Genomic DNA, 121,896 nt, shown 5'->3' with positions numbered 1-121,896 from the left:
AAGTTTGACAGAGTCATAAGATTGACACATGCATCAGGTTGACATTGGCAAGGTTGACATGGGTTTTTCACATTATTCGTGTCCCGGATGTCGACATAGTCAACATGGACATCATATCGGTGCAACCCGTCCACTCACGTGGCTCGCTGCTCTCGCCATGCTTCAGGCACGGTGCTTCGCTACGCTCGGCACACTATTCTATTCTCCCACCACGCATGAAATACCGCCTGTCGGCACATGTTGGCTCAAAAAATAGTAAAAAACACATGTCGACCTTCATAAAATAGTGCAAGCATGGTGAGCGCAGTGGTCCACTTAGACGGTGACTATGTCGACACTCGGGACAAAATAATGGGAAAAACTCATGTCACCTTTTGAATACACCACCATATTTGTGAGGAGGGACGCATGTAAAATTATTTTCTGTGATAAATTCATATTTATTGAAGTGGAGTAATCACATTTGAATTCAGTGACGGTTTTCAAATAATTGAAAAGACGATTTACGAAAATTTTAGCATTCTAGCTACCAATTTTTCAAAGTTATATCACCGACTGCCCTCCACTTCTATTTCAGTACCTCCAACTGATGATTTTCCCTCAAAGTTCCCTCTTCTCGAGCGCATATGTCACAGGGATCCCACAAAAGTTCAGTTGGGTTACAATCTGGACTCTGGGGTGGCAAAACCATGTTTTTCATCACATCTTGGCTTTCTTTGCACTCTACATAATTTTTGCAACTTATGGTGGTGTATTGAAATTAATGGCCGGTAGTGTAGGGATTCTCAGATGTTCAATAGTGTGACTGTATGCGAGCATCGGCTGTAAGACGATCCTGGCGTCGGCGACATTTGCATATTTCCACATATATTCATCATAGCAGCCATGGCGGTATTTGCGTTTATCTCTGAATAAGGCCCTGAGATACTTGTGTAAGTGACAGTGAAATCAGATGTCAACAATAAAAAGTAGTCGTACAACCTGATGTGCCACCATCTTAAAAGTGAAGTATGTCTCTCTTGGGAATCATCAGCTGTCCATGTGTGGATAGTAAACACACCTGCTTAGTTTCCTGAAATGTTTGGGAGACTCATGAATTTCATGGAGCTCCCCCAGACTCCTGGGGAGAAGTCCAGCTTCCTGGATCTGCCAAAACCCTAGAGAAGTGGGCAGGGCCGGTGCAAGGCACCTGAGCGCCCCAGGCAAGTCAGGGTGGGGTGGGGGCGCCCCGGTGTCTGCCGCCTGGGTACCTGTCCTGCGCTGTCCTGGCCGCACGGCGCACGCTGATTGGCTGAATCTCAGCCAATCAGCGTGCGGCCAGTGTTTCCAAAACAAAAGCGCTTCGGCATAGCCCGGCGGATAGCGCTCGTTATTTCTTATTGACTGCAGGGACCCCCGCTGCCACCGCCGCCAGCTTTTACGCACATATACGCCGCAGGACATGTACCCGGGCGGCAAGGGGGGGCGAAATACAGCCCTCCAGTGGCCGGCGCCCTAGGCAAATGCCTAGATTTGCCTAGTGGTGGCGCCGGCCCTGGAAGTGGGCAGTCTGAGGGAACAATTCTGAGATTGGCCACAAACTCTGGTATTGGTGGGCCGAGGATGGTGGAATTCATTGTACCAAACCCCCTCAACTCCCATCTGAGTTTCCCTTCAGGTGTTTAGAGTCCTCACTGTTGGAATAGAGGTAGGTTGGACAGGTGGGATGTTCTGCTAATATAATCCTCAGACTAATATATTGCTTTGCCATTGTACAGAATTTTACACAGTTTTTGTAAAATCTAATTTTCTCATTTTGCACTTACTTGTCCAATACAAAAGATCCGCTAGGAACAGGCGCTCAGTTTGTCTTATGTAACCTCATATTAGCACAAAACCCTGGCTTATGACACTGACAAGAACATCTTGCAAGGTAGCAACCCAGATGACACCCAGAAAACCCATTTCACAGACAGAGAGAAATGGCTGCCTACAGATCCTTCATCAATGTACTCATGCATTGTGCGGCGTGTGCAGAGTTTGCTAAAAAAATCTGTAGATTTTTTTTTTCATGAGAATCAGGTCCATAGGGAGAGATTTATCAAAGCTTGGAGAGAAATAAAGTGTAGTGATATAAAGTACCAACAGCTGTCATTTTTCAGACACTGGGCAGGATGTACCAAGCAGCGGCGGTACATCCCGCCACCCATCGCACCGATGTGTACTAACATATGCGATGAGCAACACAAAGGGCAGCTCTCCCCTCCTTTGCCCCCCCCACTGCTTGGATTTCCTCAATTCTGACAGGGAAGTCAACAGGGCATGCTGGGAGGGATCCGTGTTGGATCCTTCACACAGCAGTGCTTCAAAGGGAAACCCAAAGGCTTCTGTGGGATTACGCCATCTAATAATAATAATAATAATGTTATTTATATAGCACTTTTCTCCTAATAGGACTCAAATTACCTGCATTAGCCTTTTAAAGCCCAAAATACAAAACAAAATTAACAACGGATATTAGTGAAATGCTTGGGTGAACAGGAAAGTCTTGAGTTTATTTTTGAATGTTTCCGGAGTGGAAGCTTCTCGAACTGAGCAGGGAAGTGAGTTCCATAGAATCTAAACCACAGCACTGAAAGCTCAACCCCCAGATGAATTTAGGGAAATTCTGGGTACTGTTAGTAGTCCTTCATCAACCGATTGCAGTAATCGAGTGGGACAATAAGGGATCAGAAGCTGCTTCAGGTTCCTTGGGCCCTGGTCATGTAGAGCTTTGAACTGGTGTAACCTCCACAGCTGAGCCCCACCAGGAGGGGCTTTATTGCATCTCAAAATGTGGTAAAAACCCAGAAAACAGGGGTTGTTACGGCATTTTTTGTTTAGTACATCGCGCCCACCGCCTGTAACATTACATCTAGAAGCTGATTGGTCAGTACTTTATCTCTCTGAAAGCTTTGATTTATCTCTAGTTTTCTGCTGTCAGAATATATAACGCTTCATTAAAAAACAGCACTATTTATTCAAAATAATAAATAATTCAAAATTAACAAGTGTGTTTAGTGTCAGTACACCATCTCCTTTAATCTATTGCAGTAATGTGCAGACAGCTAGACAGCGCCTCACTCCTGAAACATTAAAAACAGGCAACACCAATCAACAGACAGAAATGGATACATTCAATCTAATCTGTGTATATAGGTTTATAGATTCTGTTTTTGTTGGTGGTGGAAATTACATTTAATACAGATCCAATTAAGCACAAGGGAAAGTACAATTTTAAATTACGGTGTTGAAAAAAATAAATAAAATAAAAGTATTTTCAAATGTATCTCCTATCCAGTCTTGTATAATCCCATACCTGATATTTCATAATAGACTCATTGACTATATGTCAGATATTTGTTACTCGTACGTTTGTCTGACACAATTACAGTATGTTTTGTCTGCTGGTGATTGCACTAGGTATAATAATGAAACATCGCGGGTCCGTAGGTCATGATATAAAAATACTGACGGCTAAGCCTTTCCTAACCGGAGGGTCTCCCTTGTAGCAGACAGCATGTATCTTACAATATGAAAGACTCTAATGCACTTTGTCTGGGTCCTTTTGGCAGTAAAAGAATCTTCACACTTATAAAGCTGCTCCTGTTTGTTGGCACTATGGCAATGAAATTAAATAGGTCTTTGCACGGTGACACCGTGTGCATGTAGCTGGTGAATATTTAGCAAAGTGAGGAAAAAGAAAAATAGCCACTGGTGAAATCTAAGGTGGTTGCAGTGATGTTCGGCAGATCAGTCCAGGGCGAGCAGCGGCTGGGTGTTCTCACTGTCTCTGTGGTCCTGGTGCATCAACGTTCCCGGTTCTACCACCGACTGGGACCTGTACGGGAAACATAAACCTTGGAATCACGGGCTAAATAACAAGCTATTAACACCACCAGGGGGCGTGCAAGCATGCCTCAGTTAATTTACTAGCGCATAGGGCCTTATTCTGGTTCACTCTTAGAGGCTAATTCCTTCTCAAAGGGACAAAACCATGTGCACTGCAGGTGGGGCAGATGTAACATGTGCAGATAGAATTAGATTTGGGTGAGTTGGTTTTTTTTTTTGTGTGCAGGGAAAATACTGACTGCTTTATTTCTACATTGCAATATAGATCTCACTTTGAAGAAAAGCCCCACCCAAATGTTATTCTATCTGCACATGTTACATCTGCCCCCCCCCCCCCCCTGCAGTGCACATGGTTTTGTCCGTTTGAGAAGAAATTTGCCTCTAAGAGTAAACCAGAATAAGGCCCATAGTCAACATGGATATCCAACCTGGACTGTTAATGTGCCTAGAGGACTGAGTTTGAGAACCAAAGTTACACGAATAATAATATGCGGATCAATATTTGAGACAGGTTAAATAAAAAGTATTTTAAAGAAAAACAGTTCTACCCTGTTTTAAGTACTGATTTTATTACCCCAAAATGTTGCTCTGCCTGGGGTTTATTTACTAAGATGGGAGTTCTCTTGAAGATGGGATGTTGCCATTAGCAACTAATCAGAATCTGCTTCTTATTTGTTTTACACCTTCTAGAAGATATGGACCATTATTCTGGTTCACTCGCAAAGGCAAATCCCTTCTCAAATGGACAAAACCATGTGCACTGCAGGGGGGGGGGGGCAGATGTAACCGTAATGCCTATAACATTTATACAACACACAATAATGCCATTTATACATCACACTGTTACGCCTATTACACGTTATAACACACTCCATAATGCCTTTAACACATTATGCCACACACCGTAATGCTTATTACACATTATGCCACATAATTGCTGCTTATCTACATACTTGTTGCCATGAGTTACATGCATGTTGCCATGGGTTTCTTGCTTGATGCAAGGGGTTACATGAATGTTGCCATGGATTTCTTGCTCGATGCAAGGGGTTACATGAATGTTGCCATGGGTTTCTTGCTCGATACAAGAGGTTACATGCTCATTGCCAGGGAATACATCTCGTTGCCTGGAGGTAACATGCTCCTTGCCAGGGGTTTCATGCTCGTTGCAATGGGACTTGAGAACTTAATGCTCGTTGCCAGCAGGGGAATACCTGCTCATTTCCATGGGGGAGTTACTTGCTTGCTAATTGCCATGGGGAATACATGCTCGTTGCCATGGGGGAATACATGCCAGGGGGGGTTACTTGCTTGTTTAATAGCGCCAGGCCATGGGTCCCCTGCTACTCTTCACCCATGCCACTCACACACAGCTTCCGACAGGGAAGCTGTGCACTCCTCTGTCAGATGCAGTATGTGTGCGAGTGGCGAGCAGCAAGGGACTTGCGGCCCGGCGCTATTAAGTGCGCTCCCTGCCCCTCCCCTGTCAGACGATGTGTGCGACAGGCTGGGGATGGCATCGCCGGCCAGTGATTCAGCAGGCCAGAGCCAGGCCCTCTCCTCTCTTAAGCCCGGCAGGGCCTTGGACACTTGTTCACCTGAGTATTCTTACTGCTTAGAGTGGGCACCTGCAGTTTTTTTTGTGTGGCACTACAAGTCTAAAGGCTCATACACAGAGAGTGATTTTAGCCCATTTAGTAAGCGATCTATCTAGATCGCTTTGAACTTAAGCATGGTTCGCTCCGTGTATATGCCCCCAAACGACGGTACACGCATCGCCATCGCCTGACTAGATCTTGAACGCTGGTTAGCACAGATCACCCATACAACGCTCAGCATGCAGGCTAGCAGAGATCACCCTGTATGTATAGAGTTTAAGTAAGGTAGAACAACCTTCTCCCTCCCACTTTACAGTCTTCTGATACCAGTGTCAGAGTGGGGCACCACCGGGGAAATGCAGTGATGGGGGCCCGTATTGAGGTGCAAGTAATCATTATATATATTATATACATATAGAGATATAACAATTATATCCATGGCAGTCAGATTTACTTGCTCATTTTCATATGCAGTTAATTAGAGCTAACCTGAGAGCACTACGTGTTAGGCATAGAGAGCAAGACATTCATCTAAGGAAGGAGATAAATATGCGCACAGATAACATGTGCCGGAACTAGACTCCAGAAGATCTGGCGTTACTGTATGTATAGTACATCACAGTAGCATCATTTATCATTTGCTTAATGTGTGGGTTACTTATAAAAATGACATGCAAAAATGAAGGTGTTATAATAACCCACAGCAACCAATTACAATGTTTTAGTTGTTAAGAATATGCAAATAAAAGTCCTATAAACATGGCAATTGATTTCCTTGACAAGATCAGCAAGGAAAAAATTGAGATTTAGAACATGTCCCAAACCGCTTAAACCAGGGGCGGCCAAACTGGTCCTTGAGATCTACCAACGGTCCACGTTTTCCAAATCCCCTAGCTCTGGAGTAGCCAACTCCAGTCCTCGAGAGCTACCAACAGTTAATGTTTTCCAGATCTCACAGCATCACAAGTGAAGTAATTTGCTCCACCTGTGGATCTTTGAAAATGTTTCAGCTAGTAATGAATGCAGAAGCTAGGTTGTCTGGAAAATGTGAACTGTTGGTAGATCTTGAGGACTGGAGTTAGCTACCACTGCCCTAGCTGGTGCACAGCTGTAGTCATTACTGTCATATTTTCAAACCTGCTGCATTCATTCCTACTATAGATCCACGGGCTGTCGGCCAAACATGAACTGATGGTAGATCTTGAAGACAGGTTTGGGCACTCTTGGGCTTATACAGATGGAGTGCCTCTCCTGCAGCTCCAGCACTCGCCAGAATGCCCCTGCTGGCGAGCTCTGGCGGAGAGGTGCTCCATCTGACTGGGACGCATGCACGTCCCAGACACTCGGCGGCTGGACGCAGAAACCCTGCCCCTAGGGTGACCAACTCATCCCTTTAATCCGGGACACATATTAATTACACAGGTTCTGTGGCAGTTTAAAACCAGGTGAAATGGAGTCTTGAGGTGCGGCAGTATAAAAACCAGGTGAAAGCCAGCCACAGAACCTGTGTAATTAATATGTGTCCCGGATTAAAGGGATGAGTTGGTCACTCTACCTGCTCCTCTCTGCTTCAGGGAGACGGGCAGGGTTTCCTGCCTGTCTGCGCTGCACTCAGTGCTCTGAACAAAGCAGATCACGGAGTGCAGGCTAATTAAAATGCTGCACTGACTTTTGAGCCAATCAGAGCTTGTGTACCGGCAGCCAATCATAGCACATGCCTGTACGCAAGCTCTGATTGGCTCACCATACGGTGCTGCATTTTAATTGGCCACCAGCATCCTGAGTTGAAGAAGCCTGTGTTCTGGGAACTGCTTCAATCAGCACACTGAGCACATCGCAGGCAGCTCAGCAGAAGAGGAGATGGGGGAGCAGGAGCCGGGTTACGTTAATTAAAGTGAGGGGGAAGGGGCGGACTGGAAATCAGTCCCAGGCCCCTAAATTCCTGATGGCAGCCCTGGGCGCAAGAGCTGTTGAGAGATGTAATTCTCCCAGCAGTTGTCTGAGGGGGGGGTTACACTTCTACCGGGGGTCACACGCTCAAAAACACTCAATATTCACCATTGCTGCAGAAGACCCTGATCCATGAAGCTGGATGAAGAAGTCACGAGTCACCGCTTTGGAAGTTGATGATATGTCACCAAATTTCACCCTGGCAATTGAATTCCCCTTATGCTTTTCCAATGCAGTTTACAGTGGCAAGATCTGTACCACCCTTCATATCTGCGCCAGCTTTAATACATTCCCCTTATACAGTATCTGCCACTGTTACACAACATGCATAAATATTTTACTTTTGAAAACCTTTGAAGTACTGCATAGAATACAGATTACCGGGAACAGTGTGTGGAGGAATAATAAATGCAATTGCTATTTTAATTGCATGTATGTCCTTGGTCGAGGTCATATCATTAATCTGATTGCAATTCACAGCTGCTCCTGTCAGTTCACGCTTGTTCTTGTGCTACAGGCTGGAACAGAGCTGAGAAATATTAGGCAGCTTGTTTCCCCTTTAGCATAGATGTTATTTCTATTTTCTGTCATGTTATTTACTTGTAGTATGCACATAAAAGTGATGCATGGTATATGAAGCCTTTGTATTGTATTGTTAGATCTCTCCACTTGTCTATTGGTCTGCAGGTTTGCAACAAGGGCTATCATGTAGGCTGGCCTGGTACCTGAGACAAGATATAACTATTATTATATCAAGTATTTCTACAGGCCAATGTAATCAGAGAATATGCTCACATAGCATTACATACATGCCATACAAAAATCCTTCTGAAGCCACTTATTCTGGGGCCTGCATGCCTCTTGATGTACAGAGGAGGGGCAGCTTTAGGTCTCATCTGTTAACATCATCCTGAGATACTGTAAATATTTGGTAGATGTATGAAGCAGTGATAAGGGAGGAGAAATGAGCCAGAGGAGGAGTGGCCCATGGCAACCAATCAGCACTGAAGTAATATTTATAATTTGCTGATTGGTTGCCATGGACCACTTCTCCTCTGGCTCACTTCTCCCTTATCACCGCTTCATACATCTGCCCCTATGTCTTTTGGGGGGTATTAATCAAGGAGAGAGATATAAAGTACCAGCCCTGTATTCGATGGTCGCTGACAATTGAATGATGGCAAACGTGCACACAGATCTAAGGTTGCTCAGAGCAACGGGGTCCTTTCGAACGGACTTGAATAAGGTCCTAGGAGCGTCGCAGGAATACAGATTTATGTGGAATCACATGAATTTGCAGAGCAATATGGTAGGTCAGCAAAAACATGCGGCATCGCACCCCTGGGCGATAGCCCATTGTAGCCTATGGCTACACATGGCACTGCCCGAGTGGCAGTGCGGTCAGCGGGGTCACGGGGGGGGGGGTCAGTGCATTACCGCGCATGAGCAGACCCCCCAGCTTCCGGGTCATGGCTTCGGAAGGGAAGGGCTCCTTTCAAAACCCTGTCCCTGCGCCCTTATAAGGATACATCCCGGCGGTATAGCTTGACACCGCAATGCAATGTCCGGCGATGTCATCGCGCCGGCATCGCTCTATATTGATAAATGCGCCCCTAAGTCATTTTAAAAGATTCCTCTCCGATGTAGCAGTGCATATCCACGCTTCTAGGTGTCATATTCACAATCTCTTTTCACAATCTCTCCATATATAGAACTAGACACGCCCTTTGGGTGGAGCATGACACGCCCCCACAGTGGGGCACTGTGCAAAATTCTACTACCAACAATAATCTCCCTGAAACTAGTTTTAAAAAGTAGGCAAGTATGCATTTTATCCTGTCCTTTATTAGACTGTATTTTGCATACTCCAGCTGTGCGGCTGGGAAAGTATATTTTTAGTTAATTTTCACTGAATGTAATAAAATATTAATTCTGGTTAAATTTTAATAAAGACAGTTCTAATGTCCCCTCAGTCTCATGATTAAATCAAGACATAAATGTAGCTAATTTGAAGAGTGTATTAGGAGAACTCTCAGACAAGTGATGTTGCCCTCCTTTCATCATGTACTGTGAGATTTCATGTTTATAACGTTAGCCATAGAGGTTTATGGTGGCAGTTCTGCAAACTGGGAGATTGTAGGCAGAAGCGTACACATCCTGTATCCCGTCGTGTGCAAATGCAGGGAATTGCGGGGGGGTTGGTTGTTCGGTCAGCCAGCTGGCGCAGGGAAGGTGGTTTGTACCTGTTCAGTAGGCTAGAGAACAGGCCTGAGGTCATGATGGACATTAAAAGGATCCTACTGCGTTTAATCAGAATGCGCGGGGGGACCAATTTTTAGCATTGCTTGGTGCGAGCAGGCATGGCGAACTGCATGTCCGCCATCCCGCTCGCACCTAGTAGTGTGGGCGGGGGTGTAGGGTGGCAGGGGGCACAGCCCATGGGAACACCCAGCATTTCATGGGCATTCGCATGAAAACGCTGGGCTTTCCCACGGTAACGACCCAGTGACGCAGGTGCGGGGGGCAGGCAGCTGATGTCAGCGGATGTCAGCTGCCCGGCCGCTTCCTGCACAGGGCGCTCGCAGCTGTGAGACACCACAGAGGTGTCTCACATCTGCAAGCGCTGGAGACCATCGAATGATTTCTCCCCCCGCACCCAAGGATGCGAATGGATGATTATGGAAATCATCCATTCACAGCTGTGCGGGAAATCCCACAGTGCGAGGGGGGGAGCTCGCAAGGCTGCAAAAATTGCAGCCTTGCGAGTCAACCAGAATAAGGTCCCAAGTCTTATAAAAGGCAAAAGAGAAATGACTGTCTTCCACTAAGGAAAACAAATAAAAATCAAACAAGTCAATATTGAAGACATGGTATATTAATGGTATACTGTACTTTACTTCTAACTGTGCATTTATTGAGACCTTGTATGATAATGATAAATAGTAATGAGCATTTCTGCCTGCAGATAACGGTTGTAAAATAAAGTAAAACATTTGGCAGCAATAACAGGGTTTATTATCCTTAGAACAGCTTTACCGTGTTGATTCCCTTGCCATGGTAGATGAAGATACTAGAAATAATTGTTGTATCACTGTGTTATCAGTTCCAAACAAATGAGCTGTCCCGGGTTTTTTTATACTGTATAAGCGGATGATGCAGATCACACAAAGCTTCTTATGCATCACAAATACTGCACCGTACCTCTCATTATTTTCATAACACTAATATACTGTATTTCTTGCTTTATTCACTTTCCCCACACAGTAATCACCTTAGTAAGCCATGAAAAAAAAAAAATATTTCTGTCCTCCAATGGGAATTACGTACTAAAGGAGAGTCAGCGTGTACATACATGTAAGAGGACTTTCTGCTGTGCAGATTCCCCCTATATCCCGTTTCACTCTAGATCAGAAACTGCCAAAGTGCAGGGTGCCCTCTTTGGGGGATGCTGGGTTACCCTAGGCTTATGCTAAGAAGCAAAGGGGTGACAGGCACTGGCAAACGCAGGATTTTTAAGGGGGGTTTCCAAATGTAATCCAAAATCTCCCACTCTGCAGCACATTGGAATACGAACGGGAGTCTGGGGGGAAAGGTAACAACCTTGAAAATTAGTATTTTTATACATTGCTACTGTATGGAATACAGTAGTAATATTTAACAGTACAGATGGTCTATAGTATAGGCTGTATCAAACATATTTAGATAAGTGGTCAGGAAAAGGTTGAACATATAATAAATACACAAACATAATAGAACCAGTACTGCACTTTCTAAGCTGACAATCTCCCACTTCATGGTAAGGCTCCTGTCTCTTCCTCCTGGCAGCTACTCTCTGGTCCATTGCAATGTTTGAGGGCTCAGATCCACACATACAGTAGATGTGGTAGAAGAAGCTGGTACACTAGGCATGTGCAGCAGCTCTGCTCTGTCCCTTACACTGCATGATGTGGTGGCTGCTCTAGTGATCATATTATATTATATACCAGTGCTGTTGTTGTCATAATTTAAGGCATTTGCCAAGAGCAGGGGGTTTCTGGGAAACCAGAACACCCCCCACCCCTGCGTTTGCCTATGACACGGGAGGTCACATGTGTGTTTCTATGCATGGGACTTTCCATAACAAGGAGAAACCCAGAAATGGTCCTAGCGTGATGCACAGTAAACAGCGCAATTGTCCCTGTTGTCCCTGAGCACATCAGATAGAGAGGTGGCATGAGGTGCCAAGGGAATAGCTGACTGTACTGGGGGGTGGCTGTTGTGAGGGGCTCAGAGTTTAGGAAAGGTCTTTGTGTCTGCTGGTGAGCAGGGCCGCCAAGAGGTATGCTGGGCCCCGGTAAAAGTTTAAGGGCGTGGTCTAATCGTGGGAGGCGTGGCCACCTCTCACAATTAGGCCACGTCTCCCAACGTGTTTGGGGAGGGGGGGTGAAAAAACACTTTAAAGTCAAGGGGGAGTGATATTGTCCCCCCCCCCCCCCCCCCAGCAGCACATACCTACAGCTTGTGCTGTGCTGACAGCAGGCACAGCATGAGCTCTCATGCTGTCAGTGAGACGCTCATGCTGATCCTGCTGTCATCACAGCACATGGTGTAGGTGTGTGCTGTTGCTGATGCCCGTGAGGGATGGAGGGGGAAGGGGGGTCAGACAGGGGCCCCCGCTGGACCCCTCAAGAAAGCCCGGGCCTAGGTAATAAGTACCAGCTCCCCCCCTCTCGGCGGCCCTGCTGGTGAGAGAAGGCCCAAACCAATTGGATGCCTTAAGCAAGATTTTGACTGCTGCCCCATAGCTCTGCTGCTAGTTCTGCCTCTGATCCAGCTCCCCTCTCCCAGCACCCAGCAGCACAGATCACAATGGCAGCCAACAATACCCATCTTTATTTTTGTGCCCCACCCCCCATATGCTAAATAGGGTAAATACACTCCAAAGGGGACAAAATGGTTGTTTTCTTGGTAAGGTGTGTGAGACCGCACAACAGTAACCCCCAATTTAAATGACTTTATACACCACCGTATTGCTCTTTATTCACATTTCTCCACACCGTACTACTCCTTATTCCCATTAGTAGTGGCCTTTCTACAAAGAGCTCCCACACCTCCAGTACACAGCATTCAACACCCCTACCCCCCTCCACACACAACAGCCGGAACCGTCACTTCCCTCTCCCATTCCACACACACCAGCCGGGATCCTCCCCATTTCACACAGAAATACATAACCCCCCCCCCCCTGCAGGCACATAGTGGGGGCCAACACCTCTACCCGTCCCACCTCTTGCAGCCATGTGCCTACTCTGCAGCACTCACACAGAGTAGTAGCTGTGATCCCCCTCACCACAGCACACAAAGTGGTGGCCGGCAATTAATGCAGTACAGTATATCTCCATATTAACATATTAATGTTATCATTTATACTTTGGAACAACAGCAATAAAAGGAGACTGTTAATTAACACACAAAATGGGATTTAATGGTCCTGCAGGATGTACAAGCCCTAATTACACCTCAGTGATTAAAGTACTATAATTGCTACAGGTGGACACGCAGAAGTGCATCGTGTAAATCTCCTACTAGACCTTAATTGAGACTCCTGCAAAGAGCTGGCAAGCAATAATCTATACAGGAAACCGGAATGTGATACAGTGTAAGTGACATATACTGCCTGTAGCGTATCAATAATGGGTGCAGTGTATTGGCTCCTGAGTCCGAGAGGACTGCACCACACATGCTGCACCTACTTTTTTAATACTTACCCTCCAAAGTCCTGCAATGACGGCAGCAGTACTGTGGATATAAGCAGAGAAATGGCTGCTGCACCATTTTGCTCAGACTCTATGGCACTGAGCCGCTGTCGGCAGAGAGGAGGATCCCATACACAGAAGGCTGCACATGGGCCTTCTCCTTTCTTAAAACTAAAAAAACTTATACCACCGGTATATCGGGCGCAATCAATTAAAAACTGCTAAATGAGTTTATGTACATTAAACTACTGCATAAACATACTAGTGTGCTGCTCCCAAAATAACAAAACAGGCTGAAAAATACACAATATAACTGAGAGCACACTGTGAATGTCTATAACAATTTATTATAGCAAAAGCACAATTAAAAAATAAACAATAAAAATAAATTATAATACAATACTCTTTTTGCCAAATATCATGCCTATCACAATATAACACAATTGCATTGAATGTATACCCCCAATGTTCTTACCCACTCAAGTTGTGTATAATTTGATTGTAACGTGGGGACTCTTGGCAGGTAACAATTTTGTGTCCAGAAATCAGGTTGGCCAATTAACTTGTATTTGTTTCCAAATATTATGTTTGGATTGTAGCAGCGATTGTCGTCTGTGCAAACATCCCAGTTAGGTACACAGATGAGCCTCAGAATGGAGATCGATGGTATGGGCAGGTGGGGAAGAGACAATCACTTGGTCAGGCAGGAGGAAGGGTTGGATTGAAAGCAGGCACAGCGTCTAGGTCGCTACCACCAGCGTAGCTCTGTTGGGATGAGAGCCGGCGCCGGGAGCAATCTCCGTCGCTTGTGTGTGGGTGGTCAGTCACTACCACCGGCGAGACTCCGTTGTTATGAGAGTCAACACCGGGAGCAACCTCCGCAGGATGTAAGTGCCTCCTGACCTCTAACTGCGTTGACCGGTGACGTGGTCCGGTTCTCTGCGGGTCTCTGTTAGAGGTCAATGCAGTTAGAGGTCAGGAGGCACTTACATCCTGCGGAGGTTGCTCCCGGCGTTGACTCTCATAACAACGGAGTCTCGCCGGTGGTAGCGACTGACCACCCACACACAAGCGACGGAGATTGCTCCCGGCGCCGGCTCTCATCCCAACAGAGCTACACCGGTGGTAGCAACCAAGACGCTGTGCCTGCTTTCAATCCACCCTGTCCTCCTGCCTGACCAAGTGATTGTCTCTTCCCCACCTGCCCATACCATCGATCTCCATTCTGAGGCTCATCTGTGTACCTAACTGGGATGTTTGCACAGACGACAATCGCTGCTACAATCCAAACCATAATATTTGGAAACAAATACAAGTTAATTGGCCAACCTGATTTCTGGACACAAAATTGTTACCTGCCAAGAGTCCCCACGTTACAATCAAATTATACACAACTTGAGTGGGTAAGAACATTGGGGGTATACATTCAATGCAATTGTGTTATATTGTGATAGGAATGATATTTGGCAACAAGAGTATTGTATTATAATTTATTTTGACTGTTTATATTTTAATTGTCCTTTCTTAAAACGCCCCTGTTCACTGCATATTGGTACAGCCAGATTACAGTGGGCACGTGTGCTTAGTTGTACAGTATATTATTCACAGAATTAAAATGATATACACAGATCCTAGGTAGGGTCCTTGCTGAGATTTGTACATGAAGTTATTAGAACCCAGAACCGACCCTAGCTAATTTGGTACCCTAGGCAATATTTTGGTTGGTGCCCCCTAGCACTGTTGCTAGGTCTGCCACTGACCCATTTCTCCTTATTCACATTGTACCATACCGTATTGTTCCTTATTCACACTGCACCACACAGTAATGCCATTTATACACATTAAGCCACACAGTAGTGCACCTCATACACATAATGCCAAACTGTAATAACAACACTTATACACATACTGCCACACAGTAATTCCCCTTACATACTATGTATTAGTAATGTCCTTATACACATAATGCCAAACTATATTTTCCTTTACACATTATGTTGCACATTAGTAATGTCCTTATGCACATAATGCCACACAGTAATGCCGCTTAAACATACACCCAATCCTCACCTCTGCACAGCACTCAAACAGCCTGGACTGTGCAAATACTGAAGCCTGGACTGGCTGCAGGGAATCAGTCAATGCAAGCTCATTCCACTGGAATTTGCAAAGGGTGAAATGGGTGGAAGAGCTGCTGTGGCTGCGCATGCACAGCAGCCCTTCTAAAGGGAAGGTGGCCTTTAGAAGGGCTGCTGTGCATATTTGTTACTGCTTGCTACTGAACGTACTGTCTCTGCTCCCCACAATGGTGCTCCCGCTGCTGACTCGTATGAGCTGCATGCCACCCCTCATAGGCGTGCGCAGCACATTTTATTAGGGGGTGCACCATCAAAGGGGTGTGCCTAGCACCACGTATTGGGCATGTATAACACCGCCCATTGGGTGTTTCTAACACCCGTCCTCCCTATGGATCCAAGTTCCCGGTGGGTTTCTCCCCATCCTGCTTTACAAGGAGGTGGCCGGGATGCAGGAGATCCACCCCCTCTTACTGGGGACTAGCTTAGATATCGGGAGCCTTCCAGACGTTCCTGAAATAGGTCAACATGGCTAAGGTCAACACAAACATTAAGTCGACAATGGGAAAGTCACGTTTTCTTTCAGAGCTGACATGTGCCGACAGTGACAGCCTTTGTTCCTTAAAATGGAGGTGCGTGTCGCCAGCATTATGGGAGCGTTAAGAGGCCAGGATATCCGTCAGATGTGGAGATTTCCTGGCCTCTAGGTACCGTAGTTTGCCGATGGTGTTCGAGATGATCTGATAGTAATGCAAGCACGAAGCGTAATGCCTCCTGCTGTGTTACCATATCAGAATGATTGCTGCTGCCTCTACTTTAGCAGCAGTGATAATGCTCCAACCACATATGAATAAGGGTTACTGCGTCCAATTAGATCCCTGGTCTGAATTAGCCCTTTAAAGTCGGAACTCTGATTTCTTATCTAAATTTCGGTTCCTTTTTTTTTTACTGCAGAAATCATATAAAATATATAATTTAATCATATTATTATTGCATTTTACTACAGTGTGCAATAGTAACACAAGAGATTACCTCTTCATGTATTTTGGAGAACATTCTCTTTCTATGCTGCTGGGTGCATACTTCACATGTATAGCATTGTAGGACGTGTGCGTATACTCATTCTCATCATTGTAATCAGGACCAAGCAATGTCCTAGCCCAGGTCCCCATGTCATAAGGAGGCAGCGTGCCCCCAAATTCAGAGGGCAAACATTCCGGGTGGATTAACTGGTGCAGACTATTCAGATTGTTACCATGAAGAAATATCTGTAAAACAAAAACGTACATATTTACATCATTAATAATGATAATTATAATATATGGCACCACAAAAATATGCAGCATGTATTGCAAAAAATACTGTACTAATAGTATAAACAGGTCAACTGTGAGCTTATAAACATAATACAATTCAAAAGAAATACAAAGGGCCATATGCACTTAGCTTCAAAACGTGATAAAATCTAGAGTTAGAAACAACCAGCCAATCAGCTCCTACCTGCCATGTCACAGGCTGTGTTTGAAAAATGTCAGGCAGGAGCTGATTGGTTGGATGTTTTTCACTTCCCAATGTATCACTTTTGAAGCTTAGTGCATCTGGCCCGAAGTACTGTAAGGTGTATGAGGGGAATGTACAGAATATGCAGACTACTGTTAGGCAGCCCCAGCAGCCACTTGGGGGAGCAAGCGGCAGTGGGGTCTGTGTGGGCGCCGGCAAGTCTGATAAGTACGTCCTATATGCACCACAGATTATTCCTGTCCGGGTTGCCATTTGCCACTATTCTCTTCTGCACTGGGGTGGTTATACTGTTGCAATATCCCTAGGAGTTATATATTGCAACAGTATATCCACCCCAGTGCAGAAGAGAATAGTGGCAACCCGGACAGGAATAATCCGTGTCGCATATAGGACGTACTTATCAGTCTCTGAATATTTTGTGTAAATCACACCCTTTAATGCCAATATATGCCACAATAGCAGGGCCGGCTCTACCATTAGGCAGCTTTAGGCAGCTGCCTAGGGCGCCAGGATCTGGGGGGGCGCCACCAAGGCTGCCTATCAAAAAATCATGGCTGTCTATGAGGAATGTGCAACTTCCTTGAGGCATACTTCCCTACTTTACTGCCCCCTCCTCCTTGTACTCTGTTGTGGATGTTAAAGGAAAGCCTCCAGGGAAAGAAGGGGACTTGTCCAACTTCCCGGGAAGGGTTGGGAGGACCAAAGGATTTTCGGGAGCCTCCTGGGGGGGGGGGGGGGGGGGGGGGGGCAGTAGGCTAAGGTTTTGCCTAATGTGCTGAGAAGCCTTACACCGGCCCTGCACAATAGCAATATATAGCTAATCAAACGTTCACAGTCTTACATATCACAGCTCTACGGTCATTGAACCATTTTTAAACACATTTTTCTATTCTTTATTCACTTACTTTTCATAATTCTGTATTTTAATTGTGTGATTGTGACACCACTCATGTGATTGGTGGGTGGGTATCACATTTCTAATATTTTCCTATGGGATATAATAAACGTACATTTTATTGTTAACACTATATTTAGTGGAACCCTGAAATATCCGTTATAGGGTGCACCCATATACTGTAGTCTCTCTTTTTTCTTTCTTTTGATTGTTCCACATTGTATCCTGGCCTGGTACGCCCCTACCCTGGTCCATATGATATAACATAGCAAGCACTGTGGGAGGAGCATAGAGGTGGCAGGCTGCCAATTGGGTGTGTCCAACACTCCTGTAGCCTTCTTTGCACTCAATGCCTCTCCTGTCACGCCACAAGTAACAGAGTAGGGCAGAGTGGCATCAGGTAGTAACCATGCCGTCCCCTCAGCCTTGGATGACATGCATCCCACTGCTAAGGATTTCACTGCACAGCTACAAACAAACTGCATAGATATTTTACATTCATTAGTTGTACAGCATTTGACTACGTATTTCTACTACTGCCGCAAGTTTTACATATTTCCCTTTATTATTATACCAGAGATGAGATTCCAATCTGTTGTCTCTAAACATCAAAGAGACCCACAGCCTGGAGCTGGGCACTGCAAATAATCCTTTCCCACAGCTTTATTGATCAGAGACAGACAATCTGCAAGCTACAGCTGTGACCGCGACGCGCCAATAGATTTCATCTCAGAGGTCACCAGGAAAACAGGTCTTTAGGGATCTGCAGACAGAGCAGGAAACCGGCCTCACATATGTTGTTGACATGTCTTACCCTTTTCCGTGTCTTGTCTTTAAGGAATGGTTTAATAATAGTGTACAGAGCATGGATGTACCAGGGCTGATTGACAAAATGGATGCCTCCAAATCGAGCTGGAAAACTGTCCTAAAAACAAGAGAAAAACAGAAGCTCATTACGAGATGCAACAGGACGGCCAGCTGGTTAGAAAGGCGATTCAGTCTACAAACGCCAGGATGTAGTTTTATTAGTGAACCACACAGCAAACATTGTACTGGAAAGAGCGATGAGATCATCAGTACATGTCTGGTGGACAGGGCAATGCACATTTTTAAGGCAAATATACATTATTTCCTCTACGTAATTCTAAAATGGCTGGTGCATTAATATCAACATGTCTTGTACTATATTGATTTAGCAGAATAAAACAATTGTGAACACATTAAAAACTGTTAGAATTTGAAGGAAAAACTGTAAATACAAGCGCTGACTGTAAAAGCAATAAACAATCATTGATTTCTCCATAAGAATTAATTGAAATCAAATTATTTTTTTTGCAAGGTCCGAGAAATACTATGCAATTACAGTGAGTGTGGTATTTCTCCAATACAGGGTGCGTCAACACACCAGTCAAAACTCATGCATGTACAGCATCTGCATAGTTCCCAGGAGGATCCAAGGGAATGGGACAATTTGGATAGACAGTAACTAGGGCGACAAGCATTAGTTTGACACCACAAGGTCGACATGCACGAAGGTCGACATGACTGAAGGTCGACATGGGTTAGGTCGACAGGTCATTAGGTCAACACAAGCACTAGGTCGACATGGGGAAGGTTGACAGTCAAAAGGTTGACATGAGGTTTTTCACTTTTTTTGTCCCAAATTTCGACACAGTCGACATGGACATTAAAACATAGCACCGCGTCCCTTCGCAGCGCTCGCCATGCTTCGGGCTCGGTGCCTCGATATGCTTGGCACACTATTTTATTCTCCTACCGTGCCTTACTGGATGGTAGGGCATTTAATAATGCCTGTCGGCACATGTCGGCTGCATCCTTAAGTGCTGTCATACCACACACCCAGGAGCACACTTTGGGGGTTATTTTGGTTCACTCTTTCTGACAAATTCCTTCTTAGATGGACAAAACCATGTGCACTGCAGGTGGGGCAGATGTAACATGTACAGAGATAATTAGATTTGGGTGAGTTATTTTGTTTCTGTGCAGGGTAAATACTGGCTGCTTTATTTTTACACTGCAAAATAGATCTCACTTTGAAGCAAAACCCCACACAAATCTAATTTTATCTTCACATGTTACATCTGCCCCACCTGCAGTGCACATGGTTTTGTCCATCTAAGAAGGAATTTGTCAGAAAGAGTGAACCAAAATAACCCCCTAAGTCCCCTTGCCGACTAAAAGTTGTGAGGTACAGTATTCACAAACATATTTTAATCACTGCAGCTGAGGATGAATGTACCTGTATCATACAAAAGATAACCTTGGTTTTATAACAGCGCCTACACTACTTTCTATTTGTTCTATAGCTTTTAGTACTAGAACTTTGATGGTTGTAGCATTTATGTGCTAGTGTTCCTGAATTTCAGTTTTCCTGCTCAGCCTGTGTTCTATGTCAGTCTGAGACCCCTAGCCGGCCTTCACCAATTTGATGCTCTAGGCAACTAAGGCAAGATTTTGGCTGGTGCCCCCTAGCGCATTACGACTTCAGTCTAAGGTGCAGCAGAGAAGGGAGGGTGAAATGGGGAGGTTATGGACCGCTGCAGGGGCGTTGGGGTTGCGGGGCACAGTTTAAACAATGCAGTTGTGTCCAGACCATTTGGGGGGGCATCTGTGTGGCTTCGCAGCTAAGGGGCTACGGTGATGTGCGAGCACTTCGCTGTGTAGCAAAGTGCTAGCACAATAGTAATGCACCTGAAAAATCTTGGAGGCACATTGTGGGGAGCGATATGGCATGCGGGGGCAGCCTTGCTCTAAACTGGGCAGCACCACCGTGGCTTGTAGTTTAGCAAGACTGCAAACCACTGAACTTGTGCGCTATTAAATCCTGCCCCATAAGTAACATATATACACTCACACATAAAATACATACAGTACATATACAAACACACAACAGAAACACAGTGATTTTTGCAGATATGCTGGTGTGAGTGCATGAGCCTTAAACTGCGGTTGCATAATGACAGCAGTCTAAGGTGCGGCGGGGAAGGGAGGGTGATGGTGTAACGGGGCGGCAATGGGGAGGTGACAGACTGTTGCAAGGGTGTGGTACGGACAATGCAGACCATTTGGGAGGGGGCGGCATCTGTGTGGGCTTACTGGTGATGTGAGAGCACTGTCCTGTTTAGGGAAGCGCTCACACAATGGTAATGCACCTGCAGAATCTTGCGGGCACATTGCGAGGAGCGATGTGGCATGCTGGGGTAACCTTACCCATAAGTAACATATACACACTCACACATAAAACACATACAGGGGGTGATTTAGCTAAATTCAGTCTTATCTGAATTCTGCCCCTTTCTGATGTTTTGGGGACTGCACATGCGTGACCCCCCTTGTGCCACCCAGGAAGGTCCTGGGTGGCAGGATCTGATGGATCCTTAGTGCAGCAGCGGCGATCTCCGGCTCCAATCCGGTGCGCACGGGACCACACATCAGATTGGAATCAGAGGTGAAACACATGTAATTTGGGCCCTTTTCATCCGATTTCTCAACCCGATGCCTCTGAATCAGATGAAAACGGCCCAAATCGCACTAGTGGATGGGGCCTTTAGTATTAGAAACCCCCCACATGAAGTCACCTGGTCGCGGTTGGCTGATCCATACTTGTAGTCACAGTTATGCTAAGCACCTCAAGGTCACTCTTTTATATTGCAGAGTTTATTATAATTATTCTCATTAGCAGTGTTTAGTATTTAGAGTGTGCACCTTCTTTTCTCTTTTATTTCTGTGTGGAACTGTAAGTCTCAGCATGGTAGCACCTTTCATTATGTTTAGAATTAGGGTTTGTCTAAATTGAGTTTTTTAAATTGTCCCCACCCCACCCCCCAATATGCTAGGTCTGACCTTCTGCAAGTGTCCCCTAATCTGCTTAGTCTGCGGCTTGCCTGAGCTCCTGCTTGTATACAAAATTGGCACTTGGCCAATACTGATTTTTCCTATTGCATCATTGACTTTGTTGTATAATCCCTGTATAATAATGCTGGTTTATATCACCCTACGGTGGATAGGCTTTGCCACAAGCCCACAACCTACCACCCCCTCTGCACTCCAGATTTGCACAGTGTGTTCTGAATCCATTGGTGCATCTTCTGTAGTTCTTCAGTATTCCCATTTAGTGGGTAGACTGTATCAGGTTGTCTGTACACATTTAATGGGTAAAACTGAATTATTACATTATGTTTTGTTTGTCTGTACTCTGACAAGGAATCACATAGACTAGATTGAAATGAAGTCTGGTTCTTTATTTATAGCAGGTGGACAGCATACCAAGATAACAGTTTAGCAATTGTTAGTTTACAGCAATGCCGTTCTCAGGTTACAGTAGGGTTACCACCTAGTCCCTTTAATTCCGGACACATGTTAATTACACAGGTTCTGTGGCAGTTTAAAATCAGGTGAAGTGGAGTCTTGAAGTCAGCCAGCCACAGAACCTGTGTAATTAATATGTGTCCGGAATTAAAGGGACTAGGTGGTAACCCTAGGTTACAGCAATGACAGGTTTCAGCAGAAAACATACAGGCTTCACAATAAGATTACTCCAGAGAATCCTAATGTAATCCCCACATTTCCCCCAGCCTATGGCCTAGCCGCTAAAAGGTATTGGGAACACTGGCCCTCTGCTCTGGACAAACATAAAAGGACAGGTGTTGTTAATTAGACAGTGATTCACAATACATCTTTGAAAAACCCAGCCTGGATCTCACTAGCCCTGCTGCTGCTGCTCCAAATCCTGGACTGGAACTTGCACATTCGCCTCACGTGGCAGTATGCTGTCCCCGCCACAGTGCACACTGACAAACTGTTTATTTAAGTTTCAGAGCTAAGAATGAAATACTGGCAAACAAATAGCAATCTATGGGAAAATTACATCAGAGGGGTCCCCGTCATTTATCATGTGCATGACTTTAACAGCACCCTCTGCATATGTCACACAGGGTGTGGATCGTTTGGTCTACAACAACTAGGTCGACAAGCATTGGGTTGACACCATTAGGTCGACATGGGTCCAGTCAACATGGGTCCAGGTCAACATGGGTCTAGGTCATGGGTCTTCAAACTGATGTGAAAACTACATGTTCCAACATGCATTGCCACATTTTTTCCTATAAGAGCATGCCAAAACTGTCAGGGAATGCTGGGACATGTAGTTTCACAACATCTGGAGTGCCACAGTTTGTAGACCCATGGTCTAGGTCAACAGGACATAAGGTCAACAAAAGCATTACGTCGACATGGGCAAGGTTGACAGTCAAAATGTCGACATGAGGTTTTTTGACCCGAATGTCGACACAGTCGACATGGACACAGTTGGAAGTGCACCGCATCCCCTTGCACCACTCGCTGCGCTCGCAATGCTTCTGGCACGGTGCCTCTCTATGCTCGGCACACTATTTTATTCTCCCACCACACCCTAGTGCAGGGCTGGGCAACACCGGCCCTCCAGATGTTAATGAACTACACATCCCAGGATGCTTTGCATTAGTTTTGCTATGTGGCCATGCAGAAATTGAAGCAAGGCATGCTGAGATGTGTAGTTCATCAACATCTGGAGGGCCGGTGTTGCCCAGCCCTGCCCTAGTGGATAGTAGGGCATGAAATACCGCCTGTCGGCACATGGCTCTAAAAACAGTAAAAAAAACAATGTCGACCTTTTGACTGTCGACCTTGCCCATGTCGACCTAATGCTTGTAATGACCTATCGACAGGGCTATTTTTCTGCAGGCTCCAGCAGGAACTGTGGCCCTTATTCTAGTTCACTCTTTCTGACAAAATATTTCTAAGATGGACAAAACCATGTGCACTGCAGGTGAGGCAGGTGTTACTTGTGCAGAGATAATTCGATTTGGGTGGGGTATTACACCTGCCTCACCTGCAGTGCACATGGTTTTGTCCATCTTAGAAATATTTTGTCAGAAAGAGTGAACTAGAATAAGGGCCTCAGTTCCTGCTGGAGCCTGCAGAAAAATAGCCCTGCCTATCGACCTAGACCCATGTCAACCATGACCCATTTCGACCTAAACCCATGTTGACCTTGTTGCATGTCGACCTAGTGGTGTTGACCCAATGCTTGTCGACCTAGTTGCCGTAGACCTAATGACCGTATAACATTGGGTAGTTCCTCTAAACCGCTGTCTCCATACATCACCTTCTTGCCACAGAATTGTAAGTACTGTCAGTTAAAGACCAAAAATAAAATTAAAATTTTAAATGGTGGAAACAATATAAACAATTGGAACGGCGCTGCCATAGTTATGACCCCGCTTCCTCTATATGGTACATAATACAGTGCTGAAGTCAGCCTACTAGAGTTTTATTGAGCACAACCCAAATAAAGATTATTTTCAACACCAAACATTGAATATAAACAGATTAGAACATTATATTTTTGTAATTAAATAAATAGAACTAGCAAATGTTTCATTTTGCACAACGTGCTAAAAATTAATTCTCCAGTTAATGCTGAACATGACTGTTCTAGGGCTGATAATAAGCCTGTTTCCTGCTGCTATTATTGCTGGAAATATAATGTTCAGAAAGAGAATTCCCAATTTGTACGACTCATTTCTTTAATGATGCATTTGATATGTGGGATGAGTGTACAATGCAGCAGACGTGTCTATGGCTTTTTTATTTCCAGTGTTTTGTTTCCTCACCCACATAATCCCTCGGGACCTCCCGAACCACCTGAACGTATCTGTCTAGAACACAAATAATTCCTGAACGTAATGAATTGAGGAGCCCAACTCCCAATGAAGCTCTTCATATGCTAATGAGCAATTAAGGATATTTTCAGCATAAATGTGGTTTAATAAAGTAGTTTGTTTGTATGGCATGACTAAATAATGGTCAGTTAATGAATAATATACTAACTACATAAGTCAATTTGTATTGTTTATTTATAAAGAACAAGTAATTACCCTGCTAATATAAAATAACAGGCTGATTAAGGCCACATTTCCCTCAGCCTATGGCCTAGCCGCTAAAAGGCATTGGGAACACTGGCCCTCTGCTCTGGACAAACATAAAAGGAAGTAACAGGTGTTGTTAATTAGACAGCGATTCACAATACATCTTTGGAAAACCCAGACTGGATCTTACTAGCCCTGCTGCTGCTCCAAATCCTGGACTGGATCTTGCACATTCGCCTCACGTGGCAGTATGCTGTCCCCGCCACAGTACAAACTGAAAACTGTTTATTTAAGTATAAGTGTTAAGAATGAAATACTGGCAAACAAATAGCATTCTATGGGAAAATTACATCAGAGGGGTTCCCGTCATTTATCATGTGCATGACTTTAGGAGCACCCGCTGCATATGTCACACACACAGGATAGGTCCTCTTAATAGCTGTCTCAATAGATCACCTTCTCGACACAAAATTGTAAGTACTGTCAGTTAAAGTAAAAGACCAAAAATAAAATAAAAATTTAAAATAAACAATTGGAAAGGTGCTGCTCTGGTTATGTCCCCGCTTCCTCTATATGGTAAATACAGCACTGAAGTCAGCCTACTAGAGTTTTATTGAGCACAACCCAAATGAATTGGAGAGCCCTGGTCTATATTGGCCGCTTGCACTGCTTGCTAGCCTTTGATTCTCTCTCTATCATATTCTCCATGAGACATTCCAGGGTTGTCCTAACAACCAGGGCAAAGGAAATCACCTGCAGTGGTGATCTGTGCTATTTCTATGTTATGTCATTATGAGATTGAATATTTAATGAAGAGTAAATGATAGGTTTGTAGTGTACAAAACCTCTACAGTAATGGATAAAGCACAATGCTATACATGCCTACACAGTTATCTTTTGTTGCAAGATATAATGCTTTCATAGCTGTGATATAAATAACGGAACAGACCATGAAGGTTTAACAATAAAGTTGATTTACACAATCCCTTACCCATACTTGTACTTTATTGGTAGACCTTCCCCTGACCTGAGGACTGAATTCAGCAAGTACAGTACAGTAGCGTTTAATGTACAATTGGCCTGACATTAGCCAGTACAGCAAGTACATTAGCGCATACTTTATGTACAATTGGTCTGATATTAGACAGTACAGCAAGTACAGTAGCGCATACCGTATATACATTTGGGCTGACATTAGCCAGTACAGCAAATACATTAGCGCATACTTTATGTACAACTGATCTGCCATTAGCGCATCCTTTATGTACACTTGGTCTAACATTAGCCAGCACAGCAAGTACAGTAGCACATACTGTATGTACTGTACAATTGGTCTGACATTAGCCAGTACAGCAAGTACAGTAGCGCATACTGTATGTACTACACAATTGGTCTAACATTAGCCAGTACAGCAAGTACAGTAGCTCATACTGTACTGTATGTACAATTGGTATGACATTAGCCAGTACAGCAAGTACAGTAGCGCATAATGTATGTACTGTACAATTGGTCTGACATTAGCCTGTACAGCAAGTACAGTAGCGCATACTGTATGTACAATTGGTCTGACATTAGCCAGTACAGCAAGTACAGTAGGGCATACTGTATGTACAATTGGCCTGACATTATCCAGTACAGCAAGTACAGTAGCGCATACTGTATGTACTGTACAATTGGTCTGACATTAGCCAGTACAGTAAGTACAGTAGCGCATACTGTATGTACAATTGGTCTGACATTAGCCAGTACAGTAAGTACAGTAGTGCATACTGTATGTACAATTGGCCTGACATTATCCAGTACATCAAGTACAGTAGCACATACTGTATGTACTGTACAATTGGTCTGACATTAGCCAGTACAGCAAGTACAGTAGTGCATACTGTATGTACTATACAATTGGTCTGACATTAGCCAGTACAGCAAGTACAGTAGCGCATACTGTACTGTATGTACAATTGGTATGACATTAGCCAGTACAGCAAGTACAGTAGGGCATAATGTATGTACTGTACAATTGGTCGGACATTAGCCAGTACAGCAAGTACAGTAGCGCATACTGTATGTACAATTGGTCTGACATTAGCCAGTACAGCAAGTACAGTAGTGCATACTGTATGTACAATTGGCCTGACATTATCCAGTACAGCAAGTACAGTAGCGCATACTGTATGTACTGTACAATTGGTCTGACATTAGCCAGTACAGAAAGAACAGTAGCGCATACTGTACAGATGTTTCCACGTACATCTTGGTTTTACTGCACCATGTATGGCACAATATGGCACACCTTGGACTCTGCAAAAGTCACACTTTGTGATTTTTCAAATAATTTGCTTCTCTAATCTATTACTTTATACAAGTTCTACTGCTTCAGAAATTTTTTACACTCTATCTACTTGCTACATTTGGAAAAACAGCTTAACCGTGTTTTGCATGTTGTGCCAAATTGAAAAAAAAAAGCCAAGATGTATGTGGACACATCTGTATGTACAACTGGTCTGACATTAGCCAGTACAGCAAGTACAATAGTGCATACTGTATGTACTGTACAATTGGTATGACATTAGCCAGTACAGCAAGTACAGTAGCGCATACTGTATGTACTGTACAATTGGTCTGACATTAGCCAGTACAGCAAGTACAGTAGCGCATACTGTATGTACAATTGGTCTGACATTAGCCAGTACAGCAAGTACAGTAGCGCATACTGTATGTACTGTACAATTGGTCTGACATTAGCCAGTACAGCAAGTACAGTAGCACATACTGTATGTACAATTGGTCTGACATTAGCCAGTAGAGCAAGTACAGTAGCGCATACTGAAATGTACAATTGGTGTGACATTAGACAGTACAGCAAGTATAGTGTAACATACTGTATGTAAGTACAATTGACCTGACATTAGCCATCCTTCGAACGCATGTGCCTAAACGCAACTTATTGCACATATGAAAGGCATTTCTACAAATCATTTCTACAGAGTTTATTATTAAGATTTCAACTCATGTTTGGAAATATTAAAATGGGCCTTAAATTCTCTACACGGCCGCTTTCCAAGCAATGCAAGCCTTCGTCCCACCCTTACTTTCGTCCCACCCTTATTGTGGTTAAAATACCATACAGACTAAAAATAATTTAATCTACAATATACTGTAGTCATTTCTTAACACAGCAATGGAACCATGGGCCTTATTCTAGTTCACTCTTAGAGGCAAATGCCTTCTCAGATGGACAAAACCATGTGCACTGCAGGGGGGGGGGGGGCAGATGTAATAGGTACAGATAGAATTAGATTTGGGTTATTTTGTTTCTGTGCAGGGAAAATACTGACTGCTTTATTTTACACTGCAATATAGATCTCACTTTGAAGAAAAACCCCACCCAAATCTAACTCTCTCTGCACATGTTATATCTGCCCCCCCTGCAGTGAACATGGTTTTGTCCATTTGAGAAGTAATTTGCCTCTAAGAGTGAACTAGAATAAGGCCCAATGTCCCAGTGGTTAGCATTGCTGCATCACATCACCAAGGCCAGTAATTCATATCCCAGCCATGGTCCATCAGTGTGGAGTTTATATGTCCCACCTATGTGAGTTTGGCTTCTTCTTGGTGTTATGGTTTCTTCCCACACTACAAAAAAAACATGCTGGTCGTTTAATTGGCTCATGACAAAAAAAATAACCCTAGTACCTAAGTGTGTGTGTACGTGTGGTAGGGAATATAGGGTGAATGTATTAAGCCTGGAGAATATATAAAATCAAAGGTGATAATGCTCCAGCCAATCGGCCCCCAAATGTCAACATACAAGTTGGGTTTGAAAAGTGACAGTTAGGAGCAGATTTGCTGCTGCTTTATCATCTTTGATTTTATCTCTTCTCCTGGCTTTGTACATCTGCCCCATAGAGTGTAAATTCCTTTGGGGGCAGGGACTGAAATATTCACTGTAAAAAGTGTGGGCTATATAATAACTGTTAATATTATCATTAAAAATAATAATAATAGTCTATTCTCTGAGATACAGAATAGAGGGTCACGTTCGTGTATGCCCACCTGTAAAATGCTACAGTTTTTTTATCTGGACTCAATACAGCTTTGGGCACAGTGGCAATGAATTGAGCCACAGTAATATAATAAACTGGCACAATGCCGGTGCCCAATCATAATGCGTGTAGCTAAGTAGAGAATCAATTGTGTGAAACTACTGCAATAAAGAGAATTTAGAATGCAGTACAGAAAATCGCTACGTGTGAAATGTTGTCAGTGTTCTAGCAATGAAATATCTGATTAACAGACTTAAACTCTTTAACTGTGTAATGGGGATTTTATAGATGCCAAATAGATGGGAAAACAATCATGTAAGAAGGGATAGGCCTTTCCTGTTCTCCAGTTGCTGTGGAAGCACTCACACCTAGGGGTGATTCTGGTTGACTCTGTATTCTGCGAATCTCATGTCGACCTAATGCTTGTGTCGAACGTCCAACCCTGTAGACCTTTGCCATGTCAATGGAGTTTGTGAGACAGCTCCACTGTAATTCATTCAACCCCATATAAACCCTGGGCGTTCTCATGGTAATGAGGCCGTGACGCGGGTGCGGGGGGCGGCAGCTGACATTAGAATAAGGTCCTACAGATTTAGCGCCACTCATTCAGTGCTGGGGCTCGCCAGACCGCCCCCACTGGCGAGCCGGCGGTACATCTGACTGGGACGCGCATCCCAGTTTCCTGTCGGCGGGAACCCTGCCCATCTCCACTTCAGGGAGCGGGGAGGTGGAGGACCGCGTTGGGGACTGGCAGCGAGGCGGCGGGGACCCAGGGGGAGCTCCTTTGTAAGGGGATGCACGTGCATCTCCTTCCGGCGGCTGGCAGGGAGCTGGCAAATCTACCACCAGCCCCTGCAAGGAATAGGGATGCTCCTTCTGTATGTACCTGCTGACCTGTGCATGCACAAAGCTAGACTCTACACTGATGCAGCCGCTGACAGGGAGGAGGGGATCTTCACGGAGCCTGCTCATGGGCACTCTCCTCTCTGCCCCTGGCAGGATGGGAAGGTTAAGATAGGTAGTAGGGGGAGATAAGGACTAGTTTTATTTCAAGTGAGGTTATAGGTTGGCATTAGGAGAATGGCTAGGGTTGTGGGTAGGGATAGGGGAAGGGCTAGGGTTGTGGGTAGGGTTAAGTGAAGGGCTAGGGTTGTTGGTAGGGGAAGGGCTAGGGTTGTGGGTAGGGAAAGGGGAAGGGCTAGGGTTGTGGGTAGGGATAGAGGAAGGGCTAGGGTTGTGAGTATGGCTAGGAGAAGGGCTAGGGTTGTGGGTAGGGCTAGGGGAAGGGCTAGGGTTGTGGGTAGGGATAGGAGAAGGGCTAGAGTTGTGGGTAGGGATAGGGGAAGGGCTAGGATTGTGGGTAGGGCTAGGGGAGGGGCTAGGGTTGTGGGTAGGGCTAGGGTTGTGGGTAGGAATATAGGAATAGGGGAAGGGCTAGGGTTGTGGGTAGGGATAGGGGAAGAGCTAGGGTTGTGGGTAGGGATAGGGGAAGAGCTAGGGTTGTGGGTAGGGATAGGAGAAGGGCTAGAGTTGTGGGTAGGGATAGGGGAAGGGCTAAGGTTGTGGGTAGGAATAGGGAAAGGGCTAGGGTTGTGGGTAGGAAAAGGGAAAGGGCTAGGGTTGTGGGTAGGGATAGGAGAAGGGCTAGAGTTGTGGGTAGGGATAGGGGAAGGGATAGGGTTGTGGGTAGGAATAGGGAAAGGGCTAGGATTGTGGGTAGGGATAGGTGGTTAATACTCTGGTCAGATTTCTCCACTGGCACCCGGGACCCAGAACACATCGGAACCAAGTAAACATTCTATGTAAGAATTTTAGCAGTGTCAATGTTGACAAGCTGTCTGTCAATACTTCATCATTCTCAAGTAGACATGATGAATGGTGACATACTGTAGTACAGTTATTCCCAACCTACCCCTAACAATTGACATTTTCCAAGTCCACGGCAGAAGCACTCATTACTTGTTTTTGATGTGGCGGGGGGCGCCCAAAACTTAGCTACGCCACTGCACCTAGTAGTGTGTATGGGCCTTAATAAAGATGTCTCTGAATATTTCCTATTGTCTTGTGTTTGTGATCCTGAACCATAAAATGGGATTACCTAGTGAGCCACAAGTCTAATATCCTTTCACGTGGCTGTTGTAATAAACACCACTTTTCCATATCAAATACTGAAACATGTTTTTCCTTTGTTTCATGCTAACAGATGCCGTGCATTTTAATTACCAGAACTCCACTGAAGGATTATACTGCAAATGTCCATACACTGTGTAGGAAAGAGAGTACCAGCTGTAACAATGGCTTCAGCAGTAATGAAAAACAAATGCAAATAGTTATACCAGGCGCATGTATGGCGAGTTATGTCTATATATAATTCATATAGGGAAACTTTCTCTCTCCACATACCTGCAAGCCCTCGATCGCCAGCCTGAGGATGGAAGGGGTGAGCTTGGAGGCTTGCTTAAAGGAAAAATTGCTCCAGTCTATAATTAAAATAAATCCATGGATTTGAAGCTCCTGATCTTCAATTAAAATCTCTAACGAAAGGAGAATAGCACGTAAGATGTCCACAAAGGAGTTTCTGAAAGAAACAAAGAAACATAATGAAATAAAGAAGCAGAAGTGGACGAACAGTCTTTTAATTACATTTCGTATTACATCCTGTCATATTTAAAAATGTATATATTGTCGTAATGAAATGTAACCTTTATTTATGTTTGTTACATTTTTTTATTTCTGTACATCTGTAGATTGTATTGCAGTGGTGTCAACTCATGGCCCTCCAGCTGTTGTGGAACTACACGTTCCAGAATGCCCTGCCACAGATTTTGTATAATGGATTGCTAAACTGTGGCAGGGCATGCTGGGATGTGTAGTTCCACAAAAGCTGAAGAACCATGAGTTTGACACCACTGTTGTATTGTAAAAATATCCTGTGGAATCATTTATATGAAGACTATGAGGCCGATTCTGAGACGGGCGCATCTGTAGCACTGGTGTCAGTCTGCCTAATACCCTACCCAGGCATGTCCAAACTGTGGCCCTCCAGCTGTTGTGAAACTACAAGTCCCATCATGCCTTGCCACAGTTTTGCTATTAGGGAATGCTAAAACTATGGCAAGGCATGCTGGGATGCGTAGTTTCACAACAGCTGGAGGGCCATAGTTTGGACATGCTTACCTTATGCTAATCAGAAAATACAACGACAATTCCCCCAGTAAGCTGCAATAGGCCAGCAACAAGACATTTACATCCTACATGATAATAGAAATGCTGATATCTCTGTTGCACACATATGGTAAGCCACCAGTATCGGCACGCCTACTCTGCTCTGGTGGTCTTATGCTACATGATAATAGAAATGCTGAGATCTCAGTTGCACACCTACGGTAAGCCACCAGTATCGGCACGCCTACTCTGCTCTGTGGTCTTATGATACATGATAATAGAAATGCTGAGATCTCAGTTGCACACATACGGTAAGCCACCAGTATCGGCACGCCTACTCTGCTCTGGTGGTCTTATGCTACATGATAATAGAAATACCGAGACCTCAGTTGCACACATACGGTAAGCCACCAGTAATGGCACGCCTACTCTGCTCTGGTGGTCTTATGCTACATGATAATAGAAATACCGAGACCTCAGTTGCACACATACGGTAAGCCACCAGTAATGGCACGCCTACTCTGCTCTGGTGGTCTTATGCTACATGATAATAGAAATACCGAGACCTCAGTTGCACACCTACGGTAAGCCACCAGTAACGGCATGCCTACTCTGCTCTGGTGGTCTTATGCTACATGATAATAGAAATACCGAGACCTCAGTTGCACACCTACGGTAAGCCACCAGTAACGGCACGCCTACTCTGCTCTGGTGGTCTTATGCTACATGATAATAGAAATGCCGAGATCTCTGTTGCACACCTACGGTAAGCCACCAGTAACGGCACGCCTACTCTGCTCTGTTGGTGTTATGCTACATGATTAACAGGACCTACTCTGGGTCGGTTTACAGTCATTAGGTCGACACTGGAAAAAGGTCAACATGCCTAAGATGGAAAGGGTCAAAAGGTCGACACAAGCATTAGGAAGGTCAACATGGGTTTTTCACTGTTTTTTTTTGAGCCGACATATGCCATCTGGCGGTATTTCATGCCCTACCATCCACTAGTGGAGGACGAATAAAATAGTGTACCCGAAGCATGGCAAGCGCAGTGCGACATGTGAGGGGACGCGATGCACCAATACGGTGTCCATGTTGACCATGTCAACATTCAGGACAAAAGAAAAACCCATATTGACCTTTTGACTGTCGACCTTCCCAATGTTGACCCAATGTGTGTGTCGACCTTTTGACTTTTTTTCAGTGTCGACCTAAGACCTGTTGACTTTCAGTGGTCTAACCAATGTATGTTGACCTTAATTTGGTCAACCAAATGACCCATACCCCTCTTGGCCATACATTTATGTATTTCTAAATTGAGAGCTAACTAACTCACCAATAACTCCCAATATGACACTACATGGATCAGCATAACCTCCACTACTGATCCCATCCACACCTTACAAAATGGCAGTTGGTCAAATCAATTTATAGGCCGCCGCCTATCGCAGGTGCATGTAAGGGATGAGTTGATCTACACGAGTGGTTCCCAACTCTGGTCCTCAAGTAACCCCAACAGTTCATATTTTCCAGGTCACCTGTGGATTTTTGAAATGTAACAGCTTGTGATACACAGTGCACCGCCTGGGAGACTTGCAAAACCTGAACTGTTAGGGGGTACAGTACTTGCGGACCAAATTTGGGAATCACTGATCTACACCACAGATATTCAAACTCAGGTCCTTATTCTGGTTCACTCTCAACCACTCATTCCTTCTCAAATGGACACAACCGTGTGCACTGCAGGTGGGGCAGATGTAACTTGTGCAGAGAGAGTTACATTTGGGTGAGTTATTCTGTTTCTGTGTAGGGAAAATACTGACTGCTTTATTTTTACACTGCAATATTGATCTCACTTTGAAGTAAAACTCCACCCAAATCTAACTCACTCTGCACAAGTAAAATCTACCCCACCTGCAGTGCACATGGTTTTGTGGAATTTGCCTTTGCAAGTGAACCAGAATAAGTAGTCCTTAGGACCTCAAATTGTTCATGTTTTCCAGGTCACCTGAGGATTATAAAATGTGACAGTTGGTGATACAAAGTGCTACTGCTGGGTAACCCAGTAAACATGTCCTGTGTGGGGTCAGTGAGAATCACTGATCTAGACAATTTTTTTTCTCTATGGTCTCTGCCAGAAAAAGAATTGCACCCATTTCATTTTTCAATTTACAGAACAAGAATCAATTGTGGGTACCGTATATCATGGTAACTGAAAAATGGGCACTATAGCTATATTCATTTTTGCAGCAAAAACCTTTTGGATATGCCAGGGAAGCACGGACTGTGTAATGGTTATCATTAATGCTTCACAGCACTATGGGCATAGGTACAATTCCCACCATGGCTCTAACTGTGCGGAGTTTGTATATTCTCCCCGTGCTTGCGTGGGTTTCCTCCGGGTGCTCCGGTTTCCTCCCACAATCCAAAACTATACTGGTTGGTTAATTGGTGCCCAACAAATTTAACCCTAGAATGTCTGTGTGTGTGTGTATACATGGTAGGGAATATAGATTGTAAGCTCCACTGGGGCAGGGACGGATGTAAATGGTCAAATATTCTCTGTACAGCGCTGCGTAATATGTATGCGCTATATAAGAAACTGTTAATAAATAAATAATAAATAGGACCCTTACAGAGGAACAAAGTTTAAGAGGAAAAATTGTGAAATGAGTGCTGTTTTAAATGGGATGTAGGCTGGACTTTAAATATTAATGTTTTCGGTCTGCCTAGCATGCTTTTCCATCTGAGCCCAAAAATCTGTATTAACCCTCTAAGTGCCAAAGTTGCTGTCAGAGATCCTCAAAATATCTGCTGAAAAATGTCACGGTGCCCATACACTTATGCGATGAGATTCGATGCGACATCGAAGTACGATGTCCATCAAATCCGATCATATTTTTGGGTGCAAAAGTCAGCACCCGATGTCGCATGTCATCTTCCGATGGCACATCGGGTGCTGGAAGAGGGTGGGCAGGGGGCGGCGGAGTAGTGTATGCTAGCAGTAGCGGTGGCGGCAGATTTGTTTAAAACACTGGGCTGCCCTGTGATTGGCTGAGCTCTCTCAACCAATCACAGGGCAGCCCAGTGTTTTAAACAATTCTCCCACCACCACTGACCGCAAGTGCTACTGCTAGCGCTACACTACTCCGCCGCCCCGATACGAGACGTAGGTACGCCGCCAGCGGTCCCTAGGGCCCCCTCTCCCCAAACCCCACACCGCTGAATGCGTCCCCCCCGCCCCCCACCCATGGATTGTATTTGAGCAATCGCATGTGGTTAAAAACCACATGCGACTGCTTCTACAATTCGATAATATCTATCGCCGCGACATTCGACGGCCCTTTAAAAGTCCCTTAAAAATGCATACAATCATTTGATTTATCGGCCAGAATTTGTCGAAATCTAATGATTGTATACAATATCTCACAAGTGTATGGGCAGCATTAGTGTCACTCACAGCTACTGTTCTTTTTTTGGGCGCAATATTGAACTAAACTTCAATGGATTGACGACTTGGCTTTATTCGCATTTATTTATACTACAAGAACAGTTGCTGTGAGCAAATATTTTGAGCATCGCTCACAGCAACATTGGCACTCAAAGGTTTAAGTTCTGCAAATGACCTTCACTGGGGATAGTTCCCAAAATCTGAATGTAGTTATACTCTTTACAATGTGCAATTGTTCCATTTAATATGCATTTCACCCGCATGTTTTGAGATTCATAAATGATCTTTAGCGTGTGCTATCATGCATGTAATATCATGGCTGCCGTGTAGGATGAGTTACCAGCTTCTGCAATTGATTTGTATTTTATGGTGATCTGTTCCAGTGAATCTGACAGGCATATGCCTTAACAATTCACTTTCTGCAAACGGACTAAAAGGCATCTAGTCACACCAGAGGTTAAGATGCACTGTAGCTGATGAAAGCTGTAGTGAGGTTGCCATGGAGACCGGAGAGCTTATCGGCTGCAAGGTACTCGTGTGGTTCGGCATTACCACTGCTCAAGGGTGAATTCTTGATATAGAAAGGTACAGGGTAATTTCTCAATTATAATGAGATATTCCGCAGCACTGTACATTAGGGAGACAATCACCAATAAATATAACAAACAGCAACATGATGGGAAATAAAGAGCAAGGGGTCCCCGCTGGTATGCAGAATGACCTGGTGGGCATTCTGTAATCTCATACCAGTACAAGTCAAAAAGAATGATCTTCTTGTAGTCATTCTGCAGTATCCTGAGAATATAGAATGCTACTGCAATCTTTGCTTAGTACACGTATAGGGGCCGATTCAGGATCGTTTGTAACGATCCAAATTAGTTCCCAGCCCCAATAGTCGAGGTTTGCGCATGCGTATTTTTGTGCATGTGCAAAGCCAGCATCGAACGGCTTCGGCAACTAAAGGTGCCCACACACGCACCGATCCCGGCGTACGTTGTGGGCTTAACTAGCACACATAGCATCGCATCGTATGCCTTGTGCATGCGATGTGCATGCGATGCTATGCTAGAAAAAGCTAGTACAAAAAGTATGTGCAGCACATACTTTTTGTACTGTGCGATGGGGTGCCGCCGGAGCGCGCACCCCATCGTATAGCATTGCACCGCCGGGATCGGTGCGTGTGTGGGCACCTTTACACATTCGCCAGGCCGTTTGTTGTGGGGAAGGAGGGCTGGGGGCGGAAATGGGGCGTCCCCATGAACACGCCGGTCGTTCCCCTGGGAATGTAGGCGGGCTAATGCCTGCCGGGGGCGAGCCGCTTACGTCACAGGACAGAGCAAATAAAAGTCAGTTCAGGGGGGTTTGGCTGGCGGGGGAGGGGGCAGTATTTTAGGGCTCGCTATGCAGCGAATGCCCGCTTCTTAGGGAGCTTTGCTGAATCAGGCCCATACAGTGAAATATTTTGATGAAAGAAAACCTGGTACAGATTCATTGATGAGCGAATTATCCAATAAAGTGAATGAGCCATTTTCACATAGTTTGAGAGGTTTAGGGCCAGATGTACTAAGCTTCAAAAAGTGATAAAATGGTGAGTGATAAACAGCCAGCCAATCAGCACCTACTTGCCATGTCACAGACTGTGTTTAAAAAAATGTCAGGCAGGAGCTGATTGGCTGGCTGTTTATCAGTCTCCATTTTATCACATTTTGAAGCTTAATGTATCTGGCACTTACTGAAATCACAGATTCACTTTTCTTGTTTACAGAACACAACAAAGCAGTAACCAGGCAATCCATAAAGCAAAATATATGTTACCGAAACATTAACAGTGATAGAAAGGCTCTGAACTAATTTATTGGGAACAGATTAGGGGAAATGCACACATTCCATTAGTGAGATGCTCAGTGATGAAGAAATAAATTGTATTTTCTCGCTGCCACCCCACTTTCATTGTGACAACAGAATATACCACATTGCCTGAGCATAAATGATTAGCTTACCTAGTTAATTTATAGCCAAGCACAACTATCTCCCAATGTCAATGGGGTCCATTCAGTACGGTTCTCAATGAATAGCGCCAGGAGGGAAATCCTGCAGCTATGCTAATCAGCAAGCCGCTACCTTCAACTAGAGGATTTCTGCTGGGGATGCGAGCATAGGTGCCGATTCTGTGGGTGCTTGAGGGCCCGAGCACCCACGGAAATTGATGAGCACCCACCCGCTCAGCAGCGGTCCACCCGCCCGTGTCCCACTGCACCTCCCCTCCCTTGTCGCTGGCAAAGGTACCTGCACTGTGGGGGGCATTTATGTATTTGGCACTGTGGGGGCATTTATGTATTTGGCACTGTTGCCATAATTTGAATATTGGAGATAACTGTGCTGCGTAATATAAATCAGTATTATTTTGTGTCCACGCCTCTTTCCCATGAAGCCACTCCCCTATATTTTTGGCTCGAGCACCCACCAACAAAAACATAAATCGGCACCTGTGGGTGCGAGCAGAAATCTAAAAAAAAAAAACCTAGGGTGGCAAAGCAGTTTTAAGCCCTAGTGTTGCACAATCAGCATTGCCACGGGGCACTTAAGTCGGAAAATGGGAGTACTTGCGACTACACAACCATGAGTACTGGCATTCTCCAACTTAGCAGATCACCGATTAGAATTGCTGTGGGAACTCCCTTGGATTTTTATGCAAAATTCAGAGGTTTGTGGGTCTAGCAATATTGCTTGCAGCCCTCTCCTCGCTGAAGCTTGATTGACATGCTGCGGTATCTGGGAGGCATATCGGGGCCCAGGTTCTGTGTTGTCACATGCAGACTTCCTGGACTTGGCTGTCCAGATACTATGGAAAGTCTGAGTAAGCTTCGGCTTGTGTAGGCTGACCACGGACTGCTAACGTCATGTATCCTAAACGATGGTCAAAATGATGATCCAATGCTGCATTTGTCTTTTATTTGTAATCAATTCCATACAAGTTGAAATCACGCCTCAAGTTTCAAATCTGTTCTACAGCATTCCTGAATTGGATTCACATTTGGTAGAACATTGCCAACCCCTCACCTGGAAAACTTAATAGTTACTGTTGCTAGGTGCAAGAATGAGACAGAGCATGATGATATTATCACACTGGGGAGGTTATGGCCTATATACAATTACAGTAGCTGCGATAATGGATTCAGCTGGAGCTATCCAACTGGCCCTGATAAGCTGCAGTTATCAGCTTAATAACTGCAGCTGTAATCTTCTAGGGGGACCGATGGTAAAGTACTGCCAGAGACCAGTTTTTGAGCAATAATGCAATTGGTCTGGGAATTTATTCCGGATTCCATGTGTTATCGCCCAAAAATGGGTCATTTACTACCCAATATAAATGTGAACTACAGATGGAGCCGGCCTAGTTCTTGCCAGCGGCCGGCTCTCACCAGGGGCGCGCGTGCACGAGACACTCGCGCGCGCCCCGTGGCTACGGTGATTTCTCCGCCGCCTCCCCCGGTGCCCCTCGCCACCCCGCCATCCCCCCTATCAAAGTCACACCAGTATACCTCCCAAGTATATACTTATATAATATAAGGACTGGTTTAAGAGGTTTCTATAAACTGTTTAATGTCTACTGTCCTTTACTGATTTTATATGTTATAATTAATACTTTTTATTTTTATGACTGTTGCTTATTAACTAATTAATTGTATTAATAAAAATTAATTGTGTTTGATTGTGAACAATTCTCAAGTGTCATATGTGCGCTCTCTTAACAACAGTGTTAATTATATATATTTGTGTATATAAAAGGTCAGTGAGTTTCTGGTCTCCTGAAAGACCCATGCATTTTATCCAGTGCTGCACTGATGTGTCTGGATTCTGTCATGGGGAAAGCAAAAGAATTGACAAAGGATCTGCTGAAAAAGGTAACTGAACTGTATAAAACAGGAAAGGGATATAAAAAGATATCCAAGCAATTGAGAATGCCAATCAGCAGTGTTCAAACTCTAATTAGGAAGTGGAAAATGAGGGATTCTGTGGAATCACAAAAAATTCAGCCACAACTGCCAGGAAAATTGTTCGGGTTGCAAAGGAAAATCCACAAATAACTTCAGCTGAAATACAGGACTCTCTGAATAAAAGTGTTGTAGTTGTTTCAAGATGCACAATAAGGAGGCATTTGAAGAAAAATGGGCTGAATGGTCGAGTCACTAGAAGAAAGCCATTACTACGCAAATGCCAAAAAGCATCCCGCTTACAATACTCCAAACAGCACAAGCCTCAAACCTTCTGGAATAAAGTCCTTTGGAGTGATAAGACCAAAATGTAACTTTTTGGCCACAACCATAAACGTTACATTTGGAGAGGAGTCAACAAGGCCAATGATGAAAGGTACACCATTGCTACTGTGAAACACCGAGGTGGATCGCTGATGTTTTGGGGATGTGTGAGCTACAAAAGCACTGGAAACTAGGTCAAAATTGATGGCAAGATGAAGGCAGCATGTTATCAGAAAATACTGGAGGAAAATTTGCACTCATCAGCCCGGAAGCTGCGCATGGGACGTTCCAACATGACAATGATCCAAAACACAAAGCCAAGTCCACCTGTCATTGGCTATAGCAGAATAAAGTGAAGGTTCTGGAGTGGCCATCTCAGTCTCCTGACCTCAATATCAAGGAGCCTCTCTGGGGAGATCTCAAACATGCAGTTCATGCAAGACAGCCCAAGAATTTACAGGAACTGGAGGCTTTTTGCGAAGAAGAATGGGCAGCTTTAGCATCTGAGAAAATAAAGAGCCTCATCCACAACTACCACAAAAGACTTCAAGCTGTCATTGATGTTAAAGTGGCGCTAGGACATGGGAATGCGAGCCCATGCAAACGCTGGGCATTCCCATGCAAATGTCTTTGTCCTGGAGCCCGCATATATAAGAGTCAGTCTCCATTGACTTATATTTGCATGTCCTGGAGAAAACATTTGATGGTTGATGACCACAGACTGATTTCTCCTGCTGCGGGCTCATGCGAGGGGATGCGTTTTCATGACACATCCCCACACTTGGTAGCGAGGGGATATGATGGCATGGGGGGGGGGGTGTTTGGGCGGGGCAGGCACTCTGGGACTCGGTAAGCTGCGCAGCGATCTTCGCAGCTTACCGAGTCAACCACAATCAGGCCCAATATCCTGAAGTAGCTGCTATTAGAATTCCACCAGACAAGCTCCCAATACACCTTTTGAGAAAGCAAACACTGTGGAACTGCTTCACAGACTTTGCTCTCTAGTGCACATGTGCCCTCTTCCCAAACATCACTGGGAAAATGGTGCCAGGAAGGAGCGCTTGTTGTTTGACAATGACAACCACGGTACTTGTGTAATATCTGGGCGCCCGATTTTTTCATTGTATTGCATCGCATCGCATCACACTGTATAAAATCAACCTCCATGCGTAGATGGATAGTGGGGGTATGAAATCACCCATGGGTGACTATACAATTAAAAATCGGGTCTTTACAATGAAAAATCACATCGCATCGCATCGCATGCCTTAAGTAGTGGCATGCGATGAAAAAATCGGGCGCCCAGATAATACACAAGTACCAAAACCACACATTTCTCTACATACAGTATATAATATCTTTCTATGCTAGTTTTACTGGCTGTTAATTTGGTACTTGTTTCCTAGCACGGCGCCCACGATATTCAGTCGTATGGCATCATATGCATTGTATCGCATCGCATGCCATATGCCCGCATGCAATGCGTTTTTTAATTGTATAAGCACTCTAATGGGTTTTTTCAATGGAAAATGGCCCCCCTATACGATTTTTAATTGTATAAGCACCCTAATGGGTGCTTACAATGTTAAATGCACCCCCACGCCACCCCCACTATCAACGCCAACCCAAAGTGTGGTGAGCGCAGCGAGCCCGTGAGGGTCGGCGGTTCGTGTCCTCCGACCTTTTCATACCCCCACTATCCACGTCGGCGTGGAGTTGATTTTATATAGTGTGGCGTGCGCAGCGAGCCACCGAGCCCGAAGCGTGGCGAGCCACCGAGCCCGAAGCGTGGCGAGCGCAGTGAGCCCCGTGAGTATTCCACGTCCCCTCGCGGGGTGCGCTATGCACGCCACACTTCGGGCTCGGTGGCTCGCTGCGCTCGCCACACTATATAAGATCAACTCCACTCCGATGTGGATAGTGGGGGTATGAAGAGGTCGGAGGACGCGTACCCCCGCCCCTCGCGGGCTCGCTGCGCTCACCACGCTTCGGGTTGGCGTTGATAGTGGGGGTGCTTTTAACATTGTAAGCACCCATTACGGTGCTTATACAATTATATATCTTATAGGGGCACATTTAACATTGAAAACACCCATTAGGGTGCTTATACAATTTTAAATCGTATACCATTGTATATGGCATACAATGCGATGGTATACAATTTAAAATTGTATAACATCGACTGCCATCGTGTAACATCGCATCGCATACCATCATATGCCTTATGGTATGCGATGCGATGGGCGCCGTGCTAGGAAACAAGTACCGTTAATTTATACTGTATTGACCACTAACAGATAGATGTTTAAAAAGGGAATGAGGGTTTGGGACTATGGCTACACACGGGCCCCCTCAGGCATTCATACATTGTTGATCATAACCACTTATAAGGTCCTGGTCCCATCCTAATACATGCTTTAAAAGTGGGGAAAACCTCATAGGGAACTCTTGTGGTTATAGCAGCTACTATTTATTATTTACATTGTCAGGTACAGGGTGGGGACATGTTTGTAATTATGCCTAGGCTAGTCCATATGAAATATGACTTCATACAGTGTAACCAAGTTGCCAGCAGTTTTTGAAAGATCAACTGGCACCTTAATAATGGATTGGAGGTAAATGTTTCACTTGACACCAGGATCCTATACAATGTGCATTGCTTGGGAATAAAGAAATATATGAACACGAGACACTAATGCATTTACTCATTTTAAATAGCTTCCTAATCTCCCCAGCATCACATTTAGAAAAATAAAAATCTAATCAAATCCGACAACAACAATATTAGACGTGCTGCTTGGCAATTACAATCCTGCATTGTAAGCACATTTACATAGAAATCACCGCCCAAAGACCTCATAATAATTATGGAAAAATAATACCAGAATCAGGCAATCATACAGTATCCCTTGAGCAAGCAACACCATGCCTGCATTCTCAGTGGGACGCCCCTAAGATAAGGGTAACTAACCTGGTAACTAACCCCAGGAGGACTGTAAATGGCACCACCTTGAAAAAGACTGTCTAGAAGTCAAAACGCGTTGGTCAGGTGCCACTACACTCTTTGTTTTTATTTGCTGTGTTGCCCCATATACCAATCTACCCAAGGTGAGCTACCCGGGTATCCATCTTTGCCACCAGGGTTTTTTTGGTGATTAAAATCTAGCACCCGCATTTTTTGTTCACTATATTGTATTAATAAAAAGATGATTTTTTGGTTTTCGGTGGAAAGACTTCATTAAAGAAACTTTGATATGAGTACCATCACATGTAAGCTACAAGTAAGCATTTCATAGAAATATACAATATTGGTTGTGAGGACATCGCTATTCCTTAAAGAAACCTTTATATATGGGGACTTAACCCTTTCCATGTAAGTAACATGTAAGCATTATATTTACCATGCTGATACACGAGGTGACCTTATAATGAGATCATCAATCACCATACTATACGGATTATAAAGTCCACACCAAACCTAAGAACTCTTACCCCTGGTTACGTTTGTATGAAACTCTTGTTTGGACTTACTACACTAAATATATTTTTATTTGGTTTTCCTTTGCATGTACAGTATCTTGGAGAGAAATAATGCCTGGAAGAAAACTTCTGAGATCTCCTCCTCCTTATGTAAGTGAGTGTTGTGAACATTAGAAAAATAATCCACAGTAGAGCGCCTCAAATTTATGGCTAGGTTTAGAGAACGTACCTAAACAACCACTGCATTTCACCAGTAGGATTCTCATGTCAACATGGTGTTGATAAAATAGTGATCCCATGAAATGGTACTGATGAGTTCCTTTATAACTCTTACACAGACAAAGCTGGTGGTCCAACTGTCACCGCAATGGAGAAGAGCAACTAACAGCAGCTCTGAGGCAGCATTCAGTGGTGTTATGCCACCTCATGCAGAACTTGCAGTACTGACTTTCTACAACAAAAGGTGTCCTTCAACATTCCTTCCAAGGTAGAAACAGCACTACATAGAAGGGATTGCAAAGAACATTGCCTGGGGTCAGAGATAGGGAATACAGTATGTGACAAGACTGTGATAATGTGTTACTTGCCATGCTCCTTAATTATGTCATGTCAGGGTATGGTCTCCATATCAAAACACTTTTGTCTCTTACAATATATGCCACACCACACCACAATATTATACAATGCCAAAAAACACAATTGGGCAGTGTATAATGTCACCTAACTGAATATTTTCATAATGTGATATTTCAAACCAGTCAGTATACCACACTTCAAGGCAGTACAGACAATGACATGGACTGTATATGATCTTACAGGCTTTCAGCACCACCTTGTCTTGCTCCTCCCACAGAGGAGAGAAGAAGGTAATGTGTCGCAGACTGTACGTCCCTCCTCTGACCTCAGATGTGCTGCTGGAGCTGTGTGACCTTCCTGCATTTTATGGAAGAGATCAAGTTCAAATTGTTCTCAGTGGACCATAAAATGAATAGGGCATAATCAGCAATGAAAAGAAAGAAGTAGCAGTGCTAAAAATAATTTGAAAAGAATTGGATGATCTTTACAGAAATTTTTACTAAAATAGACATAAAATACACATACGTACAATATGTGATGAAAATGTCATAAATTAGGAACATGAAAATTAAAATACGGTTAAAAGCCCATTTCCACACTAAAGTAGCAGTAAGGAGAGTCCGTTCCTAGTATGCCCAGGATAATTATGATGAAAACATACAGTAGTTACCGCACCAGATGGGTTAGTTGATAGCAATGTCCTTGTATCCAAGTGAAACCCAGGTGAATTTTGTTGTTGGGTATTCATATCTGGGAAAAGTACATTTGGCTTTTCTTTTAGATGTGAACTGTCAGGAAGTACTAATGGAACCCATACATCAGCAATTAATTGTGACAATCAGTGTTCCCTCTAAGCTGTGCACGCGTGCGCGCGCACACAACTCGCCGAGCATGCGCACAGACATTACAACAGAGTGCACAAAGCAGCAGTGGTCCCTTTTTGCAGTTGTGGACTCAATTAATGTGTGTTTCACCCATTAACTACATTGTATGCTGTGTTTTGAATGTTTAAATGTTTAATATCATTTTAAAGTTAACACAAATACTGAACGCATACCCTCCAACATATGAATGATAGAAATCTGTACACATTCGAAAAGGGGGCGTGGTCAATGGTAAAGGGGGCGTGTCCACACCCCCCTTTCCGAATGCGTACTGGACATTTTAACACTCCCAACACTCCCCTTATATTATACACATACAAATTAACGCTCCCTGTCACGTCCCATCTCTCCAGTGCATCTCTCCAGTGCATCTCTCCAGTGTGGGAGGGTCCGCGGGCTGCGTGACGTCATGATGCGGCGCACGCTGCCGGGACCCGCCGCAATGCACCCCTGGGAACGGAGAGGGTGCCGCCATGCTGGAGTGGGGCCAGATTCGGAAGAGAATGATCCTTTCATTCTCCGTGCCCGTAATGCAATAAAAGGAGGAGCCGTCTGAATCTTTGAAAAAGCGGTACAATCGGTACACTCTGATTTAGCCGGTACAGACCGTAAAAAAAACGGTACTGTACCGGCTAAATCGGTACAGTTGGAGGGTATGTGAACGTCATTTTCCAGTTATATATAAGTGATGCTCAAAATTTCAATTTCCTTCCAAAGTTGCACAGCCAAAATCTTTTGCCGCACACAGCCTTCGTAACATTAGAGGGAACATTGGTGACAATCCTCCGTTCTGGAGATGATTGTCACAATTCATCTTTAATGTGTGGGCTCCCCCTTTTGGCGATCCCAATCAAAAATTAATAGGGATCGCCAATCGATTGCTGAATCAGATTTTTAAACATGTTTAAAAATCTTGTTTCATTGGAGTTTCATTTTTGTATGTGTGGGCATTCTAACAGGAAAAAAATCACTGAAACAAATCTGTAATGAGTGGGCAAGTCAAATAGACTGAAGAAACCATTTATCTGGGGGGAAAAATCACTGGATCTGAGAAGCAATTAATTGTGATTGCTGATGTATGGGGGCCATAAGCCAAATCTGAGCAGCTCATTGCTACTTAAAAACCATTTTCCTGGTAAAGAGAATTTCACTCATCACACTCTGCTGGCTGCTGGGCAGGGCTCCACCAGTCTACACAGATCTAGTAGATCTGTGACATGCATAAAAAGCAGCCATGGGGGTGAGCCCTCTAGTCTGTCAGCCCCATATAGGTTTATGTTAGACTGTACATGTTATGCTTGCTCCAGCTTCCTCCACTCATGTGTCATAGTTTTATGCAGGCTGGAGCAAGAAACGCTGAACTAAATGGTCAGTGAATGCGGTTACAGGGAAGATTTTTGGGGCAATAAGATGTATGTAGTAAAGCATACTGTATTAACATAACACTATGAGACATACTGTCCTAGGTCACAGTGCACATATACATGGCATCCATACAGTGCAGGGAGGCGAGCCAGGGCTTCCCTCAGGAAGTGCTGCCCCGCCCTCTCCCCGCACAATGTCATGCCCTCTTATCAGAAGCCACACCCCCTGAGGTCCCAGGTTGACGAAAGCAGATGTTGGGTGTTATGTTAGAGGACATGGAGACAGGTCTACTTTAAAGCAGGGTTGCCAACTTTTTCTGTCTCCTCTCCGGGAGAAGCCCGGAGAGGAGACTTCCAGCTGCAGTTCGGGGGGCGCTGCTTGAGCTTTACATCATTAAAATGATGCGATTGTGGACATTTTAGCTCCGCCCCTCCTCTGAGACCCGCGGATTGACGCATTTCAATCCAAAAGGTATGGGGGAAGACTCTGCAATCGGGGGGTGGCGTGGGGGTCCCCCGGAATCCGGGAGGGTTGTCCACCTTTTCAGGGGGCCGGGAGGAGGACCCGATTTTCGGGATCCTCCCGGTAATTCCTGGGGGGTCGGCAACCCTGCTTTAAAGTAAAGATGCATCAAGAACCCTGTATTTTGGTTTTGTTCCTAAAATACTAGAATGTTTTATTTTGGCAAAACCAGCCTCACATGTTTTGGGATTTAAATTTAAAAATTTAAAAAAACAGCTAACTTAAATCGTGTAACTTTTTTTTTCCCCAATGTAGTTATTATCAACATCAATAACATTCCTTTACAGTCATTTCCTGTTCCAAACAATTTTGATACTGGAAGGAGGGATCACATCCATCCAAATCACTCAAGGGGCCTAATTCAGACTTGATCACAGGACAAATTTGTTCTCAAAATGGGCCGAACTATGTGCACTGCAGGTGGGGCTGAAATAACATGTGCAGAGAGAGATTTGGGTGTGGTGTGTTCAAACTGAAATCTAAATTTCAGCGTAAGAATAAAGTAGCCAGTATTTACCCTGCACAGAAACAATATAACTCACCCAAATCTAACTCTCTCTGCACATGCTTTTTGCCCATTCTGAGAACAAATTTGTCCTGTGATCAGGTCTGAATTAGGCCCAAGATCCAAAATTGCGGGAAGGCCCAAGCCAGGGCTTGGTTATAATCGAAACCCCAAAGTAAACCAAGCAGAAGCTTGGTTCGTCTAAGCGACAGTTTTATTTGCAAGTAAAGATTATCTCTGTAACCATTATGCGGGTTTTATAGTATAATGTTTATAAATTTACTTTCTAGTTCTCGTATTCAAATGAACTATACAGATGGAGTTCTCTTCATCTAGCCCTTTAATAGGATTAAGTGAGTGATAGGTTTAATCTGCTAATCCCCAAGTGTATTGTTCTACGTATTGTATTGCTGCTGAGAACAATAAAATAGCCGTGGCTAGCCATGGTGAGCCACGACCTAAGGAAGGTAGTTGGGAGGAGCTCCATCTGTAGTTTAGATCAGTGGTTCCAAAACTGTGTGCCGTGGCACCCTGGGGTGCCTCAGGACACTTGCAAGGGTGCCTTAGATTGGTAGTCCAAGATCAATTCAAATATTTATGATCAATTTAATAGGCAAATTCATAGATGGTGGTTGCCAATCTTGGCCCTCAAAACATAAATGAATGTAAGGATGACATCTAAAACACAATTTAGTTAATTAAATTTTTTTCCAAATTTGTCAATTACAAACTCTTGGTCTAGGGGTGCCGTGAAAAAGAAATTCTGATATTTTAGGGTCCCGTCATTCAAAAAAGTTTGGGAACCACTGGTTTAGATACATAAAATGCCTTTCAATTAGTAGTTTTCATATTAAGAGTTTTGCTGTTCCATTGTTACATTGGATGGTCCATACATTACTTATAACTGTAATTACTATCATAGTTTGTTGAGAATGAAATGCAGTATAATGTGTGATATATACATATAAGTAATTTTCTCAGATAATATTGCCTTTGCTTACTGTTTTCATTTCAGTTAATTGATTTTAGCAGCCATTCTATATAAGAGTCAATAGAAGATATGTAAACACTATCTACATTTACCTACTCTGATCCCAGTTGGCTGCAAAAAGTAGAAGAATCTTCTGCCCATAATGATCTCGGTTGTCAAGAACGCCAGGAAATCCATCCATGAGAGCTCGTTTAACCCCTCGATCATCCGCCTTAAGGTTTTTAAACATGTCTAAATTAAGCTGGCGATACTGGAAATACTGAGCGAGAAGTCGGAAGGCTTCCATCTGATTGAACTTCCTGGCTCGGAGAAACCTTAAGATGAAGGCATCATCTGTCCGTAGGAAGCCAATGTCTGGTCTAGTGATGATCATGTCTCTGACTTGTTGGATATCCTGATGTAAAGTGTCTGGATTTTCATTTAATTCCAAGCGGGCTTTCTCTATCGTCTTTGGGCTAAGTCCAGCTTGCAAGTGGGTCATCTTTTTCGCCTTTCAGTTTTGTAAATCTTCTGATGAATTAGTTACGGAGATACATATCCCATCCACCTAGGCTTGAAATCAGATCCTTCTGAGTGATATGTGACCTTAGAGGTGGGCCTTAGCACAGCAAGATCTGTAAGCCACCAGGAACCAATGTAATGATGAAATGCTGCTGATAGATCCTTTCACACGAAAATCGAGCTCTGCAAATGCAAGAAATAAAATGGCTGAATGAATGCAATATTTTTAAACTTCAGTTTAGATTAAATTATAACATTTCCCTTCTCATATACGTCTTCGCTATTTTCAGATCTATGGGCCTGATTCAAAGGTGGATTAAATCCTATTCCGACTGCGATTTTGTATGCAGCGGTTGTGCAAACACATGTAATGTCCCAACCACTGGGTATGGTCTCTATCATAACCCTTGCATACAGAGATACACCATCGATCATCTGAGCAACTCTTTGGTGGTAGTAAACCGACTGGGCCATTGTTACTGTGCACAAATGACTCAGACTGGGATACAACCCCCGAAATGGTCACAACATGTCTCATATTTTACTTGCCACCTCCATATTACCCCCCACAAATGCTCAACGACTGTCAATCACTTTGCATCAAAATCCAGAATGCGGGACAGATGCACTAAGCTTCAAAAATGATAAAATGGAGAATGATAAACAGCCAGCCAATCAGCTCCTACCTGCCATGTTACAGACTGTGTTTGAAAAATGTCAAGCAGGAGCTGATTGACTGGTTGTTTATCACTCTCCATTTGATCACTTTTGAAGCTTAGCACATCTGGCCCTGCAACTCAGACACATGCCCAGTACAATAAAATTGCAAACATCGGCATTGGGTCCACCACTGAATCAGGTCTCATGGGCCAGATTAATAATTGTCAGCTATTCCGATGTTTTTGCGGCATGATAATTGGTAGAGTGTGCACGTATCAAAGTCCATTACTGCAGTCACTCATGGGGAGGATTCATTCAAAAAATAATTACCAGGAAGGGATTATTTGGGCCCAAAACACAAGTTGTAACAATGCCGGCATGACTTAGCCATTTTGGAGCATGTCATTGCCTGCATCTGCGATACCATATGCATTAAAGATGGCTCTGGTGTATCAGTACACTACAATATCGCTGCGTCTTTGTAAAAAAAATTGCTAAGATCACCTGTGGGCGTCTCAGTAAAAATCCCGCTGGCTGATTTGTATATTTGTGCATAGTAGCTGGAATCACAAAAGCTTTAGCATACACCTATGAATCAGGTCTTATATTATGATGGTCCATGTGTCTGCGGGAAGCCACTATCTCGCCTAGTGATGACCAGGTCTGACTTGAGCATAAAAAGAGGAAATGAACAACCTGAACAAAACCTGCCACTGGTACAAGCTTTGCCAGAGAGGAACAAGTGCTGTTTGGTCCGTCTATGATTGCAACTTGTGTAATACACTCGGTACAGATTGCTGAGGTAGCTGTAAGGTGTTCACGGCCCATTTACTAACTAATTATTATCTGCTTTACACATGCTCTTCACAATAAACATGTCAAGCCTAGCTAGAGTATCTAAAACATAGCCTGATACGCAGCCACTGCAAACACAGAGGGAGGACCTGGCCGTGCTCATTTAAGAACATTACTGACTTAGAACCGTTCAGTACAGTGTATATATATATATATATATATATATATATATATATATATATATATATATACAAAAACAAAATACCCTTTCAATGCACTTATTTGTGTATTGGCAGCAACTCTTTATGTCCCCCCTGTTAGTGGGGGAAAAGGAAAGTGGATAGAGCAATGGATAGAGTGCACCTTTTACTGGTACCACCACCACCAGATTCAAGTGACTATAATTATTACAGACACTGTTGAAGCAATTGATAAATGTAATAAAAAAAAACAATAAAACGTTTTCATTCGTCTGAAGCAGTTGATACAGTTCAATAAAAAGGAAACAAACATCCAACGCCTTTCGTCATTACGACTTCTTCAGGGGTAAGGTTCTATGTGGTGTGTAAAGTGGACAAAATAATATTTTATTCCACTATAGATGGATCACCTTCTGATCAGTATAAACTGATAAGCCTCATAGGACTCTTTGACGAACAATCAAATTATATCAATTTCTATGAAAAATTTCAATAAAATTGGCAGAACTGGAAGAGGACAACAATAGTTTGGTCGTCCACAGGTAAGTCTCTAATCATGGATCTAGCAAGTGGATCCTTCTCAGGCTGATGAAATGCGTTGGATGTTTGTCTACTTGTTATTGAACTGTATCAACTGCTTCAAACGGATGAAAACATTTTATTGTTTTTTTATTGTATTTTATTAAATTTATCAATTGCTTCAAGATTGTCTGTAATAATTATAGTCACTTGAATCTAGTGGTGGTGGAACAAGTTAAAGGTGCACTCTGTCCATTGCTATATATATATATATATATATATATATATATATATATATATATATATAAATAAACAAACAGTATATATATATATATGCCCCCACATTGCTTCACTAGTGTAACCAGCTCATCAGCACTGAAACCTTGGTCACTAGAATATATTGCCAAACTTGAATTTTATATGTTACTGGCTATTGCTATCTTGTGATTGCCTCTGTGTTTCTGTACGTGTGAAAGAGAAAGAGAGAGATGTAGTTTCACTCGCTGCTTGCACATGGCAGTGTTTCGGTTACACGTGGACACTAGACATATATATTGTTGGCAGTGGGGCGAATGTATTAAGCCTGGTGAAGAGATAAAGTAATGATAAAGTGAAAGGTGATAACGCAACCAGCCAATCAACTCCCAACTGTCATTTTTCAATCAGAGCTGATGCCCGGTGCATTATCACGTTCTACTTTATCTCCACTTTATTTCCGCACAGGCTTAGGCCCCATACACACTAGGCGATATTGTTCACAATATCACCCAGAAAGGACTTTATGTGAACAATATCGCCTAGTGTGTACACTCCCTGTCGTAAACGATGCACACTCCTGCGCATCATTAAAGACACCATCCCTCGTCCAGCATGTCTGGGCGAGGAAGGTCCTTGTTAACGATGGCTATCAGCAGCAGCAGCATGGCCGTCGCTCCCCCTTGCCGCCCCCCTCTGCCATCGCTACCCTTGGAGTCAGCATGGACAAGTGAGTATTCACTTGACGATAACTGCCACCCCACAGTGGCAAGTGTGTACGTGGCTTTAATACATCTGCTCCAGTGTCCCTAATATGAGCAACATTCAAATATTTGGCAATAACCGACACGACAACAATGTGTATTTCCCAGAGTCTCCCTAAACCAAACTGTCCTAGAAATGTGGTGATTTGTCTGAGTTTCAAATCCAGATTTATGACAATTTATTTGTAGCAATTAGATAAAGAAACAAATACCAAATGTATGTGCATTTGTAAAGTATGTACGGACACATATAAACAGGAAATGGATGTCTCCGCTCTGCATGTGTTTCTTCCCCAGTCACGATGATTGAATGCAGCCACAAGATTAGTGTCTGCCTATTTTTCAATCCTTTGTAAATTTAATAGTTCAATGCAGCATTCAATCCCACTAATGCTCCGGTTTACAAAAGGGGTTCTCAAGATCTGCTTTGCAGCTGAGAACGTGAGTGTGTGTCTTCTACAATGGAACAGATGTTTCATTGAAAAGAATGTGGGCACATATGCTAATACTCTGTGAGAATATACATAATATCCGTAAGTATTTCTGTGTTGTGCGTGGAAAGTATCATCCATGGCAAAACCAAACAGCCTGGACTTTGCAATAGATTGGCAAATAAAATGGTATTGCCAAAGGCATGTGTATGGAGTACAGTATACACAGACACACAGACAGACACACACACACACACACACACACACACACTCACACACACACACACACACACACACACACACACACACACACACACACACACACACACACACTATTTACATAGACTCTAATCTAGAATGTGTCTGTATATCTATGTCAATTGCTGATACGTATCAGTACATATTTATATAGATGCCTAGTACTAAGCCTAATAACTTCAATCAGTGTTATTAAGATCAGATTGTTGATACTTCTCACATACACATTTTCATAATTAAAGTACCATGGTTCTTTAGATTAATCGAATAGAATTCAATGCTTATGGCCTATGTTGTCTATAATCTGGATGGCCACTTAAACATTAAGCAATCATTGTACAAACGACACTCTAGATTCAATGACTGTACAAGTACTCGATTGTTGAATGGGATTCCCTATAACGAGTGTGATTTAATCAATGTGAACTAATTGTTACAGGGGCACATTACCATTTGCACCCTGCTTCTTTAAACTTGCTTTGTGTGACTTCCATCTGTCTCACTGTAGCAAATGAGTCCATGGAAACTTGCTACCAAATTGTTCTCAGATTCACATTCAGTATATTAGAGAAGTCATAAGCCAAGAACTGGAGTCTGTTTTATTTCTCTACTTACAGTATGATACTTATTACATTTCACACTTTTTTTTACCTTACCAGTGCTTAGGTTTAACACTATTGAAAAATCATTAAAAACAGAACAAAAGAATAACATAATTATTCCAAGCAACATAATAGGAAGATACATAAATGCTAAAAAGCTACAGGAATGATCATATATTGAATTCTAGGAATGTTATTGTTATACTTTTTGCCTTCTCAAGTAATTAGTTCTCTTAACAACATAGAACACAATATATATCTTTATTCAGTCGCAAGCTTATGTGTGTTTGTAAAAACCTCCACACATAACAAAGGGCCTGATTCAGGGGGGTATGCAATCCCCGCCGCTATTTGAGTCCTCACTACTTATATTTAAGCTGTAATGTGTATTGAACTGTGGCGCTCTTTGTTTGTACTCTATTTTTGTTATTTATTCAATGTTATGCTAAGTTTTAACTCCCTGTATTGTTCCTTTGTACGGCGCTGCGAAACACTTGTGGTGCCTTATAAATGAAATTATAATAATAATAATAATATTTCCGATGGGGGAAATAGCGGCGGGCACCTTCTTGCCTGACAGCATTGAAGAGGCAGATTGTTGTTAACGCCTGTGAATTGTCACGAACACGACCGAATCTGGACAATCCACGGCCGTTTACATGGACACGCCCCTTTTTCGGTGATCGCCAAGAGTGACACTGAATCCTACCTGGCGATATGCTGTCGAGCAAAACAAAACAGGCCAGGGTCACAGCTGTCGGTACGGATCGACAGTCGTGACCCATGATTGCATACCGCCCTATGTCCGCTGACCATCAAATCATTTTTTCCAGCAGACTGACTTTTATCTTGGCCAGAGATGACCGAATTCAGGGCAGGCACTGAGGTCATATTACAGCAGCTGTCCGCCCGAGTAGTCATCAACATGCCTGTATTCGCATCGGCACGTTAGCATTCGCAGGGAAACGCCCACAGTTTCTATGGGCTCGCCCATAAAACCCCGGGCGTTCACTTGCCAAAGGCATTCGCACATGCACATATTCACGCATACACTGACCCCCACCAATTCCGGCCTGCTCCGAGCGGGTCTGAACACCCCCAAATTGCGGCAATTTCCGAGTCCCCAGAAGGCCATGGCCAGGGAATCGGAAATATTAAATATGTTTTTAAAATCCTGATCCTAACTGAAAATGGTCGGAATCAACAAATGGGGATTTTTAACATGCTTAAATTCCCCATTCTCTTACAAATCACTGATGATCATCAATGGCCACAGCTTGGCGCATCTGTTCAGTAGATTGATGGTACCGTCAAATTGGGGAACCGAGGCTATGCTGTATGGGGGCCTAAAATGGACATTAGGTCTGGGGAATATAAATTAGAATGTAACATAAAAATGTGGTTCCTTTGCCAAGCATGTATTTGAAATGATTTGCACTTGTCTTTATTGTTTTGTTTTCAGTACACAGAAATATCTGTATTAGTGACATGAACATAGCTCAATAATATCATTCTGCGCTACGGTTACGAAATGATCTATATTAGATCAACAGTAGTTTTTATGATCGGATGAAGATGGAAAAATACAAGAAACAAGCAGAGCCAAGGGCATGTATGCTAGAAGATTTGTTCATAGTAAGAATTGAGATGATTAATAATGCAACACTGCTATTTGTGATGCCATTTGTCAGAAACACCGTGTTCAGAACAGCAACAGTCACTTTAGTGTTTTCACAATATTGCTGGTTCTGTTATGTATTATGTGCAGTATTCCCGGGAATAAAGTTGTGAGGCAGAAAAACGTAGGGGTGTATCCAATTAGCCATGGCAAATTACCGTGGCTAATGGATCACACAGGTGCAATCCAATTAGTCAGCATGTTTCACGACAACCCACCGATCTATAAACTTATCCCAGATCCCAGGTCTTTTTGCCCGAAAACAGGACGTTATCCATCCAAAAAAAAAGGGCTATAACTGTATAGCCCTATAATAACCATTAGACTAAAAACACAATATTAACCCATTTTTGCAGCCAAATAATTAGCACTGCTAATAGGATACCCACCTTGTAGAGAGTGAGAAAGCAAGATTAGAGTAAATATAGACAAACTAATATAATTTTACCTGGCTGGCTTTAAGTTGTGAAACTACACATCCCAGCATGCCTTGCCATAGTTTTAGCACTCCCTAATAGCAAAAATGTGGCAAGGCATGATGGAACTTGGAGGGCCATAGTTTGCCCTTAGAGTGTGCAATGGCATCTTCTTTCTTCCTTCAGCGCACTTCTAGCCTCAGCATGTTCAAATAAGGGTGTACAGTTCATCCCCTCCCCCTTTCACCATCATTTGAATTGGAGCCAGAAGTGGGAAAACCCAAAGTTCATCTGAACATATACATATAGCCCTGACTAAAAGGAACTAAAATGCCAGGAACTATGTTTGGACCAACTTTGCAGTTCAATTGAGAAGTTCCTTCAGTTTCATGATTTTAATTTTAAATAAGATATTTGTGTCGCAATCTCTTCAATGTACAGTGCTGAGTGCCATGTCAGTACCTTATTTCGAAAGGATTATTATAATGGGAGGACAATATAAATAGCGTGCTGTGAGACCATGACTAGTTTAGAATTAGGCAGATTTGGGCAACTACAAGGGGGGAATTAAATAGGAAGAGAGAATCAGAAAGTGAGAGAGCTGGTAAGGAATCTCCAGTGTTTTTTAAAGAGGCAATCATTTACACGGCAAAACCAGTTTGATTTTGCCGTATACATAATTGCCGCTTTAAAATTTCTTACCAAATCTCTCACTTTCTGAATCTCCCATCCTATTAAATTTCACCCCTAATATCTTAGCAATAAAAAGGTTTATACAGAAATATAATAGAGATAATGAACTTGCAAATATTAATATTCTGACAGCAAAGGGAAATGAAAGGATATCTACTCTACTAGTAAATCTAATAGTGATGAAAGCAGTCATTAGATCACAACATCCCTGTACTGAGAGGCCAGCTGCACAACAAACATAATTTGCCCCATGCAACCCATGCTAAATTGTAATATATGTGGCCCCACCTCATTCATTGGCTATTATTGTCTCCTGGGATTGTGGGAAACCTCCAAAGTCAGGATGTTGTAGATACTGGTGCCTTCTAGTTATAGGCCCACAGTGGTAATCCATGATCATCTTCCAGCTATTTTTTTTTTTTTTAAACACATTTTATTAGGTGAATCACGAGCAATTGACAAGTGTAACAAAATACCTTGACATTTACAAAAACAGCATTGAATGGGCTTACAATAAGGTGATTCAAGATTTTTCTATTTAAGAAAGAAAACCTCGCGATGGCAGTGTGGCCGACCGCCCGGAAAGACATTTCCGCGAGGCGAGTGAAGGAACCAAAGGCGAATGGTGGGAGAAAAGAGAGTATCTTCCAGCTATTTTAGCAACATGCCCAATTATAATGTTTTTCATTTAGCTCAGATTGTTACTGATAAAGTGTGTTATTTATTGAGCCATACAGTTTGCAATATTGGGCAAATTTCCCCATGGAAGCTGTAGCAGCACAGCATAAATGGCCCACTCTGGTATTCAAACCTTGACTTTATTCTTGTATCTGATTACTGGAAACTATACGCACAGTGGTGCGAGTAGAAAAAACGACTTAGTGGTACTGTGCTGCGCGCCTTCGGCGCGCAGCGAAAAATGGGCGTGGTCAGGGGAGTGGCCATGGGCGTGGTCATATGACACAAGGGGGGTGGTTACATGCCACCGCCCCCCCCACAGAGTCTGTACGCCCGCTGACATACTATATAACACCACAATGCCCATGACATACTATATAACACTCCGCGATGCCCATGACATACTATATAACACTCTGCTATGTCCATGACATACTGTATAACACACCATAATGTCCATTACATACTATATAACACCGCAATGCCCATGACATACTATATAACACCGCAATGCCCATGACATACTATATAACACTGCAATGCCCATGTCATACTATATAACACCGCAATACCCATGACATACTATATAACACCGCAATGCCCATGACATACTATATAACACTGCAATGCCCATGTCATACTATATAACACCGCAATACCCATGACATACTATATAACACTGTAATGCCCATTACATACTATATAACACACTATAATGCCCGTTACATACTATATAACACACTATAATGCCCATTACATACTATATAACACTGTAATGCCCATTACATACTATATAACACCGTAATGCCCATTACATACTATATAACACTCCGCGATGTCCATGTCATACTATATAACACACTGTAATGCCCATCACATACTATATAACACACCGTAATGCCCATTACATACTATATAACACAGCGTAATACCCATTACATACTATATAACACACCATAATGCACATTACATACTATATAACACACTGTAATACCCATGTCATACTATATAACACTACGCAATGCCCATGTCATACTATATAACACAGTGTAATGCCCATCACATGCTATATAACACTACGCAATGCCCATGTCATACTATGGGCGGGATGCTATATAGCAGAAATGCGGTAAAAACCCCGTTTTCGGGGTTTCTACCGCATTTCTATATGCTATATGGCGCCTCCGCAGTGTCAGCGCTGCGGAGGGAATCGCCAGCTAAAGCTGGCGAATCCCTGCAGAAGCCTATGGGCTTCTTACCGCAGCGCTGTTTGAGGGATCCGTCACGGATCCCTCCCAGCGTGCCCTGCGGCTGGCGCCGGGGTCTGCGCATGCGCAGATGGACTCCCGGGTCACAGACCCGGAAGTCCAGTGCCGGCACCGCATCGCAAGGGACAGCTCTTACCGCAAGAGCTGTCCCTTGCATGAATAACGGCATATGTTATAGCATATGCCGTTATTAAAAATGCGATGTCCGGCGAAGGGGGGCCGCGGATGTTATAACATCCCGCCCTTTATAACACTACGCAATGCCCAACACATACTGTATAACACACCATACACATTTGACACATAAGTGCCACTTACCTACATGCTCAATGCCAGGGGCTTCATGCCGATGCCAAGGTGGACTGAATTTGCTCGTTGCTCAGGGGGATAGATCTGTGCCACTGTGCTCATTGCCCAGGGGGATATATCTGTGCCACTTTTCTCGTTGCCCAGGGGGATAGATCTGTGCCACTTTGCTCGTTGCCCAGGGGGATATATCTGTGCCACTTTGCTCGTTGCCAAGGGGGATATATCTGTGCCACTTTGCTCGTTGCCCAGGGGGATAGATCTGTGCCACTTTGCTCGTTGCCCAGGTGATAGATCTGTGCCACTTTGCTCGTTGCCCAGGGGATAGATCTGTGACACTTTGCTCGTTGCCCAGGGGGATAGATCTGTGCCACTTTGCTCGTTGCCCATGGGGATAGATCTGTGCCACTTTGCTCGTTGCCCAGGGGGATATATCTGTGCCACTTTGCTCGTTGCCCAGGGGGATAGAACCCACCCCCCCCGGCAGGCAGGCACATACACAGCCCCCTGTGCCTGCCCGCCCGCACGCTCTCGTCTCCCCCGCTGTGTACGCGGGGGAGACGTGCTGCTGCTGCTGCTGCTGCTGCTCCTGATAGTTACAGCTCCTGCTGCTGGACCGCGCGCTAACCAATAGCCGCGCGCGGTCCAGCAGCAGGAGCTGTAACGAAATCATGAGAGCAGCAGCAGCAGCAGCAGCACGTCTCCCCCGCGTACACAGCGGGGGAGACGAGAGCAGGGAAGACCCGGCGGGGGGGAGCGGCGCTAGCGCGCATATGTAAGTGGCCACGCCCCCCGCCACTTACATATGCGCACATGCGCAGTAAATATTTCGGCCTATTTGTTATGGCGGTACGGGGTACCGGCACCATTTGTTTTAATGGTACGCCGTACCACCCCGTACCGCCATAGTTGCACCCCTGTATACGCATGACAATGCTCAGCGAAGGATGGTTCACGCCTGATTCTATGAACTTCAGAGTGTTCTGCTTGTGTTGCTACTTTCCAGTCTTACATAAAGTTTATTTAAGATTTAACCCTAGAATACAGACGTACATTATGTTTCCAGGCAGGAATTTCATGTTTCTCTGGGGTATTGTATTACCCCTGTGTGTGTTCTAGGGTTAAAACGAATTATTTAAAAAGTAAAAGATTAGCAATAATGTACAACACAAGCAGCCATGATTGTTTCTTATTTATGAAGCGTTAATATAAGCTGATGAATATCTAATATGTTTAGCTTTGTGAGCAATGATACAATACAGAAAATATTCACATTTTACAGTTTCAACCCCTTTGCCATGGCACAATAGAGTCCCTTCAGCTGTTCTCAAGTGCCACCAGAGCTAGAGATGTCCACACTAGTTTACAGTCACCACCACCAATTCAACTGTTATTCACTGCTCTCTTCTTTTTTTTATCTTTGATTGTTTTTTTTTTTTTTTTTCATATGTGGGCCAATGGGTTTGTTATATTTTCCTGTGGGGGTCCAATGTGTTTTTCCCTGTGGGGATCTCTTTGTGTACCTTGGCAATTTTAAAATCTTGTTTGGTGTGCCGCCAGTTGAAAAAGGTAGGAAGCACATAACATTAAAGTGCTGTATTAGAAGTCCCTTATATACATGTGATACAGAATAAGTCAATTATAATACTTATTGAACATCTGCTGTGCTGATATTGTAGTCTGACTGTAGGGCTTTTCAATAAAGCTTTTTTTATTTTAGTATCCATTAAAAGCTCTGGGCTTTATCAGTACTGAATGGACTGTTGTGATTGATGTGTATATATAGACCTGTCCTCAGTACACCATCTAGTTCATCTGCATCATACTGAGAATGTGAATGTACCTTTCCCTACAACTGAATAGAAAACAATATTCACAAAATGTATCCTTGTATCACAATTAAACACACGTTCTACATATATTGATATACCTGGTAATAAAAAGACAAATTATCCAGTATCATATAAAAGAAAATGCACATGAAAGACACGATTGCTAAAAAAAGATCAGTAAGATTCATATGTAGAGCAAGATGACTAGCGGGAATTCACATCCTACCTCAAAGGTATATAACAAGTAACATTGTTGCATAATGTATACAGTGCATAAAGAATGTATTGGTAATGCCAGCAGTGCATTATTCTCCTAAACCTATTCACAACCAGATCGGTATTTTGCAAATCTACAGTTCCCATACACTTATCCAGCATTTTCTCTTCTCTGCTGTAAATTGTACTAACCCCTTCAGTTCTTCTAACCAGCCAACATTATCAGCACTGAAACACTCCAGCACAGTACCCTCACTCCCCCATCACTCCCTGCCTGCACATTCCCATTGCTTAACCCCTTTGCTGACTGCTGCTTCTGCATTGCTTCCCACCAGGTATCCATTTCATTCATTCATACGGGCGTCAAATACAGCAGGAAGATGTATGTAGCATTAGCAACATACATACTGTATCTCTCCCATTGTACGGTGTGGTGTAGTCTACAGAAGTAAAAGGTATATTAGCAACCACAGAGTCCCTGTTTCTTTCTGATGACTCACCAGACCTAGCAGCTTGTCCTGGCTCTGAACTCCCATCCAGTGCTTTGTCTCCCTAATAGCATAGGGTCGGTGTGAGGCACATTATGCAGAGCATTGTTGGATGGGGGAGGCAGAGCTGAGCCTCTGAGACACTGCAGATGGGAGCTGTCCGTGCGCTACAGTGCTGAAACACTGCAGCTGCGTACCAGCAATCAGACCCACATACCTGTTACACGTTACTGCCGCTGGGAAAGACACAAGCTGTCCATCTTGGATATTGCAGTATGGTCTGTCTACATCAGTCCCCTGGATAATGTCATCAGCTGTGGAGAAGGGGGGGATTGACAGAAAGGCTTGTACTGGAATGAGGCAATGAAAGGGTCCTCACAAGCTGCACTGCTTGTCTTCAAAGCAAAAAAAAAAAAAAAACTGTTCTTCCAAACAGGCCCATCCCCTCTGATGTCTCATTGGCTGAAATACATTTGTGGAGGAAATATTTAAGCACAGTTGTGCATAGTACCCTTTGTATATTTTGGGGGCTGGCTTACAGTTGGAAGGAAAATGAGTACATACAATTGTCATATGTGGTGATTGGCGCGATCCCATCACCAAGCGTGTGTGTGTCTAATTCATTCCCGCGGAGCATAAAAAAGGGTACTTGTGTAGTTTCACGGCGCCACTAGATCGCATGCGATTTACTATCCATTTCATTACCTCACTATCCACTAGGGTGTGGAGTCGATTTAATATAGTGTCGCGAGTGCAGTGAGCCACCGAGCCCGAAGCGTGGCGAGTGTAACGTGCCCCGCGAGGGGCCACGGAATGTATTCAACGGAATTGCATGCAAATGGCATGCAATATCGTGAGTCGCTCTGAAACAACATCCGTGTCCCCTCGCCACGCTTCGGGCTCGGTGGCTTGCTGCGCTCGCCACATTATATAAAATCAACTCTGCGCCCTAGTGGATAGTGGGGTAATGAAATGGATAGTAAATCGCATGCAATATCGCATGTCATATCGCATTCGATATCGCATGCGATCTAGTGGCGCCGTGAAACTACACAAGTACCTAAAAAAGCATTGAGCAGCGATATTGCAACGTGGTGATTCCACACCGCTGCCACGCCCAACACACTTGAGCGGCCATATCGGGGCAAGGATGACCGCAATTACATCTGTATGAACCTTTACAAAACCATGTTACATGTGCACAAAAACTTAGAGATGGGCGGTGCATGTCTGAACTGAAATATAAATTGCTATGTAAAGATAATGCTGTTCATTTTGGTAGCTGCATGCAGAAGCAGTATATATATATATATATATATATATATATATATATATAGAGGGGGGGTGGCGGCACTCGTAAATAACTGGAGACCACACTGGGAATTTACCGACGTTTCTGTGCCGTCTGGCACTTTTATCAAGGTGCAGGAACAACTGACATTACATGCAATACACATTTAAATACCCTTACCTGATCCGTCCGTGCCGCCCGCTGTGTCCTCCCGAGACGGCGTCTGATGATGACGTCACGCGCCGGGTGCCGCGTCGGGACGCACGGAGAGACCGCATGTGCGTCAGGTTGCCTAGGTGACCTGGCAACAAAAGAGCCGGCACCAGCGCAACCATCTAGAAAGAAAAAACAAACAACATTACATAAATGAGAAAAATCTTACATATACAATAAAACAGTGACACAATTAAACACTTATACAAGGGCTGCAAACACCTATCGCCGTTACTGCACTAATAGCTAATACATCTAAAAACGGGAATTTATGTTCCTAAAGTCCCGGATGGCCCTGCTAACCATTATTGAGGGCAATAACAACAGTAACTATTTCTTAAAAAAGATTTGTTTAAAAAAACTTTCTTAAACAAATCTTTTTTAAGAAATAGTTACTGTTGTTATTGCCCTCAATAATGGTTAGCAGGGCCATCCGGGACTTTAGGAACATAAATTCCCGTTTTTAGATGTATTAGCTATTAGTGCAGTAACGGCGATAGGTGTTTGCAGCCCTTGTATAAGTGTTTAATTGTGTCACTGTTTTATTGTATATGTAAGATTTTTCTCATTTATGTAATGTCGTTTGTTTTTTCTTTCTAGATGGTTGCGCGGTGCCGGCTCTTTTGTTGCCAGGTCACCTAGGCAACCTGACGCACATGCGGTCTCTCCGTGCGTCCCGACGCGGCACCCGGCGCGTGACGTCATCATCAGACGCCGTCTCGGGAGGACGCAGCGGGCGGCACGGACGGATCAGGTAAGGGTATTTAAATGTGTATTGTATGTAATGTCAGTTGTTCCTGCACCTTGATAAAAGTGCCAGCTGGCACAGAAACGTCGGTAAATTCCCAGTGTGGTCTCCAGTTATTTACGAGTGCCGCCACCCCCCCTCTGCATTTTTGGCCATCAGCCAAGGCTCAGCCAGGCGGGCACCGGAACATTCAAGCAGCCATTGTAACCCATTAAGGATTGTTTCATCGGAGTGCCTCCTCACGAACTTGTATATATATATATATATATATATATATATATATATATATATAGCCTGCATGTAAAAAAAAAGAACCACACACACAAAAAAAATACTTACTAAAGTTGCCGATTGCAACCAATCAATCAGATTCTATCTAACATTTCTCTATTGCATCTTAGAAAATGATACACATTGCAAATTGAATAAGATGAGAGATTTACACTGCAAAATTTAGATTTGATTTACAATCAAATTTCACCCATAATCTGATTGGTTACTATGGGCAACATCATCTCTTTTAATTTTTAGAAGCTTTAATACCATAGTCTGTCCTGGTACAAAGTTTTTTTTTTTTTGAATATGCTCCCAACTCTGAATTGACCCCCATAATGTAATTAGACTAGTGAAGCAGAAAAGGCCATGTGAACAGTGGAGTAGCTACCGTACGGCAGCCTCCGCGGCTGCTTGGGGGAGCAAGCGCCAGCGGGGCGCCACCAGTGCTCAGCACACTGCTCGGAGCCGCCCCCCCCTTACCCCTCCGCATGCCGCCGCCACATTCCTGCCTGGTCCAGCACCGCAGATATCCTCCTGTTCTGTAATGAAAATTACACTGCAAAATGGCTGCCCCCATACAACAGACAGTTTTTTCAGCTGCTCTGTATAATTTAATATTATGCAAATTATAGATGTTACTATAGTGCTGATTGGTTGCCATGGGACACTTCTCCACTGGCTCGATTCTCCTCCTTTATCACTGCTTCATACATCTACCCCAATGTTACATAATTAGTGCTGCTCAAACTCTTGCAATTTTCTATTGGAATCATGAATTGATTATGTTGTTTCGATGTTTGCATATCTATCGGCACATTCTATTCTCCCACCACGCCCTAGTGGTATGAAATACTGGCTGTCAACACATGTCGGCTCAAAAAAAAAAAAAAAGGTGAAACCCGCATCTCGACCCTTTGACTGTCGACATAAACAATGTTGACCTAATGCTTGTGTCAACCATCGAACTATGTAGACCTATTTGAGGTGTCAACCTTTAGTGGTCGACCCAATGCATGTCAACCTTTAGTGTGTCGACCCAATGACTGTGTATACCTTCTGCACTATATACAGTATGTACATACAGTAAACCTAACTGCGCTTGTGTGGGTTTCCATTGGGTATTCCAGTTTTCCTTCACCCTCCAAAAATATGATGTGGTGAATATTCCCTGTAAAGTGCTGTGGAGTATGTATGCACTATATAAATGGTATGCAGTTAGAATCCCGGCGGTTGGAATCCCGGCGGTAAAAATCCTGCTGCCGGAATCCCGACCGCCGAAATCCCGACCGCTGAAATCCTGCCACTTTCTCCCTCTATGGGTGTCCACGACACCCATTGAGAAAGAATAAATTAGTGTGCCGAGCGTAGCGAGGAACCGGGCCCACTGCGTGGCGAGTGCAGCGAGCCCGCAAGGGGGGGGGGGGGGGGGGCGGCGATCCACGTCCCCCCTTGTCGGGATTTTGGCGGTCGGGATTCTGGCGTTGGGATTTTGAATGCCGGGATTCTGACCGCTGGGATTTAGTACCAATCCCAAATAAATTACTGGTGGTAGTAGGAGCAGCAGTAATGATATATATACACAGATGGAGCAGCTCCCATCAATCTAATCAACAACCGGCAGCTGCCGCCATCCACTGGAAGGGGCAAGCATGCACGAGATGCTCGAGTGCCCCATTCTGATGGAGCCCTCTGCCTCCTGCTGCAACTCCCCCGATGCCCCCAGCTCCCTCCTATCCCTGCCCATCTCCCTGAAGCGAAGATGGGCAAGGAAAGCGCTCCCCACCGTCGCATTCACGGGGATATGTCGCGTCCACATCAGCTGGAGCGCCTCTCCACCAGCGTTCGCCAGCTAATGGAATCTGGTGATTCCCAGCGATGGCTGAGAGGCTCCATCTGTGTAATATAATTGTGCTACAATGTAGGCAAAGACAGTCAGCGTAGTTTCTAATGTACAAAATTCCACTGTACAAATCTGATGCAGTCAGTATTTGGATACATCAAGCTAGCAGATGCTGCATATCATCAACTGCTTCTAACGTACCTTTCTTTTTTAGAGCAAAGTTTTTCAAAAATATAAAATTCACTATTTCCAGGAAATAACAAACACTGGCATTAATAATAAGATCAATACAACTTTAAATGTTAATTATCGCCATACTTAAAAAATGCAAGCAGTGCTTTATGCTTTTTGTGTCTGAATATAAACACTGTCTACTGAAACAGAACACATCACATAGAAAAATGTTGAGCGCCGAGTTACAAAAATTTTTTGAATCTCCATTTTGTATTGTCATCATAATAATCATCAGTAACTTTGGCAAATTCATTTAAACACGATTGGGGTTAAAATGGTTACAGTACAGTAATACTGTACTGTATATTAGTTTTATACAGTTCTGTGAACCGCAGTTATGTCCAATATAACTGGATGATGTGTGGATCGTACTGTTTTTATGTGTTTTTAGTAAATTTGAGTTGCATGCTGGTTTCTCTGGTAAAGCTGGAGTGATGTTTTGCTGCATTTGTGCTGTAAATAAGCATTGGGTCGACAATCGGCATCGACATGAGTTTTTCACGTTTTTTTGAGCCGACGTGCCGATAGGCAGTATTTTATGCCCTACCATCCACTACCGTGTGGCGGGAGAGTAGAAAAGTGTGCCGAGTGCAGCGGCATTGTACCGTTAGACGGTATCCATGTCACCTGTCGACATTCGGGACAAAAACCGTGAAAACTTATATCGACCTTTTGGCTGTTGACTTTCCCATTGTCGACCTAATGCTTGTATTAACCTTCCGGCCCTGTCGACATTAGCCATGTCAACCTATTTCGGGTGTGAACCTAATTCCTGTCGACTGTCAGTGGTCGATCCAATGACCAATATCCAAGCTTTATCCCTTCTGCAAAAGTAAAAGGAGAAATTAAATTATATATATCTTGTGATTTTTCTTCCCTCCTGTTGAACCTCCCGACCCTACTGGTTTCTTGAGCGGATGGTAACTGCTATAAAAATATTGGTGGTGCGTATTGCTGTGTTTAGTTTCCCTTTGTGAGATAGTTTGGTTGAATGAGACATCCCCATTTTGCAAAATGGTCTCCATCAAAGCCCCCTCCCCCGAATGTCCACAGCATGTAAGTCGTGCACATGGACAGTACTATAAACATCAGAGTTATATAAAAACCAACGGGTTAGCATACAAGTCATGAAAGTGTGAATCAGGCCCAGTGTTACTAGTGGTCAAGCATTTTAAGTGGATATGTAGCACCCTAAAGGGAGGTCATTATGGTATGGGTAGGTTCTTCAAAAGGGGATGCGGTCATTTGGTCTACAGCAGGATAGTCGACAGTCATTAGGTTGACACTATTAGGTCGACATGGGTCTAGGTTGACATGGGAAAAGGTCAACATGGTTCTAGGTCGAAATATCATTAGTTCGACAGGTCATTAGTTCGACAGTGTCTAGGTCGACAGTCAAAAAGTCGACATGGGGTTTTTCACTGTTTTTTGAGCCAACATTGCTTTATTATTTCATGCCCTACCATCCACTAGGGCGTGGTGGGAGAATAAAATAGTGTGCCGAGCGCAGCAAGGCACTGTGCCTGACACATAGCGAGCGCAGCGAGCACTGTGAGGGGATGCGGTGTCCATGTCGACTGTGTAGACATTCAGGTAAAAAAACAGTGAAAAACCCCATGTCGACCTTTTGACTGTCGACCTAGACATTGTCGAACTAATGACCTGTCGAACTAACGACCTGTCGAACTAATGACCTTTCAACCTATACCCATGTCGACCTTATGGTGTCGACCTAATGACTGTCGACCATCATGCTGTAGACCAAATGATCCCAAAGCTTTAAAACATACCAGTTGCAGAGTTTGCATGCGATTTACAAAGAGAAGCGTCACGTCTAAACTCTGTGATCTGTACAGAAAATAAATGATTAGTCTTGTAATAATATCTCCTGAATTCTTCCTTTAGAATCTGCTGTGCAGTAAAACTGTCCACCATTGGATAGGTATTTGATGCATTTGGGTGAAATACTAGGTACATTTCTGCACCATCCACATATGAAATCTAGTATGAAATTTCCTAAGCTCCCAGCTTCTCCTCTCATTACAAGGAACAATCCGTTTCAGCTGCTGCAGTCACTGCCATCTAACGCTAATGCATTCTTCTCCTGTGGGACTTGGCTCATTCACACAAAGAAAGGTGTACAACATTCTGAATTATTACATATTTTTCTTTGATACGGTCTTATTTCAGAAATAACAGGGAGCGTGTATCTAAATCAAAACCTTTAAACCCTTCTTCAATTATTAACTCTACACTGTCAGTGCCTATAAAATATCACTTACTGGTTTAGAAACTATGGGACGTATACACAGCTGAGCGCTATTGCAGGAATTAGCAATCCACGCAATTATCTGACAACTGCAGATGCCTATGGAATGTAGCAGGCACGTGTGAGCTATAGTATCAGAAATTGTGAAAATATGTTATTGCAATCCTCTCGCAATGCGAGTCAGCGTTTGGGCGTGGTAACCTGCCATGAAAAAAGTGTCTGAAAAAAACATCAGACATGCCCAATCGTTTTAAGGGAGGATCTGTGATGTCAGTGCCGTCCTTGATCAGCCTGTCTCTGTTACAGAGTTATGGAAGGGTCAGAGTAAAGCCCTGTACACACGCTTAGATTTGCTTTAGATTTTATGTTAGATTTGATTTTCTATTAGATCTGGCATTAGATCATCCCATTCGATTTGGCATTAGATCTGTACTTTTGCATTTGATTAGATTTCACAATGTAGGCACAATGTACTGATTCGATTTACTGGATCGAATACGAGATTTCCTTGGCTGCACAGTAGAGTTTTCTATTCGATTTTGAGAAAACGGGAGCGCGCATCGAATCGAATGCAGATCGAAAGTGTCCTAAAAACCATTCGATGTGGATTCGATTTTGCTTCTATAAGCAAAATCGAATCGAAAACAGGGGAAAATCTAAGCGTGTGTACACAGCTTAACTCAGCATTTGCCCAGACTGGGAAAATCTTTCAGTGATGAGTGAGTTGTGTATGGATTTGCTGATGGATTGCGAATAGCGATCCAGTTCAAGATTTGAACGAGTGGGTTTTTTTTTCTGTCCGGGTGGCGGCTACCTTCTTGAAGTAATCTGATCTCTGCTGCATAACTTAAAATGTCCCATGTAAAAACTTGTCTAAATTGTGTTTTGAGTCTTGGGGGGATAGTCACTCTCCGATGCAATTTCCGACAGGGGAAAAGGCGGCGGTTGCTTATTCATGCAATCGTCTCCGACTATACCGATCCGACTTTAAAACCAGTAAGATCTCTTTTGTTGAAAATTGCAGTGGATTGTCATATTCTCGGCTGGATCTTGACAATCCACGGGCGTTTTTTCCGTCACGCCCTATTTTCGCCGCTTGACATGTGGAACATTGAATTCCGCCTGTCGATCTGGGAGAAAAAGGGACAGTCGGAATTCAGGGCTGAATAGAGACAGATGGTTAGTATATAAACAACGTCAATAACATAACTGGTAAATTCAAATAATTTAGTGGGGGGATTAAAAAATGTTAATTGTAATTTGAAGAAAATGGGGAGAACATACGGATGTATAATTGCATCTCCTAGCAGTGTGAGTGACTATATTGTATACAGTCTAGTGTTCTAGTATAGTCAGAACTGGCCATACTCAAAATCTCAAGTAAATATAGTCAAAATCTTAAGTAAATATAGTCAATATTGAATAATCAAAATGTAAACCTCATTGCAGCATAACCCTAATCTAAGACTAAACCTTATTGCAGCCTAGCCCTAATCCTAATGTATCTCGAAGACTAAACCGAACCTTAATCTAACCTCAGTTTCAGCCCAGGGGCGTTACTTACCAGCTTGACATCTGGTGCGTGTTCTTTGAATCCGTGTTTGTGCCACAGGCGCACAACACAAAAGAGGGAGTGTAACGTCACAGGGAGGGGCATGATTTTGCATCCTGATGCTTTATATCATTTTGAGGGTCCTGGAGATGCGAACTACCCCTGGTGACTGTAGTGCATTCAGTACCGACTCAACATGGAAAATTTAACATGAATAAGGTCAGCACAGTATGCAATAGGCAAATGTCCCAGCGACGCGCAAGAAGTTACTTTACCTCTGGGTTTGGACCTCACGCTACCGATGTGTGATCAGACATGATGACAAGGGTCTGCTTCCCATTCCAAACACTTGGTAAAGTTGCCTATTTCTCAGCCCCCGCACAGAAATCTGTGGAGACTGCTTATGCCAACAATCCCAGTGGCTGCTGCCGTGTTCCCTTCTTAAATCCCGGTGATACTTTTTGTGTTTATCCTGCAAAATTCCTTCTATAAAAATGCTTGTACTCCTACATAAGTATACCAGATACTAAAAATCTGTAAATGCGCTGTTTAGTAAATAAAATAAGTAACTCATATTTCACCAACTTATTTGAATATTACAGCTATGTTCTAGGAACTTGATACTTGAATAATAGATTGAACAATCTAATGTGAATTACACTGTCATTGTAATAAATGAATAACATAATAGACTAATCATTTATTACAGATTGATATACAAAAAACATGCATAATAAAAGAGCACAAGGTCTTCCACATTTAAAGTCACCAATAAGTTTAATTGGTAACCAAGATTTATCCATGCCATCCAGAAAAATCTCCACATTAACACATTTCAGAGGTTATTTTCCGTAAATATGACTGCGGGGACCAGATCAATCACGTCTTTCAATGACTGATCTTAAAGTAAAATGCTGTAATTTTTCTTTATATTCTTTTTAGCAGCCCCAGATGAGTCATTCCACTTGGAAACAAATGAGTTTACTGACAAAGTCATCTTGATCATTAACAAAACTTTCGCTCTACTTCCTTTTCCTCTACCTAAATTAATTTGGCTTCTATCTATCCACAATACTCTATTCAATGTTGATTCTGAATGTCGGAATGTTTACGACGGTCGGAATATCGGCCAATTCGACATAATTTCAACAGTCGGAATTCAATCTTCTGACTGTTGGAAACGTATACAAGGATGCCAGAAAATACTGTAATAGAAGGAATAAGGACTGAAACCACTAAGCCAAATAATCTAACTAGGGACGAATGGAAAGCATTGAAAGCTCTTAGTGAAAACCAGTGAATTGTAATAAGAACTGCTGATAACAGCGGTGCAATTGTACTACATGATGTAGAAGTGTATTAGAATGAAGAATGATACGGAAGTGTATAAAAAACGAATTGGTGACCCTATCGTCAATGCAAAAAAATAAAAATCATTTTAAGAACAGCATGGAACAATGGCACTATCATTAAGAGTTGCATGGAAGAATTAATTGTGGAGCATCAGATCCTACCAATATTGTACCCTTTGCCGAAGGGCCATAAAAACCTGGAGTGTCCTTATGGCCAACCAATCCTTTTGGCAATACATTCCCTGTTTAGTACAACTGCGAAATACCTAGGCTGCTACCTCCAACCAATAATTCAAAGACTTGAAGCATACATCGCTGTCTGCGTGCATTTAGCCAATTTTATATACATTACGCAACTCTGAAAGGTTATAGCATGTATGCGACTTTTACACTTAAAAGCAGAACTACGGGTTTATTTAGATGCATTGCATGACTCTATTTGATTTGTATTCCAAATTTCTTATAGTTTCATGAACCATGACCTATGTTGCACCTTGTAGGGCGAACTTCATATGATAGATTGCTTGCTGCTTAGAAACGTACCTGTCGCGCCTAAAAAGAAGAGAGCAGAGATTTTTGCAGAAGAAAAGTGATATTAAATAAATGAAGTAAATAAACTATTATAAAATCGGAGATTACCTCCATTGTAAACAGTGTAACAAGATCAATTCATCCCTGTATGATATTATATAGTGTGATTCTAAAATCTTAAATATAAAGAGCTTCACACATATTGGGTTGTCTCTGCTAAGATAATTTAGACTTAACATCTCCCATCCAAAATTAGAACCCCCCTAATTCTAAAAATTAATGGTATGGTTGTAAGTCCCAAAATTGATCTATATTTATCAGTGGCAAGCCAACACAATTAATAACATAAATATCCAATAAAACATAGTAAGGGCACTATATGAAGCCACTCATTTAAACCTCTTGGTTTTAAGGAGTTTAAAGTGTAAATCCAATAAGACTCTCTTCTAGATCATTTTAATTATTTATATTCTCCTCTTGGAACTTCTCTATGTTCAAGTATTGTAAATTTGAGATCATCGGTGCTGGAATTATGAAACTGCAAAATGTATTGGAAGTCTAATGCAGGGTACACACCAGGACGACCACCGTCGTCCACGACCGATAGACGACCATGGAACGATTTCCCTTGGACTTCCCGGGAGCTCCCAGGCAGTCCCCAGCAAACGATTAGCAAAAATTGTGTTTTTTTTGCGGAACGATCTAGATCCGATCCCGATGCGCCCGTGATGGTCGTTAAGACGGTCGGATCGCTGGTTTTTGTTTTTTTGCAAGAACACATGCGACCGTCGTCAGATTGGCCTTTGAAATTTAAATGAAGGGGCTGGACTAGCAGAGGGGATAGGAATAGCAGCAGCCATTTTAAACCAGTGTATTTCTGCTTTGTTACTAGTGAGGCTTGGTTTATACCTGCTGAATGCTGGACATAGCTATTTACACATTACTTTGTTTTGCCTGCCATTACAAAGTGTCTTTTAACCCTGCACTATGGAGAATGCAGTGATGGGTCATCACCAGCAACATTACCTGCTCTATTATGCAGTGCTGAAGCTCAGGCGTCAGAGGGCCCAGCGCAGGAGAGGAAGATCATGCTGGACAAAGCAGTGGCTACTGCAGCGTCAGACTCGTTCGCACATGCAACTGCTCAGGGACATCAGGAAAAATAACCCAGACGACTACCCGAACTTTTTGAGGATGGATGATGCCACATTCCAGGAATTGCTGCGTCTAGTGACTCCCCACATCAAGAAGCAGGATACCAAGTATCGCATGGCTATCCCTGCTGAGGAACGGCTGGTGGTGACCCTGAGGTTTCTGGCGACAGGACGGTCTCTTGCTGACCTGAAGTTTGGATCCCTCATCTCCCCGCAAGCTTTGGGCCTCATCATCCCGGAGACCTGCAAAGCCATTGTGAAGGTGCTGCAGTACCAGTATTGCAAGGTAAGGATGAAAAATACACCGTACACTTTATTGTGCAAACAAAATTTTTTTATTTATAATTTAGGCCTAGGACAGAAACAGGTTTTTTAGGCCTTTCATATCTAAAACATGTGTAAATAGTAAAATAGTAAATAGATTTATTGTGTCAACACAAATATATTATAATACCATATAAAAGATATTGTACAAAAAAACATACTATATATAAACATTTAAGTATGTATGACCCAGTTTAAACTTTCCCAATAAGTACGGGCTACTGTGTGGCAGAGGATGTCTGCCGCAGATATGTAAAGGCTGCGGCCCAAATGGCGCATGGCACAGATGCAATGGTCCCGGCCCCATTGATGTGCGCCATAAGCCATGTGAGCAGTGGCCATCACATACCTGCAGCTGAGACCATGTCTGTCGCACAGTACCCCGTACTATTGGCAAAGAAAAAAGGGCAATAAATTGAGTTTGCTCTCCAGATTGAGGAGAATCCTGTTCTCCCTCTGGTAATGCAGGTACAGGTAGCAGCAGGGGCGGATCCAGGATAAAATGACAGGGGGGGCACCATGATAAAAGAGGGTTTGGGTTGGGGGAGGGCGGTGTCAGTGGTGCCAGTGTACATGCTAAGAGAGCGGCAGAGAGAGGGTGGGAATGGGATTAAAAATAGGCCCTGGTATTTAATGTACGCAGGCCCACCATGGCGACAAAAGTGAAGGATGTAGTTGTGCGCGAGCCGAAGGCGCGCTCCGGAAAAGGGGTGTGGCCACTCAACAGGGGTGTGTCCTTGAGTGTAGTCTACAACACCATAAACAACTTCTACACATTATGCAACAATATACCAGACCCCATTATACTTCCCCCTTACACATGATGCCAAATGGAATGAGCCAAAATTCACATAATTACACACGGATTGAGCCAAAATTCACCGAATGCCACACGGATTGAGCCAGAATTCACATAATGGCACACAGATTAAGCCAAAATTCACAATACGCTTCATAAACAGGGACATTGTCCACCAAAGGCGTGCATTAAACATTTACACCATAATGTCCATTACACATTAAGTTACACGCCATTATGTCCATTATGTATTATGCCAAACACCATAATGCCTATTAAAAATGATGCTACATAAGTGATGCTTATCTACATGCTCATTGCCAAGGGTTCCATGCTCATTGCCAGAGGTTTCATGCTCATTGCCATGTGGGATTACATGTTCATTGCCAATGGGGAATACATGCTCCCAGTAAATGGGGGACAGCCGCCTCCAGGCAGAAGTGATAGCCACTGATAGTGGCAGAGCCTGGCTGTATTCAGAGCACTGCAGAATACCCCTTTCTCACCAGAAAATGCATTCCCAGGTTGGCCCCTTTTACACCAGCCTAGTCCCTGCATTTTCTGGGGTGAGGGGCATAGGCGTGCGCAGCCCATTTTCTTAGGGGGTGCACCATTGGAGGGGCGTGTTTATCACGCCTACTGGGTGTGTCCATCAAAGCCTACTGGGCATCAATGCAAACTAAATAGGTGACTTTTTTATGTATATGGGCTTCAGGATTAATTATTCCCATCACACACACCAGAAACAGGGACAGTGCGCATCGAAAATTTACACTGTAATGGCCATTACACATAATGCCACACACCCTAATGCCCATTACACATAATGCCACTCACCCTAATGCCCATTACACATAATGCCACTCACCATAATGCCCATTACACATAATGCCACACAACATAATGCCTATCACACATAATGCAATACACAGTAATGCCCATTCCACATAATGCCACCCAGCATAATGCCCATTTCACATAATACCACACACCATAATGCCCATCACACATAATGCCACACACAGTAATTGACATTGCACATTATGCCAGGGCTTGACAAATTTTTGTAAAATAGGGATAATAGGGATTACATAGTATACCACATGCCATTATGCCCAACACACGTTATGCCACACACCGTAATGCCCAATACACATTATACCAAACACTGTAATTCCCATTACACATTATGCCACAAACTGTAAGGCCCATTACATATTACGCCTCACACTGTGATGCCTATTACATGTTGCACCTCACACTGCGATGCCCATTACACATTACACCTCACACTATGATGCCCCTTACACATTGACTCAAACCACTATGCCCATTACTCCTCACACCGTGATCCCCATTACACATTACGCCTCACACCGTGATGCCCATTGTACATTATGCCAGATTGCCCAGTACACATTATGAAACATATAATGCCCATTACATATTATACCACACATTGTAATGGCTATTACATATGATGTCACATAAGTGTCGCTGGGGGACCCACACGCTGTACACCCTTCACCCATTTAATTCTACTCACCTCATCATCGGTCCGGCAGAGCAGCGGTAAAGACCACTGGGAAAATGGCTGCATGGTGACCCATATTCACATTACACAGCATGTAGTGACCCATAATCACATTAGACAGCATGCAGTGACCAGTGTTCCCTCTAAGCTGTGCGCGTGTGCGCGCGCACACAACTCACCGAGCCCGCGCACAGACATTACAACTGAGCGCACAAAGGTTAAAATCTTGTTTTAGTGTGCCACGAGTTTAATAAGGTTGAAAATCACTGCTATAGTCTATATGTGTGGTGTGTGAAGTCTGTAAACATTCAAATTGCTTTATTAACTCAACAGAACTCGAAACCTAGGCCTGTATATGTTATATGACGCACAAAAATGTACATTTCCTTCCAAAGTTGCACAGCCAATATCTTTTTCTGCACAAAGCCTTCGTAAAATTAGAGGGAACATTGGCAGTGACCCATAATCACATTACACAGTGCGTAGTGACCCATAGTTACATTACACAGCACAGTGACAAATATTCGCACGTAGTGACCTATAGTCACTTTACACAGTACGCAGTGACCCATATTCACATTACACAGTACGCAGTGACCCATATTCACATTACACAGCACGCAGTGACCCACAGTCACATTACACAGCACTTAGTGACCGATATTCACATTATACAGCGCGCAGTGACCCATATTCACATGACACAGCACATAGTGACCCATATTCTCATTACACAGCACGCAGTGCGCAGTGACCCATATTCACATTATACAGAGTGCAGTGACCAATATTCGCACGTAGTGACCTATATTCACATTACACAGCACAGTGACGAATATTCGCACGTAGTGACCTATAGTCACATTACACAGCACAGTGATGAATATTCGCACGTAGTGACCCATATTCACATTACACAGCACAGTGACGAATATTCGCACGTAGTGACCTATAGTCACATTACACAGCACAGTGATGAATATTTGCACGTAGTGACCTATAGTCACATTACACAGCACAGTGACGAATATTTGCACGTAGTGACCTATAGTCACATTACACAGCACAGTGACGAATATTCGCACGTAGTAACCTATAGTCACATTACACAGCACAGTGATGAATATTCGCACATAGTGACCTATATTCACATTACACAGCACAGTGATGAATATTCGCACGTAGTGACCTATAGTCACATTACACAGCACAGTGATGAATATTCGCACGTAGTGACCCATATTCACATTACACAGCACAATGACGAATATTCGCACGTAGTGACCTATAGTCACATTACACAGCACTGTGATGAATATTTGCACGTAGTGACCTATAGTCACATTACACAGCACAGTGACGAATATTTGCACGTAGTGACCTATAGTCACATTACACAGTGCATAGTGACTAATGTATGTATTATATGTATACACTAGATGTACCCTGGGTGATATAGACACAGGGAACATATATTCGCTGAGCTGCGCAGTGCCTTGGCAGCCATCAGCCGCACCACTGGACCCCCGGGTGGTTAACAATATAGGCAGAGACAGCACAGTTATCACACAGGGAACAAATACCCGCCGAGCTGTACAGCGCCTAGGCAGCCATCAGCGGCACCACTGGTCACCGCATCAGCCAGGCAGGTAACAATACAGCAGGGACAGTACAGTTTTCCCAGTTATTCGTGGGCGGTGTTCCGCTTGCTAGGCAGCAAAAGATTGATGCTTAGTGAGTGATCCTGAATCAGGCCCCCTGTTCCCCTCACTACATTCTCACACACAGCCCACTCCCTCACAATAAATGGCACACTCCCCAATCTCTGCATACATTACCTTCAGGTTTCAGCCAGGAGCCATCCTGTGAGCCTGACACAGAACAGTAGGCTACAGGGCTACTGCAGCTGCACTAGTTCACCCGGGCACAGGAAAAGGATGGGGCGTGGCCTAATCACGGACCCCCCGTGGCCACGCCCGCTTTTGAAACCTCGAGTCCTGCTGACTGCTGAAGGAGCCCAGGCCAGCCCAGCCCAGCGCAGGTACTGCTAGGTGGCCTGCAGCTGCACTACTTCACTACTACTGCAGCTGCACTAGTTCACCCGGGCACAGGAAAAGGCAGGGGTGTGGCCCAATCACGGTTAAAGGGGAGGGGGGGGGGAGGTCCTGCTGACTGCTGAAGGAGCCCAGCCCAGCGCAGGTACTGCTAGGCGGCCGGGGGAGGGGGCACTGCCACTGCCAGTCATTAGGAAGTGCTGACATTGTGCGGAGGTGCCTGTCCACCCCCGGCACCCCCTGTGCGCACGTCTATGGTGAGGGGGAGAGAAAACCACCTCCCCCCCCCTCCCCTTTAACCAGTTATCTCATTTAACCGGCTATATCTTCGGAAGCAGCTGACCCATTTACATGAGACAAGTATCATATTAAAGAACTTTTGAGTGGGCTTTGAATGATTTTGGTCCTTTAAAACTGAAACGTTTGGTTCCAGAGTAATCTGCCCTCAAAGAACATGAACAGCCATGAAATTACATTTAAAAAATAAAAAAATTGGTCTACGCGCAATATCTCTGGAACCAATTGACCGATATGGACCAGCCTGGTAACATTTTGAAGGCCCAGCGATTGGAATTGAATGAGATCAACCACAAGCTTCTGTGATGCCAGGGCCGGAACTGGCAGCCGTCGGAACCGGGTGGGGGTCCGAATTGAAGGGTCCCATATTATCCTATGGGGAAAAAACGTTACAGCTTTGCCAGGCGATATCTCCAGTTCCCGGGGGGCTAGAGACACGGGGCTGGGCTCGTTGGAAAGCCCTGGACCTCAGCTACAAAATGAAATGACAGGGGGATCACGTGCCCGGGTGCCCCCCCCCCCGGAATCCGCCACTGGCCAGTGGGTAAGTCCAGGGCTACGCACAGCCTGCACACAGCGGTGAGATCTTTCCACGGTGAGTGAGCTGCAAATGGATCTGCAGCTTTTTGCTGGTCTGCGACATCTTCGCTACCTATTTGCAGGTTTGTGAAGGGCGGGATTACACTGTTTGGGGTAGCGGCTTACTAATCACATGTGCAATCAGGTCTGAATCGGGCCCACGAGGAGCAGGTACAGAAGGGAAAAGTTACTGGTGGAGGGTTCTGTGCGCTTCTATCTATGTTGGTGACATTGAAGGGAAAGTAACATTGGCCTTTATTGCTGCCTGAGAGTTGGTATGTTACCCTTGGTGATGGCGCAGCTGTTATGTGAGATATACAGGGATGTGTACACGTGTGTGTGTGTGTTTGTGTCATTTCCTCACATGTAACATGAAGGAACTCATTTATTTAAATCCATCTTTATTTTGTTCATTAGTCACCGGCTCTCAGCAATCTGAGAACTTTTGCAGCCACTTTTATTACATTGCAGTGTGTTCTCCTTTTGAATACTATAATGCAGGGGCAGAAGTCTGGGAGGCAATGGAGTCATCTGCCGCCGGGCTCCTGCTCCCAAGGGGGCACCTCTCCTCCCCTGCTAGTTTAAATTAGTTGATTGAAAGCCATCCATATCCCTTCTGTAGTTGAGTTCTGAAATATATAGGTGTTCTCTCACTCTCTCTCTCTCTCTCTCTCTCTCTCTCTCTCTCTATATATATATAGAAAGTCTTAAAAAATCGCACTCATTGATGTATAAGAAAATGCAGGGTGCCGGTCAAAAAATAAACAATAGATTCTTGCTAAGTAGCAAAGCTGCAAGCAGCAGAGTCACAGAGTAAGTGGGCCAGCAACACCAAATTAAATCATATATGGCTCCTTTAATGTGACATCAGCCAGAAGTATCCAACAAAAACATTCCCCTTGCTTGAATGGGGATAGTAAGTACAACAGTCAACGATACCGTTTCGGTGTCCACAACACCTTCATCCTGGACTGCTCAACTAGTAAATGACACAGCCTGGCTATATATAGGGTGGCACAATCTAGCTCAACCCTAAACAACAGATCAAACACACCTGTAAGAAGTCATGACCACGTACCGCCATTACGAAGAGGCGGTGACAGGCATAGACTGTTACTACAAAAAGAGAACCTTTGGATATACAAATTAAAGACCCTCTCTCCACTGGGTTTGAATGAGGAATTCTCCATGTCCCCATTTATTTAGGCTTTTTTTATACCTATGCCCCCATAGTCTGATTTTAAAGGAGCCATATATGATTTAATTTGGTGTTGCTGGCCCACTTACTCTGTGACTCTGCTGCTTGCAGCTTTGCTACTTAGCAAGAATCTATTGTTTATTTTTTGACCGGCACCCTGCATTTTCTTATACATCAATGAGTGAGATTTTTTCAAGACTTTCTCTGTATCTCCATTTGTTTGGGACTGAAATTGCACCGTGACTTATTATACAAGTATATTCTGATTACCACTGTATTGTGTCATAGATATCTCTTGACATAAATAGCATGGAACCTGAGGTGGGTGACCTCACGGGAACAAAACGCTTTTTAGAAAAAGACATATCTAAAATTCTCTTTTCTGATACGTCCAAATTATGTTTTGATGTAGATAGCCCCGCTGATGTGTATGCTGATTTATCAAAACTGAGAAAAAGATTAATTGAATTGGAGCTTCATGGTCTTACAATTTCTCAATATCATAAAGATAAACTAATACCACGCGGCTTCCGCATCCGGAATCAACCCACTATCGGACGCAGCAGCCCAGATTTTTGCCGTCAATGGTGCATGATTTTAAATCAATGTAGCTTGGACCTAATGATCCTAGTGGTCCAACAAGTGAACACAGAGATTTCTACTTTGCAAAGTGAGATAGCAGAGTGTGAGAGTGGAGGTTTGGGTGTGCTAAAGTCAGACGAGGCGGGCAATTGGCTTAACAAACTCACTGAAGTTGTGGATACTTTCAAATCTGAATTGTTGAGCTTTAAGAAATCCAAATATAGAAAAGTCTGTGAGGACTACAAAGAACTGCGTGTGTATCCTTGGCTCAACAAACAAAATACAGGCCACTCCTGGCGCAATACCCAGGGTAGTAGGCGAAGATTTGATAGGCATTACACCGATATTGACAGCCACACGTCACAAAGTGACTCAGACCAACCGAGCAAAACCAGAAGGCCTTTTTTTCGCGAACGAGTACACACCCGCAGCAGGAAGAAAAGTCCAGAAGACCATGTAGAAGGGGCAGCCGCAAGCACAAAAAGACAAGAAAGCAGGTCTCAGCGAAGCAATCGGAATTAATTATATTCAATTTATCGAAATATACACCCACCATTGACGAAATGGCAGTCCTATCTAAGGGCCTTACCTTTGTTCAGACCTACCAACAAAAGCTATTTGGGTTTGAAATTGAATTCTATAAATTCCGTAGGCCAGGGGTTCCCAATCTTTTTTGATTCACGGCACCCTAGAGAATCAGAATTTTTTTCACGGCACCCCTAGGTCCCCCCAAAAATTATTAGATTGGGTTTATATGCGATTCTTAGTGGCAGTTATGTGGTAAAGGGCAGTATTTGCTTCTGTTTGTACACATTGTATGATTGGCAGCCACCAGCACTGGTTTTGCTCATAAATAATTAACCATTAATAATTTGAGTTGGTCCTAGACCACCAAGCCGCGGCACCCCTGCATGTGTCCCGAGGCACCCCAGGGAGCCACGGCACACAGTTTGGGAACCACTGCCGTAGGCAATTAAATCTGATGGACTTCTATGCTAAAAAGGGTGATTTGTCAATCAGCCCTGTTCCCAGATTTAAACCTAAAAGTGTCTTTGATCCACCCACAGTGAATCCCTCTATCGAAACATTTTGCAGGCTAGTCAAGCATGAAGTTTTGCCCAAATTAAGTGGGAGGAAACACTTCCAGTCGAATTTGACTAAAAATGAGACTACAGCCATTAAATCATTATGCGAGAACAATGAAATAGTCATCCGCCCCGCCGATAAAGGCGGGGGCATATCGATCATGGATTGCTCCGCGTATGTTACTGAGGTCATGCGACAGCTGCAAGATGCATTTTGTTATAGGAAACTTGCATATGACCCCACTGCATCGTACATAAGAGAAATCGATGCTATTATCGATATGGGATTCACAAATGAGTGGATTGACGAGTCTACCATGTACTTTTTGAAACAGGAATTCCCTATTATTCCATTAATGTACATTTTACCAAAAGTACACAAGAGCCTGGTCTCCCCTCCTGGGATACCAATTATATCGTCAATGGGCTCTTTAGGTCAGCCTCTCTCCCAATATGTAGACTATCACCTGCAAGTAGTGGTCCAGGGTATGCCTTACTACATTAAAGACACCACGGACTTTCTTGTCAAATTAAAACAGTTTGGAGTACCGCCCACTGGTTGCTTACTAGTGACGCTCGTGAGCAGCTTATATACCAACATAATGAATGACGAAGGGATAGCTGCCACTCGAGAGATGATCACCAACAACTCTAACTACAAGGGTCCCCCAGTTGAGTACCTGCTACAACTGATGTGGTTAATTCTACAAAAAAAATATTTTTTGTTCAATAATGCCTTCTACTTGCAATGTACAGGTACGGCTATGGGGTCCAATATGGCCCCAGACTATGCCAACCTGTACATGCACAGGTATGAACAATCCTGTATTCTCACCATATATCGCATTATTTATGTGATATATTGACGACTTATTCCTCGTTTGGATTGGAGATCAGGAGACATTGGAGAATTTCGTCAAACACCTCAATAGTTTACCAGGACTAATAAGGTTCACCTGTAACAGCAGTCCTGTATCCATTGACTTTCTGGATGTGACCATCGGTATACAAAATGGACGATTTACCACCAGACTTTTTTGTAAAAGCACGGATAAAAACACCCTGCTATTATCCTCAAGCTTTCACCCCCAACCCCTCAAGAAGGGGCTACCATTCTCCCAGCTCCTAAGAGTTGTGCGAATAACATCGGAGCAAGATGAGTTAAGTGAGGCTTTGCACACCATGGGCACCAAATTTATTGAATGTGGCTATGAGAAATATGAAGTGACAACCGCTATCCAAAAATGTTTGGAGCTCCGTCGTGAAGATCTGCTGACGCAGGAAAAAAAGAGTGAAAACCAACCTAAAGTTACTTTTTCTAGCACCTTTTCCACTTTCTCACCCATTATACGGGAAGCCACTCAAAAAAATTGGAAGATCATCAGCACAGATCCCATTCTAGGCCCATCATGCCAGGAACTGCCACAATTTTGCTATAAAAGGAGCAAAAATATTAAAGATAGGGTAACGTACTTGGACATCAGCCCTATAAAGAATCCGGGCTCCAGCTGGCTCCAACTTCGGAATGGCGCATTTAGATGCGTGAAGTGCGTAAACTGTGTCCATCTGCATACGGGTGAATCATTTATCCATCCTGAAACGCAAGTCCAATATAAAATTAACCATCGTCTTGATTGTGAGAGCAAATACGTCATCTATGCTATACTCTGCCCCTGTAAAAAAACTTTACATCTGTAAAACCTATTCGTATGGTTAAAGAAAGAATTGCGCTTCACAGATCATCAATCAAGAAAGCACTGTTTAAAGTGGACAAAGATACACCTCCAGTAGCAAGACATTTTGCCAGGGAAAAACACCTGATGAAAGACTTTAAGTTTATCCCACTGGACCACGTACCACCATTACGAAGAGGCGGTGACAGGCATAGACTGTTACTACAAAAAGAGAACCTTTGTATATACAAATTAAAGACCCACTCTCCACTGGGTTTGAATGAGGAATTCACCATGTCCCCATTTATTTAGGCTTTTTTTATACCTATGCCCCCATAGTCTGATTTTTGCAACATCTCCCCATCTCTAGTGGATCAGTCAATCTGTCTTCACTGATTTTTTCTTATTTTGAACTTTTTTGGCCTTTTTTGACCCTTATCTGCATTATAGAGAATTTTGGAGTTATTGTCTCTTTTTTATTATTATTTTCCTTTTTATATTTTTATTTTTATCTTATTTTTACTATTTTTCACTATTTTTAATTGTTTTTGCATTATTTCTTCAGTATTGTCATGTAACTTTTTTCATGTTTTCACCTATGTCTTTATTTTCTAATTAACACATTTTCTGCAGGCCGTTATCTGGTTAGATCTCTCTTAAAGAAATTGCCCCATGTGTATAATACGGCTGACAGGTAATACACGTTGATTACAGCCGCTTCCGCATTGGTGGGCAGCGTCATGCGTCTCATGCCGCGGGTCAGACGTATGGAGCTGTAGTACATGCTCCCGTCTGCTTCCTGGACCCCGACGGACGTGATGAAGCTATGCGTGTCACGCTAGATCACGCTGCGTGTCACAGGATTTATACACCCAGGGAAGCAATCCCTGTGCGCAATAACGGAAGATCCATATATGGACTTCCGCAAAGAGAGTGATAATCGTGAGCGGCTTGCAGGTAATGTTTCATGACTTCTTACAGGTGTGTTTGATCTGTTGTTTAGGGTTGAGCTAGATTGTGCCGCCCTATATATAGCCAGGCTGTGTCAAAAAATATAAGAAGATAAAATTTATTAATATTCATTATAATTATACCTACAGGAGTATAAATCTATGTATATATATTGGTCCTCCCTGCCTCTGTTTCCCCTTGTTTCCCCTTTTTTCCTCTTAACAAAGAATTAAAATGTAAAAGAAAAAAGAATAATAAATAATTATTATGAAGATATAGGATGGGACTAGAACCTGTCTCTCACTGTGACGGCTGGTTCCCAGTCGGAGTCTCTACCACGGAGCTACGTCAGCTCCATATTTAAATGAGTGCCAATAGATCTATTTAATCCTGATCAAAATATCCTCCTAAAAACGTTCGAAGATGCCATAGGAAACTTAACATTGAAAATTATTGTTTTAGTGTTATATATGTTATATATATATAGATTTATTGTTTAGATGAGATCTGGAACTAATATTTACTATATATCCGAGTCCACACGGCCTAATTATAGATACACAAACTGTGATTGCCTGACCCGCAATGAATCTACAGGTGCGGCTTAATTGCTGCTAAAGGCTGATTGGCCAAACTACCTTTTTATACCTGGGCAGGTAACCAACCAAGTACCTTCTGATGAAACCGTCAGTACCCGCAGACGGAGAAACGCGTCAAGGATTTACTGCACCCGACTTATCTGATACTTTTGGCTGCCTCTGGATGATCCATTTACCTTTTACACCCCTGTGATCGGACTTTGCCACCTGCCGTACCACACCGTTGTACCCTGTGTCCCCGACCCAAGTGCCACTCCAAGTGCGTCTTTCCATCAGGACGCCCGGGTTACCTTCCAGCTTCCGTGATCAGACAGCTCCCAGCGCCAGCCCTTTTCCTTCTGGGGCCACGCTGGTTGTTAGCGGCTCACCTCACGGCTTGTTAAGCTCCCAGCGCCAGCCCTCTTCCACCTGGGGCTACGCTGGTTGCAGCTGACGAGCGGACGCCCGGCTCACACAGTCTGCTCCCGGTGCCGGCTTATCTACATCACGCTACACCGGTTGAAGCGGACACACTGTGACGAGTGTAAGAACATCGCGAAAGGACGAGGACAGCAAGTGGTAATATTTAAGTCTCTACACATGAACTAAGACTTTGTGATAATGCATTATGAAACTTCTTTAATGAAAGATATCAGCTGATCTCCATAAGGATCTACACTTTAAACAGAGGCAACCTTCCAATACTGACCATCTAATACTAAAGTCGGGTGCTTATTTATATTTTGTATTTGCATATGCATTTTTTAATCATTGTGTATTTTTTATAATGTACTGTTTAAATATATTCATTATTTTATATTGAGTAAAATCAAATAGATCAACACAGTGCGCGCTCTCTTTATTTTATTTATTTTTTCTTCATTTGATTCTAGCAAGGCACTCTAGTCCTTCTAGGTGTCTGGGAGCAGCCTATCAAGCTGTGGACCTCTTTATACATATATATATACACCCTTTAATTACCTAAACTTATTGCGCCTGATTTTTTCCACTCAGTGGTTAATACTCTTTCTAATTTACTAGTTGAGTAGTTCAGGATGAAGGTGTTGTGGACACCGATTCCACGTTTGCCGGGCGGGGTTTGGTGGACTCGCAAGGCTGCGAATTCGCAGCCTTGCGAATCAACCCGAATAACCCCCATAGAGTATGACACACTAGGCTACTTCATGCCTATGTCTTACTGAGGTCTTCCCTGCATTCTATAAACTCCTGGTGGTCACAGTGGCTGGAAGTGGTTCTACGCAATGTTATATTATGGCAGGAGATCCCATATACCCCCATACACCCCCATATACTGCCATACACCTCTATAAACCACTATAAACCCCCATATTACCCCCATATACCCTCATATTCCGAGCCATACACCCCCAGATCTATACACCGGCCACATTGTCACCTCTTCCCCATACCTGGAGGTGTATCTGGCTGTGGGACCGTGGTCAGTTATACACATTATTCTCCACTTGCTGATAGACCAGTGATGCTGTGCATACACCGATGTGTACCATTGGCTGCTGGGGATCCTGTCCTGTCCAACAGATTTGTATTGGATCATTGGATAGGATTGTCTACTCATTGGACAAATACAGGGCCTAATTCAGACCCAATTGCAGGACAAATTTGTTCTCAAAATGGGCAAAACCATGCTGCATTGCATGTGGGGCAGATGTAATATGTGCAGAGAGAGTTAGATTTGTGCCTCTCTCCCCAGCTCAGTAAATAGGGGGTGTACAAATCCATGTACACTGCAGGTGGGGCTGATGAAACATGCCCAGAAAGTTAGATTTGGGTGAGATATTTTGTTTCTGTGCAGAGTAAATACTGGCTGCTTTATTTTTACTCTGCAATTTAGATTTCAGTTTGAACACACCCCACCCAAATGTAATTCTCTCTGCACATGTTACATCTGCCCCACCTGCAGTGCATATGATTTTTCCCATTAGAGAGAGATTCTGCTTTTGTGAGCCAACCTGAATTAGGCCCATAGTACTGAGCAGCGATCTGCTGCTGATCTGGGGAGAGAGGCTGTTGCAGTGGCAGTTGGTTTCCACTCTCCGTGCAGCGGAGGAGGGGGGAGCAGGACTCAGGCCCCTCCAACAGACCCAGACATAGGCAGAAATGACAGCAAAAAGTAATGACTGATCTGAGTGTGACACTGTATGTTACTGAGGAACACTGTAACAGTGGCCGGCGAGATGTGACCATGGTTATCTATTATACAGGGCACAGACCTCTGGGGTGACATGTTATACCTACAGTAATGTCATACTTGCCTACCCTCCCGGAATGGCCGGGAGGGTCCCGCAAATCGGGTCCCCCTCCCGGCCCCCCCCGGGAAGGTGGGCAAGTCTCCCGCATTGTAGCAACAGCCCCTGCTCCCCCCTTCCCTGCGGTAAAAATGTCAGAATTTTGCGGGTCCGCGGAAAGGGGGTGGGGCTAAAATGACAGGAATCGCGGCATTTTGCGTCATTTTAACCCCTTCCCCATCCACGGACCCGATAATTAATGTGGCTGCCGGTCGTGGGGGGTGGGGCTTGGTGACGCCAGCCTCGCCCCACTCCCAAAACGAAGCCTTGTCCAGCCCTGCTTGAACTCCTCTCTCCGGGCTTCTCCCAGGTATGAGTACTGTACAGTAGGGGGATGTTACACCTTGTTACACATGATCTCTTTACATGTTGTATGTAGCAGGATTGTGTTCAGCATTAGCAGCGTCTTATGGCGTCGCGGTTATCAGTACCAATAACTATAACACTGTGCGGCTGAGTCGGAGCCTTTATGTCACATTGTGCGGCTGTAAAAGGCGTTAATGAAATCAACACAATTGCTGGCTATATAAATTAGCAACACTTGCTGGATGTGTGTCTGTGTAGGAGTGCGCCAGCAGCGCGTGCGCCAAGGGTCAGTTCTTGGCCCTCTCCTCTTCTCCCTCTACACCACCTCTCTGGGCACCCTCATCAGCTCCTATGGTTTTCATTACCACCTTTATGCTGATGATACCCTAATCTATCTCTCCTCCCCCAACTTATCCCCATCACTCCTGTCCAAGGTCTCCGAATGCCTCACGGCCATCTCAGCCTGGATGACCCAACGCTTCCTGAAACTAAACATGGCTAAAACTGAACTTCTAATCTTCCATCCCCCGAACATCCCCTCTTCTCCCACTATCTCCATCAGCATTGGTGAAACCGAGATCACGTCCACTGACCAAACGCGCTGCCTCGGTGTCATCATTGACTCCTCCCTCTCTTTCACCCCCCTCATTCGTGCTCTCTCACAGTCTTGCCGCTTTCACCTACGCAACATCTCACGCATCAGACCATTCCTCTCCACTGACGCGACCAAAATTCTCATTCACTCTCTTGTCATCTCCCGCCTTGACTACTGCAACATCCTTCTCTCTGGGCTACCTCTCACCCGCCTCGCACCTCTCCAATCCATTCTTAACGCTGCTGCTAGGCTCCTCTTCCTCTCCCGCCGCTCTACCTCCGCCTCCCCCCTCTGTTTATCTCTTCACTGGCTCCCCATTCCTTTCCGAGTTCTCTTTAAACTCCTCACCACCACCTACAAGGCTCTCTCCTCCTCCACAGCTCCCTACCTCTCTTCACTGATCTCTATCCACACTCCCTCCCGTCCTCTTCGCTCCATCGCTGACCGACGACTGACCTCTCACCTAATCACCTCCTCCCACTCCCGTGTCCAAGATTTCTCTCGCACTGCCCCCCTGCACTGGAACAACCTCCCGCCACCCATCAGGCTATCTGATTCCCTTACCTCCTTCAAGCGCTCCCTCAAAACCCACTTTTTTAGACTAGCCTATCCCTCCTCCTAACCTCTTTTGATCCTCCTATCCTGCCTCCGTTCCCCTCCGTTCCTACTTATCCTATTGTATTTCGTTCGTCCATCCACCTATTTTTAGTATGTTAACTCTTATGAGCAGGGCCCTCCTTCCTCATGTACTCACCCTACCTCATTACCTCACCTGTGCTCCTGTCCTGTTCTTCCCTTCCTCTACTTCATCTTCAGTCTCCTTGACAATTTTGACACCTACTTCTGAACTGATGCTGATTTTAGTTCTACCAGCTATACCCCTATTTATACTATATCTTTCAACACACCCTGTACGTTACCTTGTAATTTGTTTTTATTGTTTGCTATGTACGGCGCTGCGGACACTTTGCGGCGCCTTATAAATAAACGTACTACTACTACTACTACTATCTCCTCTGTACTGCAGAGCATTACATCTATTGTGTGGGATTGATTTGTATATCTAGGTAACACACTGAACATCTCCTCTGTACTGCAGAGCATTACATCTATTGTGTGGGATTGATTTGTATATCTAGGTAACACACTGAACATCTCCTCTGTACTGCAGAGCATTACATCTATTGTGTGGGATTGATTTGTATATCTCTGCTCTTAGCCTGCATCGTAAGCATGACAACAGAAGCATGAGTTTGACTGGAGAGAAGTTCTGAAACCATCTCATCTCCTATTTTACAGGTACATGAATCCCATTTTGAACATCTGATGCTTTCATTTAAAGAACAGTCTGCATTGTGAATTGTTTTGTTACTTGGAGCCTGCAACTTCCCCCCTCCACTAATTAGCCTGTTGAGGAATTTGTGCAAACACCAGCCCCTCCCCCTGTACCAGCTGACCCAAACTTTCCTTTAATATTGGAAATGTTTGCAAGCCTGCTTTAAAGGCTTTGCCTGCTCTTAGCCTGCATCGTAAGCATGACAACAGAAGCATGAGTTTGACTGGAGAGAAGTTCTGAAACCATCTCATCTCCTATTTTACAGGTACATGAATCCCATTTTGAACATCTGATGCTTTCATTTAAAGAACAGTCTGCATTGTGAATTGTTTTGTTACTTGGAGCCTGCAACTTCCCCCCTCCACTAATTAGCCTGTTGAGGAATTTGTGCAAACACCAGCCCCTCCCCCTGTACCAGCTGACCCAAACTTTCCTTTAATATTGGAAATGTTTGCAAGCCTGCTTTAAAGGCTTTGCCTGCTCTTAGCCTGCATCGTAAGCATGACAACAGAAGCATGAGTTTGACTGGAGAGAAGTTCTGAAACCATCTCATCTCCTATTTTACAGGTACATGAATCCCATTTTGAACATCTGATGCTTTCATTTAAAGAACAGTCTGCATTGTGAATTGTTTTGTTACTTGGAGCCTGCAACTTCCCCCCTCCACTAATTAGCCTGTTGAGGAATTTGTGCAAACACCAGCCCCTCCCCCTGTACCAGCTGACCCAAACTTTCCTTTAATATTGGAAATGTTTGCAAGCCTGCTTTAAAGGCTTTGCCTGCTCTTAGCCTGCATCGTAAGCATGACAACAGAAGCATGAGTTTGACTGGAGAGAAGTTCTGAAACCATCTCATCTCCTATTTTACAGGTACATGAATCCCATTTTGAACATCTGATGCTTTCATTTAAAGAACAGTCTGCATTGTGAATTGTTTTGTTACTTGGAGCCTGCAACTTCCCCCCTCCACTAATTAGCCTGTTGAGGAATTTGTGCAAACACCAGCCCCTCCCCCTGTACCAGCTGACCCAAACTTTCCTTTAATATTGGAAATGTTTGCAAGCCTGCTTTAAAGGCTTTGCCTGCTCTTAGCCTGCATCGTAAGCATGACAACAGAAGCATGAGTTTGACTGGAGAGAAGTTCTGAAACCATCTCATCTCCTATTTTACAGGTACATGAATCCCATTTTGAACATCTGATGCTTTCATTTAAAGAACAGTCTGCATTGTGAATTGTTTTGTTACTTGGAGCCTGCAACTTCCCCCCTCCACTAATTAGCCTGTTGAGGAATTTGTGCAAACACCAGCCCCTCCCCCTGTACCAGCTGACCCAAACTTTCCTTTAATATTGGAAATGTTTGCAAGCCTGCTTTAAAGGCTTTGCCTGCTCTTAGCCTGCATCGTAAGCATGACAACAGAAGCATGAGTTTGACTGGAGAGAAGTTCTGAAACCATCTCATCTCCTATTTTACAGGTACATGAATCCCATTTTGAACATCTGATGCTTTCATTTAAAGAACAGTCTGCATTGTGAATTGTTTTGTTACTTGGAGCCTGCAACTTCCCCCCTCCACTAATTAGCCTGTTGAGGAATTTGTGCAAACACCAGCCCCTCCCCCTGTACCAGCTGACCCAAACTTTCCTTTAATATTGGAAATGTTTGCAAGCCTGCTTTAAAGGCTTTGCCTGCTCTTAGCCTGCATCGTAAGCATGACAACAGAAGCATGAGTTTGACTGGAGTTTGGACTGGATTTGGACTTACACCCGCACATGGCATCATTTTATTTTTCACCAATTACCATCTCTCTCAGCCTCTAAGCCGATGAAAGCTATGTATTTTCTTTGTTTACTGTCTCTTTACAATGATTTGTACCATGTACCTCCGTAACCACTGTTTGCAAAGCCTGTATGCTGTACCATCACTAGTTGCACACCCGTTGAACAACAAGCTGGCAGGGTGTGCCAGCTTTGGAAGAAAAGTGCTACAACCAGTCGAACTCATGCTTCAGTTGCCATGAAAATAATATTATTACTGCTGCCTTTGAGCAGCATGATCAAGATGGCGCCGCTGATGGCTGCCTAGGAGCTGTGCAGCTCAGCCAAATATGTTCCATGTGTGATAACTGTACTGTCTCTCTGCTTGTATTGTTACCTACCTGGCTGTTTCTGTGACCAGTGGCGCCGCTGATGGCTGCCTAGGCGCTGTTCAGCTCGGTGGGTATGTGCTCCCTATGTGATAACTGTACTTAATGTTACCTTCCTGGCTGTTGCAGCGACCAGTGGCGCCGCTGATGGCTGCCTAGGCGCTGTGCAGCTCGGTGGGTATGTGCTCCCTATGTGATAACTGTACTTAATGTTACCTTCCTGGCTGTTGCAGCGACCAGTGGCGCCGCTGATGGCTGCCTAGGCGCTGTGCAGCTCGGTGGGTATGTGCTCCCTATGTGATAACTGTACTTAATGTTACCTTCCTGGCTGTTGCAGCGACCAGTGGCGCCGCTGATGGCTGCCTAGGCGCTGTGCAGCTTGGCCAAATATGTTCCATGTGTGATAACTGTACTGTCTCTCTGCTTGTATTGTTACCTACCTGGCTGTTTCTGTGACCAGTGGCGCCGCTGATGGCTGCCTAGGCGCTGTGCAGCTCGGTGGGTATGTGCTCCCTATGTGATAACTGTACTTAATGTTACCTTCCTGGCTGTTGCAGCGACCAGTGGCGCCGCTGATGGCTGCCTAGGCGCTGTGCAGCTCGGCGGGTATGTGTTCCCCACATGTAATGTCTTAATGTAATATATGTAATGCCTTCACCCCCCCACCTTCATCCCTGCTTGATGCTGCACTGTAAATCCACAAAAAATTCCTAGTGTGCGCAAGCATACATGGCCAATAAAGTTGATTCTGATTCTGATTCTGATCTCCTCTGTACTGCAGAGCATTACATCTATTGTGTGGGATTGATTTGTATATCTAGGTAACACACTGAACATCTCCTCTGTACTGCAGAGCATTACATCTATTGTGTGGGATTGATTTGTATATCTAGGTAACACACTGAACATCTCCTCTGTACTGCAGAGCATTACATCTATTGTGTGGGATTGATTTGTATATCTAGGTAACACACTGAACATCTCCTCTGTACTGCAGAGCATTACATCTATTGTGTGGGATTGATTTGTATATCTAGGTAACACACTGAACATCTCCTCTGTACTGCAGAGCATTACATCTATTGTGTGGGATTGATTTGTATATCTAGGTAACACACTGAACATCTCCTCTGTACTGCAGAGCATTACATCTATTGTGTGGGATTGATTTGTATATCTAGGTAACACACTGAACATCTCCTCTGTACTGCAGAGCATTACATCTATTGTGTGGGATTGATTTGTATATCTAGGTAACACACTGAACATCTCCTCTGTACTGCAGAGCATTACATCTATTGTGTGGGATTGATTTGTATATCTAGGTAACACACTGAACATCTCCTCTGTACTGCAGAGCATTGCATCTATTGTGTGGGATTGATTTGTATATCTAGGTAACACACTGAACATCTCCTCTGTGTACTTTACAACAGTACCTAGCCTGTGTGTAGGGGGGAATTTATTTTTATCCTAGATGATATATAGTATCCTGGAATGCTAGTTTTGTTTTTCTAAGCCACTTTTATTGCTATGTGTTGTAGGGGGTGGGGACTGAGCGAGTGGATTCCAATTATTGGGAATTGGGAACTCATGCATTGTTAGAGTACTTAAGTAGGCATTGCATACGGCTGTGGGCCTAGATTGAAGTGGGCCGTTATTAAAGTGGGAAAACTGATTCATAACTACAGCGTTATACCAGCGTTAAACCGAAGTGAAACTGAAGGACAAAACAACAACGGAGAAAACCAAAGTCTGCTTTGAGTGTGTTAAATTCATTCACACAACATACTACTCCTGGCTGCTTAATCTGGCAATTCAACCATAACATCAGCATTTTACATCTGCAAACAACTTTTACTATCACTGTTAAAGCTTGTACTTGCACTGTCAGTTTTGAAAATGACCAGCTGTACCTCTAATGACCTCACCTCTCCAGCTCTTCCATTGATAGTAGGTGTCCTCTTTCTCTATATATCCTCTCTGGGTGAGCTTATGTGCTCACTCGACTTCCGCTATCACATCTATGCTGATAACACTGAAATCTACCTCTCCTCTCCTGATCTCTCTCCCTCTATCCTCACTCATATCTCCAACTGTCTCTCTGCTGTCTACTCTTGGATGACTCAGCGCTTCTTTAGACTTAAAATATCAAAGACTAAGCTGTCATCTTCCCACCCTCCTGCATAAAACCTGACCATCTCTCATCCTAACCTACTGTTTATGCCCACTTCTTCCCCTTCTGTGTCACCCCTGTCTGTCTAACCCTCCCCTTTTAGAATGTAAGCTCTCACGGGCAGGGCCCTCTCTCCTCATGTGCCTTTCTTAGAATATATAAACCACTGCCACCTCATGTGCCTTTCTTAGAATATATAAACCACTGCCACCCTGATGATTGCTTCAGTGTCCTGTCCCCTGATGCAACTATCCATATTAACCATGTACTTGTCCTAAACTGTCTTGTAATGTAAGTTGTTATGTGTTTTTGATTATAACTATGCTCTGTAAAGCGCTGCGGAATCTGTGTGCGCTATATAAGAAACTGTTAATAAATAAATAAATAAATACACACATCACACGCACGCACGGACTGTTATTGTACAAGGTTTTATTGTAATTTGGTTATCGATAGATAGATAGATAGATAGATAGATAAATATCCTATCTATAATTATGTACAATATTTACAAATTTACATATATACAAATATATACAAATATATACGAATATATACAAATATATACAAATATATACAAAAATACACAAAGGTATACACTGTCCATCTCACCGCCGATCTGCAGCAGTGCGGATATATATACAGTCTGATTAGCCAGGATAGCATAAGCATCAACATTATGTTGTTATAGGGGTCAAATCCCTCCAGTTCTGTGTGCCCGGTGCCAGGCTCCACTGTGCCGCTCCCTGGGCCAACACTTTCTCCTCCGGTGTCATCGTGTTCCACATCGGACACCTCCAGCTCCTCCTCCTTCTCAGATATGGGGGTCAGTCTAGGTGTAAACCTATGGTGCTTGAGCCATCTTCTCCTTCTGTGGCTAAAGGCCGGTCGTGAGGAAATGATCTTCCATAAGATATATCCCTGATCTTCAATTGTGAAATCGCCGTCTCTATCGCAGACATCGGCATTCTGGGATCTTGCACGGACTGTTATTGTACAAGGTTTTATTGTAATTTGGTTATCTATAGATAGATAGATAGATATATAGATAGATAAATATCCTATCTATAATTATGTACAATATTTAAAAATTTCCATATATACAAATATATACAAATATATACGAATATATACAAATATATACAAATATATACAAAAATACACAAAGGTATACACTGTCCATCTCACCGCCGATCTGCAGCAGTGCGGATATATATATACAGTCTGATTAGCCAGGATAGCATAAGCATCAACATTATGTTGTTATAGGGGTCAAATCCCTCCAGTTCTGTGTGCCCGGTGCCAGGCGCCACTGTGCCGCTCCCTGGGCCAACACTTTCTCCTCCGGTGTCATCGTGTTCCACATCGGACACCTCCAGCTCCTCCTCCTTCTCAGATATGGGGGTCAGTCTAGGTGTAAACCTATGACGCTTGAGCCATCTTCTCCTTCTGTGGCTAAAGGCCGGTCGTGAGGAAATGATCTTCCATAAGATATATCCCTGATCTTCAATTGTGAAATCGCCGTCTCTACCGCAGACATCGGCATTCTGGGATCTTGCAGGTGCAGCGCACTGCACATCATCATCGTCATCACAGCACTTGCTAAGACAACAGCCCATCTTCACGGAGAACTTCTTCCTTCATCCAGTTCTTGTGAAGATATGAGCCCAAAGCCAAACAGCTCAGACTATGTGATCAGTAGTGCATTGTGACATCATCGCTCTGTGACGTCATCGCTCTGTGACATCATCACTCTGTGAAGCCCCAGAGCTATTCACATGTTCACAGATGGCTAAAATCCTTTTGATGGTTTTGGAGGATAGCGATCTGTGGTAGTTTTGCAAATTATCTTGCAGATTTGCACGGGGTGGGTTCTGTCTGGGTGATGGCTATCTACTTAGATTAGCAATCCGTGCTGAATTAGGCCCTATGTCCCACAAATTATGCCCCGCACAGTATTGCCCTGCACATTATGTTGCATACAGTAACATACCTCCCAACATGACTCATTGCAGGAGGGACAAAACTGCTCTGTTCCTGGACTTCCTTGCCAGTGGCAGTTGCAGCCCCACAGCTGCAACTGCCACTGACAAGGAAGTCCAGGAACAGAGAAAATGTGTCCCTCCTGCAATGAGTCATGTTGGAAGGTACAGTATGTTACTGTATGTGACATAATGTGGCGATAAGGCACCGGTAGCTTATCCCCACATTCAAATAGGGGAGCCACACCAACTTTCACATCAAATATCACAGCCTGGGACTCACTGAAAGCAGACGTGGCTTCCTTATTTGAATATTGGACTGTGTTGCCGCCCCACCTCTGCCACTGGCAAGGAAGTCCAGGAACAGGGAATTTCGGCCCTGCTGGAATGGGCCATGTTGGGAGGTATGCCGTGATACCCTGCACATTACGCCCGGCACATTAAACCCTGCACAATTATGCCCTGCACATTGGGGGTTACTCAGACTTGAGCGCTGTTGTGCGAATTTGCACAGCGACTGATTATCCAGTGACGGTGAATGCATATGAGTCACAGTACGCATGCCTGTCGCCAAACTGCAACAAAAATCTGATATTTTTCATCGCAAGTGGTCCCTATTTGATTGACAGGAAGCCGGTGTGGTGGGGTGAAAAAGGAGAAAAAGCACCAGCCAATCAATTCCCAAATGTCATTTTCAAACACAGTTCATTGGCTGGTGCTTTATCTCCTTTCGGAGTTCTGCCAAAATATCTGACTAAAATATTTTGTGTAACAATAGGCGGTGGGGGGAACACTGCCTATTTTGTCAGATTCTTGCTAAGTAGCAAAGCTGCAAGCAGCAGAGTCACAGAGTAAGTGGGCCAGCAACACCAAATTAAATCATATATGGCTCCTTTAATGTGACATCAGCCAGAAGTATCCAACAAAAACATTCCCCTTGCTTGAATGGGGATAGTAAGTACAACAGTCAACGATACCGTTTCGGTGTCCACAACACCTTCATCCTGGACTGCTCAACTAGTAAATGACACAGCCTGGCTATATATAGGGCGGCACAATCTAGCTCAACCCTAAACAACAGATCAAACACACCTGTAAGAAGTCATGACCACGTACCGCCATTACGAAGAGGCGGTGACAGGCATAGACTGTTACTACAAAAAGAGAACCTTTGGATATACAAATTAAAGACCCTCTCTCCACTGGGTTTGAATGAGGAATTCTCCATGTCCCCATTTATTTAGTTTTTTTTTATACCTATGCCCCCATAGTCTGATTTTAAAGGAGCCATATATGATTTAATTTGGTGTTGCTGGCCCACTTACTCTGTGACTCTGCTGCTTGCAGCTTTGCTACTTAGCAAGAATCTATTGTTTATTTTTTGACCGGCACCCTGCATTTTCTTATACATCAATGAGTGTGATTTTTTCAAGACTTTCTCTGTATCTCCATTTGTTTGGGACTGAAATTGCACCGTGACTTATTATACAAGTATATTCTGATTACCACTGTATTGTGTCATAGATATCTCTTGACATAAATAGCATGGAACCTGAGGTGGGTGACCTCACGGGAACAAAACGCTTTTTAGAAAAAGACATATTTAAAATTCTCTTTTCTGATACGTCCAAATTATGTTTTGATGTAGATAGCCCCGCAGATGTGTATGCTGATTTATCAAAACTGAGAAAAAGATTAATTGAATTGGAGCTTCATGGTCTTACAATTTCTCAATATCATAAAGATAAACTAATACCACGCGGCTTCCGCTTCCGGAATCAACCCACTATCGGACGCAGCAGCCCAGATTTTTGCCGTCAATGGTGCATGATTTTAAATCAATGTAGCTTGGACCTAATGGTCCTAGTGGTCCAACAAGTGAACACAGAGATTTCTACTTTGCAAAGTGAGATAGCAGAGTGTGAGAGTGGAGGTTTGGGTGTGCTAAAGTCAGACGAGGCGGGCAATTGGCTTAACAAACTCACTGAAGTTGTGGATACTTTCAAATCTGAATTGTTGAGCTTTAAGAAATCCAAATATAGAAAAGTCTGTGAGGACTACAAAGAACTGCGTGTGTATCCTTGGCTCAACAAACAAAATACAGGCCACTCCTGGCGCAATACCCAGGGTAGTAGGCGAAGATTTGATAGGCATTACACCGATATTGACAGCCACACGTCACAAAGTGACTCAGACCAACCGCGCAAAACCAGAAGGCCTTTTTTTCGCGAACGAGTACACACCCGCAGCAGGAAGAAAAGTCCAGAAGACCATGTAGAAGGGGCGGCCGCAAGCACAAAAAGACAAGAAAGCAGGTCTCAGAGAGGGAATCGGAATTAGTTATATTCAATTTATCGAAATATACACCCACCATTGACGAAATGGCAGTCCTATCTAAGGGCCTTACCTTTGTTCAGACCTACCAACAAAAGCCATTTGGGTTATCTGCATTATAGAGAATTTTGGAGTTATTGTCTCTTTTTTATTATTATTTTCCTTTTTATATTTTTATTTTTATCTTATTTTTACTATTTTTCACTATTTTTCATTGTTTTTGCATTATTTCTTCAGTATTGTCATGTAACTTTTTTCATGTTTTCACCTATGTCTTTATTTTCTAATTAACACATTTTCTGCAGGCCGTTATCTGGTTAGATCTCTCTTAAAGAAATTGCCCCATGTGTATAATACGGCTGACAGGTAATACACGTTGATTACAGCCGCTTCTGCATTGGTGGGCAGCGTCATGCGTCTCACGCCGCGGGTCAGACGTATGGAGCTGTAGTACATGCTCCCGTCTGCTTCCTGGACCCCGACGGACGTGATGAAGCTATGCGTGTCACGCTAGATCACGCTGCGTGTCACAGGATTTATACGCCCAGGGAAGCAATCCCTGTGCGCAATAACGGAAGATCCATATATGGACTTCCGCAAAGAGAGTGATAATCGTGAGCGGCTTGCAGGTAATGTTTCATGACTTCTTACAGGTGTGTTTGATCTGTTGTTTAGGGTTGAGCTAGATTGTGCCGCCCTATATATAGCCAGGCTGTGTCATTTACTAGTTGAGTAGTTCAGGATGAAGGTGTTGTGGACACCGATTCCACGTTTGCCGGGCGGGGTTTGGTGGACTCGCAAGGCTGCGAATTCGCAGCCTTGCGAATCAACCCGAATAACCCCCATAGAGTATGACACACTAGGCTACTTCATGCCTATGTCTTACTGAGGTCTTCCCTGCATTCTATAAACTCCTGGTGGTCACAGTGGCTGGAAGTGGTTCTACGCAATGTTATATTATGGCAGGAGATCCCATATACCCCCATACACCCCCATATACTGCCATACACCTCTATAAACCACTATAAACCCCCATATTACCCCCATATACCCTCATATTCCGAGCCATACACCCCCAGATCTATACACCGGCCACTTTGTCACCTCTTCCCCATACCTGGAGGTGTATCTGGCTGTGGGACCGTGGTCAGTTATACACATTATTCTCCACTTGCTGATAGACCAGTGATGCTGTGCATACACCGATGTGCACCATTGGCTGCTGGGGATCCTGTCCTGTACAACAGATTTGTAATGGATCATTGGATAGGATTGTATCCCCATTGGACAAATACAGGGCCTAATTCAGACCCAATTGCAGGACAAATTTGTTCTCAAAATGGGCAAAACCATGCTGCACTGCATGTGGGGCAGATGTAATATGTGCAGAGAGAGTTAGATTTGTGCCTCTCTCCCCAGCTTAGTACATAGGGGGTGATTCAGGTTGGTTTGCAAAAGCAAACTCCTTTCATGGAAAAATCCATGTACACTGCAGGTGGGGCTGATGAAACATGCCCAGAAAGTTAGATTTGGGTGAGATATTTTGTTTCTATGCAGAGTAAATACTGGCTGCTTTATTTTTACTCTGCAATTTAGATTTCAGTTTGAACACACCCCACCCAAATGTAATTCTCTCTGCACATGTTACATCTGCCCCACCTGCAGTGCATATGGTTTTTCCCATTAGAGAGAGATTCTGCTTTTGTGAGCCAACCTGAATTAGGCCCATAGTACTGAGCAGCGTGTGCTGATCTGGGGAGAGAGGCTGTTGCAGTGGCAGTTGGTTTCCACTCTCCGTGCAGCGGAGGAGGGGGGAGCAGGACTCAGGCCCCTCCAACAGACCCAGACATAGGCAGAAATGACAGCAAAAAGTAATGACTGATCTGAGTGTGACACTGTATGTTACTGAGGAACACTGTAACAGTGGCCGGGGAGATGTGACCATGGTTATCTATTATACAGGGCACAGACCTCTGGGGTGACATGTTATACCTACAGTAATGTCATACTTGCCTACCCTCCCGGAATGGCCGGGAGGGTCCCGCAAATCGGGTCCCCCTCCCGGCCCCCCGGGAAGGTGGGCAAGTCTCCAGCATTGTAGCAACAGCCCCTGCTCCCCCCTTCCCTGCGGTAAAAATGTCCGAATTTCGTGGGTCCGCGGAAAGGGGGTGGGGCTAAAATGACAGGAATTGCGTCATTTTGCGTCATTTTAACCCCTTCCCCCATCCACGGACCCGATAATTAATGTGGCTGCCGGTCGTGGGGGGTGGGGCTTGGTGACGCCAGCCTCGCCCCACTCCCAAAACGAAGCCTTGTCCAGCCCTGCTTGAACTCCTCTCTCCGGGCTTCTCCCAGGTATGAGTACTGTACAGTAGGGGGATGTTACACCTTGTTACACATGATCTCTTTACATGTTGTATGTAGCAGGATTGTGTTCAGCATTAGCAGCGTCTTATGGCGTCGCGGTTATCAGTACCAATAACTATAACACTGTGCGGCTGAGTCGGAGCCTTTATGTCACATTGTGCGGCTGTAAAAGGCGTTAATGAAATCAACACAATTGCTGGCTATATAAATTAGCAACACTTGCTGGATGTGTGTCTGTGTAGGAGTGCGCCAGCAGCGCGTGCGCCAAGGGTCAGTCCTTGGCCCTCTTCTGCCTCTACACCACCTCTCTGGGCACCCTCATCAGCTCCTATGGTTTTCATTACCACCTTTATGCTGATGATACCCTAATCTATCTCTCCTCCCCCGACTTATCCCCATCACTCCTGTCCAAGGTCTCCGAATGCCTCACGGCCATCTCAGCCTGGATGACCCAACGCTTCCTGAAACTAAACATGGCTAAAACTGAACTTCTAATCTTCCATCCCCCGAACATCCCCTCTTCTCCCACTATCTCCATCAGCATTGGTGAAACCGAGATCACGTCCACTGACCAAACGCGCTGCCTCGGTGTCATCATTGACTCCTCCCTCTCTTTCACCCCCCACATTCGTGCTCTCTCACAGTCTTGCCGCTTTCACCTACGCAACATCTCACGCATCAGACCATTCCTCTCCACTGACGCGACCAAAATTCTCATTCACTCTCTTGTCATCTCCCGCCTTGACTACTGCAACATCCTTCTCTCTGGGCTACCTCTCACCCGCCTCGCACCTCTCCAATCCATTCTTAACGCTGCTGCTAGGCTCCTCTTCCTCTCCCGCCGCTCTACCTCCGCCTCCCCCCTCTGTTTATCTCTTCACTGGCTCCCCATTCCTTTCCGAGTTCTCTTTAAACTCCTCACCACCACCTACAAGGCTCTCTCCTCCTCCACAGCTCCCTACCTCTCTTCACTGATCTCTATCCACACTCCCTCCCGTCCTCTTCGCTCCATCGCTGACCGACGACTGACCTCTCACCTAATCACCTCCTCCCACTCCCGTGTCCAAGATTTCTCTCGCGCTGCCCCCCTGCACTGGAACAACCTCCCGCCACCCATCAGGCTATCTGATTCCCTTACCTCCTTCAAGCGCTCCCTCAAAACCCACTTTTTTCGACTAGCCTATCCCTCCTCCTAACCTCTTTTGATCCTCCTATCCTGCCTCCGTTCCCCTCCGTTCCTACTTATTCTATTGTATTTCGTTCGTCCATCCACCTATTTTTAGTATGTTAACTCTTATGAGCAGGGCCCTCCTTCCTCACGTACTCACCCTACCTCATTACCTCACCTGTGCTCCTGTCCTGTTCTTCCCTTCCTCTACTTCATCTTCAGTCTCCTTGACAATTTTGACACCTACTTCTGAACTGATGCTGATTTTAGTTCTACCAGCTATACCCCTATTTATACTATATCTTTCAACACACCCTGTACGTTACCTTGTAATTTGTTTTTTTTGTTTGCTATGTACGGCGCTGCGGACACTTTGCGGTGCCTTATAAATAAACGTACTACTACTACTACTACTACACACATCACACGCACGCACGGACTGTTATTGTACAAGGTTTTATTGTAATTTGGTTATCGATAGATAGATAGATAGATAGATAAATATCCTATCTATAATTATGTACAATATTTACAAATTTACATATATACAAATATATACAAATATATACGAATATATACAAATATATACAAATATATACAAAAATACACAAAGGTATACACTGTCCATCTCACCGCCGATCTGCAGCAGTGCGGATATATATATACAGTCTGATTAGCCAGGATAGCATAAGCATCAACATTATGTTGTTATAGGGGTCAAATCCCTCCAGTTCTGTGTGCCCGGTGCCAGGCGCCACTGTGCCGCTCCCTGGGCCAACACTTTCTCCTCCGGTGTCATCGTGTTCCACATCGGACACCTCCAGCTCCTCCTCCTTCTCAGATATGGGGGTCAGTCTAGGTGTAAACCTATGGTGCTTGAGCCATCTTCTCCTTCTGTGGCTAAAGGCCGGTCGTGAGGAAATGATCTTCCATAAGATATATCCCTGATCTTCAATTGTGAAATCGCCGTCTCTATCGCAGACATCGGCATTCTGGGATCTTGCGCGGACTGTTATTGTACAAGGTTTTATTGTAATTTGGTTATCTATAGATAGATAGATAGATAGATAGATAGATAGATATCCTATCTATAATTATGTACAATATTTAAAAATTTCCATATATACAAATATATACAAATATATACGAATATATACAAATATATACAAATATATACAAAAATACACAAAGGTATACACTGTCCATCTCACCGCCGATCTGCAGCAGTGCGGATATATATATACAGTCTGATTAGCCAGGATAGCATAAGCATCAACATTATGTTGTTATAGGGGTCAAATCCCTCCAGTTCTGTGTGCCCGGTGCCAGGCGCCACTGTGCCGCTCCCTGGGCCAACACTTTCTCCTCCGGTGTCATCGTGTTCCACATCGGACACCTCCAGCTCCTCCTCCTTCTCAGATATGGGGGTCAGTCTAGGTGTAAACCTATGACGCATGAGCCATCTTCTCCTTCTGTGGCTAAACGCCGGTCGTGAGGAAATGATCTTCCATAAGATATATCCCTGATCTTCAATTGTGAAATCGCCGTCTCTATCGCAGACATCGGCATTCTGGGATCTTGCAGGTGCAGCGCACTGCACATCATCATCGTCATCACAGCACTTGCTAAGACAACAGCCCATCTTCACGGAGAACTTCTTCCTTCATCCAGTTCTTGTGAAGATATGAGCCCAAAGTCAAACAGCTCAGACTATGTGATCAGTAGTGCATTGTGACATCATCGCTCTGTGACATCATCGCTCTGTGACGTCATCGCTCTGTGACATCATCACTCTGTGAAGCCCCAGAGCTATTCACATGTTGACAGATGGCTAAAATCCTTTTGATGGTTTCGGAGGATAGCGATCTGTGGTAGTTTTGCAAATTATCTTGCAGATTTGCACGGGGTGGGTTCTGTCTGGGTGATGACTATCTACTTAGATTAGCAATCCGTGCTGAATTAGGCCCTATGTCCCACAAATTATGCCCCGCACAGTATTGCCCCGCACATTATGTTGCATACAGTAACATACCTCCCAACATGACTCATTGCAGGAGGGACAAAACTGCTCTGTTCCTGGACTTCCTTGCCAGTGGCAGTTGCAGCCCCACAGCTGCAACTGCCACTGACAAGGAAGTCCAGGAACAGAGAAAATGTGTCCCTCCTGCAATGAGTCATGTTGGAAGGTACAGTATGTTACTGTATGTGACATAATGTGGCGATAAGGCACCGGTAGCTTATCCCCACATTCAAATAGGGGAGCCACACCAACTTTCACATCAAATATCACCTGGGACTCACTGAAAGCAGACGTGGCTTCCTTATTTGAATATTGGACTGTGCTGCCGCCCCACCTCTGCCACTGGCAAGGAAGTCCAGGAACAGGGAATTTCGGCCCTGCTGGAATGGGCCATGTTGGGAGGTATGCCGTGATACCCCGCACATTACGCCCGGCACATTAAACCCTGCACAATTATGCCCTGCACATTGGGGGTTACTCAGACTTGATCGCTGTTGTGCGAATTTGCACAGCGACTGATTATCCAGTGACGGTGAATGCATATGAGTCACAGTACGCATGCCTGTCGCCAAACTGCAACAAAAATCTGATATTTTTCATCGCAAGTGGTCCCTATTTGATTGACAGGAAGCCGGTGTGGTGGGGTGAAAAAGGAGAAAAAGCACCAGCCAATCAATTCCCAAATGTAATTTTCAAACACAGTTCATTGGCTGGTGCTTTATCTCCTTTCGGAGTTCTGCCAAAATATCTGACTAAAATATTTTGTGTAACAATAGGCGGTGGGTGGAACCCTGCCTATTTTGTCAGTCCCAGGCCCCACAATTTCTGATGGCTGCCCTGTATGCCATCAATGTCGTCTGCCAAGGCCGATGTCCTGTGTCAAAGTACAGGGCATGTAAAAGCCAAAAAGCCAAAGTTGAGTAAAAAAAGGACCCACAAAAATAAATTAAGATCATTGGAGGAGAAACGTAAACTTGCCAATGTGCCATGTACGACACGGAGTGGCAAGGAACGGTTAAGGCCCTGGCCTGTATTCATGATTGGTGGTTGGACTTCACATGACGATGCAAGCCCTCCTACTCCCCCTTTAGAGATTTTAAGAGATTTCACCTGTCAAAGCCCAGCAAACATCTCTGCCTACTAAAGAAGACATGTGATCACAAACCTCCAACTAGAGTCCAAAGGTGTTGGTGGTTGTGATGCCTGACCTTCCCATCGCTGTACGGGAAGAATCCCACTCTATATCTAATCTGCACTGTATCTGCATTGTACCAATCCTGCTCTATATACCGCACTGTATTCTACTCCGCCCGGTGGCCCTTATTCACATCTGATTGCAGTACAAATTAGAACTCAAAATGGGCAAAACCATGTGCACTGCAGGTGGGGCAGATGTAACATGAATAGAGAGAGTTAGATTTGTGTGAGTTATTTTGTTTCTGTGCAGGGTAAATACTGGCTGCATTATTTTGACACTGCAATATAGATCAGTTTCAACACACTCAATCCAAATTTAGCTCTGCACATGTTACATCTGCCCCATCTGCAGTGCAGCATGGTTTTGCCCATTTTGAGAACAAATTTGTGCTGCAATCAAATAAGCAATCTGAATAAGGGCCTGTATACCGCTCTATGGGCCTGATTCAGACCTGATCTCTGCTATACGAATTCACAACGCAGCCGATTATTGATAGACGACTCATGCGCATGGGTTGCAGCACGCATGTGCGTGGCCGTACTGCGATGAAGGCCTGCTACTTTTTATAATCACTGACCGCTCACAAGATGATTGACAGGATGCCGGTGTTTGGAGGGTGGTAACCGACCATTTTATGGGAGTGCCAGATAACTGCAGGCGTGTCCGGGGAAAGCACAGGCGTGAGGGAGGGTGTGTGACATCAGCTCCAGCCCCGATCAGGCTGATTTCATCACAGCCAGTGGCAGGGGCGGATCCAGGATAAAATGACAGGGGGGGCACCATGATAAAAGAGGGTTTGGGTTGGGGGAGGGCGGTGTCAGTGGTGCCAGTGTACATGCTAAGAGAGCGGCAGAGAGAGGGTGGGAATGGGATTAAAAATAGGCCCTGGTATTTAAAGTACGCAGGCCCACCATGGCGACAAAAGTGAAGGACGTAGTTGTGCGCGCGCCGAAGGCGCGCTCCGGAAAAGGGGTGTGGCCACTCAACAGGAGTGTGTACTTGAGTGTAGTCTACAACACCATAAACAACTTCTACACATTATGCAACAATATACCAGACCCCATTCAGTGTTCCCTCTAAGCTGTGCGCGTGTGCGCGCGCACACAACTCGCCGAGCCCGCGCACAGACATTACAACTGAGCGCACAAAGGTTAAAATCTTGTTTTAGTGTGCTACGAGTTTAATAAGGTTGAAAATCACTGCTATAGTCTATATGTGTGGTGTGTGAAGTCTGTAAACAATCACATTGCTTTATTAACTCAACAGAACTCGAAACCTAGGCCTGTATATGTTATATGACGCACAAAAATGTACATTTCCTTCCAAAGTTGCACAGCCAATATCTTTTTCTGCACAAAGCCTTCGTAAAATTAGAGGGAACATTGGGCCAGTGACCCATAATCACATTACACAGTGCGTAGTGACCCATAGTTACATTACACAGCACAGTGACAAATATTCGCACGTAGTGACCTATAGTCACTTTACACAGTATGCAGTGACCCATATTCACATTACACAGCACGCAGTGACCCACAGTCACATTACACAGCACTTAGTGACCGATATTCACATTATACAGCGTGCAGTGACCCATATTCACATGACACAGCACATAGTGACCCATATTCTCATTACACACCACGCAGTGACCCACAGTCACATTACACAGCGCGTAGTGACAGATATTCACATTATACAGTGCACAGTGACCCATATTCACATTATACAGAGTGCAGTGACCAATATTCGCACGTAGTGACCCATATTCACATTTACACAGCACAGTGACGAATATTCGCACGTAGTGACCTATAGTCACATTACACAGCACAGTGATGAATATTCGCACGTAGTGACCCATATTCACATTACACAGCACAGTTACGAATATTCGCACGTAGTGACCTATAGTCACATTACACAGCACAGTGATGAATATTCGCACGTAGTGACCTATATTCACATTAAACAGCACAATGACGAATATTCGCACGTAGTGACCTATAGTCACATTACACAGCACAGTGATGAATATTTGCACGTAGTGACCTATAGTCACATTACATAGCACAGTGATGAATATTCGCACGTAGTGACCTATAGTCACATTCACGGCCGCCAAGAGAAATCCTGGGCCCCAGTACAACAACTTTGTGGGGCCCCCAGGGACAGAGCTCTCCGCACACTCTGTGGACCCTTGTTTTGCCACTGCTTCCAAGGTGGATACAGGGACATAAATTTACACCGTAATGCCTATTACACATGTCACACACCAGTAGCGCACGCAGGGGGGGTTTCCGAGTACCCAGAAACCCCCCCCCAGAAGTCTAAGGGCCCTAGGCTAAAAGCTGAGGGTCTCCTCTTTCCATGGGTACAAGAATTTTAAAAATTGGCCCTTGGGAACCGGAGATATCTGACTTCAAAGCAGTGGTCCCCATCCAAGCCTGTTAATTGCTCTTCCCAGTCAGATCTTTCAGGTTCTGTCTGACTTAGAGTTTTTCTGAGGGTATATTCCAAATTCTGGGACTTTCTTCCTTTGATGGACACTATTAGCTTGTGTCTACTGTTTCCAGAACCAGAGATATCAGCCTTCCAGCAGCTGGTTACTGCTCCAGCTCCACACACCTGGTATGTAGTTTTATATTCTCATTGGCAGATTGCTCTGCCTCCTGAACTCTGATCCCCTAGTCCCCAATACCATTTGGTAGGTGGGATTCTCTAGTTTTTAATTCCATTAAAATCTAAGAAATCTATTTCTGGGAACTGGAGATTTGCAGTCAAGCAAGCTGTCCTCCCACCAGAAAATTATGAATAATAAGCCCACTCCACTATACACCCCTCCTCTGCATATTAACCCCTTCCTGACAGAGCCAGTTTTTGCGTTCCTGACAGAGCCCTTTTTTTCAAATCTGACATGTCTCACTTAAGTGGGGATAACTTTTTTTTGCTTTTACTTATCCCAGTCATTTTGAGATTGTTTTTTCGTGACACATTGTACTTCAAGTTAGTGGTAAATTTGGGTCGATGCAGTCTGTGTTTTTTTGTGAAAAATACCAAAATGTCGTAAAAAAATGGAAAATTTAGCAATTTGCAAAATGTTAAATTTTCTGCTTGTGAGACAAATAATCATACCACTCAAAATAGTTAATAACTAACAAAGACCATATGTCTACTTTATGTTGACATCATTATTTCAACTTCCTTTTAATTTTTTGGGACACTAGGAGGCTTACAATATGAATAGCAAATTCTCAAATTTTCAAGAAAATTTCAAACACTGATTTATTTAGGGACCAGTTCAGTTCTGATGTGACTTTGAGGGACTTGTATGTGAGACACCCCCATAAATGATGCCATTTCAAAAACTGCACCCCTCACAGTATTCAAAACAGCATTTTGGAAGTTTGTTAACCCTTTAGGTGTTTCACAGGAATTAAAACAAAGTGTAGGTGAAATTTCAAAATTTCTTTTTTTTTGCAGATTTGCAATTTTAATACATTTTTCTAAGGAACACAGTACATTTTACTAGAGAAATGTGACTGAAAATTGATTCCCCCAATTCTTTTGTTTTCATAAATATCCTATATGTGGCCCTAGTGTGCACGGTGACCAAACCACAGGCTTCATAATAGAAGGAGCACCTACTTGATTTTGGAGCCTCCTTTTTATGAGATTATTTTTTAGGCACCATGTAGGTTTCTAGGCACCATAAGATGCTAAAAGTTAGGAACCCCCCCACAAGTGACCCCATTTTGCAAACTACACCCCTCAGGGAATTCATCTAGGGGTATAGTGTACATTTCAAACCCCCAGGGGTTTCACCAATTGTGGTACAACTGGGCAGTGAAAATGAAAAATTATTTTTTTTACACAAAAATGCAGTTCTGGCTCCAAATTTGTCATTTTCAGAAGGTATGAAGGAGACAAAGCACCCCAAAATCTGTGCCCCAATTTCTCCCGAGTACGGCAATGCCTCACATGTGACCAAAAAATACCATTTGGGTGCATGGCAGGACTCAGAAGGGAAGGAGTGATTTTTGGATTTTGCAGCGCAGATTCTGGTGGAATTTTGGTGGGTGCTATGTCGCATTAGCAAGACCCCCAAAGCACCAATACAGTGGAACCCCCCCACAAGTGACCCCATTTTGCAAACTACACCCCTCAGGGAATTCATCTAGGGGTATAGTGTACATTTCAAACCCCCAGGGGTTTCACCAATTTTGATACAAGTGGGCAGTGAAAATGAAAAAATACATTTTTTTACACAAAAATGCAGTTCTGGCTCCAAATTTGTCATTTTCAGAAGGTATGAAGGAGACAAAGCACCCCAAAATCTGTGCCCCAATTTCTCCCGAGTACGGCAATGCCTCACATGTGACCAAAAAATACCAGTTGGGTGCATGGCAGGACTCAGAAGGGAAGGAGTGATTTTTGGATTTTGCAGCACAGATTCTGGTGGAATGAATGGTGGGTGCTATGTTGCACCAATACAGTGGAACCCCCCCACAAGTCACCCCATTTTGCAAAGTACACCCCTCAGGGAATTCATCTAGGGGTATAGTGTACATTTCAAACCCCCAGGGGTTTCACCAATTTTGATACAAGTGGGCAGTGAAAATGAAAAATTACATTTTTTTACACAAAAATGCAGTTCTGGCTCAAAATTTTTCATTTTCAGAAGGTATGAAGGAGAAAAAGCACCCCAAAATATGTGCCCCAATTTCTCCCGAGTACGGCAATGCCTCACATGTGACCAAAAAATACCAGTTGGGTGCATGGCAGGACTCAGAACGGAAGGAGTGATTTTTGGATTTTGCGGCTCAGATTCTGGTGGAATTTTGGTGGGTGCTATGTCGCATTAGCAAGACCCCCCAAGCACCAATACAGTGGAACCCCCCCACAAGTGACCCCATTTTGCAAACTACACCCCTCAGGGAATTCATCTAGGGGTATAGTGTACATTTCAAACCCCCAGGGGTTTCACCAATTTTGATACAAGTGGGCAGTGAAAATGAAAAATTACATTTTTTTACACAAAAATGCAGTTCTGGCTCAAAATTTTTCATTTTCAGAAGGTATGAAGGAGAAAAAGCACCCCAAAATCTGTGCCCCAATTTCTCCCGAGTACGGCAATGCCTCACATGTGACCAAAAAATACCAGTTGGGTGCATGGCAGGACTCAGAACGGAAGGAGTGATTTTTGGATTTTGCGGCTCAGATTCTGGTGGAATGAATGGTGGGTGCTATGTTGCACCAATACAGTGGAACCCCCCCACAAGTCACCCCATTTTGCAAAGTACACCCCTCAGGGAATTCATCTAGGGGTATAGTGTACATTTCAAACCCCCAGGGGTTTCACCAATTTTGATACAAGTGGGCAGTGAAAATGAAAAATTACATTTTTTTACACAAAAATGCAGTTCTGGCTCAAAATTTTTCATTTTCAGAAGGTATGAAGGAGAAAAAGCACCCCAAAATATGTGCCCCAATTTCTCCCGAGTACGGCAATGCCTCACATGTGACCAAAAAATACCAGTTGGGTGCATGGCAGGACTCAGAACGGAAGGAGTGATTTTTGGATTTTGCGGCTCAGATTCTGGTGGAATTTTGGTGGGTGCTATGTCGCATTAGCAAGACCCCCCAAGCACCAATACAGTGGAACCCCCCCACAAGTGACCCCATTTTGCAAACTACACCCCTCAGGGAATTCATCTAGGGGTATAGTGTACATTTCAAACCCCCAGGGGTTTCACCAATTTTGATACAAGTGGGCAGTGAAAATGAAAAATTACATTTTTTACACAAAAATGCAGTTCTGGCTCAAAATTTTTCATTTTCAGAAGGTATGAAGGAGAAAAAGCACCCCAAAATCTGTGTCCCAATTTCTTCCGAGTACGGCAATGCCTCACATGTGACCAAAAAATACCAGTTGGGTGCATGGCAGGACTCAGAAGGGAAGGAGTGATTTTTGGATTTTGCAGCTCAGATTCTGGTGGAATTTTGGTGGGTGCTATGTCGCATTAGCAAGACCCCCAAAGCACCAATACAGTGGAACCCCCCCACAAGTGACCCCATTTTGCAAACTACACCCCTCTGGGAATTCATCTAGGGGTATAGTGTACATTTCAAACCCCCAGGGGTTTCACCAATTTTGATACAAGTGGGCAGTGAAAATGAAAAATTACATTTTTTACACAAAAATGCAGTTCTGGCTCAAAATTTTTCATTTTCAGAAGGTATGAAGGAGAAAAAGCACCCCAATATCTGTGCCCCAATTTCTCCCGAGTACGGCAATGCCTCACATGTGACCAAAAAATACCAGTTGGGTGCATGGCAGGACTCAGAAGGGAAGGAGTGATTTTTGGATTTTGCAGCTCAGATTCTGGTGGAATTTTGGTGGGTGCTATGTCGCATTAGCAAGACCCCCAAAGCACCAATACAGTGGAACCCCCCCACAAGTGACCCCATTTTGCAAACTACACCCCTCAGGGAATTCATCTAGGGGTATAGTGTACATTTCAAACCCCCAGGGGTTTCACCAATTTTGATACAAGTGGGCAGTGAAAATGAAAAATTACATTTTTTTACACAAAAATGCAGTTCTGGCTCAAAATTTTTCATTTTCAGAAGGTATGAAGGAGAAAAAGCACCCCAAAATCTGTGCCCCAATTTCTCCCGAGTACGGCAATGCCTCACATGTGACCAAAAAATACCAGTTGGGTGCATGGCAGGACTCAGAAGGGAAGGAGTGATTTTTGGATTTTGCAGCACAGATTCTGGTGGAATGAATGGTGGGTGCTATGTTGCACCAATACAGTGGAACCCCCCCCACAAGTGACCCCATTTTGCAAACTACACCCCTCAGGGAATTCATCTAGGGGTATAGTGTACATTTCAAACCCCCAGGGGTTTCACCAATTTTGATACAAGTGGGCAGTGAAAATGAAAAATTACATTTTTTTACACAAAAATGCAGTTCTGGCTCAAAATTTTTCATTTTCAGAAGGTATGAAGGAGAAAAAGCACCCCAAAATCTGTGCCCCAATTTCTCCCGAGTACGGCAATGCCTCATGTGTGACCAAAAAGTTGCAGGACTCAGAAGGGAAGGAGTGATATTTGGATTTTGCAGCACAAATTCTGGTGGAATGATGGTGGGTGCTATGTCGCATTAGCAAGACCCCCAAAGCACCAATACAGTGGAACCCCCCCACAAGTGACCCCATTTTGCAAACTACACCCCTCAGGGAATTCATCTAGGGGTATAGTGTACATTTCAAACCCCCAGGGGTTTCACCAATTTTGATACAAGTGGGCAGTGAAAATGAAAAATTACATTTTTTTACACAAAAATGCAGTTCTGGCTCAAAATGTTTCATTTTCAGAAGGTATGAAGGAGAAAAAGCACCCCAAAATCTGTGCCCCAATTTCTCCCGAGTACGGCAATGCCTCATGTGTGACCAAAAAGTTGCAGGACTCAGAAGGGAAGGAGTGATTTTTGGATTTTGCAGCACAAATTCTGGTGGAATGATGGTGGGTGCTATGTCGCATTAGCAAGACCCACAAAGCACCAATACAGTGGAACCCCCCCACAAGTGACCCCATTTTGCAAACTACACCCCTCAGGGAATTCATCTAGGGGTATAGTGTACATTTCAAACCCCCAGGGGTTTCACCAATTTTGATACAAGTGGGCAGTGAAAATGAAAAATTACATTTTTTTACACAAAAATGCAGTTCTGGCTCAAAATTTTTCATTTGCAGAAGGTATGAAGGAGAAAAAGCACCCCAAAATCTGTGCCCCAATTTCTCCCGAGTACGGCAATGCCTCACATGTGACCAAAAAATACCAGTTGGGTGCATGGCAGGACTCAGAACGGAAGGAGTGATTTTTGGATTTTGCGGCTCAGATTATGGTGGAATGAATGGTGGGTGGTATGTGGCATTAGCAAGACCCCCGAAGCACGGTGAAATTATGAACCTAATAATCCATAGATGTGTGGTATATTTTAAAACACTCCTTTATACATAGGCCGGGTTTGTCGGGGCAAGTGTCACACTGGAAAATAGTTTGCTTTCTTATTCCCTTTTTATAGCAAACTTTGCACCTTTTTTGTGTCCTGCCCTTTTTTCCAGTGGAGGGGATTTCATCAGGAAAATGCTGCCCTGGTACAATACGGGGGCCAGTACTAGAAGTACTGGGGCCCTCAGCCTGCTGGTTCCCAAATATTAGGCCCTTTATGACTTCCTCTTGAAAGTGCATAAATGTCCCCCTTTGGCCGGTAGAACGGAATAGCACGTAAGCGTTATACAGTGCCATCTGGATGATATACACGGCCAGCTTCTTGTACCAGATTTTTGTTTTCCGCAGGGCACTGTACGGCTTCAGTACCTGATCTGAAAGATCCACTCCGCCCATGTACCTATTGTAATCCAGGATACAATTAGGTTTTGAGGTGTGGGTACTGGTACCTCGTACAGGGACGGAGGTGGTACTGTCTCCGTGAATTGTTGTCAGTATAAGGACATCCCTCTTGTCCTTATATTTGACCAACAACATATTTTCGGTGCATATTCCCCTGCTTTCACCCCTTCTCATTACTTGGGCAATGTGCGTTTTTGGGAGGCCTCTTTGGTTCTTGCGCACAGTACCGCAAGCTGCTGTACCTCTTGAACCAAGGGCCTTAAACAGGGGGATGCTGGTGTAAAAGTTATCCACATAGAGGTGATAACCTTTATCCAGGAAGGGGTGCACTAAATCCCAGACAATTTTTCCACTAACACCTACGAGGGAGGGGGGGCATTCTGGCGGTTCAATTCTTGAATCCTTCCCTTCATATACCCTAAACCTGTGGGTGTACCCTGAGGTGCTTTCACACAACTTATACATTTTTATGCCATACCTTGCCCTCTTACTGGGAAGGTACTGGCGGAATTTAACCCTTCCTTTAAAATGTATAAGGGACTCGTCTATGCAAATGAATTTATCTGGGATGTACATGTCTTCAAATTTGGCACTGAAATGATCAATGACCGGCCTGACTTTGAATAGCCGGTCAAAGGTGGGATCATCTCTGGGTGGGCACTGTGCATTATCGTTGTAATGCAAAAATTTAAGGATCGTCTCAAATCGAGCCCGGGGCATGGCCATACGGTAAAATGGGGTGCTGTACAGAACATCTGTACTCCAATATTGCCTAATTTCTGGCTTTTTTACTATGCCCATATGAAACACCAGACCCCAAAACGTCATCATCTCTACTGCATCTACAGGGGTCCACCTAGCAAATGATGACGTGGGGTTTTGAGCAATAAACTGCTGGGCATATAAATTAGTTTGGTCCACCATTAAATTTATAAAATCATCAGAGAAAAATAATTTGAAAAAGTCAATTTCTCTGAGACCTGTGGAATCAAATTGGATTCCTGGCATGGCCAAAAACTCAGGAACCTGGGGCTCAAAATTGTCTGGTGGTGGGGTCCATACGAGATCAATTATTGGGGGGGGGGGTCTCAGCTGCTCTACGGGGGCGTCTTTGAGGGGGTCCCTCATCACCAGAGGAGGAAGAGGAGCTTAAGGCGAATCCTTCAAATTCCCCGCTTGCATCACTGGCTGTGTCAGAGTCAGAAGCAAGCAGGGCATATGCCTCCTCCGCTGAATACATTCTTCTGGATGACTGGGATGACATTTGGGATGACATTTGGGATGCCATTTTTATTTTTGTGTTACTGGTAGTGAAATGTTTCAACACGTGTATAGTGTAGGGGGGGGTACAAACTTTATTTCAACCCGGGGGGTATGTAGTGTGTAGTGTGTATGTAGTGTGCAGAAAAAAAAAATACTTTATACAAAAAAAAAAAATGGAGGGGTTAAAAAAAATAAAAATTGAAGGGGTTAAAAAAAAAAATTGAAGGGGTTAAAAAAAAAAAATTGAAGGGGTTAAAAAAAAAAAAAAAAAGGTCCTGCGCCAAAAATTGAGCACAGATGTTGGTCAGTAACGTCCGTCACTGAACAGCGCTGAAAGGCAACAGGAATTTGATAAAAAAAAATAGATCAACCCTGTGCCGAAAAAGATGATCAGTGATGTACGTCACTGATCCGCGCACAGCGGCCACAGGACACCCACAAAATCACAGTGTGTGTAAAAAAAAAAATTAAAAAAAGACCCCACAGCACACACACAAAAAAAAAAGGTGATCAGTGATGCGACACTGATTACCAGTGAGGGGCAGCAGGTGCAACTGACAGTGCAACTGGCAGGTATATATAAAAAAAAAAAAAAACCTCTGCACCCCTAAAAAGTTGCTGATCACCTCAGATATAGGCCCTTATTCTGATCGGTGCGGCCCGATCAGAATATGCGGCCGCAACCGTGCAGGCGAATCCCCGCCTTCCATACGGATCGCCACCTGCCGTCCGTATGCGGATATGTGGCGATCCGCATGAAATTGGACGGGGATACGCCTCCTCCATGGTGGGAGCAGCCCCTGCATTCGATGGTCGCCGAACATCGAATGCAGGGCCGCACGCTCCACCAGGTCCCGCAACACAAGACCACACGGACACTTGTCCGTGTGAAATCATGTATAGAGGCGGGCAGCTGACATCCGGCGATGTCAGATGCCCGCCCCGTACACACGCGTCACGGCCTCATTACCATGCATACGCCCCGCGTTTGCATGGGAACGCCCATGAAACGGGGGGCGTATGCATAGGTTAATGAGGCTAAGTAGCCCCTCACGCCCCTCTACGCCCCCTGTGCGGCGTATAAAGAATCCGTGCGGTGAAATCGCCTGCACATGCGCAGAGTGACCTCTGCACATGCGCAGACGATCAACATCGGCGGTCCGTCCGCATGCGGGAATTTCCGCACCGATCAGAATAAGGGCCATAGTGATCAGCACAAAAGGCGGGGGCAGCAGACACAAAATTTAGCACTCTCTATCACTCTCTGTCGCTATCTCTCTCTATCTCTCTATCTCTCACTATCTAACACTCTATGACACTGCAGCAGCAGCAGTGACAGGTATATATATATATAAAAATACCCTGCGCCCCCAAAAAGTTGCTGATCAGTTAATTTATACTGATCAGCACAAAAGGGGGGGCAGCAGTCAGTTATATAAAAAATATATAGCACAATCTGTCACTATCTCTATCTCTCTCTCTCTATCTCTCTCTATCTCTCTCTATCTATCTATAACTATCACACTGCAGCAGCACAAAATATAGCACTCTCTGTCACTAGGCCTCTCTCTCTCTATCTCTCTCTATCTCTCTCTATCTCTCTCTATCTCTCTCTATCTCTCTCTATCTCTCTCTATCTCTCTCTCTATAACTATATCACACTGCAGCAGCACAAAATACAGCACTCTCTGACACTATCTCTCTCTATCTCTCTCTATCTAACTAACGCTATTACACTGCAGCAGCACAAGTTCACAGGAAGTCACAAGTAACAGGATCCAGGAAGCATCCAGCACACTACAAGCACAGATGAAGCAGCCAAGATATTTGCAAGGATCAGGTAAGTATTTTGCAAGGTTCTGGTCAGTATATCGCGGCAGATTGGCACGGTGACCGCACTGCACGCAATTCCAGACCGGAATGGCGTCTGCAGTGCAGTCACCGTTAGTTTAAACCCCCCTCCATGGCTGTGATTGGTCCGTCGGTCCGACGGACCAATCACGGCCTTTGGGGGCGGGCGGGGTGAGGTGGGGTGACACCAGTGTCACCCTTACACCCCGCGGTGATTGGTGCTGTACTTTACAGCACCAATCACCTCCGATCGCGTGTCACCGGCGAACGTTATTCGCCGGTGACACAGAAAACGCTGTAATTGGCTGTTCACACTGAACAGCCAATCACAGCGATCGCCGACGGGGGGGCGGCATCGCAGCCCCCCCTGGGCATGCACGGACATGTCTGCTGTCAGGGACAGCAGACATGTTGAAACTGTCACCGCGTCTATAGACGCGGTGACAGTTAAATGCCATGACGTACATTTACGCCATGTGTCGGGAAGTACTTCCCGACCATGACGTAAATGTACGTCAATTGTCGGGAAGGGGTTAAACATCCTCTACCACCCTGGAAGTTATGTATCAGGGCCCCTTTATTCAGCCCAATGCCCCCTTCTCCCACCTCATCTCCCACCCCATCTCCCACCATCTGTACAGTAAAGGGGTAATTAGTGGAAATTACTGATCCAGGCCCTACATGCTGAGCGGTTGATATAATACCCCCTACCACCCAAAGCTTCCCCCACCCCTACCGCTGGAGGATCGGTAGGGGCCCCAATACATTGCTATGCCCAGGGGTCTACACTGCTGTTGATGCCCCTGTATGTGTATATATATATATATATATATATATATGTATGTGTATATATATATATATATATATATATTTGTTTTTATTATTTATATACATTTGGTCTATCTATAATACTTTAACTGACCCGGCATATACTGGGTCACCTAAGTGTCCATCTCCGTGCTTTGCTCCGCCCCTCTGGAAACCCCCTTCTGAAAATCCTGCGTTTGCCACTGCACACCCATTACATATTATACCACATGCTTTAATGCTCATTACATGTTATGCCACACACCATAGTGGGCAGTAAACATTATGCCATACACCGTAATACCGATTACATATTTTACCACATGCCACAAGGCCCATTACATATTATTACTCACAACGTAATGCTCATTGCCGATTATGCCTCACACTGTAATGTCTATTACATATAATACCTCACATTTTATGCCCCATACTGTAAGTTCTGCTTACCTAAATGCTCATTGCTATGGGCTTCATGCTTGAAGCCAGGGGTTAACATTCTCTGCCGGGGGTTAACATGCTCTTTGCCATGGGATTAACTTGCTCTGCCAGGGGTTACATGCTCTGCCAGGGGTTCCATGCTCGTTGCCATGGGTTTACATGCTCTTCCAGGGGTTAACATTCTTTGCCAGGGGTTAACATGCTCTTTACCATGGCATTAACCTGCACTGCCATTGGTTCCATGCTCTGCCAGGGGTTACATGCCCAGCCTGGAGTTACATGCTCTGCCAGGAATTAACATGACCTGCCCGGGGTTAACATTCTCTTCCAAGGGGTTAACATACTCTTTGCCATGGGATTAACCTGCACTGCCATTGGTTACATGCTATGCCAGGGGTTAACATGCTTGTTGCCATGGATTTACATGCTCTGCCATGTGTTACATGTTTTCCAGGGGTTACAGTACATGCTCTGCCAGGGGTTACATGCTGACTTCCAGAGTTGGATTTCAGCCCCAGCAGCATGCAGGGAGGCAGCAGACACAGAGCAACCAGCCACCCACCTTCCACCTTGGAACCCAGTGACCTGGACATGGGTGGGGAACCAGGTCTGGGATTGCTGAGCTGGAGACATGGCACTGGCACCTGCTGCTGCTGGTGGCAGCTGGGATGGGAATGTGGGGAGTGGGGCGGGCTGGATTCTGCAAAGTGGGTGGTACTCCCAAGAGAGGTGGCCTCTCTCTGACCCATCTCCTCCCGGCACCCAGGGACTACCTACCCTAAGTATCCTCTTGTCGCCGAGCCACGGTAAGCTCCCAAGTCACATGGCTGGCTCTCAGCAGGCCCTGTAGTCAGAGAGCAAAAGGACCTCTGTGATGCTGCTGCACCCACGTCCGCCCACATCCACACTCGCAATGCCACTGGTGAAAAACTGACTCCGGCGCACTCAGACCCAGTGCACTCGCCACCAAATAAAAAAAATGTGTGTCCAGACCAGGGCCCCCCTGACAGGCCCAGGCCCGGGTAAATTGTAGCTGCTCCCCCCCCCTCTCGGCACCCCTGGTCACATTACACAGCACAGTGATGAATATTCGCACGTAGTGACCTATAGTCACATTACACAGCACAGTGATGAATATTCGCACGTAGTGACCTATAGTCACATTACACAGCACAGTGATGAATATTCGCACGTAGTGACCCATATTCACATTACACAGCACAGTGGCGAATATTCGCACGTAGTGACCTATAGTCACATTACACAGCACAGTGATGAATATTTGCACGTAGTGACCTATAGTCACATTACACAGCACAGTGATGAATATTTGCACGTAGTGACCTATATTCACATTACACAGCACAGTGATGAATATTCGCACGTAGTGACCTATATTCACATTACACAGCACAGTGATGAATATTTGCACGTAGTGACCTATAGTCACATTACACAGCACAGTGATGAATATTCGCACGTAGTGACCTATAGTCACATTACACAGCACAGTGGCGAATATTCGCACGTAGTGACCTATAGTCACATTACACAGCACAGTGATGAATATTCGCACGTAGTGACCCATAGTAACCTTACACAGCACAGTGATGAATATTCGCACGTAGTGACCCATAGTCACATTACACAGCACAGTGACGAATATTTGCACGTAGTGACCTATAGTCACATTACACAGCACAGTGACGAATATTTGCACGTAGTGACCTATAGTCACATTACACAGTGCATAGTGACTAATGTATGTATTATATGTATACACTAGATGTACCCTGGGTGATATAGACACAGGGAACATATATTCACTGAGCTGCGCAGTGCCTTGGCAGCCATCAGCCGCACCACTGGACCCCCGGGTGGTTAACAACATAGGCAGAGACAGCACAGTTATCACACAGGGAACAAATACCCGCCGAGCTGTACAGCGCCTAGGCAGCCATCAGCGGCACCACTGGTCACCGCATCAGCCAGGCAGGCAGAGGCGTAGGGAGGGCGGAGCCACCGGAGCTCCTGCTCCGGGCGCCGATTGGTTGGCTGGCGCCGCCGGCCCGCCCCCCCTCCGCAAATGATCCCCGCTACTTGTGGCGTACGCCCGGGCAGCGCCGACGGCTGCCCTGCCCGGCGCCTGCCTCCTTCCCAGCCTGCTCGCCCGGTCCCCGCCGCCAAGCGTTACTTGCGGTGAGGCCGGGCGGCGGGCTGAAAGTCACGCCGAGTCCATCATGTCCTCCTCCTGCGGTGCAGGTTCCCGGCCAGCAGCAGTAGCACTGTGCACATTCGGGAGGAGGATCGAAGGAGCAAGGAGGATCCGCAGCAGCAGCACAGCATGGGGCAGCCAAGGAAGCAGCACGAGCAGGACTCCGGAGCAGCAGAGAGAGGGCAGCCCAGCAGCGCCGCAGATGACATGGTAAGCTAGCGGCTGGCTGCTTCGGCACTTCCCTCCTGCTTCTCTCCCTCTGCTCACGCTGTTTACTTTAATAAGGCTCATGCTGTCTCTCAAAACCCCGCCCCCCTCACTACAGACCCCCACGCAGCTTCAAAAGTACCCTCTGAAATGTACTTTGGATAGCTCCGCCCATGGCCCCGCCCCATTTACATGCTGTAAATGGGGTGGGGCCATGGGCGGAGCTATCCAAATTACAATTGAGTGCTCCCACGCCCCCTCTCTCCCGCAAAGCCCAGCTAAGAAGTCAGCAAGTATGCTTTACAGTGTCTTCCATAGCGCAGCAGATTCCGTTACAGCGTCTTATATAGCGCAGCAGATTCCGTTACAGCGTCTTATATAGCGCAGCAGATTCAGTTACAGTGTCTTCTATAGCGCAGCAGATTCCGTTACAGCGTCTTATATAGCGCAGCAGATTCAGTTACAGCGTCTTATATAGCACAGCAGATTCCGTTACAGCGTCTTATATAGCGCAGCAGATTCCGTTACAGCGTCTTATATAGCGCAGCAGATTCCGTTACAGTGTCTTATACAGCGCAGCATATTCCGTTAGTGTCTTATACAGCGCAGCAGATTCCGTTACAGTGTCTTATATAGCGCAGCAAATTCCGTTACAGCGTCTTATATAGAGCAGCAGATTCGGTTACAGCGTCTTTTATAGTGCAGCATATTCCGTTACAGTGTCTTATATAGCGCAGCATATACCGTTACAGCGTCTAATATAGTGCAGCAGATTCCGTTACAGCGTCTTATATAGAGCAGCAGATTCCGTTACAGCGTCTTATACAGCGCAGCAGATTCCGTTACAGTGTCTTATATAGCGCAGCAGATTCGGTTACAGTGTCTTATATAGCGCAGCAGGTTCCGTTACAGTGTCTTATATAGCGCAGCAGATTCCGTTACAGTGTCTTATATAGCGCAGCAGATTCCGTTACAGCGTCTTATATAGAGCAGCAGATTCCGTTACAGCGTCTTATACAGCGCAGCAGATTCCGTTACAGTGTCTTATATAGTGCCGCAGAATCCATTACAGTGTCTTGTATAGCGCAGCAGATTCCGTTAGTGTCTTATATAGCGCAGCAGATTCCGTTACAGCGTCTTATATAGCACAGCAGATTCTGTTACAGTGTCTTATATAGCGCAGCAGATTCCGTTACAGCGTCTTATATAGCTCAGCAGATTCCGTTACAGCATCTTATATAGCGCAGCAGATTCGTCTACAGTGTCTTATATATTTCAAATGTAACATGCCAACACATGTTAGCCACGCCCCCAATTCATTTCCGGGGGGGGGGGCGAAATATGCCCTTGCTCCGGGCACCATGGCACCTAGCTACACCGCTGCAGGCAGGTAACAATACAGCAGGGACAGTACAGTTTTCCCAGTTATTTGTGGGCGGTGTTCCGCTTGCTAGGCAGCAAAAGATTGATGCTTAGTGAGTGATCCTGAATCAGGCCCCCTGTTCCCCTCACTACATTCTCACACACAGCCCACTCCCTCACAATAAATGTCACACTCCTCAATCTCTGCATACATTACCTTCAGGTTTCAGCCAGGAGCCATCCTGTGAGCCTGACACAGAACAGTAGGCTACAGGGCTACTGCAGCTGCACTAATTCACCCGGGCACAGGAAAAGGAAGGGGCGTGGCCTAATCACAGACCCCCCGTGGCCACGCCCGCTTTTGAAACCTCGAGTCCTGCTGACTGCTGAAGGAGCCCAGGCCAGCCCAGTGCAGGTACTGCTAGGTGGCCTGCAGCTGCACTACTTCACTACTACTGCAGCTGCACTAGTTCACCCGGGCACAGGAAAAGGCAGGGGCGTGGCCCAATCACGGTTAAAGGGGAGGGGGGGGAGAGGTCCTGCTGACTGCTGAAGGAGCCCAGCCCAGCGCAGGTACTGCTAGGCGGCCGGGGGAGGGGGCACTGCCACTGCCGGTCATTAGGAAGTGCTGATATTGTGCGGAGGTGCCTGTGCACCCCCGGCACCCCCTGTGCGCACGCCTATGGTGAGGGGGAGAGAAAACCACCTCTCCCCCCCCTCCCCTTTAACCAGTTATCTCATTTAACCGGCTATATCTTCGGAAGCAGCTGACCCATTTACATGAGACAAGTATCATATTGAAGAACTTTTGAGTGGGCTTTGAATGATTTTGGTCCAGTAAAACTGAAACGTTTGGTTCCAGAGTAATCTGCCCTCTAAGAACATGAACAGCCATGAAATTACATTTCAAAAATAAAAAAATTGGTTTACGCGCAATATCTCTGGAACCAATTGACCGATATGGACCAGCCTGGTAACATTTTGAAAGCCCAGCGATTGGAATTGAATGAGATCAACCACAAGCTTCTGTGATGCCAGGGCCGGAACTGGCAGCCGTCGGAACCGGGTGGGGGTCCGAATTGAAGGGTCCCATATTATCCTATGGGGAAAAAACGTTACAGCTTTGCCAGGCGATATCTCGAGTTCCCGGGGGGCTAGAGACACGGGGCTGGGCCCGTTGGAAAGCCCTGGACCTCAGCTACAAAATTAAATGACAGGGGGGGCACGTGCTGGGTGCCCCCCCTCCTGAATCCACCACTGGCCAGTGGGTAAGTCCAGGGCTACGCACAGCCTGCACACAGCGGTGAGATCTTTCCACGGTGAGTGAGCTGCAAATGGATCTGCAGCTTTTTGCTGGTCTGCGACATCTTCGCTACCTATTTGCAGGTTTGTGAAGGGCGGGATTACACTGTGGGGGGTGGCGGCTTACTAATCACATGTACAATCAGGTCTGAATCAGGCCCATGAGGAGCAGGTACAGAAGGGAAAAGTTACTGGTGGAGGGATCTGTGCGCTTCTATCTATGTTGGTGACATTGAAGGGAAAGTAATATTGGCCTTTATTGCTGCCTGAGAGTTGGTATGTTACCCTTGGTGATGGCGCAGCTGTTATGTGAGATATACAGGGATGTGTACACGTGTGTGTGTGTGTTTGTGTCATTTCCTCACATGTAACATGATGGAACTCATTTATTTAAATCCATCTTTATTTTGTTCATTAGTCACCGGCTCTCAGCAATCTGAGAACTTTTGCAGCCACTTTTATTACATTGCAGTGTGTTCTCCTTTTGAATACTATAATGCAGGGGCAGAAGTCTGGGAGGCAATGGAGTCATCTGCCGCCGGGCTCCTGCTCCCAAGGGGGCACCTCTCCTCCCCTGCTAGTT

At 44.4% G+C, this 121,896-nt stretch overlaps 1 protein-coding gene across 2 annotated transcripts; it reads right to left on the bottom strand.

Annotated features, from left to right (window-relative positions):
* Positions 1-3,164: 3,164 nt before the first annotated feature.
* CLVS1 (clavesin 1) lies at positions 3,165-60,780 on the bottom strand. Of its 2 annotated transcripts, none has more exons than XM_083187151.1 (6): positions 60,592-60,780; positions 47,907-48,498; positions 31,020-31,194; positions 18,459-18,569; positions 16,261-16,496; positions 3,165-3,859 (listed from the first exon to the last, which is right to left on the bottom strand). In XM_083187151.1, exons 2-6 carry the CDS (start codon positions 48,293-48,295, stop codon positions 3,772-3,774), a joined length of 999 nt encoding a protein of 332 aa, XP_083043277.1. In that variant the 5' UTR covers positions 48,296-48,498; positions 60,592-60,780; the 3' UTR covers positions 3,165-3,771. The 2 variants fall into 2 exon arrangements, with proteins under 2 accessions (XP_083043277.1, XP_083043278.1); XM_083187152.1 differs by lacking the exon at positions 60,592-60,780 and adding an exon at positions 60,387-60,550.
* Between the last annotated feature and the right edge of the window lie 61,116 nt (positions 60,781-121,896).

This window comes from Crinia signifera, chromosome 5 (assembly GCF_055691185.1).
Source record: "Crinia signifera chromosome 5, ASM5569118v1, whole genome shotgun sequence".
Taxonomy (NCBI): domain Eukaryota; kingdom Metazoa; phylum Chordata; class Amphibia; order Anura; family Myobatrachidae; genus Crinia; species Crinia signifera.
Note: the sequence above shows the minus strand (reverse complement) of the source record. Positions and strands in the feature narration are given on the sequence as shown.

What these genes read in the sequence shown, in the direction of transcription:
- CLVS1 (XM_083187151.1), bottom strand. Translation starts at nt 48,295, where the DNA reads ATGACCCACTTGCAAGCTGGACTTAGCCCAAAGACGATAGAGAAAGCC. An exon ending in GCCAACTGGGATCAGAGTAG is followed by an intron (nt 31,195 to 47,906) that starts GTAAATGTAGAT and finishes TGTTTCTTTCAG; the next exon opens with AAACTCCTTTGTGGACATCT. An exon ending in TCTCCAAAATACATGAAGAG is followed by an intron (nt 3,860 to 16,260) that starts GTAATCTCTTGT and finishes TTTCCCGTACAG; the next exon opens with GTCCCAGTCGGTGGTAGAAC.